The 140,890-nt window shown below is 49.7% G+C and overlaps 4 protein-coding genes across 4 annotated transcripts; 3 read left to right on the top strand and 1 right to left on the bottom strand.

Annotated features, from left to right (window-relative positions):
• Positions 1–31,252: 31,252 nt before the first annotated feature.
• KMT2B (lysine methyltransferase 2B) lies at positions 31,253–89,992 on the top strand. Its single transcript, XM_056846858.1, has 35 exons — positions 31,253–33,361; positions 35,563–35,676; positions 36,491–36,668; positions 37,923–38,163; positions 43,180–43,235; positions 48,820–49,065; positions 50,658–50,752; positions 51,887–51,985; positions 53,848–53,961; positions 54,644–54,790; positions 55,735–55,830; positions 55,950–56,067; positions 58,577–58,690; positions 60,327–60,511; positions 61,414–61,506; positions 61,599–61,688; positions 67,967–68,040; positions 69,575–69,699; positions 69,966–70,069; positions 70,490–70,627; positions 71,988–72,146; positions 72,364–72,484; positions 73,429–73,507; positions 74,790–74,950; positions 77,009–77,224; positions 79,293–80,787; positions 84,332–84,427; positions 84,511–84,617; positions 85,620–85,757; positions 85,974–86,048; positions 86,497–86,674; positions 87,688–87,795; positions 88,743–88,826; positions 89,432–89,561; positions 89,691–89,992. Exons 1-35 carry the CDS (start codon positions 31,253–31,255, stop codon positions 89,964–89,966), a joined length of 7,959 nt encoding a protein of 2,652 aa, XP_056702836.1. The 3' UTR covers positions 89,967–89,992.
• A 5,668-nt stretch (positions 89,993–95,660) lies between these two features.
• Positions 95,661–99,571, top strand: PSENEN (presenilin enhancer, gamma-secretase subunit). The gene is made up of 3 exons (XM_056847313.1): positions 95,661–95,724; positions 98,324–98,428; positions 99,403–99,571. The coding sequence occupies exons 1-3, from the start codon at positions 95,664–95,666 to the stop codon at positions 99,540–99,542; spliced, it is 306 nt and encodes a 101-aa protein (XP_056703291.1). The 5' UTR covers positions 95,661–95,663; the 3' UTR covers positions 99,543–99,571.
• A 17,673-nt stretch (positions 99,572–117,244) lies between these two features.
• On the top strand, positions 117,245–122,605 carry HSPB6 (heat shock protein family B (small) member 6). Its single transcript, XM_056846865.1, has 3 exons — positions 117,245–117,438; positions 120,631–120,753; positions 122,404–122,605. Exons 1-3 carry the CDS (start codon positions 117,247–117,249, stop codon positions 122,599–122,601), a joined length of 513 nt encoding a protein of 170 aa, XP_056702843.1. The 5' UTR covers positions 117,245–117,246; the 3' UTR covers positions 122,602–122,605.
• A 3,948-nt stretch (positions 122,606–126,553) lies between these two features.
• LIN37 (lin-37 DREAM MuvB core complex component) lies at positions 126,554–140,445 on the bottom strand. Its single transcript, XM_056847253.1, has 10 exons — positions 140,346–140,445; positions 138,992–139,046; positions 136,304–136,379; positions 135,793–135,843; positions 135,076–135,105; positions 133,464–133,549; positions 129,975–130,141; positions 127,949–128,098; positions 126,823–126,896; positions 126,554–126,657 (listed from the first exon to the last, which is right to left on the bottom strand). Exons 2-10 carry the CDS (start codon positions 139,023–139,025, stop codon positions 126,576–126,578), a joined length of 750 nt encoding a protein of 249 aa, XP_056703231.1. The 5' UTR covers positions 139,026–139,046; positions 140,346–140,445; the 3' UTR covers positions 126,554–126,575.
• Between the last annotated feature and the right edge of the window lie 445 nt (positions 140,446–140,890).

The raw sequence follows: 140,890 nt of genomic DNA, 5'->3' as shown, positions 1-140,890 counted from the left end.
ACTGACAGATAAGCAAGCAGTTGTCAGGAAATCTGAAACTGAGTAACCTGTTTGAAGAACAGGATATTTCCAAAACAACTTTTAGTCATGATTTGTGAAAACTCATCTCCTGGAGTATTTGGAAGGAGGGGGCCATTTGAGACCCTCTCTCATGGTTCAGGCTATAAAAGGCTGGTCCCATTGTCCAGTCCTTTGTCCTTCCCAGGGAGAGACCACTATGTCTCTCTTTTGGAATGACCCAGAGCAGCTCTGATTATCTGTCTGTCTGTGTATCAGTCCCTATGTGGGGTGTTGTTAAATCTGTCTAAGTATTATTCTTCTCTTTGCCTTACAACCTTTGTAAGTTCAATAAACCTATATGCTTTACTGCTATGTGTGTGTGGTCTGAGACTGTCCTAAGTACATGGTCTGTGTTTCCTATTACATTCTCTGGCTTTGCTTTGGTAAGAGGCAGGCCGAGAAAATCCAAACAAACACAACGAACAAAAAATTCTCGCGTCAAAGATCTACAGAAGGAAAGAATGGCAGCTGACTAGAGTTAAGATGGGTAATATTTACCAATCAGACGATCTAAGGTCTCAGAAGGAGCAGCACTTGTGATGGGAAAGGTCGGATCTCACCACGCAAGGTGAGGGGTGGTGCGAAACACACACGCTTCAGTCCAAGAGAGACCTTCCTTTATACCCAAAAACGGTCCCTAAGGTGTTGTAAAAGTGGTCTACAAGTGTAAAACTACTCTCGAGAACAAAGGGTTGATTGCTTACCCAAGGTTTTACTAAAGAGAGGAAAGGAGACAGCACATGTGAGATTGTTTTGAAGTGCAAACACCAACATTTAGGGTGCTTTCAGGGTACATGGCAGAACTTATATGGTCTTCTGATTGATTGTTTGATTACATCCTCTCACGGGTGTCAGGATGCAAAGGAAATGTGTGTGACTCCCAGGAGAGACACCAGATGCGTCCCAGGCATGTTTGCGATCTCTCTGCATATCTGATGAATGGTCCCAATGGGCAGTGGAGAACCCAGGAGAATATCTGTGTGATCCTCTCCAGTAACGAGAACCCAGGAGAATATCTGTGTGATCCTCTCCAGTAACTTTAATAACCAAGCAGGCTGCAATAAAGATGGGAAGATGGTTTGCTGGCAATTGCCAGTTCAGCCCCTTTTGGTTTATTTGAGGGACCGTCATCCTTCTCTGGCCATTTTGACACCTCGAGCCTGGAAAGTGTAAGCAACCAGCTCTCTTCCTGCTTGGGTTACACAAACACACCGAAAGGCCTTCGGGAGTCTTTTGCTCAAGAGTTTTGCTCATCTCTGTGGGGCAACGCTTTTGCTCGTTGCCAACCTTGGGGCAAAATGGTATCCCTATGGCTAGGGTTGCCAGGTCCCTCTTTGCAACCAGCAGGAGGTTTTTGGGGTGGAGCCTGAGGAGGGTGGGGTTATGGTATCCAGCTGGGAACCTTTGCAAACTTGATTGTATCCAGCTTGGAATCTTTGCCAGTTGACCTAGGAAGGGATTGGAATTTGTAACATGAGATACGAAATGAATATGAAGAGGGACTGATGAAGAACTAGAAACGGCCCGGCCGTCTTCCTCTTCCTCCCTGAACATATCCAATAGAAAAGTCTCTGACCTGCACTTGTAAAAAAAGAGGATTTGAGAGTTGCTTCACCCAGATGAGCTCTCATAAGCCTCATGTAACCTGATCTTATACGTGTTTACTAGGGTTGCCAGCTCCGGGTTGGGAAATACCTGGAGATTTTGGGGTGGAGCCTAAGGAGGGCGGGGTTTGGAGGGGGAGGGACTATTAAGTCTGCAGTCCTCTATGCATGTATCTATGCAGAAGAAAGGCAGGGCTCACACTTGCCCCAGCACGAGGTGGCAGAATGGACTTGCATGTGACTTCAGACACAAGGTAAAGGACCACATTTTCTCATTCTCTCCTATTAAAAAAAAAACCTTTCCGCAAGCAGAAAATGTGCTCCCCAGGAATTAGGGATTAAATAGTGCTTCTCCTCCCTCCCCCCAATGTACTAATTTCTTTGTGCAACCAAAATGATCAGAGGGCTAGAGCAACTGCCCCTATGAAGAGTGGTTAAAACGCTTAGGGCTGTTTAGCTTGGAAAGAAGTTGGTTAAGGGGAGACATGACAGAGGTCTATAAAATTATGCATGGTATGGAGAGAACGGACAGGGAGAAGCATTTCTTCCTCTTTCATAATACTAGAATGTGGGATCTGCTGAAGCTGTAGGGTGAGAAATTCAAAACAGTGCTTGGCACAGGCAGCAGCTATAGGGTTGCCAACCTCCAGGAGAGTATATATATCAAAATATACACTATAGGTGCTGGGAAAGATATTCAATATAAAAAACAGCACTCTTGCTCAATTATTCTTAAGCATAAATAAACAATTCTTCAACATTCCATAAAGCTTATTCACAGCTTAGAAAAATAATAATATGACAAAATAGTTATCAGTGGGCTGGTCTTAAACTGTTTTAATGTGTTATATTCACACAATAAAGACAAATCTCAAAAAATCAAATTGATCCCCTGGCAACCCTACTAAATAGGTTGACTCAAAAATCCAGTTTTAATCAACAGGGCTTACTCCTAGGAAGGAACACAGCTTTAGACTTGGGTCCAATTCATACATGCAGCTGAATGAGGCAGCTGAATGCAGAGGTGTCAGAATGGGCTGTACCAATTCAGGCTGCGGGGGAGGGTCCCTTTTTTTTGAACGGTCCCCTATATTAAAAAAAAAAGCCTCTCTGCAAAGTGAGCAGCATCCCAGCAAGCAAAGAGATGAGAACCATTCCCCCCTGCTAAACCTCTTGGAGGAAGTAGAAAAGAGCAAGAGTCCAGTAGCACCTTAAAGACTAACAAAAATTTCTGGAAGGGTATGCGCTTTCGTGACTCACTAACATGCCTACCCATCGTGATCTGTCTTCTTGGAGGAAGGGTGGGGTAACAAGAAAAAGTACTAGATAAAGAAAGAATTAAACAAAATTACAGGCAGGATGAGTTCTGGAATGAATGAAAACGCCAAGTCTGAACTTGAATCCTTATAATCGTGAAGTGGAATGGACAATGTGCTACACCCAAGCAGGGCCCAACCCAATACGTGTTTCTTCAAAAAACCCACCGATATATTTGTTCTTTTGTAAAGCATGCAGCATAAGTAACCTTAATTAGTGGTTGTTCTTTTACAATTCAATCCTCCAGGCCCAAACCCATGGAAATAAATGGGTTGAGACTGGGTTACCTCAACATAGGATCACACTCTTATTGTTATTAGCCTGGTTTGCAGTCTGTGTTTCTCACTGGCACTCAGGGACGATGACAAATATGATGAGAATTATTCAGTCGAATTATTCAGCAAATGAATGTCAAAGCATGATACAAATGTTTTCATCTAACAGTAATATTTCCTAGTGAAACAGGCAGTGAGGCTGAGTTGGATTACAGGTGTGAGAAAGGCTGTTCAGTCAATCAGAAGAGTGTGACAGATGATAAAACAATTCTGTCTAGCAATTAAAAATTTTTTGCGCTGGCTCCAAGTTGAATACTGGATCAAGACCAGGGTTTCGGTGCTGACCTTTACAGCCCTAAACAGTCTGGGGCCATACTACCTGCGGGACTGCCTCTCCCGATACACCCCCTAGAGAGTGTTGCTCTCAGCTGGGAACAACCTATTGCTGGTCCTTGGTCCAAAAAGCATCCGGCTGTCCTCAACCAGAGCCAGGGGCTTCTCGGCCCCGGCCTGGTGGAACACTCTGCCAAGTGAGACCTGGCCCCTGCGGGACCTGATACAATTCCGCAGAGCCTGTAAAACTGAGATGTTCCTCCAGCCATACGGTTGAGGACAGCAATCGTTTCCATCTTGCTGGCCTCCCTCCCTCTTATTATTTACCTATATTCTATCCGCTTTATCCCCCATCCCTTCCCTTCTTGAGGGTACCCTATTGTTTTTTGTTCCTTGAGTCTTCCCCTCTGAATTGGTTCCTGCTATTGTTATAGTGTTATATGGCTAAGGGTGCCCTTGGAATGTTTAAGAGTTATTGTGGATTTTCAATTGTAAATTGATATGGTTTTAATTGTGTTGGAATTGTTGTGAGCCGCCTTGACCCGGACTTGGTCGGGAAAGGGTGGCATAGAAATCAAACTAATAAACACATGAAGCCTTCTACTGAATCAGACCCTTGGTCCATCAAAGTCAATACTGTCTACTCTGACTGGCAGCGGCTCTCCAGGGTCTCAGGCTGAGGTCTTTCACATCACCTACTTGCTAACCCCTTTAACTGGAGATGCTGGGGATTGAACCTGGGGCCTTCTGCATGCCAAGCAGATGCTCTACCACTGAGCCACAACCCCTCCCCTAAATAAATAAATAAGGTCTTGCAATGAAAAGCTCCCTTGTGGCACCTTTAACAGAACTGATGGAGAACCTTCTGTCAACTATGTTCTATTTCAGCGGGCAGCTCTAGTCCAGGAAAGAGTCTGTCACAGTAACAATGCAAAAGTATGCAGTCACTCCAGGATAAATCCATTGATTTTGACAGGTTTATACTGGAATAATTATGCATTTGATTGCACTGTTAATCTGGAAGTCTTGAAGGTACTGCAAGATTCCAGTTTGTTTCCCCCTCAATTATGTCAAGTTAGATTCAATTAAACTCATAATGCCACCCTAAGTGAAGTTACACTCCTCCCAGATTATTGAAATCACTGGGTACATAAGGGTGTAAATCTCTTTAGGACAGGTATGGCAACCTCCAAGCAGCACCTGGAGATCTCCCAGAATTATAACATCTTCAGACTGCAAATTCCCCTGGAGAAAATGGCTGCTTTGAAGGGTGGATGCTATGGCATTATACCCCGCTGAGGTCCCTCCCTAGGCTCCACCCCCCCACAAATCATCAGCAATTTCCCAACCCAGAGTTGGCAACCTTACTAGGATGGCAATGACAATGTTACTTTTCTCTTTCTCCCCACTACCATGCCCTCTTGTTATTTAACCAGAACTATGTTGCATGGAAAAACTTGTTTGCTACTCTGTTACCTTCCCAAGTCACAGCTTCCGCTGGGGAATTTTGCCGCTGAGTAAATATCACTGTAATTTAAATACCCTCGATAACACAGGTGACTTGCAAGAAAAGACATTTGTTCGAAGGGAAAGTCCACGAAAAGAAATGCACTTGAGCTTAGATCTGAAGATAACAACACAAAAAAGAGGCTTGAGACGTTTCAAAAACAAAACAAGTTTATTACGGTAGAAGCCTTCGCCGTGCACATCCAAGAAAGGATTACTATTTATTGAAGACGTTTCCTTTCCAGGCCAAAGGCTTTTGAGGAGACGTTAAAAAAAGAAAAACGCGCACAAAAACACGTTTTTGGGAACAGTTCCGGATCCGCGTTCCCATATGGCGGTAATCTAGTTAAAAGCGTTTGTAAACACTTTAGCTGAACGTTAAAACTGGTCAAAATATCCTTTCCCCTCCGAGTACAGATATTGTACATTGAAACTCGCCCCCTCTTCATAGTTTACATGCATTTCTCCCCCCCCCCACCACTCCCATCGTGGCTAGCAACGTGCTGAGCGATCCTCCTCCACATTTCTCTGCTTCCCTTATAGTAGTAACTTGTTCTCTTTTTTTTTTTTTAATGGCACTCCCTGAAATTTAGCGAGGCAACCTTGATCTCTATATTTTGCAAGATGCACAGGCGCGTTAATCGAAGGGGGCACTGGGCGTGGGGTCGGTGACGTCGCCGTCACTTTCCTTTTGCCCGGGCTTCTGCGCGCGCGGTCTTCATTCATTCTTCCAAAAAGTTTGGTAACTTTTTCAGCGCGGAGCCAGATGGGACTTGTAGGCTTTCAGGCCGCTTCCTAGACCGATCCGTGGCCCCGTCAAGCGGTGGACGGAAGGAGGGGCGCGGTGGAGATTTCGTCCACCCCTGGAAGGAGAACTTGGAGGCAGACTTTCCTCCACGCCTTGCAGCAATGCATGCTCGTTTTTACAAAGCAGGCTTTTTAAACGTCGCTTGCCCGCGGGAATCTTCTTCTTCTTATTTTTTAAGCCCACATCCTGCAATGGCCCTGTCCCTGCCTACCCAGGACACGGGCCCCACCGTCCAAACGCTAGCACCGCCCTCGACTACAACCCCTAGAATGCACTTCGGCGGCCACACAAGTGCATGCCGGGAATTGTAGTCGTGAGGCCGCGCCTCCCTTCTCGCCTCGACTCTTTCCTCGCTAGGCCTCTGTTGCAACAACTCGCGGCCCCTTTCACCACAACCGTGTTCCCTCGGAAGGGGTCCTCCAGGCTGAGAACCTCCTCCGGCCAAACCGTGGAAGCCCTGCCACCCTCCCCGACTCCTACGGGGTGAACAACCATTACCGAGGCCTCAATCGACCGCCATGCCTGAGGGCCGCTTCACCGAAGCGCCTCTTGGGAAGCGTAGTCCTCCACTGAGACGACTTCGCCTTTGAGACCGTAGAGGCGCCAGGCGGAGGACTCTCCTTCCCAGGGAGCACCGCGCACGCTTCCGGGCCGCGACGCCCGACGGGCCCTGTGGTCCCCCGCCTCCTCTTTTCACCCTTCTCGCCAATGCCCATCGGCCCGCCGGGAGACTCGGGTTCCCAAGCTGCCCCGCGCGCCGGGGCTGGGGCTCTGTGGGGATTGTTATTGTGGCGGCCCGGCCCCCCCCCCATCACCACACACCCCACCCCCACCGCGGACTCCTCTCAGTGTTTAAAGATGGCGGCGGCGGCTGCGGCGGGAGGTAGCGGCGGCTCCTCCTGGGCCTCGGTGCCGCGGGGCCGCTTCCCGGGCCGGCCCGGCGGGTGCCGCGCGCGGGGCTCGGGCGCCGGGAGCCGCGCGCGGGTGTCCCTGCTGGCGCCGCAGCTCCTGCTGGTCGCCCCGCCGGACGGAGAGAGGGCCGCGGCGGCGGCGGACGCCACCCTGGGGAGCCTCCTGGGCCTCGGACGGAGCCTGCGCCGCCTGCAGGGCCTGCTGGGTGACAGCAGCAGCAGCAGCGGCGGCAGCGGCGGCGGGAGCAGCAGCGACGGCGAGGAGGAGCCGGTGAGGATCCCCTATAGCTGCGGCTGGCCTCGGGGAGAGGGGGAGGCGGGCGGGGTGGGGGTGGGGGTGGGGAGGGTCGGCGGCGGCGCCGCTTCTGCAAGAGGCAGGAAGCCTCTGCGGGGCTGATCGTGGGTGCTTTTTGCAAGTGGGGCAAGGGCGGTGTGGGCGTCGCTCTCTCTGGTTCTTGTAGGTTATCCGGGCCGTGTGACCGTGGTCTTGGTGTTTTCTTTCCTGACGTTTCCCCAGCAGCTGTGGCAGGCATCTTCAGAGGGGTAACACTGAAGGACAGTGTCTCTCGGTGTCAAAGTGTGTAGGAAGAGTAATATATATAGTCAGAAGGGGGGTTGGGTTTGAGCTGAGTCATTGTCCTGCAAAAAGTATCAAAGGTAATGCGCTAATCGGTTCTTGTAGGCTATCCGGGCTGTGTGACCGCGGTCTTCAGAGGGGTAACACTGAAGGACAGTGTCTCTCGGTGTCAAAGTGTGTAGGAAGAGTAATATATAGTCAGAAGGGGGTTGGGTTTGAGCTGAGTCATTGTCCTGCAAAAAGTATTAAAGGTAATGTGCTAATCGGTTCTTGTAGGTTATCCGGCTGTGTGACCGTGGTCTTGGTGTTTTCTTTCATGACGTTTCGCCTGCAGCTGTGGCAGGCATCTTCAGAGGGGTAACACTGAAGGACAGTGTCAAGTGTGTAGGAAGAGTAATACATAGTCAGAAGGGGGTTGGGTTTGAGCTGAGTCATTGTCCTGCAAAAAGTATCAAAGGTAATGTGCTAATCGGTTCTTGTAGGCTATCCAGGCTGTGTGACTGCGGTCTTCAGAGGGGTAACACTGAAGGACAGTGTCTCTCAGTGTCAAAGTGTGTAGGAAGAGTAATATATAGTCAGAAAGGGGTTGGGTTTGAGCTGAGTCATTGTCCTGCAAAAAGTATCAAAGGTAATGTGCTAATCATTGTCCTGTAAGTATCAAGATAAGTCATTCTCTCTCTCCTTGCTGCCCCACAGCCTTCCTCCCCTACTCACCCTATTCCCAGAGGCTGGGGAGGGACAGAGCATCTCCTTGGTATGCAGGAAGTCCCAGGTCCAATATCTGGCCTCTCCAGATTTTGTAAAATATTTTAAACGATCAAGTGGTGAAAAGAGTTCTGCCTGAAACCCTAGAGTAGGGGTGTCAAATGTACAGATCCGGCCCCTTGAGCCAACCAAGGCAGCCGCCCCAACCCAGTCCCGATCTGGGCTGGCGAGGCATGGCCCAGCCCGACCAACTGACATTTATGTCATATCCGGCCCTCGTAACAAATGAGTTCGACCCCCCTGCCCTATGTGTGTGTGTTAAGTGCCATCAAGTCGCTTCCGACTCATGGCGACCCTATGAATGAAAGTCCTCCAAAATGTCCTATCTTTGACAGCCCTGCTCAGATCCTGCAAATTGAAGGCCGTGGCTTCCTTTATTGAGTCAATCCATCTCTTGTTGGGTCTTCCTCTTTTCCTGCTGCCCTAGAGTGGCCCAATCATGAATTAAAAAGAGCAGGGAGTGAGCTGATGTGACACATCTCTGCCTGACACCACGGAGAGCTGCTGCCAGCCTGAGTAGGCAAGACTGCCCTATGTAGGGCAAATGATCTGACTCAGGGTAAAGCAGGTCCACGTATTCGTATTAATGGGGGGTGTCTGTGGCTCGTTGGGACAGTATCTGCTTTGTGTACAGAAAGGTCCCTGGTTCAATTTCCAGTTTAAAGGGTTCTGGTGTGGGTGAGGTGGAAGAGACCCTGCTGTCAGGGTAGACAGTACTGTTCTTGATAGAACAGGGGTCTGACGCCGTCGAAGGCAGCTTCCTGAGTTCTTGTCCTCAGAATCCTTCTTGTTCGACTTAGGGAGGGGCTGTGGCTCAGTGGTAGAATGTGTGCGTGGCACTCAGCGGGCCCCAGGTTCAATCCCCGGCATCTCCAGTTAGAGGATCAGGTAGTCAGCGACATGCAAAGCCTTTGCCTGAAATGCTGGAGAGCTGCTACTGGTGACTCGCCTTGGTAGGCAATGGGCCATTCACCTGCTCTGTGGCAAGCGCCCCAAGAAAATGCACGGTGCTGTAGTCTTGTGCCTGGGAGTCAGCCCTCATTGGCTGCAGTGGGGCGTATCTCTAAATAAGCAAGCAGAGGGCTGCTGAAGAATTGGACCGGCTTTTGCCCGTGGTTGTTGTCAAACCCACTTCACCTTTGTGTGACATGTGTTTGCCGCTGCCGTGATTGGGCATACCCCTCCTTCAGGTGATGTAGGATAGCCCTATTGAGCAGATGCTGTCTTCCTTGTGGACAGAAACAGAGGCGGCTTTGCTAGTGAGCTGTCAGGTTCCTTGTGGACACCTGTGGGTGTTTCTAAAGGGTTCTTCTGCTGGGTCTTGGGAGGGAGGACTGTGAGGGCGTGGATAGGTAGAGGGTGTGGTGCAATCAAACATATGGTCCTTTTGTTCCTACCTTGGCTCTTGAAAGCTGATCTTCTGACAGTTCTGTGTCACCTGCCTGTCTGTGTGTGTGTGTGTCTCTCTCTCTCTCTCTCTCTCTCTCTCTCTCTCTCTCTCTCTCTCCCTCTCTCTCTCTCTCTCTCTCTCTCTCTCTCCCTCTCTCTCCCTCTCTCTCCCTCTCTCTCCCTCTCTCTCCCTCTCTCTCCCTCTCTCTCCCTCTCTCTCCCCCTCTCTCCCCCTCTCTCCCCCTCTCTCCCCCTCTCTCCCCCTCTCTCCCCCTCTCTCCCCCTCTCTCCCCCTCTCTCCCCCTCTCTCCCCCTCTCTCCCCCTCTCTCCCCCTCTCTCCCCCTCTCTCCCCCTCTCTCCCCCTCTCTCCCCCTCTCTCCCCCTCTCTCCCCCTCTCTCTCTGTATAGCAAACATTTGAGAAAGCTAGTATCACTTCCTGTAAAGTCACTGGAGGTGGCTGTGGCTCAGTGGTGGAGCATCTGCTTGGCATGCAGAAGGTCCCAGGTTCAATCCCCAGCATCTCCAGTTAAAGGGACTAGGCCAGGGGTCGGCAAACCCATTAGTCAAAAGAGCCAAATATCAACAGTACAACTATTGAGATTTCTTTTGAGAGCCAAATTTCTTAAACTATATAGGTAGGTACACTGTTTATTAACTTAATAAACTTTAATTAAAGTTTTAAGTCTTAATTAAACTATAGGTACACTGAATAAAAATTGATATCATACTTAATAGTGATCTTATTTATTGATAAAAATTAAATTGTAAGTCCCTGCCATTTCCCCGTCCAGAGTCCTCGTCTGGAGGCCTGGTCTTACCGCCATAAAAGCCTATTGGTAGACCTGGCCGGCTGAGTCCCATTGGGAGGCCAGGTCTATCCATTGGCTTTCTTGGCAGTAGACCTGGCCTCTGGAGGCCCATAGAAGCCAATTGGTAGACCTGGCCTCTGAAGGGGGACTTTTCCCCCTCCTTGGAGTCCAGGTCTACCGCCAAGAAAGCCAGTGGGTAGACATGGCCTCTAAGGAGGGGAAAAAGTAAGTAAGGTATCCATAAAATTAAATCATGACAATGACTGACAAACACTTAATGTGAACAATGTGAGCAAACTTTTCTCTAGATTCACAGATGCAGTAAACACATGAGGAGATAAGAAAGGCCGTGCTGGATCAGACAAAGGCCCTTCAAGTACAGTAGTCTGTTCCCACAGTGGCCAACCAGGTGCCTCCAGGAAGCCCACCAGCAAGACCAGTGCAGCATCATTGTCCTGCTTGTGTTCCATAGCATAACTGATATAATATGACTAGTATCCATTTTGATTAGTAGCCATGGATAGCCCTCTCCTCCATGAACAGGTCCACTCCCCTCTTAAAGCCCTCCAAGTTGGCAGCCATCACCACCTCCTGGGGCAGGGAGTCCCACCATTTAACCACGCGTTGTGTGAAGAACTATATAGGTAGGTACACTGTTTATTAACTTAATAAACTTTAATTAAAGTTTTAAGTCTTAATGAAATTATAGGTACACTGAATAAAACTTGATATCATACTTAATAATGATCTTATTTATTGATAAAAATTAAATTGTAAGTAAGGTATCCATAAAATTAAATCATGACAATGACTGACAAACACTTAATGTGAACAATGGCCTTGCATCTCCCCAAACCCCACTGACCTCTTGGCGGCTGCCCTGGCGCATCCCGGCTGCCTCGGCCTCCCGCACTCGCCTCTCGGCTTCTTCCTCCTCCTCGCCGCCGCCTGGGCTCTTTCCTTCCTTCCCTCCCCGGCTGGCCTGCCGTCCGCCCCTCCCCAGCGCCTCGGCCTCTGAGGAGGAGGAGGAAGAAGAGGAGGAGGGGTGTCCTCCCCCCTCCCCTCTTTCTGGCGTTCTCCAGCGGCGGAAGGGAAGGACAGGCCACGAGGGGGACGCGCTGGAGCTTGCAGGTGAGGAAGGCGAGGGAGGGTGTGTGTGTGCTGGATCGGGACCTCCCTCCTTCTCCCTGGTGCTCGGGCCAGCACGTTGCAAAGATCCGCCCCCCAGGAGCAGCGGCGGCTCTGAGCTGGCGGAAAGGCGGAGAACTTTTGTGGGACTTCTGCATGCGTGCAGAGCCCGGCCGGGGCAGGGAAGGGATGCCAGGCTCTCCTCCGCTGCAGCGTTCAGCCCCTATCCTCCGCTGAAGGAAGCCACCCCCCCTCCGCGCCTGGGGAAGGTGGCTTCTCTCAGGTGGGCGGCCACGATCCTGCAGCCCAGAGCCGCACTCAAGGGGCCAAAGAGTCGCATGCAGCTCTCGAGCCGCAGTTTGCCTACCCCTGGACTAGGCAAGTAGGTGATGTGAATAGACCTCTACCTGAGACCCTGGAGAATCGCTGCCGGTCTGAGTAGACAATACTGAGAGCCAGTGTGGTATAGCGGTTAAGAGCGGTGGTCTGGAGCGGTGGACTCTGATCTGGAGAACCGGGTTTGAGTCCCCACTCCACATGAGCGGCGGAGGCTAGTCTGGTGAACCAGGTTGGTTCCCCCACTCCTATGCATGAAGCCAGCTGGGTAACCTTGGCCTAGCCACAGCTCTCTCAGCCCCACCTACCTCACAGGGTGTCTGTTATGGGGAGGGAAAGAGAAGGCAATTGTAAGCCGGTTTGATTCTTCCTTAAGTGGTAGAGAAAGTTGGCATATACAAATCAACTCTTTTTCTTTAATGGACCAAGGGTCTGATTCAGTATAAGGCAGCTTCATGTGTTTCCTTTCTGAATTTTGGGCAAATAGGCTCCTGGAGGGTCTGAAACATGCTTGAAGTAGGTGACTGCTATTCTTCAGGGGAAAGGGTGGGCACAGTAAACCCAGAAATCAAGATGGATGGGCTTGCATTGGAAGAAGTGATTGGCTTGGGGTTTTTAAAGGTTGAAAAGGCTTCTTTGCTCCCAGGAGCAACATACTTGAACGTGAACGGCTAGGTGTCAGGACTCTAAACATCAAGGAACAAACCAGTTACAGCAGAACTTTAGGGCTTGTCTCTCACCACAGCACCTGTATCTAATGCCACTTGCAAATAAGAGTTTAATGTATAGCTTCTGAAATTTTGCAGTAGGAGATGAACGTTGAGCACAGGCTGAGAATGAAACCGAGGTAGGAGACCAAGTTCTCTACTGAGTGACTTTCCAGTATCTGAGCTTTAGTATATTTTAATCAATGTGTTTGTAGTGGTATATTTTTGTCGGAAGCCGCCCTGAGCACGGCTTTGGCCATGGAGGGTGGGGTACAAACTCAAAATAATAACATTTTGCTTTGCTTGTTAAAAACGAGCTTCGCTTCATTTGAGATCTTGGTCTGTCATTGTTAAAAGATGTCTGTTTCTGTTCCAGGATGTGTGTATGTCTGACCGCCGTTGCTGTTAGCCGCAGAAGCGTGTCTTCAACATCCAGCATGCGCTCAAATCCTTCTCTCTCCTCCACTTTTCTTCGTATGCAGGGGGGGGGGGGCTCAAAGCAGCTTGCAGCATCATTCTCCCACCCTCCATTTTGTCCTCACAGCCCAGTAAGGTAGGTTAGGCTCAGACAGTGACTGACTCATGACCACCTAGCAAGCTTCCACGGCAAAGTGGGGGATTCAAACCTGGCTCTCCCAGTTCCTTGCCTGGGGCTTCTGGGAACGCACCCCACTGAGACATTCTCTTGCTCACTTTGGCATGGTGGCTGTCTGTTACTTTGCACTTGTAAAACCAAACGTCGGGATGTGACGTCACCCCATGGGTCAGTAACGACCCGGTGCTTGCACAGGGGACTACCTTTACCTTAAACACATTGCCTTGTTTGTGTGTAAGGGGTTGTTTCTTTGCAAAGTACTGGGATTCCAACAGGATGTTGTTTTTTTCCTTTGAGGCGCTGACTCCCACGTTACGCTGCATTGTGGGTAGGCAGGGCTGGTGGAGGGGTTACCCCATTTCAGGCACTGTGCAGACATACTGACGTTTGAGAGAGTTGGCAGTTTGTTTGGCAGAAACTATGCCGAGGAAATCTGGAAGAGTGACCTTCACGGTGTGTTAGCTCAAGGTGTTTGGCCCAGTTCTCACTAAAGTGGTAAACTTGAATCTGGACTGTGGAACGCAATTCGGATGTTTTTCCCATTCAAAAAACAAAGCAAAAAGAACCCCTTTGCTTAAAAAAAATTATCATATTGTGGAGGAAAGGGCTGACTTATTTTTTTCTTCCAGATAGGCTGGTTTTTATTTATGGAGGGGATTAATTTGTGTAGTCTGTATGGATGTGCGGATCTACCACCTCATTTGCCCAAATTCTAGTAGACCTCTGACCATTCTTGACCACTCTGACCATTCTTGACCACTCTGGTTTTAGGAGCTGGTCTGAAACTATTACTGTTGATTTTTTAAATTCTTTCTCCAGTTTTAGAAGCCTGCAAAAATGTGCCAGGTTACTTGGGTCTTCTGTTGGATGCTAAGGATCGGGTGCTGACTATAGACAAAAAGTGTCCTAAGAAAGAAATGTGAGAATGGTTTGGGGCAGGTCAGGGCTTCCCGGAGTGTTACGCACCTCCTGTCCAGGAATGTTTTTAGGATGCCTGTAGGGGGAGGCATGAGGACCGGGGCAAAGGGTCAGATGGGATCTGCTTGACTTGCAAGACAACCAAAGAAAAACCAGGGGCGGGGGAAGCAACTCAACCTAAAAGTGAGGGAAAACCAAAGGGGTTGAGCTAAATATTATCTAATGCAGGGGTGTCGAATTCAATTGTTACGAGGGCTGGATATGACATAAATGTCACTTGGTCCAGCTGGGCCATGCCTCGCCAGCCCAGATTGAGAGTGGGGGGGTGGGGTGGCTGCCTCGGCTGGCTTGTGGGCCAGATAAAAGCTCTCAAGGGGCCGAATCCGGCCCTCGGGCCTTATGTTTGACACCCCTTGATATAATGTAACAACAAATAAATATACTTTTATTGTATAGTGTGCACAACTGTATTTAAAAACACAGGGCCTAAAATGCAGGCTTCTGAAAAAGCACAAAGAATAAACCGTTACAAATATTACAAACACATACACAGTTGATGCTAATACATACAATGGCTAAAATCTGACCAGACGAGTTTCAGTGCTTTTTGGGAAGCCTGCATTTTAGGCCCTGTGTTTTTAAATACAATTGTGCATACTATACAATAATAGTATATTTGTTTGTTGTTACATTAGGTAGTGCTTAGCTCAACCCCTTTGGTTTCCCATCTGCTTGACTTGACCACAGCCCTAGAAATTGTCCCGTAAGGGGACAGACAGGAGGACACATGAAAGCAGAGAGACGCAAGTAGATCTAGGCTGAGCAAGCAGAGCTCATGGGAATGCACTGTGTCCATCAGCCCTTTGGATGAGAGGGAAAAGGAACCTCGTCTGTAAGCCGTGTTCAACATTGGATGGGTATGAAAGATTAGCCTCCTTGCGGTTAAAGTGAAGGCCCTGGCCCCATCTCTTCTTGAAGTCTGTCTCTGTGTGTCCCCAGTCGATGGTGATGAGTAAACAGCTCTCCAGGAGCTGGTGGACGCATATCCCGTTCCTAGTGCCTGGTGGGCTGTGCTGTTTTTAAACTGCCGTCTGGGGATCCTCCGTAGGTTCTGGCGTAGGAAGATTGGATAGTGGTGTGCAAGCTTTCCTGAAAGACAGATTTCCCCCTGCTAGTGGGGACCTGTAAAATCATCCTGTAAAACGTGCAGCTGCCATGAGTGTTAGATGCATTCTAGATAGGGTTGCCAGCGCCGGGTTGGGAAATACCTGGAGATTTTGGGGGTGGAGCCTGAGGAGGGTGGGGTTTGGAGAGGGGAGGGACTTCAATGCCATAGAGACCAATTGCCAAAGCGGCCATTTTCCCCAGGGGAACTGATCTCTGTCACCTGGAGATCAGTTGTAATAGCAGGAGATCTCCAGCCACGACCTGGAGGCTGGCAACTAATTCTAGAGCATATTCTTGATTCATGGCGCATTGTCTCCTAAGGCGTGCACTTGGTTCCTGTAGGGCGATGGTGAAGCTCCGTAGGCCTGATCATACTGGGCACCTTGTTTGGATTTTGTGTGCCGTAAAATGGTCATTCAAACCATTTGCAATGAATTGCACGTGTTCCTGGGCAGACAGCTTGATGTGGAAAGGAAGTTTAAGAACCACTGGGCTCCATCAGTACGCATCAGCCTTAGCGTTCGGAACCCAGGAGGGGTGTGCTTCCTGGTGACCAAGGAGAGGCAGGCTGGGAATTAACAGCTGAAGTTTGCTTTTAAAGCACCCTCTTAATTTGCAGGCGGTGCTGAGAAGAGCAGATCCTGTCTCCTTCTGCAAGTATAGGTCAGTCCTATAGTGGGAGAATTAAGGCCCCCTCTGCAAACAGCCAGACACTGATTGGAAACGAATAGCATTGGTGGGGTGGATGAACGCGCCTGTCTCTCCACCCATCCCCAGTTGGCCTTGAAAGCGCTTGGCAAGCAGCTATTTTTCTACTTTCATTGGCTGGTAATTATAACCAACTCTCAGCAGTTATAGGAGCGAACTCCCCCCCCCCCGGTGATGTAACCCTCATGGCAATTAAGCCCAGGTGCTTCTGTCTGCCGGGCCATTCCCTTATCACTGGTGATCTGTGAGCATCTCCGCTTCTCCAGTGCATTCAGGGGTGTTTCAGGTGTCTTTTACACCTCTGCAAGATGGCTGGACACGTGTGGCGCTTGGTATCCCGTGTAGGCTTGATTTCTTTTTTGTAACTTACATGATTGCGGGGTGGGTGGGGTGGAGTACCCCAGATGTATCAATTGTGCCCACTGTAAACTCAAACCAAATTCAACTTTTGGCGAAGGGTTTGTGTACCGGCTTGTTGCTGGTTTTGCCTGTCTTCTCCCTGTTCACTGGCTGGCTCTCCCTAACCTCTCTGTGCCTCCGCACCTTCCATGCTCATCCCTGGGCTCTGCACCCCCCCCCCAGAATCCTCACCAACCATTTTCAAACACTTGGGGTGTTTTATGAAATGTTTATGCTGCCTTTCTCCCCTCACGGATACCAAGGTGTATTTGTGGCGTTCCGGAGAGGTCTTCCATCTGGGCACTGGCCAGGTCTGATCAGTTTCCATGGGGCTATCGCAACATGTGCCTTCGGTTCTGACCCGTGCCCTAGTCCTTTTTGAATCTTGACCAACGAAACCCTTTTTCTCCCCACGCACAGAATGTATGCTTGGAAGACCCATTATGGAATTCACTTCCCTGCATTTAACTTCTCTTCCACTGCCTTTAATCATCTTCCCCTTCAGTAGGCTTCCCAGTTTGATTTCCCCAGGTCTGAAGAAACGAACTGTGACTCATGAAAACTCATATTGAAATAAATGTTAGTTTTTAAGGTGCCGTAGGATTTTTGCTTTATTGGGCTCCAATCGCCTGACATGGCTACCCCTTTGTAGTCATGCAACTGCATGGAACTGGGCCCAGTTCTTTCCATTTCCTACTGGATATTTACTAGCTCATCTTGTTCAGGAATATGCTACCATTTTTGGCTAATCAGGGTCCTCCAAGGGTGCAGGGCAGGGGGAAGCAACGTCTGTTGCAGTTTACAAGAACTTTCATGGCTGCTCATCTTGAGGAAAAGTTCATGCTCGCCATAGAGGACCAGCTAATTACAAGCCTTCGTTATTAGGGTATCCTTGGGGCAGGCTTTGTGCAGGATGTCTAACCTCAGCCGTGTGTGTTGGTAGTGTTGTGAGCTCTCCCACAAGTTAATGCGCCCGCTATAATGGCCGGTGTCAGAAATGTGTCTCTGGCAGCATTCACGGTGTTCTTCTCTTCAGTGCGGGCGCTGAAATAAGCTGCAGGCAGCCATCTGGCTCCGGTTACCTGCTTCTCTGGTAAGCATGGCATCGGACACCTGGGAACTGGCAGTCGAGCTCCACCGCCCTTCTGTTTCTTTCTCTCCCTGGGCTGGAATAAAAAGCTGGTTAGAAAAGCTTGAGATCCAATTCTCCAATCTGCGCTGACGGTGTCATTTAGACACACCCAGGCAGACCTCTTGTGACCTTCCCAATGCCAGCCCAGTTCACAAGTTACAGTGCATGCATGTACCATTTGTGTACAGTGTACATTTGATTTTTCTTTATATATGCATTGAATAGTTCTCATGTTACGTTGGTTGCATGTATAGCTGAACATACCGGTTCCTGGTTTCATTGGTAAAGAGAACTCATGTTGGCTGTCTCTTATGAACAGATGTCCTCATGTACATGCGAGATGTTCGCTGTAACATGAGAACAGGGCTACAGACAGCGTGGTGTAGTGGTTAAGAGTGGTGGTTAGGAGTGGTGGACTCTAATCTGGTGAACCTGGTTGGTTTCCCCACTCCTGCACATTAAGCCAGCTGGGTGACCTTGAGCTAATCACAGCTCTCTTAGCCTCACCCCTCAGCCCCACCTACCTCACAGGGTGTCTTTGTTGTGGGGAGGGGGAGGGAAGGCGATTGTAAGCCAGTTCGATTCTTCCTTAAGTGGTAGAGAAAGTCGGCATATAAAAACCAACTCTTCTTCTTCTCTTTCCCTCTGTTTTCTCTTTTCTTTTATAATGGATCATTGAGGTGGCGAAGGGCTTCCGTGCCATTAAGTTGTTGGCGCGACAAGCAATTCCTTTAAAAAGATTTGTCATTGTTGGCGAATTTGGGATCACCTCACAAAGTATAACGGGGGGGGGGGCATGGCTCAGTGGTAGAGCATCTGCTTGGCATGCAGAAGGTCCGATGTTCAATCCCTGGCATCTCCAGTTAAAGGAGCCGGGCAAGTAGGTGATGTGAAAGACCCCTGCCTGAGACCCTGGAGAGCCGCTGCCGGACTAAGTAGACAATACTGACCTTGATGGACCAAGGGTCTGGTTCAGTATCGGGCAGCTTCATGTGTATGTGTGTTCAACAGGAGGAGGGTTCATTTTCTTACGCTGTGTCGCAGTCAGTGTTGTCTGAACATAGCACGTTTCCCATGAACAGTGCGATAACTGCTGCCACAGCACATGCCATGTTGGTGATTTTAATTATGGGTAGACCCGCACATGAAATATCCAACTTCTTTTGAACTTTTGCAGTAGTTTGTCTCACGCAGGTTAACAGGGCATTTATTTGCTAGTTTTGTAGATAGTCTTCTACCTGGGAGCACGCAAAACCCTGCCCCAGTTTCTCCCCCTCGCTGATGGTTTAGTTCGCGTTGCGCATGCATTAGAGAGTACAAAATCTGCTGCACCCGAAATCATTGCTCGTTCACATTCCGTAGAATTCAACAGGAGCTGTCGAGAACCAAGTGAGCTGCAGCATGGCCACCTAGGAGGGGAGGTGCTGGCAGCGGTGGATTATTATTTGTTCCCCTCCATAAGGATAAATGGCAGCCGTGCACTTGTGTATGGGAGAAAACAAAGGGAAGGACGTGGGAGTCATCTTCTGGTATCTTGCTGCCTGCCCCTTTCACTCCGGCAGATAAGAATCCCTATAGTCTCATCCTAGTTTCTAGTTATTGATCTCACCAAGTGGGATGGGAAGTGGGGAACAAGGGTGTGTATGTGTGTGTGTGTGTGTGTGTACAGAACACTTAGCGTGTTATGCTGATAATGGCCAGAGGGTTTTACAGTGTTATTCTTAGTATCGCCCAGTGAAGGAGGTCGCTGTTATTTCCTATCTGCGAATTAGAATCTGACGTTGTGACCGAGCATGACTGGACTTGTGAGTCTCTACAGCGGACCACAAGTCTAATCTTTGCTTGAGGTCCAGCAGCTCCACCACGCTGATAGTTTTAGAGTGAAACCCAGCATTCTGCCTTGGGGCTTTGTCTCATTTTAAGAGGTATTTTCATTTCTTTACTGTTGATCTTTACCGCAGTGATCCTTTTTTGGGGGGACACCTCCTAGTTTTAAACTGGTGATCCACAGTGGGGGGTTTCCCCCTAGGTGGTCCTCAAGTTGGGGAGGGGCTGTGTCTCAGTGGTAGAGCATCTGCTCGGCATGCAGAAGGTCCCAGGTTCAATCCCCGGCATCTCCAGTTAAAGGGATTAGGCAAGTAGGTGACGTGAAAGACCTCTGCCTGAGACCCTGGAGAGCCAGGGTCAGTCTGAGTAGACAGTACTGACTTTGATGGGCCAAGGGTTTGATTCAAGTATAAGGCAGCTTCATGTATTCTTGTAAGTTACTACCATGTAGAGTGCTGAAAGCTTTTCCCACTCTAAGCAGAGACAGATTGCTGAATAGTTCCCCAGAGAAGCTTATGTTCATGTAATACCAACTTGCTGGTGATCCGTGGCCCAAGGAGTATCCAGCTGGCCTTGATCAGGGCCAGGGATTTTTCGGCCCTGGCCCCTGCCTGGTGGAATAGCCTCCCTAATAAGATCAGGGCCCTGCGGGACCTTCAGGAGTTCTGCAGGGCCTGCAAGACGGCGCTATTCCGCTGGGCTTATGGTTGAGGCCAGCGACGGTTCTCGTTATAATTACTGGCCTCCCTAGTCCTTCCCCCCTCCTTTCCCCACTGCTGAGCACCACCCCTTCTATACCACCTTAGGGTGTGGTTAGATTAATTTTATTACAAATTTCTGTCTCTGGAGTTTTGGCGCCATTGAGGGGCATTATTGGGCTATTTTAAATTGTATTTTAAACTATTTTAATGGGTTATTGTTTTATTGTGTTTTCAGACTGTGTAAGCCGCTCTGAGCCCGACCTTCGGGTTGGGGAGAGCGGGGTAGAAATGTAATAAATAATAGTTTTCAGTTCTGCATTCCAGTGCCGCTGGACTGGGTGCCCCGTTTGAAAGGCTGGCTTTGCTAGGAATTTGGGTAGGTGTTTGCGAAGCTCTCACTCATTCCGTGTGGCGATTCTAGTGTAACGACAAGTGGAGGTTCGCTGTTACCTGGCCAGCCCTGGAGGACCCTTCGGGCAAGCCCTGCCTCCCCTCGCTGACTGCCCGCCAATTCCTTGGCGCAGCGATCCATATTAGCTGTTGCGTCCAAACTTCAACTTGGGACTTGTGTTCATCCCAGGAGTCTAAATTCTGGGGCAGCCCCGGCTTGGAATCGGGGTTTGTAGGAAAGAGAGCAAACTCCAGTTTGGATGTAACAAGCTGGGAACCTGCAAGGAATCATGAGAGGGGAAGGCAATTTGGAAATCTCCCATTCCAGGGTTCACGAAGCTCTCACGGTCTGATTTCTCTCTTTTTGTCCCATCCTTTCTTTAGTGTTTTCAGCCCTCATCAGCCAGTTTTTTTAGTTTGTTTTTTTTTTGCTTCCCTGGGGGGAAGGGTTGTCCCTGAGAGCGTAAAGACCCTCTACTTTGTTTTGTCCATCAACCTGTTTGGAGGTTCTCATCATTCACATAGAGGCCAGTCACGGTGTAGTGGTTAAGAGCGGTGGTTTGGAGCGGTGGAGTCTCATCTGGAGAACTGGGTTTGATTCCCCACTCCTCCACATGAGCGGCGGAGGCTAATCTGGTGAACTGGGTTGGTTTCCCCACTCCTACACACGAAGCCACCTGGGTGATCTTGGGCAAGTCACATTCTCTCAGCCCCACTTACCTCACAGGGTGTCTGTTGTGGGGAGGGGAAGGGAAGGTGATTGTAAACCAGTTTGTGTCTCCCTTAAGTAGAGAAAGTCGGCGTATAAAAACCAACTCTTCTTCTTCTATCATGTGGAGATGACAAACTTTGCTGTGAATGTATGACTTATCGGGCTGTGTGGAAAGGCCAGGCAGGGAGAGAGCATAAGCCAAGAATCCCAGAGACCGTTTAAATCGTACATTAACTTGGCCCTGACTAGTAGCCTCTAGAATAACAAATACCACTGTAGCATTCAGCATGTGTGCAGGTTGCAAAGTCTGCCAGCCACCTAATCATGCTTCCCTGAGAGCCAGTGTGATGTAGTTGTTAGGAGCGATGGACTCTAATCTGGAGAATGGGGTTGATTTCCCCTCTCCTCATGAAGCCAGCTGGATGACTTTGGGCTAGTCACAATTCTCTTAGAGCTCTCTCATCCCCACATATCTCATGAGGTGTCTGTTGTGGGGAGAGGAAGGGAAGGAGATCGTAAGCCCACTTGATTCTCCTTAAACAGTAGAGAAAGTCAGCATATAAAAACCAACTCTTATTTTCCTGTCACTGTAAGCATTAACAGCTGCACTGGAATGTAGAAGGGGTTGAATTCAGGAATATGAGTAGCAACCTGCTTGGCCGCTGCAACGTAAGAAGACATGATGGTTTGCAAAGGACCAGAAACCAGAAAAGTGGTCCATAGTGCAGCAAAATATTAGAAAATGGTGCTCTGGCACTTCCTTGTTGTTCTCCAGAAGTCATTAAATACATACTGTGATGTGTAAATGGTTTGCGTTGTGCTATGGCTTGCCATCTGTTCACTATCCCAGAGGCGTGGCTGTGATGCCTTCATTATCTTTGAGACGTGGCTGTTTCTTTCTGACCTTTCAGGGACTGGCCACCAGAGAGTGTTTGTGGTTTTGAGCTATTTCCAGGGGCTCCACCGAGGCCTGGTCTAATTCCCTTCTTGCCTTCCCAAAGAAGGGGACAGTTCCACCTATGACTCTTCCCGTGGTAGCCAAAGACAAATCCCATATTCCTTCAGGTCTTTGATGGGCCCTTCTGGCACATTACCAAAATGGCATGCACAAGATGGGCATCGTTTATGATCCTTGGCCAACTTATGTCTTCGTGCGGCATGGGTCTGTCACTAATGGGATCAATACAAAAAGCTGGCATTCCTTGCAGGTGTGGATTGGGTCATGGCGAACTGTGGCATTTTATGATAAAGCGCTATTCACCAGCTTTGCTCTGTGGGGCATAACGTAACGAAACACATGCCCAGCGGAGTGAGGGAATCCCAGAGTTTTCCGGCTTCTTATGACGTTTCTTTGCTTTTCTGCCGTCCCATGGAGGCAGCATCCATACCGCTGCAGTTTTAATAACGTCTCCGAGGTGGCCAAGAGGCACTGCATTGTGAGTCTGCCTGCTGACACCTCCTGAGATAGGGAGGAGATAGAGGAAGCTGGCTTCCCCAGCCCTGGGATGCTGCAGGAAGACCTGCTGGACACAGAAGAGATTTCATCAGGTGCAGAGGGAGAGTCTTGGGTTGAAACCACTGAGCCACACCCTCAGTCCTGCAGCCCAGGGCCTGAGGCAGAAGGCCTGCAGCCACCAACCTCACCCCTGGGGTTGCCAGAGCCCTTAGAATGCCAGAGAAGGTGGGCTCGGAGGGAAGTGCTGGATTGGTGCCGTAGCGGCAGCTCAGCTCCGGAGGGGCTGTGCCTCAGTGGTAGAGCATCTGCTTGGCATGCAGAAGGTCCCAGGTTCAATCCCCGGCATCTCCAGTTAAAAGGACTAGGCAAGTAGGTGATGTGAAAGACCTCAGCCTGAGACCCTGGAGAGCCGCTGCCGGTCTGAGTAGACAAGACTGACCTTAATGGACCAAGGGTTAGGTTCAGTATAAGGCAACTTCATGTGTTCACTGCCTGTGAGCTGGAGTTGCCACAGGATCGGGGCTGCCTGCCCCGTAGGCTGCTCAGCAGGTTGATGAGTTGCGCCCATCCCTGACTGACTCAGCAGGGTTTTCCTGGCAAAAGCAGCCCAGGAAGGGCAAGCCAGCGGGGATGCAACTCGTCCACAACCCTCGTGTGCCTGCCATTGTTCTGTGCCTTCTTTGAGACCGCACTGTGCCTTTTGCAGCAGCAAGAACTATCAAAATGTACTGGTTTTGTTATTGAAAATAAAGTAAAATATTTGGGTATTTGGTTAACCTCAAATAATTTTAATTTATTTAAAAATAATTATATTAAAACTTGGCAGCAAATTAATATAGATTTGAAGAATTGGGGAAAAAATACCTTTATCACTATGGGGCAGAATTTCGGTAATTAAAGTGATGGTATTACCTTTTTATTTCAAAATTTACCAATTATTAAAGGATCTAAAATATTTAAAATTTTAAAAGTTTTGTGGGGCAAAGGAAAACATAGAATAGCATACAACAATTTGATTCAATTAAGAGAAACAGGAGGATTAGGGTTGCCAGATTTAAAAATGTATTATGAGGCATCCTGTTTTGTTTGGTTAAAGACTTGAATTATGCTAGAGAATTCTAAAATATTAGAATTAGAAGGTTATAATATTCGCTTTGGCTGGCATGCATATTTGTGGTAGGAGAAGGAAAAGGTAAATAGGGAATTTAATATTCATATTATTAGAGCCGGGTTATTTCAAATTTGGAAAAAATATAGAAGGATTTTAGAACAAAGGCCTCCGGGATGGGTTAACCCAACAGAAGCTCATATGAGAAGGGGATTACAGTTGAATTTAGATATAGATATGTATAGAAATATTATTGACTGGAAGGAAGGGAAATGGGTTTTAAAAAGTAGGGAAGAATTAGATATACCGTATATACTCGCGTATAAGCAGAGTTTTTCAGCCCAAAAAAAGGCTTATTCACGGGTCAATACGGGAGGGGAGGGAGGGGGGAACTTACCGCTGCCTCCTTTTCCTGGCCGGGAGCGGCCTCCAGAGGCCCCCTGCGGCCGCAGGGAGGCTGCTCAGTCGCCCCCACCGCCTTCTCCCGGCCGGGAGCGGCCTCCAGAGGCCCCCTGTGGCCGCAGGGAGGCCGCTCAGCCGCCCCTGCTGCCGTCTCCCGGCTGGGAGCGGCCTCCAGAGGCCCCCTGTGGTCGCAGGGAGGCCGCTCAGCCGCCCCCGCCGCCTTTTCCCGGCCGGGAGCGGCGTCCAGAGGCCCCCTGCGGCCGCAGGGAGGCTGCGCCGCCGGGCCCGCGCCACTTCCTGCCGCCAGGAGCGGCCTGGGGGCCTCCTGCAGCTGCAGGAAGGCCGCCCCCTCCGGATCCACCGCTTCCTGCCGCCAGGAGCCCAGTCAGGTAAGCCTGCGGGGGAAGGGGAGGGGTTATAAGCCGACCCTCGGCTTATACACGGGTGCCTAATTTTTCCCCATTTTTGGGGAGAAATTAGGCACCTCGGCTTATACACAGGTTGGCTTATACACGGGTATATACGGTAAAGGATTGGTTTGTGTATTATAGATTAAGATATATTTAACAAAGATAATCAGCTTGGATTTAATAAAAACAAATCTGAGCTAGAGAAAATATTAAATAAAGGAAATAAAGGATTGATAGGTAGAATGTATAAATTACTAACTATAACCAATTTAGAACAAGAAAGAATCAAACCAGTTATGATTAAATGGATGAAGGAGTTAGGATTTAATATTGATTTGGATACATGGGAAAATTTATGGAAGAGAGAATTTAAATTTACAATAACCAATGAAATTAGAGAAAACCTACCGTATATACCCGTGTATAAGCCGACCCGCGTATAAGCCGAGGTGCCTAATTTCTCCCCAAAAATGGGGAAAAATTAGGCACCCGCGTATGCCGAGGGTCGGCTTATAAACCCCCCCCCCCGCAGGTTTACCTGAGCTCCCGGCAGCAAGCGGTGCGGGCCTGGCGGCAGCGGCGACACATCCCAGCAAGGGCCGGGGCAGCCTCCCTGCAGCCGCAGGGGGCCGCCCCAGGCCGCTCTCGGCCGCGAGAAGCGGCGCGGGCCCAGCGGCGGTGATGGGGGTAAGTTCCCCCTCCCTCCTCCCTCCCCCCTCCCTCCTCCCCCCTACCCTACCGTATTGACCCGCGTATAAGCCGAGTTCGGCTTTTTCAGCCCTTTTGGGGGGCTGAAAAACTCGGCTTATACGCGAGTATATACGGTATATAAAATGTTTTATAGATGGCATATAACCCCAATTATGATATCCAAGATGAATAGTGGAGATAAGGGAATATGCTGGAAATGTGGAAAGGAAAGAGGAACATATATGCATGTATGGTGGTTGTGTAAAAAATTTGGAAAAAAATACTGAGGGAAACGAATAATTTGATTAACAGTAGAGTAAAAAGGAAACCATCATTTTGCTTATTGGGAATTCCACCAAAAAATATTTCTGACCAGGATAGGATTATTTGCCAATACAGTTTTGCTGCTGCAAGAATTGTGATAGCTAAGGTATGGAAACAAGTGAATAAACCTTCAATTATTGACTGGAGAGAGAAATTATGGATGTATATGAGGATGGCCAGTAACGGAATTTCTGCATGGAAAGGATATGGAAGAATTTAAAAAAAACATGGTCTAAGGCCACCTCATATTGGGATAAGTTGGCAAAAATGGACTTTACTATATAAATTAATGAGACATAGAAATTAACTTTTTAACAATTGTAATTTACAATGTTAATAGTAAAAAATAAAACTGTTTAGACACTTCTTCGGAAGTCGGGTGAAGGGTCACTTTTTAGGTGGGTGGAGGGGAAAGGGTATTTTTGTTTAACTCTATAAATTAGTAATTATGAATGTATTAATTATGATATATGAATACTCTTTTACATTTTTTTGTATTTTTATTCTTAATTTTTTTCTTATTTTTTTTCTTTCTTTTTCTTTTTTTATTGTATTTGTTTGTTTTTATGCTTTGTTCAAAAAAATTAATAAAAATTTATTTTTTTAAAAAAAGAGAGACCGCAGAGTGCAGCTTTCTGCACTGTGACCTGGCTTGTGCTCTTTGGATTTGCCCTTCTGGGTTGACGCTTGGACTTCTGAATACCTGTGCTTTTGACCCCGGACTGAGTTTGGACTACACTCATTGCCTCTGGCCTCAGGTGCCTGCCTGAACCCAGGCACACTGTGAGAACTAATCGAGAAGCAACCCTTGATTAACCTTCTTGCGCATAGGGCAAGGGGTTCAGGGCGAGGAGCCAGGGTGGTGCAGTGGTTAAGAGCGGTGGTTGGAGCGGTGGAGTCTGATCTGCAGAACCGGGTTTGAGTCCCCACTCCTCTACATGAGCGGCGGTCGCTAATCTGGTGAACTGGATTTCCCCACTCCTCCACACGAAGCCAGCTGGGTGACCTTGGGCAAGTTTCAGCTCTGTTAGAGCTCTCTCAGCCCCACCTACCTCACAGGGTGTCTGTTGTGGGGAGGGGAAGGTGATTGTGAGCCGTTTTGAGTCCCCCTTAAGTGGTAGAGACAGTCGGCATATAAAAAACAACTCTTCTTCTTCTTGCTCACCTTGTGTCCCTTGCCCTGTTTTCCTGCCAGAGTGTTAAAAGTACATTGGTCAATGAAGGGTCAAGAGTGAAGAAAAAAGAGGACAAGATTAAGATTCTGCATTTAGGAGTATGTGAATGTTATTGGCACCTCTTCTGGATTAAGGGGGGAAATTAGAGAAAGAATTCCATCCATAGAAAAGTTCTGGCATGCTCTTTTGCCCTTTCTTCCCTCTGGGCAGTTTTGAGAAATCTAGAAAAGAAGGAAGGGGGTGGCGTAGAAAAGCAGTATCTCCTGAGGTAGGTTTAGCTTGGACACTGTCAGTTGGCAATTCATTTTAGAGGTAGCCTGTTCATAAGCAGTGAGGGGGTACCCTCTTCAAAGAGAAACCCGTAACTATCTTTTGGTTCTCTCAAGCGGGGTGATTGTGTTAAGGGAGAAGAAGATGAGTTGGTTTTTTTCTCTGCCTTTTATTTAAAGGAGTCTCAAAGCGGCTTACAATCACCTCCCCCCCCCCCCAACAGGCACCTTGTGAAGTAGATGGGGCTGAGAGAGTTTGGAGAGAACTGCGACTGGCCCAAGGTCGCACAGCAGGCTTCATGCGGAGGAATAGGGAATCGAACCCGGTTCTCCAGATTAGAGTCCGCCGCTTGTGTGGAGGAGTGGGGAATCAAACCTGGCTCTCCAGATTAGAGTTCGCCGCTCTTAACCACTACACCATGCTGGCCCTCCTGTCTCACCTGTCTCAAAATGCTTGGCTTGTGTTGTCGGGAAGGTTCCCTAGGTGGGATGGCTTTCACTGTGCTGACTTGACCTGCAAGTGAGAAGAAACCCCACAGTCTGATACTTGATACACGGTTGCACAGTGGCCAGACCAGGGTCAAGGCCATGACATTAGATGGAGGTCTGTGCAAAATCCTCCAGGAGCTGCCGCGGCACAGTACTCGCAGAGAGCTTGAGAAGGTCACGGGCAAAAGTCCTGCAGGCGGATCGCACCAGAGTTGTCGCTAGAAAAACGATTCTGATCCTTCAAGGGATTCCTGTGACAGCGACCTTGGTTTCTGCCGCTGCAAGGAGGTCAGGGGAGATCTGGGGACAGGAAGGAGGGGTGTCCCTTGGCGCTTCCACTCAGGAACATAGTTTCGTAGGACTTGGTGTCTGTGCAAATGCTGTTCTACTGGTTGCTGACAATCGCGCCTTACCCTTTGCCAAGTAGGCTTGTGAGTCTCCAGGGCGTGCCACCAAGCTGACTAAAGAGTAGACCTGGTTCTCAAAAAAGGTCCTCCATCTTCTGCCTGTCGCAGCTTCTTCCTGGCTATTAAAACATCTGTCCTTGGGGCCATTATCTGCTGGCTCAGGTGCGGATGGGCTGTTGACTGAGGCCGCAAGGGGTTTGCCAGAGGCCGAGTGAATGGGCGGCAGAGGTGAGATTCGAACCTCTGGTGTTTGGGTGTGCAGAGGTATGCGCTGTCTCTCTCGCGTGCTCTGAGCACAGAGGGGTCCATTTGGCAGTCGTGGCGGATCACCGTTGACAGGGTAGGGCTGTGGATCAATGGAAGAGCATCTGGTTGGCGTGTGGAAGATGCCAGGTTCAGTCCCCGGCGAATAAAAGGATCAGGCGGAAGGTGGCATGAAAGAGCTCCATTGGTAACCTTGGAGAGCAGCTGCCTGTCAGAGTTGTCAATGCTGACCTTGATCAACCAAGGATCTGACTCGGGATAAGGCAGATTCATCGATTCTTGTTAAGGGGGGGGAGGCCTTGGCTCAGAGGAAGAGCATCTGGTTGACGTGCAGAAGGTCCCAGGCTCAGTCCTCCGCATCTCCAAGTAAAAGGCTCAGAAGCAGGTGATGTGGAAGACCTCCACCTGTAACCAGGTCACCGCCTGTAACCAACTGCCTGTCAGAGTAAGCAATACTTACCTTGAGCAAGGATCTGAGTCATGGTAAGCCAGCTTCATGTGTAGACCTATCCTCTGTGAGTACTTAAAAAAAAACCTTTTAAAAGCATCCTAAGCGAGGGGCCATCATTGCGTCATGTGATGGCAGGTCTACTCTGAGTAAAAGAGCACAGGTGCCATCTGGGTTTGTTTGTTTGTTTTGACTATGCTTCTCTCTCCCCTTCTCTCTTGCCAGGATGAGTTCCTGGGCTTCCGTTCAGAGGATGAGGCCTCCCAGAGTTCCCTGCGTGCCGCTCTGCGGTCCAAAAAAGGTAAGGGTGTTTGTCATGGATTCTGAGTATCATCCATCCCGCTTCTCCATGGTGAAAAAGGGAGGAGGTGGGGTCCCCTTTGACCGCCCAAAAAGTTAGGGCGGGAATCACGAGACCTTCACGGGCAAAAGCCACATGGAACGGGGCATATGTTGTAACAAGGAGAGGAACTGGGGAAGATTGAGCAAAGAAGCCGTCCGGATCCATCCCCTCTGCTTTGTTTGGGTTCTGTCTGCCGCTGTTTCTAATTTTTGTTTTTTACCTGCAGTAGTACTAACATCCGTTTATTGTACTTGAGTCTGAGCGTTTTACTGTCAAATTGTATGGTTGCCTAACAGTCTTGGGTGGTTTATCAGAAAGACAGGGTGGAAATCTTTTGCTAAATCCAGCAAGTCAAGTTGTGGCCTTGGGAAGCCAGATGTTGAGGCCAAATGTTGAAAAACAGCCCGTCCCAATGTTAACCAAATAAATAACTTTACTTTCATGATACAGCTCATACAGCCAATTTGGCTCTGAACAGTGTCACACTAAGACTAAAAAAAGTGTGTGTGTGTGTCAGGGGGAAGAGAGCCAGTGTAATGTAGTGGTTAAGAGTGATAATTTGGAGAGGTGGACTTTAATCTGGAGAGCTGGGTTTGATTCCCCACTCCTCCACATGAGGGGCAGATGCTAATCTGGTGAACCGGGTTGGTTTCCCCACTCCTGCACATGAATCTGGCTGGGTGACCTTGAGCTAGTCACTCTCTCTTAGCCTCACCTACCTCACAGGGTGTCTGTTGTGGGGAGGCGAAGGGAAGTAAGCCGGTTTGATTCTTCCTTAAGTGGTAGAGAAAGTTGGCATATAAAAACCAACTCTTCTTCATCCTCATCCTCTTCTTCCTCCTCTTGTAAGCCGGTTTGATTCTCCCTTAAGTGGTAGAGAAGGTCAGCATATAAAAACCAGCTCTTCTTCTTCTATATGTGTGTGTGTTTGTGTGTGTGTGTGCATAAGCAATAGAGAATTAGACATTTTTAATCTCAATCAACTGGGGGCGGGGAAATCCACCCCTGATAAAAGAAACCTCAAATTACCCAGTTCACACCTAGGGTCCCAGATAAAAGGTTTTATCCATTTACCTCTTGCCTCACTGAGCAGGTTCCAACTGAATAGAGACTGAATAGAGATTGTTGGTGTTATCTGACCCGAGCCACATTGACACGCACAGAATCCGGCACCTTATTTATACCGAAAAAATAAATTTTACCAGAGCAGGATACAGCTCAGGGCCTTACCCTGGAGCCTTAGTCTGAGTCCCAAAAGCCATCCAAAACAGTAGTTCTGCAACCAGGTGAGACTCATCTCTGCAGTCTTCAGACGGAAGATCTTTATAATCTAGGCGAAAATGTTCCAGTATTTTTCCCCCGTTCAAAATCAAAGCACTACTGGGAAGCCTCTATGAGGCCAAATGTTGAAAAATAGCCTGTCCCAATGTTAACCAAAAAATAACTTTTATGATACTGCTCATACAGCCAATTAGGCTCTGAACAGTGTCACACTAAGACTAGAAAAAGGGGGATGTCAGGGGGAAGAGAGCCAACATGTTATAGTGGTTAAGAGCGGTGGTTTGATCTGGAGAACCGGGTTTGATTCCCCACTCCTCCACATGAAGCCAGCTGGATGACCTCAGGCTAGTCACAGTTCTCTTAGCGCTCTCTCAGCCCCGCCTACATCACAGGGTGTCTGTTGTGGGGAGGGGAAGGGAAAGAGATTGTAAGCCAGTTCGATTCTTCCTTAAGTGGTAGAGAAAGTCGGCATATAAAAAAACCCAACAACTCTACTGTATTTATCCAAAAGGCAGAATAGAGGGTTCCCCCCCCCCCGTGTGCCATCGGAAATAAAGGGGGGGCATCTTACGTTCACATACAAGTTATAATTATGTACAGTGAGAAGACAAGAGTCACTGGAAAAGACTGTAGGACATTAGCCCTGGAAGGGGGGGGGGACAGCCGGGGTGGATGGGGGAAATGAAAACCCCTCTTCCTCTGAACTGTAGTCTGAACCAGGGCCGTGCATGGACACTATTTCATTTTTAAAGTTGCTGCTCTTTCTCTTTTAAAATAGTTGAGGAGATCCACTGTATTTCCTTGTCCAGCTGCTTTAGTCAGGGTGTCGTAAAGTGTCTTAAGTACTGCAGTGCTAACAGAAGGATCCATGTTGAGCAGCGTCTTGGGATCAGTCGTCAGTTGTTTGCGTTTTTCAGCCTTTTTTGAACTGCCCCTTTCAGCTCGAGCGTTTCCTAGCTAGGGTGAAAACCCTCTCGCAGCTAAGCCTTCCTCCTCCTTTCCACAGGTGCGGCTCTGTCTGCCCGCGGGCGGAAGAAGAGGGCTCTCTCCGAGGACGGCCGTTCCAAGCGGCTGGCCAAGCAGAAGGCCGCGGAGTCCCAGCGGGAGCGCATGGTGAGGGCCTTGGCCGAACTGCTTCAGAGGGCCAAGGGGCCTCCGGCCCAGTTGGGCAGGCCGCCGGGCTCAGGCCTCAAAATAGGCAAGATGCTTCCCGAGCAGACTAAACTCAGCCCAGAGGCGGGCGATCCCCTCAAAGCCACCCTCTCGCCTGCCCTCCCTCTGCAGACCGGGAGGAACCTCAACTCCGTGGCATCCTCCAGGCCACGCGGACGGCCACGGGGGTCCTTCACTAAGAGACGCAGGGCCACTCCGGGGCCTCCTTGCCAAAGTGTCGAAGCTCCGGATCCCCTCCCCGAACCTGAGCACAACAGGCCTCCACCCTCGCCACGCCCAACCGTCAGCCCGTCTCCACCATCTCCAGAACCTTCTAAGAAACCCCCGCTCATCCTGAAATTCTTTTCCAAGTCCAGGCGGCACAAGTCCGGCAAGTTGGTGGTGACCCACGTCCGGCTAAAAGGCCACCAAAAGGGTCGCAAGAGGAAATGGAGTGTCGTGCAGAAGAGGAGGAGCTCTCCCCTTCCTTCCCTGTCTGTCTCTGGGTCGGAGGCTCCTTTATCAGAGACGGAGGCTTCTGCCCCTGAATCGGAACGAAAAGAGGCGGCTTCCCCCCCAGAGTCACAGCCAGAGGTTCTTGCTGTGGGTCAGGAGCCATGGCCAGAACTTCCTGACTCAAAGCCAGAAGCGCAACCTGAAGTGGTCGCTCAGGAGCCTGAGCATCAACTGGAGGTTCCTCCCATGGGGGCAGAAGTCTCTCGACCAGAACTGGAAGCTCCAGCGCCCGGGGATGGCGTTTCTGCTCTGCCGAGTGGGCTTTCTGGGAAACAGGGGCAGCAGCCGCCCAGCTCGCAGAGCGAGGGGATGGGAGCCCTTCCTGAGGAGGGGTCTTCCAGCATTGCCCTCTCCACGCGGGCGCAGTGTTCGAAGCGGGGCCGCGGCCGGCCGCCCCTGACAGCCTCCCAGCGGGCTCAGCGGATGGCGACACAGCAGCTACCGGCCAAGGCCCGGGAGGAGGTGTTGGTGGCTGCTCAGCAGGCCGGTGGCCCCGGCTCCGAGGACGCTCCAGGTCACAAGGCCACGTTCCTGAAGAACATCCGCCAGTTCATCATGCCCGTGGTGAGTGCTCGCTCGTCACGCCTCATCCGCACCCCCCGCCGCTTTATGGACGAGGTCCCGCAGAAGGCGGCCAAGCCTGCGGAAAACCCAGCCGCCCCAGAAGGGCCTTGTCCTGACAAGCAAGAGGCCTCCTCGTCTTTGTTGCCGGTGACCTCCCTGCAGCTGATGCCCCTGACCCCTAGCTCGCCAAGTAAAGACACCTCCAGAGCCCTCTCACCACCACCTTCCCCCAGCGTCCCCCATATAGCTTCCCCTGCCCCCGGCCTGCTCGAGAAGCGCCGCTCCATCCTCCGGGAGCCCACTTTCCGCTGGACTTCACTGAGCCCCACTTCGTCCCCGAAGGACCTGGGCAAGTCTCTCTTCCACCTTCCCAGCGAAGATTCCCCTTCTTTGCCCAGCACTCCGGCACCGACCCCTTCGCCCCCGGCCAAACGGACTCCTCTGCTGCGGGCCCCTCAGTTCACACCGAGTGAGGCGCACCTTAAAATCTACGAGTCACTGACGGTGTCTTCCGAGGAGGCCGAGCCGGTGCCTGCCTCCCCCGAGGTCAGGAGAGACCCCCCGCCCTCGCAGCAGGAAGCCCCCCTGCTCCCCAGTGAGCCGGTGGTCACCCGCAGCAGCAAGAGGCTGATGGGAAGGACGAACCACCTCACCTTGCCTCTCTTCACGGAGGTCCCGAGGCCGCTGGGGGCTCAGGGCAAAGAGCTGATCACAATGGAAGATGTGAATTCCCCCGGCGTGGTGCACAAGGTGGCCATCCGAAGGGTCGTGCCTCCGGCAGCCCGCGCAAAGGAGGAGGCGGCCAATAGCTCGGAGAGTGAGGCGGAGCCCGCCAGCCCCTGTTCGGAGGAGCCGCCGCCCCCTCCGGACTTGCCGAAGCCCCTTATTACCCAGCTGTCGAGCATGGATAAAGTGTACAGCCTGCTCACGCGTGCCAAGGTGCAGCTTATCAAGATTGACCAGCAGAAGAATTTCAAGCTGGGTCCGGTAAGAGCTGTTCACGTGAGGGGTGGCGGGGCTTTGGGATGATGATCAAACGCAGAGGAAGATGGAGGTGGTCTTGGGGAATCTCAGCTGATCGCTCTGCATCAGTGTTTTGTTTTTAATAGTGGAGACACCCCCCCATGGGGCCCTGCTTATCAGCAGGAGTTATAATGAGCACAACAGTTGTCAATCTCTGTGCAGACCGCACACCCCGTTAAAAGGCAAAGGGAATTTCAGTATTTTGGAGTTTTGCTGAAGTTGGAGCAGCTTCAGTACTTGGAGTTTTACTGAGTAACCGCTCAGTTCCTTTCGCCACAGATCCCGCTAGTCTGTGGCAGCGTTTACCATTGCAGGTGCTTCTAAAGAGCGAATATTCATTAGAGTAATTTCCCTCACAGGGTTGTTAAGAGAAGAAAATGAGGAAAGAAGAACCATGTAGGCCTTTTATGCAGGAACATTTCCTCGCAGCCACCCCCTGCAGACTGCTTCGGAGCTTCCTTTTGATTATGCATGCCCTTTTCCGCCCATCAGAGGTCGCCTCGCTCTCCCCATTCTGGCTAAAACGGCATCCGGAAAACATGAGCAAAACGGGCAGAAAGAGCGAGGCGACCTCTGACGGGTGGAAAAGGACATGCATAATCAAAAGGAAGCCCTGAAGCATTCGGCGGGGGTGACCACAGGGAAACGTCCCTGCATAAAAGGCCATAGACTGCCCTGACATCCTTGGAGGGAGGTTGAATAAAAAGGGATTGAAGAGATATATAAGAGATATGATACAGAGACTGCTTTCTGGCTGCAGTAAGGAAAATTAGGCTCGCTGATGGATTCCCCTTCTACCTTATTTATTTAGAATCTGCTTTTGGGTGTTTTTTTAAAAGTATACAGTTCCAGACATTCTAGAAAACTCTTAAATGAAGGAGCTCAAAACAAGAGAAAATCACAGCATGTACGGTCTGGCAGTTCATAACTGAGCGCTCTTTAGCTTGAAGAGCCAGTTTCTAGCCTAGGGATCCCCAGCACAGTGGCCGTGGGCTACATCATACAGGCTGCCCGAGCGTGCGTTAGGGTTTGTTCTCCTAGTGTTTATTTCTGTATGTGTTGCTGTAGATTGGACAAGGGTAGCTGAGGTTCCTGGAACTCATGAGCAATAGAGAGGGGCTGTGGCTCCGTGGCAGAGCATCTGCTTGGCATGCAGAAGGTCCCAAGTTCAATCCCTGGCCTCTCCAGTTAAAAGGACCAGGCAAGTAGGTGATGTGAAAGACCCCTGCCTGAGACCCTGGAGAGCCGCTGCCGGTCTGAGTAGATGATACTGACTTGGGTGGGCCAAGGGTCTGGTTCAGTAGAAGGCAACTTCATGTGTGTTCAATAAGTGCATAGAAGGAGGAAGGCAAAGAGAGACACCATTTTGAGAGTTCAGGAGTTATATCCACACTGTAAGCTTTTTGAGGTGGCATCTGGCTCTCTCATAATCCCAGAACGCGGGGGTCATCTGTTGAAGCAGGAGGGTGAGAGATTCAGAACCGATAAAAGGAAGCATTTCTTCACATAATGCATAGTTCAGTTGTGGAACTCCCTGCCCCAGGATGTGGTGATGGCTGCCGACTTGGTAGGCTTTAAGAGGGGAGTGGACATGTTCATGGAGGAGAGGAGTATTCATGGCTACTAGTAAAAATGGATGCTAGTCATGATGCACACCCATTCTCTCTAGTATTAGAGGAGCATGCCTATTATATTAGGTGCTGTGGAACACAGGGAGGACTGTGCTGCTGCACTCGTCTTGTTTGTGGGCTTCCTAGAGGCACCTGGTTGGCCACTGTGTGAACAGACTGCTAGAGTTGATGGGCCTTGGTGTGATCCAGCATGGCTTTTCTTACCTTCTTATGCTCTTGGAGTCACAAAAGCTTGCGCCCTGGAAAATTGTGTTGGTTTGTAAGGTGCTACTGGCCCAAAATTTATTCTAGACCTACTAGTGTGACTGCAGCCTTGCAGGTGTGTTATTTGTCCTGTGTACTCCCACACAGGGCCTGTAGCAACTGTGATAACAGTTTCACAGACAAGCGTCTCAGATAAGGGCTGCCTAATGTGTGGGAGACGGCACGTTCCCCCCGAATCCCCATGTCACCTACTGACCGGAGGATTTGGTTTTGACAAGGAGGGCTCTCGAAATCCCCCCTCCCAAAAAAGCTCTTGTCTCTTCCCTGTAGGGGTGTCAAACCATCAAGATGGATGCCCTCGAGCCCCCAAAGGTCCCGAGCAAGCAGGAGCCAAGTTCAGAACTTAAAGCGGCTGGAGAAGACGGGAAGGATGCAAGAAAGCAGGTAACGGATGCTGTCCGTCTGTGTAGAATCATAGAGTGGAAAAGGACCACCAGGGTCATCTAGTCCAACCCTCTGCACAAGGCAGGAAATTCACAACTACCTCCCCCTCACACTCACTCACTCACACACACATACACACACACACACAGTGACCCCTACTCCACGCTCAGGATCCCTGACCAATCTGGCCAGAGGAAAATTGCTTCCTGCCCCTAAAGTGGAGGGAGGTAGCCAAACTCAAAGGTGCTTGGGCCATCTTTATGGGAAAGGACATACGTTATTTGACTTGCTCAGTCAAATCACCGCACTGTGAGACCCTTCCAGATGTGCAGCCCTTCTCTGTTCAGGCAAGTGTTACATGGCTACCAGCACGTGATTTGTATAGCCGGCCTGGCCTGGACTAGGGGTTGTCAAAACTGCCGTGCTTTCGCCTGGCGCCCAACTTGTTACGCTACAGGAACCAGGTGAAAACTTCTCTTTGCGTCTGCATTTTGGTGATGGTTTTGGGAGAGGGGGTGTCAGTTGGCCAAGAACGTGTTGTAGTGCTTTTACTGCTCCACCATTCAATATTATGTTTTCATTCTGCTGTCTATGTGGGAGCTGATGGTTCTATCTGCTGTGTTTATGGGTTGGCTGGCGACCGCTCGTGAATGTTTCCGTGTTGATTTCTGCGGTGATTAGTAGGTTCTTAGGACTGGCACGAGCCGTCTCAGCCACATTTTATCGGGGATTGGAGGTGTGCAATAAATTATTTCAGATATCCATTATGCGTCGCTCACGCTAACAGTGGATCTTGTTGCTTCTTCCCTTACAGGGCCAGGAATCTCCGGTGCAGGGCCCTCGAATCAAGCACGTGTGCCGACACGCCTCGGTGGCCCTGGGGCAGTCCCGCGCCATGGTGCCGGAGGACGTGCCACGCCTCAGTGCCCTGCCGCTGCGAGAGAGGGAGGAGATTGCCGCCTCGCCCACTGTTGAGGGTCAGTGCCCTGGGGGTAGGCCAAATAGATTTGCTTCTGCAATGCCCTCTGCTTTCTATTTAATGCTGCAGTTTGGGTCACATGGTAGGCTGATGGTTTTGAGCTCCCACCCCCACCCCCCAGTTCACAGGTGAAGATGGGCACGCTGACACCAGGCATATCCTCCTGAAGTAAAGAGGCTAAGCTGTGATCGTTGCAGGGGAGAAATGGGAGTTACAAAGAGGGCTGGAGAAATAACACGTATAAGGAACAGAGAGAGTGCCAGCTCTTAAGTTTGTGCTCCCCACGAGCCCTGCGTCCCAAGAAGAGAAGGGGCAGGATCTCTGTTCAGCCCCACACGACTGCGGCAATGAGCCCTAGGGATTGGGACTTTTCTGTGTTGCTCAAGCATTGTGCTTTCTGTATGAAGGAGAGGGACAACCGTCTTAAGTTTAAGTTTGGGCGGGGGACTCAGTTTGCTTCCTCAGGCTCTTCTTGAAGCTGTGCTCTGATAAACCGGTGCCAACCTAATTTTAAGAATGGGATATTGGTTTTAGGTTGGAATTATGGAACGATTGTATTTGTATCTGTTACATTGTGTTTTTAACCTGGTGTGAGTCGCTCTGAGCCGGGCTTTGGCTGGGAAGAGAACTGGTTATAAATCAAAATAGAAATAAATGTAAAACCCTTTGAGGTAGGTCAGGCTGAGAGAGAGAGTGACTGATCCACGCCAGCTTCCCCGCAGAGCAGGGATTCAGCTCTGGGTCTCCCAGATTGTGGTCAGAACACTCTAACCACCACACCAGAGTAGAGATGGGGCCGTAGAGAGATTTGTCTGAATCTACCTTTTGAGCACCTAGCAGAGGCAAGATTTGAACCAGACTTGTGGGCCTCCTACTGCAGGGGGCCACTTCTCCCCTGGAGGGTGTTCACGTGGTCCAGTTTACTCACTCTTCCAGCCTTGGAGCCAGCGTGGTGTAGTGGTTAAGAGCAGCGGCTTGGAGCGGTGGACTCTAATCTGGAGAACCGGGTTTGAGTCCCCCACTCCCTCCACATGAGCGGTGGACGCTAATCTGGTGAACTGGATTTGTTTTCCCCATTCCTCCACATGAAGCCAGCTGAAAGTCCTTGGGCTAGTCACACTCTCTCAGCCCCACCTACCTCACAGGGTGTCCGCTGTGGGGAGGGGAAGGGAAGGCGATTGATTGTAAGCCGGTTTGATTCTCCCTTAAGTGGGAGAGAAAATCCGCATATAAAAACCAGCTCTTCTTCTTCTTGCCATTCCCCCAGAGACCTCCTCGGCCTCCGAGAGTGAGTGCGGACACTCAAAGCAGGCGAAGGCGGACGCGGCCGTCAAGGCCGCGCCACACCCCGTGCGCCGCCACGTCTCTCACCACCACGGCAAGAAGAACCGGATGACCCGCTGTGGGAAGTGCAAAGGCTGCCTGAAGCTGCAGGACTGCGGGGAGTGCATCAACTGCCTGGACAAGCCAAAGTTTGGGGGGCCGAACACCAAGAAGCAGTGCTGCGTGTGAGTGTGCCCGCAGGGGGTCCCCGCCTCTGACCCAGATGGCTTTGCCCATCAGCTTAACTCTCTCGTGTTCTTGGGAAGTTGAAAGATTGGACTTCAGAGTGCTCTTCTCTCTGCCTGCTGGCTTTGGCCATGACTGTGAGGAGCCTGGGACTTCGTGGATGCAAGCTCATGCGCTGGGTTTTGGGTGCAGAATCTGGCGCCCTCAACATCTCAGCGTTCACTTTTCAAAAAAGGCAAGCCTCCAGCCCTTAAGACTGGGAAGGTACACTTGCAAATGTTGTAGACATTCTGGCTGCATCTCACATTTTTTAATCTCTCCAGCAAGCTTAGAGTGAATCTACTCTTCCTGTGAACGGGGTTTGATTTCCCCGCTCCTCTGCATGAAGCCTGCTGGGTGATATTGGGCTAGTCACAGCTCTCTCAGAACTCCCTCATCCCCACCTACCTCACAGGGTGTCTGTTGTGGGGAAGGGAAGGCGATTGTAAGCCGCTTTGAGACTCCTTTAAGGTTGAGAAAAGCGGGGTATAAAAACCAACTCTTCTCACAACAGCTTTGCGAGGTAGGCTCGATTGAGAGAGAATAACAGGTCTGAGGGGGCCTGGGGAACTTCGCGGCCAAGTGGGGCTTTGAGTCCCAGTTCCCCAGGTCCTAGTCTGACGCTAACTGCTCCACTGTATTGGCATTCAAGTGTCAGTGTTGGGACGAAGCTGACTGCCATCCTACCACTCCACTGGGCATAGCGTATTTATTTGTGTTTATTAAAATAATTGGCACCCCACCTTTCCTTTTTGGCCCAAGTTTTGTACCCTTTCTCCCAGTTATGTCTGAGGAAGAGCCACTGAAGTCGGAGCAAGGCTTTTGGGAGGATGATTTGATCCATGCCAGTGTCATAGAATCATAGAATTGGAAGGATCATCTAGTTCAACCCCCTGCCCAGTGCAGGAATTTCACAAGTACCTCCCCCACACACACCCAGTGACCCCTACTCCATGCCCAGAAGATGGCCAGGATGCCCTCCCTCTCATAAACTGCCTCACATGAACTGCCTAAGGTCATAGAATCAGCATTGCTGACAGATGGCCATCTAGTCTCTGCTTAAATCCTCCAGGGAAGGAGCACTTACCACCTCCCGAGGAAGCCTGTTCCACTGAGGAACCACTCTGTTAAAAATTTCTTCCTAATGTCTAGATGGAAACTCTTTTGCTTTAATTTCAATCCATTGGTTCTGGTCCGACCTTCTGGGGCAACAGAAAACAACTCGGCACCCTCCTCTATATGACAGCCCTTCAAGTAGTTTAAGATGGTTATCATATCCCCTCTCAGTCTTCTCTTCAGGCTAAACATACCCAGCTCCTTCAACCTTTCCTCATAGGACTTGGTCTCCAGACCCCTCACCATCTTTGTTGCCCTCCTCTGGACACGTTCCAGCTTTCTTAAATTGCGGTGCCCAAAACTGAACACAGTACTCTAGGTGAGGTCTAACCAGAGCAGAGTAAAGAGATACCATCACTTCGCGTGATCTGGACGCTATACTTCTGTTGATGCAGCCCAAGATCGCATTTGCCTTTTTAGCTACCGCATCACAGTGCTGTTGACTCTGCTTTGCTTTCTGGCGGGAAGTGCATTTGAAGTCCCGTCCACCGTCTGGCACAATTAATCATGGGTTTGAAAGTGGGTTTTAAGTCTGGTTCAGGGCCGTCGTGCTTCAGAGGTGGAGCAGCAGCATGAATCCCACAGAGGAAGAAATATAGATCAAGGGGGCCAAAATCCTTCGTTGGTTCAACTAGTATCTAAAATACCAGACTCAAACGAGTCAGGCTGCTCGTAACCATGATGAGTGCTTAACTGTCTGAGCAGCTCTGTCGTGCCAACCTGTTGGCCCGTCTGCCCTTTTTTATTTAGATATTTATACCCCGCATTTCTCCCAGCATGGTGTAGTGGTTAAGAGAAGTGGGAGTCTGATCTGGAGAACTGGGTTTGATTCCCCACTCCTCCACGTGAGCGGCCGAAGCTAATCTGGTGAGCCGCATTGGTTTCCCTACTCCTCCACATGAAGCCAGCTGGGTGACCTTTGGCTAGTCACAGTTCTCTCTGAACTCTCTCAGCCCCACCTACCTCACAAGGTGCCTGTTGTGTATGTGTGTGTGTGGGGGGTGATTGTATGTTGGTTTGATTCTCCTTAACAGATAGAGAAAGTCGGCATATAAAAACCAACTCTTCTTCTTTATATTGGTGACATTGGGAGACCTTGTGTGTGCCACTTCCCAATAAAGGACTGGCAACAAACAGTGTCTGGGCTGTGGAAAATTTATGGTATATTAATCATCATGCCAGAGAGCCAGTGTGGTGTAGTGGTTAAGAATGGCGGTGGACTCTGATCTGGAGAACCGGGTTTGATTCCCCACTCTTCCACATGAGCGGCGGAGACCAATCTGGTGAACCGGGTTGGTTTCCCCACTCCTCCATGTGAAGCCAGCTGGGTGACCTTGGGCTAGTCACTGTTCCCTCTGAACTATCTCAGCCCCACCTACCACACAGGGTGTCTGTTATGGGGAGGGGAAAGCAAGGGGATTGTAAGCCGGTCTGATTCTTCTTCTTCCCTGATGTGGGCCCAAAATTGTTTATCCTCATTTATGCTCACAACAACCCTGTGAGGAATGTTAGGCTGAGAGTGTGTAACTGGCCCCAAGACCCCTAGCCGGCTTTCGGGGGCGGGGGTTCGAACTTGGGTCTCCTAGATCCCAGTCTTAACTACTGCACCGTATTGCTGGATATAATTTTAAAAAAATAATTTTATTTCAAAAAGAGTAATCTACAGTACGATGCTAGATCATCTTTTTTCATTTTGAAACAACTTACCCGAACAAAGAATTATTACAATATAACAGATACAAAATTTAAAACTTCTTGATATAACAATGAATGCTCTATCTTGCCAATTTACTCATTTCCATATAGCTGGATGTCTAACTTTTCACTATTTGGCCCCAGGCTGCAAAGTGGCACATGGGCCAAATTTGGCTCACCATCAGCCACCCTTTGGATTGCTTGTTGGCACTCCTTAGCAGAACCATGTGGCTCTAGCCAACCGCTTCCCCAGAATCTGCTGTGAAAGGCAGAAGAAGAAGAGTTGGTTTATATATGCCAATTTTCTCTACCTTTTAAGGAGAAGCAAACCGGCTTACAATCTCCTTCCCTTCCCCTCCCCACAACAGACACTTTGTGAGGTAGGTGGGGCCAAGAGACCTTGAAGAGAACTGTGACTAGCCAAGGTCACCAAGCGGGCTTCATGTGGAGGAGTGGGGAATCAAACCCAGTTCTCCAGATCAGAGTCCGCTGCTCATGTGGAGGAGTGGGGAATCAAACCCAGTTCTCCAGATCAGAGTCTGCTACTCATGTGGAGGAGTGGGGAATCAGACCCGGTTCTCCAGATCGGAGTCCACCGCTCTCAACCACTACACTACACTGGCTCTCATGTTTAGGCTTGGTGCACCTAAAAAGATGCCACCCATGTGTTTCTCGAAGCATCCTTTTATCTTTCTGGACAGGCACTAGTAGTTAAGAGAGGCAGACTCTAATCTGGAGAACCGGGTTGTCTCTCAGCCCTCGTGGAGGCAGGCAATGGCAAACCACCTCCGAATGTCTCTTGCCTTGAAAACCCTACAGGGTTGCTATAAGTCAGCTGTGACTTGACGGCAGTTTCCACCTCCAATGCCATCTAGAGCCAGCAGGGCATAGTGGTTAAGAGCAGCGGACTCTTAATCTGGAGAACCAGGTTCGGTTCCCCCACTCCTCCACATGAAGCCTGCCGGGTGACCTTAGGCCAGTCTCGGTTCTCTCCGAACTCTCTCAGCCCATGTGGAGGCAGGCAATGGCAAACCACCTCCGAATGTCTCTTGCCTTGAAAACCCTATGGGGTTGCCATAAGTCAGCTGAGACTTGACAGCACTTTCCTCTACCACCACTAACCTGGTGTGGCTCTTTCAGGCTGGACTTAGCGGTGTGTGTGCTGGGAAGGCTTCTCCTCTCTGCGCCATTCTAGCTGCCAGCCACGGCTCTCCTTTGCACAGCAGGGACAGCACTCCGCTGCCCGGCCTGCATGTCCGCAGCTGATCCTGGCAGGAGCCCATGCTGGCTGCTAAATGCATGGGCAGCCCTGAACAAAGGAGCCAAGTAAATTGAGATGTCTAGAGAGTAGGGATAGAAAGGGCAGTGAACAGTACCCACTACAGAGATAAAGCTTGGATCTGTGTCTTAGCTGGAGGTTTGAACGGATTGAAAAGATGAGGAGCGAGACTCTCATACTTTCGGGAGCTGTGCAGGTGAAGGACTTTAGGCAGGGGGTGAAATAAGCAGGTCCTCATTGAAGAAGACAAAGAGTTGGTTTTGATGTGCTGACTTTCTCTACCGTTTAAGGAGTCTCAAAGGGGCTTACAATCGCCTTCCCTTCCCCTCCCCACAACAGACGCCTTGTGAGGTAGGTGGGGCTGAGAGAGTTCAGCGAGAACTGTGACTGGCCCAAGGTCACCCAGCAGGCTTCAAGTGCAGGTGTGGGGAATCAATCCTGGTTCTCCAGATTAGAGTCTGCCACTCATGTGGAGGAGTGGGGAATCAAACCCAGTTCTCAAGATTGGAGTCCACCGCTCTTAACCACTACACCATGCTGGGTGTAATTCATGATACCTGCCATGGATAGAAACCTGAAACAAAGTGAACGCTGAGATTTTTAGGCATCCCAAGATCTGCACTTGTGGGTCTCTGTATATGCATCCCATGTTTCTTTTTGGTTTTCTTGGAAACATTGTTTTCCTTTGTTGCTGTGGGGAAGGAGAGCTTGGCCGCCGGATTCCCTTGCTCTAGGCCAGGCCCTTCTTCCTCTCTGAAATGCTCGACTGCCTCGGCTGCTGCCTGTGAATCAGGGCTCCCCTCCTTTCCTTACTCGCCGGGGTGAAGATTCTCCTTTTGCAACTGCTTCCATGGGTCTGACGATTGTATATCTGGCTAACCGGCAGGTATCGGAAGTGCGACAAGATTGAAGCACGGCGGGTGGAGCGGCTGTCAAAGAAAGGTAACGACCGGCTGGCTGTGGACAGATGGGTGGTGGCTGTCCCATGGTGTGGTCTTGTTTTGTTTCCTCCGATGTATGGCTTTTTTGGTCAAGGGCACTGTGAGCCTCTTTATACCTGTGGGTAACTCTGTTGTGTCCAGCCCCATGCGTGCCAGAGGGCTGGAATTCTACCTTCTATCCAAACTTCAATCACAAATCATGATCGCCGCATCTTTTTAGAATGGATTATACATTATATTTAGGGTTGCCAGGTCCCTCCTCTTCACAACCGGCAGGAGGTTTTTGGGGCGGAGCCTGAGGAGGGCGGGGTTTGAGGAGGGGAGGGACTTTGATGCCATAGAGTCCAGTTGCCAAAGGCGGCCATTTCCTCCAGGGGAACTGATCTCTATCGGCTGGTGATTAGTTGTAATAGCAGGAGATCTCCTGCTACTACCTGGAGATTCTAAACAAACAAACAACCTGTGTTGACAATGACAGATTTAGACAAGAGCTCACATACAAGTCAATTTACTGAAGTAGAATTCATAGTGTGATCATGTCTCAAAACCAAAAATTGAACATCAAGGAAAACAGTCCAAGATAATCCTAAAAATTGAAAAGGACCCTCAGGGTTCTCCTACCCTCGAAGGAAGTTGAGAAATGACAAAGCTACACGTGTATTATTATGCATAAAGAAACTGGCTGAGAACAGCTGAAATGCGTTAAGGAGGGAGGTAGTCCTTATTGCAAGAAAAAAGTTTAAAGGAAACATCCCAAATCAAATCCATTCATTCTGATTCAGTATATGGCAGCTTCGTATGTTCATGTGTCTACATCAGGGGTGTCGAATTCAATTGTTACAAGGGCCGGATATGATATAAATGTCACTTGGTCGGGCTAAGCCATGCCTCGCCAGCCCAGATTGAGAGTGGGTGGTGGTGGCTGCTGCCTCAGTTGGTTCACGGTGCGGATAAGAGTTCTCAAGGGGCCAGATCCAGCTCGTGGGCCTCAGGTTTGGCGCTCCTGGTCTGCGTAGTAAGTCAGTTACCTGCAAATACAATTTTCTTTTATGGTTTCTGAAAGCAAAGCATGTGTTCTTAAGTGACCTTTGAAATTCCCAGGGTTCTGTGCACAGATTTTGTGTTAGTAGCTTCCTTGTGTATTGTGAGGCTTGGTAGCAATTGTGTTGGAATTCCCGATGCCCCAAGCAGGCGTCTGGCTTCAGACTCCTGGTGGCCCTGGCAGAGAGAGATCAAAATGGCTGCCACCATACAGAGGTAGCCTGGGCCACCTCTGTGTGGCAGCAGCCATTTTGATCTCTCTCTGCTTGGATCGGAGCCATTGTCCTCGTTCCAGCCCGCAGTGAGGAGCTGGTGCCAAAGGAATGTGAAGCGTCCTTCAGCCGAGCTCTCTAAAGGCAGTTTGCTTCACAAGTATCTGAGCAGCCTGCGCTGGGCGTCTTTGGCTTGTTCTGTGGGTTGAAGTGGCCTGTCGGGGTGCCTTTCTTTCCCAAGGTGAGGCTGTGCAGATCGGTGGTAACCGGGCTGTCATTGACTTGCTCCTTTAGGGAGCGATCCTAAAAGGGTCTACTCGGAAGTAAGTTGTGTTTTGTTCAGTGGGGCTTTTCCCCAGGAGAGCGTTCTTAGGCTGGCCCTGTTAATCCCTGTTCTTATTACCCTGCTGGATTACAGATATGGTTGCCAGCTCTGGATTTGGAAATACCTGGAGATTTTGGGGGTGGAGCCTGAGGAGGGCAGGGTTTGGAGTGAGGAGGGACTTCAATGCTATAGAGACCAATTGCCAAAGTGGCCATTTTCTCCAGGGGAACTGATCTCTATCACCTGGAGATCAGTTGTGACCATCTGGGAGATCTCCAGTGATCATCTGGAGGTTGGCAACCCTACTTACAGATCCGGTTGTTCATTTGGTTTGTTTAGATTTGGGGCCTGTCCCAACGACTCAGCTGTGGATAGTAAGAACGCTTGAAGAAGTCCCATTTGGGGGGGAAGAAAGAAAAAGGTTCTAGATTGACCTGCTTTCATCTTCTGCCATGGAACTGCAATGTTCCAAACTTTTGCCGTATCTTGAGTTCCTGGTTCTTGAACACCAGTTGGCATATCGAACAGGCTTGTGGTACCACTTATTATGGTATCCCAAATTACTAGGTATTTGTGATATCTCAGCAGGTGTTTGTCCATTGAGACTGAATTGAAGCCTGTTCTCTCGGTAGGCCAGTCCCTTCATTTTGTGCTGAGGAAATTGTGCTTATCCCTTTTCTTCAGCGAGTAAGGAACCAGGGTGCCTGCTGTGTTTAAAACACCGCTCCCACCTGATTATTAGTTTCCCTTGGGAAGGGGAGCAGCTGCTCCAAATCCTGGATCCAGAAATCATTGTATCCAGTAGGAAACTGACCATCCCCTTTGCGGTTGTCAGAAGCCGCAAAACCAGGCCACCCCCAGGTGTTTGGCGGTCTCTGCGTACTCATTCTCTCCAGATTTACACAAGAATACAGCTTTGTAAAGTTGACCCAAAAGGAAAAATAGCCTCCGTCTCCCCCACGAGACCTAATAAGGACTAAAAATGGCCCAGATAGGATGGACTGAGCATTAGGAAGAACTTTCTGACAGTTGGAGCGGCTCCTCAGTGGAACAGGCTTCCTCGGGAGGTGGCGGCCTCTCCTCCCCAGGAGGTTTTTAAGCAGAGGACAGATGGCCATCTGTCAGTAATACTGGTTCTGTGACCCTAGGCAGATCATGAGAGGGAGGGCAGGAAGGTTTGCATCAGCGTTTGGCTCTCGTGGCCCTTACTTGCATGGTCAGGGTAGTGCCGATTGCCACTTTGGGGTCAGGAAGCAATTTTCCTCCAGGCCAGATTGGCCGGGGATCCTGGAGGGCTGCTGTTGTTGGGTTTTGTTGTTGTTTTTTTGCCATCTTCTGGGCGTGGAATAGGGGTCACTGGGGGTATGGGGGGGGAGGTATTTGTGAGCTTCCTGCATTGTGCAGGGGGTTGGACTAGATGACCCTGGTGGTCCCTTCCAACTCTATGATTCTGTGACAGGTCTGGTGGTGAGATCATCAGAGAGTTGGTTAAAGGGAGGAAGAAGAAATCCGTCTAGAGAGTCCTAGAGTGTTAGATTTCGGTGGGGCAGTATTTCCAAGTCTCTCCCCCCCCCCCCATTGATTCTTCGCAGGCATTTTATCCTGCCCTTCTTCAGGATAGCGTAGATGAGCTTCCCTTTTCTTTGCGCCCTGTTCTTTCAGGATTCTCAGAACCAGTGGTAACCAAGGAGAATAATTTAGACAGGCGACCACTTCTGAGGCAGGGGGCGCCGCCGGGCTTAGGGACCCTCGGAGAGGCAGTTTGTGTATTGGGTTTTGGCGCTCCCCGCCCTTCCACGGCTTCGATCTTTTAAACACTACTTCTCAACCGCCAGGGTTCGGCGCCGCTTTTTATATCCGTTCCTGAGTACAAATAAAAAGATGATTCCTGACTCTGGTTTTCTTTTGCTTCATCGGACGAGGGAATAATGACAAGTGATACTTAAAAAAAAGAAAAGAAAACAGCCCCGCAGGCAAGTCACCGTTTCTGAATGTCAGTCCTCCAAAGGGGGCCCTCAAAAATAAGCAATTGGGATCGATAAAGCTTTTGTGTAAAAAGTCTGCTGCATTTTTTTTTGCATATTTGGAGGAAAGCCCCCCCCCCAAGCTCTGGTATTGATGCTTCCAGTTAATGCCAGCTCCCTCCTTCCCGATACGCTGCTTAAAAATGTGCCAGGAGCAGTCCAGTCTCCAGTACTGACAGATCTATGTCCTGCCCTGTCTTCCTCTCGAGTATTGGGCAGTATTGGGCATGAGGACTGGGAAGGTGCCCAGGGAGCAGAGGCTGACCTCAGCCTTGTAGAACTCTCTAGAGTTGCCAACTCCAGGTTGGGAAATTCCTGGATGTTTTGGGGTGGAGCCTGGGGAGAGCAGGGCTTAGGGCAGGGAAATGGACTTCAGTGGGGAGGGGGAGGGGCTCAGTGGTAGAGCATCTGCTTGGCAGGCAGAAGGTCCCCGGTTCAATCCCTAGCATCTCCAGTTAAAGGGACTAGGCAGGTAGGTGATGTGAAAGACCTCAGCCTGAGACCCTGGAGAGCCGCTGCCCGTCTGAGTAGACAAGTCTGACTTTGATGGACCAAGGGTTTGAGTCAGTATAAGGCAGCTTCATGTGTAGTGTACAATGACATGGGGTCCACCCACCAAATCATCAATTTCCTCCTGGGGAACTGATCTCTGTAGTCTGGAGATTGGTTTTAATTCGGGGGGGGGGGGATATCTCCAGGCCCCACCTGTAGCTTGGCAACCCTGTTGGCAGAGGAGTGGGGCAGGCGGGGCTAACTAATCTCACAGGTATCCTCTGTAACAATGCATTGGCAGGGGGAGGGGATCTGTTTGCCTGGGATGGGATGGGGGGGTGGGAGAGGAAAAGGCACGAGTCAGGAAGGGGTGGGGCCGGCTTCTTCAGGGGGAAGCCATTATGACCTGAGGGGGGTTGCACAGAGCAGAGCCCCGGTGCTTGTGAAAGGGGGGAAAATGGCCTGTCTTGGCTGCAGATTGAAGAATTACTGATGATGTGAGCAGATATATGGAGGGGGGGATTGTGGGGTGGGGGGCTGTGAAGCAAAGGGGAAAGGGGGTGGGCTGGTGGCCGCTTGGATCTGCTTTGGAGGAGAACATAGCTGCCCTGGAACAAGGCATTGGGGGTGGGGGTGGGTGGGAAGAGGTCTGGGGGAGAGAGGGGATGAGGTAGGAGTCAGCCTGGTGTGCCCGGCGCTGGATCTCCTTACTGGGAGCCCCCTTCAGCCTCTGAGTCTTTTCCTCCCCTTTCTTTTTGTTGCATTTTTAGTTATCTTTTGAGACAAGGACTCTTTCCCCACCCCCACCCCGCAAACACACAAAGCAGAGGTTTGGTCTTCAGTTTGTGTGTGTTAATACAGGTAGTTGATCCATCTTAAGGGAAGGGAGGAACGATCGAAAGGAAAGCTTTGGGGAGCTCACTGGCACGGCAGAGTTCTGCCCTTTGCATACAGTCCAGAAGCATGTTTGCTTTTGAAGGGGCAAAGCTTGGTGTGACAGGGATGAGAGTCAGTAATGGCAACCCACCTGGCAGAGTCTAACACTCCCTCCCCTCCCTCCCCTCCCAACATTGTCGCTTAATCTCCTTTGTATTGGAAATGAGCTCCCCTGGAGGTCAGGTGGGCCCCAGCCAGAGCCATTAGGTGGGAAGAGGGAGCTATGTTTTGCATCAGGTTCCTGAAGCCAGGGCAATGAGCAGTCATCTTTGCAAGGGCCAGAGGGCAGAGAAAGAGGGGCTGACCTTACATTTCACTGCAGGTGAAGTTCTGGACAGATCAGCCCATTCTGCTTTTCAGCTCCAGGTAGCTAAGCAAAGTTAAAAAAAAAAACCGGTCGCAGCAGAATGTATCGGATCCGTCTCCTTCCGCCTTTCAAAATAAAAATTTAGCTGCTGTGTGTGTGCGGGGGGGGGGGGAGGTGTGTTTGTTGTGTATTGGTAGATGCAGACTGATAGCTTGTTCATGCGTGCCCCCACCCCCACCCCCGCCCAGGTCGTGCTGTAGTGAAGCCCATCGTCCCTTGGGATTCCGAGGATTCTCAGGAAGAGTTCCCGGCCCCTTGGGAGGTGATGCTGGGGGCCACCGAGACGGCCGAGCAAGACTCCCTGCTGCAGCGCAAGTCGGCTCGCCGCTGTGTAAAGCAGAGGCCCTCCTACGACATATTTGAATCCTCCGACTCGGACGGGGAGCCGGTGTCTGGCTCGGCCACGCATCGCAGGAAATCGTCTCGGGACTCAGGTGAGAGGCGAGCTTGGGGGCTTGCTTTGCACGCGCCTTTTTCTGCGGTGGCCTGTTTCTGTGAGTCCCGCATGCAGGTGAGCCCCATATGCAACTTGGGGGAAGGGCCATGGCTCAGTGGTAGAGCGTCTGCTTGGCAGGCAGAAGGTCCCAGGTTCAGTCCCCAGCATCTCCAGTTAAAGGGACTAGGCAAGTAGGTGATCTGAAAGACCTCTGCAGTTCTGACTTTGAAGGACCAAGGGTCTGATTCGGCATAAGGCAGCTTCATGTGTTCAACTGTCCTGCATCTTTGTTGGGGCCAGTTACGGCTTCCTAATAAGCGCGCTTGCAGCAAATCACACACGTTACGTGGTCGCTGGACTATGCTGCCTCTGTGCCCTTTGGGATTATTTTGTTTTGGACTCCTTTGGAATTATTTTGTGTGTTTTTTTGCCATTGAGTCATAGGTGACTTATGGCGACCCTGTAGGGTTTTCCAGGCAGGAGGCGTTGGGAAGTGGTTTGCCATTGCCTGCCTCTATGTCACGCCCCCAGTATTCCTTGGAGGTCTCCCATCCAAATACTTGCTAGGGTCGAGGATAAGTGTGTGTTACTGGCCTAAGGGGCCATGGCTCAGTGGCAGAGCATCTGCTTGGCATGCAGAAGGTCCAGGTTCAATCCCCAGCGTCTCTAGTTAAAGGGGCCGGGCAAGTAGATGATGTGAAAGACCTCAGCCTGAGACCCTGGAGAGCCGCTGCCAGTCTGAGTAGACAAGACTGACTTTGATGGACCAAGGGTCTGATTCAGTAGAAGGCAGCTTCATGTTTGGGGAGGGGCTGTGGCTCAGTGGTGGAGCATCTGCTTGGCATGCAGATTTAAGGAGGGAAATGGAGTTTGGGGTGCTTACTGTGATGGAAATCTTGCTTCTCTAAAGTTTTTAATGTTGCTTCTGTTGTGAGAATAAGATGTCCGTAATTGGGGAGGGGCCGTGGCTCAGTGGTGGAGCATCTGCTTGGCATGCAGAAGGTCCCAGGTTCAATCCCCGGCATTTCCAGTTAAAGGGACTAGGCAGGTAGGTGATGTGAAAGACCTCTGCCTGAGATCCTGGAGAGCCACTGCCGTCCTGAATAGACAATACTGATTTTGATGGACCGAGGGTTTGATTCAGAGTAAGGCAGCTTCATGTTTGGGGAGGGGCCATGGCTCAGTGGTGGAGCATCTGCTTGGCATGCAGAAGGTCCCAGGTTCAATCACCGGCATCTCCAGTTAAAGGGACCAGGCAAGTAGGTGATGTGAAAGACCTCTGCCTGAGACCTTGGAGAGCTGCTACCAGTCAGAGTAGACAATACTGACATTAATGGACCAAGGGTTTGGTTCGGTATCAGGCAGCTTCCTGAGTCCTGTGTTCCATGGCAGAGTAGGGATTCGAACCTGGGTCTCCCAGATCCTACTCTGAGGCCTTAACAACCCCAGCTGGCTCTCATCCTTTGGGATACAGAGCAACTGACCTGTGGCATGAGACCAAGATCCCCTTCACAGGCCCTCTGGGACTGGCATCAGCTGACTGGAGAAGAACTGCTTGTTGACCTGTCAATTCCCTCCTTCGTTTTCCAGATCTGCTTCCCATGGACTCTGAGGAGCAGAGTAGACCCCGCAGGACACCCCTTCAGCCGGTGGTGCAGCTGAAGGCCCGGAAGAGGCCGGAGAAGGTGAGGCTACAGCGAGGGGGTGGGGCAGGATCTCATCCTACAACAGCATTAAGCGGCTTCTGTATTGCAATTTTATGGTGGTTTATGGGACCTCTTGTAACAGGGCAGACGCCACCTGGGATAGACAAGGGTCCAGCCCAGGGTCCTGGTGTTAAAAGGGTTCAGGTCCTTCAGCTAGCGCTTTTGTCTTTGGACAGACGTCATGACGTGAGCCCCGTGGCGCAGAGTGGTAAGCTGCAGCACTGCAGTCCAAGCTCTGCTCACGGCCTGAGTTTGATCCCGATGGAAGTCGGTTTCAGGTAGCCTGCTCAAGGTTTACTCAGCCTTCCATCCTTCCAAGGTCGGTAAAATGAGTACCCAGTTTGCTGGGGGTAAAGTGTAGACGACTGGGGCAGGCAGTGGCAAACCACCCGGTAAACACAGTCTGCCTAGTAAACATTGTGATGTGACGTCATCCCACGGGTCAGTAATGACCAGGTGCCTGCACAGGGGACTACCTTTACCTTTTATGACTTATTTTACACCAAAGTCTGGCAGAACTCCAAAGGGAGGTTTTCCTTCAAGGCTTCTGGATGCCTTGATGTGGTTTCTAGGTTGTTCAGACTTCTATTTGGCTATTGAATTCTATCCTAAAAAAATGTATCCTGTCCTTCCTCCCAGGAGCTCAGGATTCTGCCTCGTCTGTGTTGTCCTCACAACAGTCCTGTGAGGTAGGCAGGGCTTGAGTGACTGGCCCAGTTCCAAGCATTGAACTTCATAGCATGGGGCTCTTCACAGTTTGTCTTCTGATGATTATACCATTTCTAATTAGCTTTTTTAGTTACTCTGCTCGGAGTATTGTGTCATTGTACATAAGATGACGAGCACAGGAAAAGTGGCATACAAGTGCTGACTACGAGCACAGGAAAAGTGGCATACAAGTACTGACTACGAGCGCAGGAAAATAGCATACAAGTCTTGTAGATGCAGAAATTAGGCAGAAATACCATTTCTTCACCCAACAGACTGTGAGGTCGTGTCCCTTCTGGGGGAAAAGCCACATGTTGTACCTCCTGCTTTTACTCTCTTTACAAAGAATGTTTTGCAACTATCTGTTTTTACCCAACCACCCCATCTTTCTTTCCTCTCCATCAGGATGTCTCCTCTTCTGGCACGCTCCCGTCATTCTCCAATGGCTGGAACGGGAAGCAGAAGTCCACGGATGGCGTCCACCGGCTCAGGGTGGACTTCAAGGTAAGGGGAGAGGGTTTGACTGCGAGGGAGCTGCTTCAAGCTCAATGACGTTTCCCCCCAAATAAGCTCTTTGGAAACTGGCAGGCAACTGAAGTGTTCCCCACCACTCCATACCCTTTTGGAAACTAATCAACAAGCCGCAAATGCATTTCATCTTAAATCTTGCTTAGTGCCCCCTCCCCGCTTCTAATTCATTATTAACAGCGTGTTTCAGCCTTGTCTCCCCCACCTTTGTTTTTCAAATCAGCCAAAAATTTGTTGTTGAAGTTTATAGGTTTTCTTTGGAATTTATACCATGCAATTTGTCCAACTTTGGCGTGTCGCTAAAAATATGTTGGTCCAAAGGTGGTGGTTGGGAATTGGGGTTGGAGGCGGCAGACAGGCAGCAGAAGCATATGCTGTCCTAGCTCCTGTATATTCTTTGCAAAGAATCTGCTTTCAAAAACTGGGGAGGATCCCAGAGGAGGCTTCAGAACGGGCACGCTGCAGCCAGCCAAAGAGAGGCAGTGGCCTTAGCATTGGCAGTGGACGCATCCTGTCATCCATCCTGGGGTCCTCGCCTGGTTGCAGGGACCCCGCAAAAAACCAAGCACTGTCTACTCCCCTCCTCTCCCTCAACCAGTGTCTTGCTCATAACTGTCTCTTCTCTAATGGGAAGGCAGCAGTTCAGGATTTTTCCCCCTTGAGATAATATTGGCGGATCGCCCTGCGGTCATTTGCTTGTTCCTGGAGCATGCAGCTTGGTTTTCTTGCATGAGTGACCTCAAGCTGTTTGTTCTGTGAAGTCCTTTGCCTCCTGCCTCTGTCTGTAACATGGGTTATGGCGGGGGGGGGAGGGTAGGCATGGCAAATGGGAGTGTCATCCTCCCTTTGGAATAGAGAGTTGGGCTGGGCTAGATCATCTTTGGCAGGGGTCCCCAAATAGCAATCTGGTCTTTAAATCTGCGGAGGGCACAGTGTCTGGGAGGGTTTGTGACCTACCAAGCCTCGACAGGGCATGGCTCTCCGCTCACACTGGGTGCTGCCTTTTGGAAACACTAGGAAATGAAACTGCGGAGGAGTGCTGGAATTAACCCCCTGCAGTCAGGCTGGGCTATGAGCTCAATGTAACATCGGTCAAGGCCCCACCACTCCCTCTTAATTATTTTTATTGACTTCGTTTTACCTTCCTCAATAGAGCCCCGTGGGGCAGAGTGGTAAGCTGCAGTACTGCAGTCAAAGCTCTGCTCACTACGTGAGTTCGATCTCGACGGAAGTTGGTTTCAAGTAGCTGGCTCAAGGTTGACTCAGCCTTCCATCCTTCTGAGGTCGGTAAAATGAGTACCCAGCATGCCTCTGTGCCCGGAGGCACAGAGGTTATTGCTGGGGGTATCCTGGAGACGACTGAGGCAGGCAATGGCAAACCACCCCATAAAACATAGTCTGCCTAGTAAACGTTGTGATGTGAGGTCACCCCATTGGTCAGTAACGACCCGGCGCTCGCACAGGGGGACTACCTTTACCTTTTTTCCCCTCAACGGGGACCCAAAGCAGCTTACGTGGCTCTTCATTTTATCCTCACAACATCCCTGCGAGGTAGATGAGGCCAAGTGTGTGTGTGTGTGTTTGACTGGCCCAAGGTCACCCAGGGAGCTTCCACGAGCATAGTGGGGATTTCAACCTGGGTCCTCTGCCTCGTAGTCCGGCGCTCCAGCCTCTGCATCACGCCCACTCTTCGGGGGCAGGGTCACAAGAAGCGCCGACGTTGGCTACCAAGGCCAGACGAAAGATGTGGACCCCTTCCAGCTCAGTGAATGACTGGATGCTGTTGGTGCCGAGTCCCCCTTGACAGAGCAGCCCTTCCTCTCTGGGGTGTCTTGCAGGAGGACTGTGACCTGGAGAACGTCTGGCTGATGGGCGGCCTCAGCATCCTCACCTCGGTGCCGGTCACCGCGCAGTTGGTGTGTCTCCTGTGTGCCAGCAAGGGTTTCCATCAGGTGCGTCTGAGGGGTTTGTGGGGGCGGTGCCTGAAATCGGGCACCTGGGTTCGGGCTGGGAGGGAGCAGAGTGGGATTACCCCCCCCTTCTAGGGGGCTGAAGACCGGGGATAGCTTTGTCCCTCGAATGGGGCTACGGATGTAGAAGTCAGAGGCTTCCAATTGTCAAGGCCGAAGTCGGTGGCTTTTGACAGTTCAAAGAGCCAAACGGCTTCCAAATGCAGTGCAAAGGGATCGGCAAAAGAAAGCCCATTTGCATAACGGGAAATGTAGAGCTAAACATTGCAGATGATCTGTGTATTGATTAATGATCCATAGAGTTTCTGCACTGGCATAAAATGTTTATTTGGATTCCTGGCAGCCATTGCCCTCTTTCAGTTCCCTTTCTGGAAAGCATCACTTAAGAAGCCCTTTACTCCTGTTAAAAAAAATCCTTTGCCAGCCATTCCCTTCACATGCCGGTGATTGTCTCGTTCCCACTGACCCCTCCAGCATATCGCAACGATTGCGTTTCCTTTAATAAAGAGCCACATTTGGCTTGCGGACCCCCGTCAGTGCAACCATTTCAGAGCACCTTGCTTTTGAGGGGGCTTATCCTGATGTTGACTGGGCTTTGTATTTGAGTAGGTGTTTGTTTACCGAGCAGGTCGTAATACCGCTGTCTGCTTCCTGTGCTCCGCAGCTCGTGTTCTGCCAGGTGTGTTGCGACCCTTTCCACACCTTCTGCCTGGAGGAGGACGAGCAGCCACTGCCCGAGCAAGAAGAAAGCTGGTGTTGCCGCCGCTGCAAATTCTGTCACGTCTGCGGCCGCAAGAACAAGGCGTCCAAGGCAAGGGGGCCTGTGACTCAGTGTGGGTCCTTTACAAGGCTGGTGGGGGGGTGGTTGGGGCTAGCACCACCGAGGCCATGCACTCCTAGTGATTCCGGGAGGGCACTACGCAGATGCAGAAATGTTGATACAGTTCAGTTTTTATTGCACATGGCCAATGGCCGTTGAGAGATGGATTGACTCTATAAAGGAAGCCACAGCCCTCAGTTTGCAAGATCTGAGCAAGGCTGTTAAGGACAGGACATTTTGGAAGACATTGATTCATAGGATCGTCATGAGTCGGAAGCGACTTGACGGCACTTAACACACACACACAATGGCCTTTACAGGATACAGTACAATAGCATTGGTAGTGTATAGCCAAAGGCCATTACAGTGAATCACAAACAAGATAAAACAAATTGTAACTAATAAAATCTAAAAGACTTGCACTGCACCCTTCAGATACAGCTTTCACTTGAGAGCCAGCGTGGTGTAGGGTTAAGAGCAGTGGTTTGGAGTTGTGGACTCTGATCTGGGGAACCGGGTTTGATTCTCCACTCCTCCACATGAGCTGTGGAGGCTAATCTGGTGAACTGGGTTGGTTTCCCCACTCCTCCACAGGAAGCCAACTGGGTGACCTTGGGCAAGTTACAACTCTGTTAGAGCTCTCTTGACCCCACCTACCTCACAGGGTGCCTGTTGTCGGGAGGAAAAGGGAAGGTGGTTGTAAGCCGGTTTGAGTCTCCCTTAAGTGGTAGAGAAAGTCGGCATATAAAAACCAAGTCTTCTTCTTCATCTTCTTCTCTTGGCTGTCAAGGCAAACAATAACACTCTATATGAAACAAGCGAGTCAGTATCCGGGACATGGAAAATCATCACCTCTTCTTCAGAGGAAGAGTTTAAGCCAGGGGTGTCGAACTGAACTGTTGTTGGTTTTTTTGGTCCCTCTCCTCCTCTTGCAGCAATTGCTGGAGTGTGAGCGCTGCCGGAACTGCTATCACCTGGCTTGCCTGGGGCCCAACTACCCCACGAAACCTTTCCGTAAGAGGAAGGGCTGGGTAAGTGTCAGCAAAGAGCGGGAACCGGCGGGGGGGAGGGGGGGTTGACCTTCGAGCTCCCTGGACTCGGCCGTCCCCTCCGTCCGGCCGATAACCGGTCTCCCTCTTGGGTGTTTCAGATCTGTTCGGCATGCATCCGCTGCAAGAGCTGCGGGACCGCCCCCGGGAAGAACTGGGACACCGAGTGGTCGAGCGACTACAGCTTGTGCTCCGCCTGCTCAGTGCTGTACAATAAAGGTGAGAGTGGCAGGAGTCCAAACTTGAAAATGCTTTTTGGTTGCAGGGGGGTGAGACTGTGCACAGGGGAGGGAGGTGCGTCGCTTGGACACCTGTCCACAGCCTTTTGTTAAAAAAAAGTTTTATTTCTATACACAAGTCTACGTACAAGTATTTAAACATAAACATATTACAGGTTGGCCCTGACCTGGATGGCCCAGGCTAGCCCGATCTCGTCAGATCTCAGAAGCGAAGCAGGGTCAGCCCTGGTTAGTACTTGGATGGGAGACCACCAAGGAATACCAGGGTTGCTGTGCAGAGGAAGGCACTGGCAAACCACTTCTGTTAGTCTCTTGCCATGAAAACCCCCAAAAAGGGGTCGCCATAAGTCAGCTGTGACTATACGGCACTTTACACACATGCACCTATTACAGGTTGAGTATACCTTATCCGGACATCTGATATCTGGACTGATCCAAAAAACGGGCCTTTTGAGGCACTACTCACAGGCCCTCAGTGGTGCCATTGATGGTCCCATGTACACAAAACTATTTAAAATACTGTTTTAACTTACATTCAGTCTATGTGTATAAAGTATATATAAAACATAAATGAATGTCGTGTTCAGGCTTGGGTGCCATCCCCAAGATATCTCATTATGTATATGCAAAAATTCCAAAATACTGAATGATCTGAAATACGGACCACCTCTGGTCCCAGGCAGTCCAGCTAAGGGATACTCAACTTGTATTACAGTTTATATGGAGCTTACTTTCTAAAAAATTACATTTTAGTAATTCATTTCTTTGAGTTAACGTTATTCTATCTTCTCTCTATATCAGTGGTTCCCAATCTTTTTTTGACCAGGGACCACTAGGACTTTTTTGTTCGGTGCAGGGACCCCGAGGTTCAAAATAAAAATTCTAAGAATTTGAAAATAAACTTTAATCATAACTGTTAGTTAAACATTAAACTTAGAATAATATTTGAATATATATATTTTATAATAGAGAACTTTTAATTAAAAATATTAATTTATTATGGGTTTATAACTTTGTTTCGGGGACCTTAATTTAGTTCTCGTGGACCCCTGGGGGTCCATGGATCCCCGGTAGGGAATCAGTGCTCTATATCTTCATATCGAATAACAAATTGACTATTAAACGTTTATCACCTATACCTTTGTTTTTCTGTTTTAGTTTTATTCTTATTTTTTAGCTTTCTAATTAAAAAAACCACACTATTTTTCCTTTAATTCTGAAACTGGTCTATTATGTACACAGGATGTTAATTTTGCCATGGTCGCATATTCAGATAACTTACTCATTCATTCAAATCTGGCTGTTCCTCTGCCTTCCATTTTGCTGCATATACTGCTCTTGTTGCCGTTACCATATACTTGAATAATTTGCTATTTTTTGGGAATATTACTTGGTAAAAAATTTAATAGCATACTTTTCAGATCTGTCGCAAACTTAAGTTTGGATAATGTATCATTATCCAACATTTTCTTGCTTTCTTACTTGTCCACCATGTATGATAACATGTTGCACCTTTATTCTGGCATTTGCAACACTTCCCATTGTAAACTTTGTTAGCTTTTGCTATATCTCTATGTGCGATATGTGTGTATGTAAAGTGCCATTAAGTCGCAGCCGACTTATGGCGACCTCTTTTTGGGGTTTTCATGGCAAGAGACTAACAGAGGTGGTTTGCCAGTGCCTTCCTCTGCACAGCAACCGTGGTCTTCCTTGGTGGTCTCCCATCCAAATACTAACCAGGGCCAACCCTGCTTAGCTTCTGAGATCTGACGAGATCGGGCTAGCCTGGGCCACCCAGGTCAGGGCTATGTGCGATATACGACCTGAAAAACATTTTGCACCAATTCTCTCTTAATATTTGACATTCTGTAAACTTTCCTTTACTCCAAATATCTTCCCACCGAGTCATAAGTTTGTTCCCTCCAAAGTTTTGCCTGTCAGGCCCGGCCTCTCGGCCTTAGCCTGACATCGCTCCTCACAGGCTCTTGCTCCGAGCAGGCCAGGGTTTAGCTCGGAGTCAAGGCCCTGGTCACGTGCTCCTGGTTCTCATGCCTTTGTACAGTATCTGTATCCTGCGTTCTATGCTCAGTATGGCATGCCTATCCTGTTTACCACAATCACCCCAGCTGCATAACCATGTTATGTCTGCCTACCCTGAGAAAGCTTATCATGGATTGTAGCTGCCTGTGTACCTTTGCCTCTCCATCTTTGAAGTCTGCCTTGCATTTTAACCATGTACCCTTGCCTTGATTCCTCATTAGTAGCCTTGTATGCCCAGGAGGCAGCCAGCTTCTTACTTTGTCTAATTTTGCTCCTAATGAAGCCTAAACTGCTTCAGAGCCTTTGCCTGATGGGTTTGCTTGAAGGTTGCTAAGGACAAACACCTGAGTCTGACATTGCCTCCGTTTCATCGTGCAATCTTGACTCGCTGCGCTGAACAGTAATCCAGCCCCCCTGGTGACACTGGCTCTGTTTCTCTCCCTGCCCAGGCAACTACTGCCCTATCTGCTTGCACTGCTATGAGGACAACGACTACGAGAGCAAGATGATGCAGTGCGCCAAGTGTGACCACTGGGTGCATGCCAAGTGCGAGGGCCTTTCAGGTTTGTTCCATGGCCGGGCGAGATCGTCTTGTTGCGCTGTTAACAGTTATCTATCTATGTGTATTCTGGGGGAGGGGGATTGATGCTTGGAGAGGAGAGGGGGTGGGCCGTGGCTCAGTGGCAGGTGATGCGAAAGACCTCTGCCTGAGAACCCTGGAGAGCCGCTGCCGGTCTGAGTAGACAATACTGAGAGCCAGTAGACAATACTGACTTTGATGGACCAAGGGTCTGGTTCAGTGTAAGGCAGCTTAATGTTTGGGGAGGGACAGTGGCTCAGTGGTAGAGCGTCTGCTTGGCATGCAGAAGGACCCAGGTTCAATCCCCGGCATCTCCAGCTAAAGGGACTAGGCAAGTAGTTGATGTGAAAGACCCCCTGCCTGAGACCCTGGAGAGCCGTGGCTGGTCTGAGTAGACAATACTGACTTTGAGGGACCAAGGGTCTGATTCAGTAGAAGGCAGCTTCATGCGTTCACGTTTTCATGTGAGATTCTGGCACGGTTAAGAGAGGAGGGTGTGAACGGTTGGGTGTTCAGCAGCAGTTGCATCCTGAACTCGCGTGACCTCAGAGACGCTGTTCTCCTTGCGCTAAGCCCAGGGGGTCTGCATCCTCAGCCAAATAAATGTGTCTCCGTGTGGGACCAAATATGACTCTTTTCACAAACCGAAAGAAATAGTCTATATGGGGAGGGTGGGTGGGATGCTAGAAGAACCAGGATGCGAATGCTATGGAGGGCAAAGATCTTTATGGGATTTCAGGGGCTTCTCAGAGATGCTTTCCAGAAAGGAACAGGATGGAGGAAAACAGTTGCCAGGAATCCAAGTTTGAGCCATGCTCACCTAAGTAACAGTGTGCTGGAATCATCATGCAGGTTGCTGCTGTGCATAGTTGATTTCTTGTGTTCCGCTCTCTAATAAAGGACTCACATCAACCAGTGTTTGGGCTGCAGAAAGTTGAAGGATTTATTAATATATTAATGTATATTTTTGACAAAGGGCTGTTGTCGTACTTGCTCTGTATTGAACACGTGCTCTGAACTTGGGCATCGTTTGGCTTTTGCACGGCCAAAGGTGACAGACCCAATACTTCCGTGTAGCACAGTGAGCTTGAGAAGGATGGTGCGGAGTTGTCTTCTGTTGCCCCAGAAGGTTGGACCAGAACCACCAGGTTAAAATGTTTTTGGCTAAACGTTAGGAAGAACTTCCTGACAGAGTGGTTCCTCAGTGGAACAGGAGGTGGTGGGCTGTTCTTTGGAGGTTTTCACTAGATGGCCATCTGTCAGCAGTGCTGAATCAATGAACTTGAGAAGGACGACAGGAATGGTTGCATCAGTGCTGGGCTCTCGTGGCCCTTTCTTACATGCCCAGGGAAATGCCAATCGCCACTTTGGGATAATAAAGCAATTTTCCTCCAGGCCAATTTGGCCAGGGATTCTGGAGGGTTTTTTTTTTTGGCCGTCTTCTGGGCATGGAGTAGGGGTCACTGGGGATGTGGGGAGAGGAGGTGGTTGTGAATTTCCTGCCTTGTGCAGGGGTTGGACTAGATGACCCTGGAGGTCCCTTCCAACTCTGTGATTCTGTGTGCGCTCTCGTGTGTCGGTCTTGGGCTCAGCCCGGGTGCCTCCGTTCTTCTCCCCAGACGAGGGTTACGAGATCTTGTCCAACTTGCCCGAGAGCGTCGTCTACTCCTGCCGCCCTTGCTGTGGCAGCGACAAGACCAAGTGGCGGGAGGTCCTCAACTCTGAGTTGCGCAAGGGCCTCCGGCAGGTGCTGCAAGGCCTGCTGGGCTCCAAGTTCGCTGCTCCTCTGCTGCAGTGTGCCCAGGTAGGCAACAGCCCAGGCGCCAAGATCACCTGGCATTCTATTCTCTCTCTGTCTCTCTGCTGTCAAGATTTTTGCAGTCAGATCTAATAGCGAAGCTGACTCTGAAGGGAGGTGGGTTTTGCCCCAGGGGCAGCTGCCGTGAAGCAAGTTCCCGACACAAAGTGGGGCACGCTGGGCCAAGGAATAAGGCTGCATGCAGTCATGCAAGACGTTTGTCAAGCATCGGGTTCTCTGTTTCACGCGGACACTCTTCTGACCTTCATTTTATGGGGAAGCCCAGCTTGTGGTGGTAAGCCAGGCTCAAGCACAGAAATCCACTATGGGGTTTTCAAGGCAAGAGACTAACAGAAGTGGTTTGCCAGTGCCTTCTTCTGCACAGCAACCCAGGTCTTCCTTGGTGGCCTCCCATCCAAATACTATCCAGGGCCAACCCTGCTTGGCTTCTGAGATCTGATGAGATCGGGCTATATCATTCTGCCTTTCCTCCCCAGGATCCTTTTCCCACCTCTTAATTTCGCAAGTCTTCATGTAGGGAACTCATTATTATTTGTTGTTGTTGTTGTTATTTAGGTGATGTATTACCCACTGACAGCAGCCTGTTCATCTTCGCGGCCTCCTTGCACTCCCACATGGGAACTGTGCATGCGCAGGCCAGCTGCCTGCACATGCGCAGTTCCCTTGTGTGCCTGCAAGGAGGACTATTCGATAAAAAACAGATACAGGTAAACACTGTTTTCACCTTTGTGTCTTCCTTGCAGTCCCACATGGGAACTATGCATGCGCAGGCCAGCCACCGGCGCTCGCGCAGTTCCCATGTGGGACTGCAAGGAGGACCACTCGATGAACAGCAGTTACAGGTAAGCAAGACTGTTTTCCTTACCCTTTTCTTCTGTTTGTCCCAGTGTTGCCCAGATGATGGCGTGAAGGTTCACCTCCGGCCCTGCGATCTGCGCACGGTCGGCAAGTTCTTTGACCAGGGTCACTACTCGTCTGTGGTGAGTGTCGGGGCGAAGTTCGGGGCCTGGAGCCACAGGTAGGGGAGGCAGGCCCATGGCCGCCTTGGCTGAGCTGCTTTCTCTCTTTGCAGCACAGCTTCAATGAGGACATGGTGGGCATCCTGTTGGGGCACATGGAGGAGGGCCAAGCTGGCCTTAATGCGAAGGCGTTCTACATTGAGGTACTCCGTACGGTCTCGGGTAGGGGGTTTGGGGGAATGCTGGCCTGTGTGGGGAAATACAGGCGATGTGGGGTTTGTTTGTGCATTTATCGTGCTTCGGTTTAGACCAGGATTGTTGAACATATTTGTTATGAGGGCTGGATATGACATAAATGTCACTTGGCCGGGCCATGTTTACCATAAAATTTAATGCCAGGTACCAGAGCCCCGTGGCAGAGTGATAAGCTGCAGTACTGCAGTCAAAAGCTCTGCTCACAACCTGAGTTCAATCTCGCCGGAAGTTGGTTTCAGGTAGCCAGCTCGAGGTTGACTCCACCTTCCATCCTTCCGAGGTTGGTAAAATGAGTACCCAGCTTGCTGGGGGTAAGGTGTAGATGACTGGGGAAGGCAATGGCAAGCCACCATGTAAACTCAGTCTGCCTACTAAATGTCAGGATGTGACGTCGCCCCATTATAGACGACACAGGCAAAGCCAATTAATGATGTTTTTTAACTTTATTTTTTTATTTAAAATATAAACATGCTTAACACAACAACACTCTTACAGTATCTTCTTCTCGCTCAGAGGGAGAAGGGCATCTTCATTATGGGTGTTTCCTTTTCCTCTTATCTCGGGAGGCAGGAACCAAATATTTAAATTTTTCTGACCTCTGAGGGTAAACGCCCCCTTGTGATCAGTTCTATTTCCTGCCTTGAACGGGAGAGCAGCCTTCTAGCAGCTCTCTGCTACAGAAATAATAGAGAAACCTTAACCTTACTTATTAGACCTAAAAATATTCTTATTTTAACAAACCTAAACTTAACCTAACTAATCTACTACTCAATTCTATTTACTGTCTTAATTTTCTGCCTATTCTCCTCAGAAGGGTCTTTTCCCGCCAAAAAATAAAAATAAAAAATGGCGGATCGGCATCAGGACAGCTATATAGCGCCTGCCAATTTAGACCCTAGCCTGCTAGTGGCCTTACCACTACAATTAGATGAACCCTTGGACAGTCACTCTGGTGACCTGAGGACCAAAACTCAAAAGGGAAAGGCAAAAGCGGCAAGAACGGCGCAGGCAAGTACAAACGGCTTGGCTCGACCGCTAACAAGCGCGCCAAATGCCTGCTGCAAAACGCACGCTGCTCTGCCGCGCCTGAAAGACGCGACTGCCAGATCGCAACAGAAAGCGGCCGGGAGAAAACAGCGGCGGTAGCCGCTCCTCCCACACAGCATGAACGGGGGAAATGAAGGAGGCTGGCGGCTCGCCTTTTTGCCTCGCCCGCCGTGCTCCGTCCTTAGGCGGCTCGCCTATTGTTATTCAAGGACGGGAAGCAGCGGGAAGCAGCCAGGAGAACACAGCGGCTATAGCCACTTCTCCCACACTGCACAAACGGGGAAAATGAAGGAGGCTGGCGGCTCGCCTTTTTGCCTCGCAATGCTCCGTCCTCAGGCGGCTCGCCTATTATTATTCAAGGACGGGAAGCATCAACGGAGACATCGACTGCCGGTAAGGTGACTTCGCCCCCCCCCCTCATAGATGCAGCCTGTTTTACTCCTGTAAGAGCAGAGCTCTCCGCCCTGATTAAAAACGCCTTCTCAGATGGCTTAAGGGCAGTACAACCTCCTTATCCTGCCCCATCCATACAGGGATCGTAGGGATCACACCCTCCAGCACCACAAACAGTAATCTGATTGCTAAAAGGGCAGAATATCAGCCAAAGCAGGGGAACGACTGTGGCTCAGTGGCAGAGCGTCGGATTGGCATGCAGAGGGCCAATTCTGGTAGTAGGTGATGTGGAAGACCTCTGCCTGAGATCCTGGTGAGCCAATCACCAGTCCAAGTAGTACCAAGAGAGTACGTGCTGGCCAGCCTAAGCAGCGCTGAAAGCTAATTCACGGTTACAAAATTGCCAATTGGTACCCAGACTGTCTATAGTATTTAACGCAGAAGATTTCCTTCTGCATTGGCATAAAAACCTAGCTACTCTTGATCTCTCAGAGGACTCAGAGTGGGAGAAAAGACTCCAGATAGGTTTGTGCCAGCGCTTGATTATTTCTAACTCTGTTGAAAGCAGAGCGGGAGAAACCAATGGCACCCATACAATGCTCCACAGCCTCTAGGAAGCCTTTATAGTTGGTTTATCGGTGCTTCTAAAATTCTAAAAGTGCCTTCAGTAGAATCACCTGTCACTGCCTTCACTCCTTCAACCTTGTTACATGGCCTTGCCATGATTAGGGACCCTACAGATAGGAAGGCAGAGTTAGCAGGCATAAATGCTCAGAGGCCTTGGCACTCACTATCAAGCGCTTCTATCACATCTGCCCTAGTATACAGAGCGGCAATAATTTGGACTAGGAAGTTATATCAACTTTTTCCACAGGAAGAAAGAAACGCCTTTACAGGAGTACCCATGTTTTTTGAGAGTGGTATTCTTTCTAACTGATTCGAACTTCGATACCATGCCATATGCAGCTAGGACACTAGCCGCAGCATCAGATGCCAGAAGGGCATCCATGTTTTTTTGAGAGTGGTATCCTTCCAGCTGATTCTACCTTAGATACCATGTCATCCATGTTTTCGAGAGTGGTATTCTTTCTAGCTGATTCCTCCTTAGATAACATGTCATATGCAGCTAGAACACTAGCCACAGCCTCAGCTGCCAGAAAGGCTCTCTGGGTACGCCCCTGGCAAGCGGAGTATATAGATCAAAATTGGTTATTATGGGCTTCCTGTATCAGGGAAAGACCTTGCTTGGAGACAATTTGGTCCCCATATCAGTGGAGACCAAAGACAAGTTTCTACGCAAGGAATCCAAGGGATCACTCCCTCTATGTCCTTTCGTGCATACCACATATTTCAAAGATACAGACCTGATCAACCTAGAAACCACCGGAACCAGAATCGCAGCTCCTTTAGTAAAGGAGGACGATTCAATAAATCTCCAAAATCCTCCACCTTCCAGGGCAATAAAGGGGATAAACCCGACCGCCCAACCAAACAGTGACGCCAGCCACCAGTCAGTGGAAGGCAGGCTCAGCCTATTACACCGTCAGTGGTCACCTCCCAACCAGGCCTCTGGGTCACAAACATTATCTCACAAGGCTATCAGATAGAGTTTTTCTTACACTCCTTCACATCGACTAGTAATATCTCCAACATTCCCCCCCCCCCAAAAAAAAAAAATCCATAGAACTTCAGAGGCCTCTTGGACATCAAGGCGATGGAGCCAGTCTCACCATTAGAGCATACATTGGGAGTCTATTCAGTATTCTTTACTGTTCCCAACAAAGGCGGCGGATGGAAAGCCATCCTAGACCTCAAGTTTCTGAACAGATTATCCCATTAAAGCGCTTCAGGATGGAGACACTAAAGTCAGTCACACAGGTCCTCAGGGAAAAGCATTTTCTTACATTCTAATACACCCGGCACATTGTTGTTTCCTTCGGTTCCCATACAAGGGACACCTCTTCCAATTCAGGGCCTTACGATTCGGGTTATCATCGCCCCTCCTCGAGTATTCACCAAAGTTCTGGACACACCAGTCACATCTCTGCGCGAGGAGGGCGTGAGAATGCACCCTTCTCAGACGACATTCTGATTTGCGCAAGCTCAAACTAGCAGAGCATAGATCATTCAGAGAGAGTTCTAAAGAGGTTAACAGAACACTGGTCATAATCAACTTCAGAAAGACCCACTTAGTTCCATCCCAACGATTGAGAGAGATGGGGGATGGACATAGACACACTGACAAACTCCTTATACCTTCCAGTGGACAAAAATCCACAACATTTCATCTCTAGCAAAGAAAGCGATTAATTCCCGGTCGCCTTCTCTAATGTCCCTGACCAAACTGAAGGGTCACATGTCTGCATGCATTCCCGCAGTTCAAGGGGCACGCTTACGAGCAAGACCTCTTCAATGGTTCTTAAGGCCGTACCAAAGAGACATACCAAGGAAGAAGTGACAGAAATCTCATCCTGACCGATGAAGTCAGATCAAGACTAGTATGATGGTTTCAGTCTCAGAATTTGACGAAAGGAAGTTGGTATCTCCGTCCAACACCAATTCAAATCTTCACGGACGCGTGTCTATCAGGTTGGGAAGCCACACTCAAGGGACAATGGCTCAAGCAACATGGACTATCAAGAACAGAATCTTCACATCAGTGCCCTAGAAATCAGGACGATCCTCAGAAGCGACTACATTTTTCCTTGGGCCGAGTCCAACCTCTCATCAAAATCAGCAGAACATATTCAGGGCACAGTCAACATACAAGCAGACTGGCTCAGCAGACAGGACATCAGCGAGGCAGAATGGTCTCTACATCCAGAGGTCTTTCAACTTATTACTCAGAGATTCGGCACGCCACAGATTCATCTGTTTGCATCCAGCATCATCCACCAGCTGCCAAGGTACTATTCCATGTACCGTCAACAGGGGGCGGAACAAATGGACCTCTTAATGTCACCAGGGCCACACGACCTACTGTACGGGTCCCCCCCTCCCTCCAAGGGTATTGAGAAAGGTACGACTTCAAAAAGCATCAGTCAGATTCATAGCTCCATATTGGCTGCGATGACCGTGGTTCCCATCTATAATTCAGATGTCCATACAGAACCATTGGAGACTTCCAGACAGACAAGATCTCCCTCTACAAGACCCAATATGCCATCCCAATCCAGGGTGGTACAAACTGACCGCACGGGCACTGAAAGGAGATGACTTATAGCCCTAGGTTATAGCCCGGTGGCCGTCACTACCATATTGACAACAAGGAAGCCATCAGGAGGGACAGAGCTTAGGGCTAGCTACCTGCACTCTACAAAGGCAACTGGCATCTATAGCTACCATAGTACCCAAGGTATCTGGATACCGCTTAACCAAACACCATCACATAAAAGCCTTTTTAAGGGGCGTCAGTTATTTAGCTCCTCCTGTTAGACACAGGTTCACAACTAGAGCCTGCACACAGCTTTGACAGCACTCACACAACTACCATTCGAACCAATCACTGAGATAGGACAAAATGTAGCTGCAAGTTTCACAGGGAGCAGGACATAGTGCTTACATCTTCTGCACTAACCCCAAGAATCCTAAGGAGAAGGCCTGGCACTAGCTAGACCTAAGAAGGGCACTACCTGTTTACATTTATCTTACTAAAATTATTAGGAACTCTGACTCCTTATTCGTTCATATCTCACCACCTGACAAGGGCAAGCATATGTCCAAGGCATCCATTAGTAGGACCATCACCTTATACATAACACAGGCTTATAGAATAAGTAACCTACCTGCTCCTGCGGGCGTTACTGCCCACTTGGGAAGAAGTGCGGCTACTTCAGCAGCCTTCGACTGCCGTGCTTTATGGAAGAGATATGTAAGGCTGCAACTTGGTCCTCGGTGTCCACATTTGTGAGACACTACAAATTAGATCTATACTTGTCAGCAGATGCCGCCTTAGGCAGACGCGTACTGCAAAGTATACTTCAGGACGTCTAACCCTCCCAAGGGCGGGGGACAGCTCTTGTATGTCCCATAATGAAGATGCCCTTCTCCCTCTGAGCGAGAAAGAGCCTTGGCTACTTACCGTGAAGGCTTCTTCTGCTCAGAGGGACGAAGGGCATCTTGCCCGCCCAGACGTCAGTAAAATATAAATAAAACAAATAAAATAAAATTACAGGTAATCATGGTTACATCTAACTTCCAGTTGACATTCAATTCAAGTTAAACGCTGTTTGTTGGTTCATGACTTATAGTTATCCTAAAGGTTCATCGTTAATGTTTATTAGGAACTTATTTCTTGTATAGAATTATAACTAACATGTTTCTTCAGTCTATCTTAAATATATAAGGCTCGGAAAGTCTTTAACTGATCACAAGGGGGCGTTTACCCTCAGAGGTCAGAAAAATTTAAATATTTGGTTCCTGCCTCCCGAGATAAGAGGAAAAGGAAACACCCATAATGAAGATGCCCTTCGTCCCTCTGAGCAGAAGAAGCCTTCACGGTAAGTAGCCAAGGCTCTTTTTATTTAACAGTCTTTGATAATTGATACCTCAGGGGGGGTTGGCTGCATCGGCTGGCGATCCTACAGCAGGGCTCGCCATCCCAGATCAAGAGGGTGGGGTGGCTGCCTCAGCTGGCTCGCGGGCTGGATAAGAACTCTCAAGGGGCCAGATCCGGCCCCCGGGCCTTATGTTTGACACCCCTGGCTTTTAGGCTATCTCAAAGTTAGGCGTAGTGTCTCTGAGTTAACACCCTGGATGCTTCCCACCCTCCTCCTTGTCTCTTCAGCTGATGGGAAAGTTCTTCAGCTGGTTTGATGCTCAGGATCCGAAGCATTGGACGCGCAACAGCACCCTCCCCAAGTGAGTGTCCCATAATCACGAGCAGAGGGGTCCTACACGGACTGGCACCCTGACAACTGCAGAGTGGGGGTGTCCGGGTGTTTTGAGGGTTCGCTTGCCCCACAATGCCTGCCTGTAACTCAGCATGTGTTAGTTGTGTTTGCAAAGTTCCGAATCTCTCTGCTGGGGGAGAGAAACTGCGGAGGAAAGGTAAAAAAAAGAACCACAAAGGCAGTTTTCGTAAGTTTCAGCTGCTAGAAGGAATTTGGGTGGATGGGTGGGTGAAAGAAGCAGCAGGGTGCCCCCCCACCCCCACACGTCTCTTGTCATTCACTTTTGCACTTCTTACATTTACAAAGCAATTTTAATCTCTGATGATAACAAGAAAAAAGGGGTGGGGGAAATCTCATTTTAGAATGCTGACCGCAGGGAGCACACATAAAGGAAATTATTTACTTTCAGATGCCAAATCAGGGTCGTCTTTAGTGCTCTAGAGCAAACCTCTGATAATTGAAGAGCCAAACTGTCAAAATTCTGGGCAAAGGATCAACCTAGAGCCAGTTTTAGAATGCCCTTTCCTTTCCTTTTTTTTTTTTAATAGTTTATTAATTTTTCCAGGGTACAGAAAGGAAAAATATGAGAAAGGGGAAAGAGAATATAAAATAAAAAAGAAAAGAATGTACATCACTTCTTGCCTTCCTCTAGCGCAGCCACAACCCTCATCGCTTCCTTAATTGAAGCCCTGGTTCTTTTCTTAAGTAAGACATTCATCCATTGTTCCACTAATACTACTGCCCTTTCCATAACTTGAAATATATAATTGAACATTACTGATAATTTGCAGGGCAATTGTGGCTGTGGAAGTTATCAGTGTTGGAGTTATCAAACACTGGCTGTTACATGTGTTTTCCCTAGATTTAACAGCCATTAGCTATTCATTTGCCATTTCACACTTAAAAAGGGGGGGGGAATAAAGATTAATGTCTTCTTGACACTATAAAGAGAATAAAGTTGCCACATCTCTCACGCAGTTTACTGATCTACTTGATAGCAGGTAACATAGTATCCGCTTCTCAGAAAGTGTCATTAGCTTATTTATTTCATGAAATATATTTTTTTGTAAGCACGTTGAAACAGTGTGGACTTAGGGAGCCTACTTGATCCAAACAAAAATGGGCATTAGTGCTTTATTAGAACTTGGCCCATACGAGGTTTCGCAGTCTGGCACAAATGCACCCAGGAGGACCCTGTGCAATTTTTGTAGCACACTGGCAAAGATCTGAGCGTGGTTTGCCCTTGAGAATACAGGCAGTCATTCACCTTTGTCGTTCATTTCCTCTAAGAGGCAACTGAGTCCCATCAAAAACATTGTCTGCCATTCCCTTTGCATACTGGTTATTGTAGCATCCCACCTCCCCTTCCGAACAGACTTTAAAGTTTCATTTTATTTTTCTAAAGAGCCACATTTGGTTCCACACTGAGCCACATTCGGCTTGGGAGCCACAGGTTCCAGCCCCCTCTTCGCCCCCTGACATCCCTCCGTTTCCTCCGACAGCGGCATGCTTCCCAATGCGGTCCTGCCTCCCTCCTCCGACCACATCTATGCTCAGTGGAGGCAGCCTGAGGAGCTCTGCCTGGGTGCCAACAGTCACCTGACTCCCACCGGCCCAGAGAAGACAGGTGAGACTCTCGAGGGGAAGGATCTGTCCTCTCCTCCCTATGTCGGTTTCGCATCTAGAAGCAGCAGTTTGTCCAGGAAAGCTTCAGCGGCTGGAGTTCCTACTCGCAGTGGTCAGGACACGTTGCTCTGGGCCTCCTCTCTGGCTTTTCTGGTCCTCTCCCCCACTGAGGCGTTGTCCTCCTTTCTGGAAGATGCGCTTCCCTTAAGGGACATCATGGTGGTTTCTCTTCAACGCCGGACCCTTTCCCCCCTTCTCTCACTGTAGCTGGGAAGGACGCAGAGCATGCCTTACCACAGCAGGAGCTGGACGATCCGGAAGACAAGCGGCAGTGCGCCCTGTGCCTCCAGTTCGGCGATGCCCCTTCCAAGGTAGGGCTGTGTGTGTATGGCTTTGGGATTTTCCTGTTTGACCTGTCTATCCTGGAGGCTGGGAGGGAACGGCAGGGAAGAATCGGTGGGGGTGGGGGTGGAAGTAGGGGTTAGGAACCATCAGCTTCACATTCTTGGGGGTTGGGGGCCCAGGTGCCTCATGTCCTCGGGGGTTGGGGGCCCAGGCGCCCCATGGCCTCGGGGGTTGGGGGCCCAGGCACCCCATGGCCTCGGGGGTTGGGGGCCCAGGCGCCCCATGCCCTCGGGGGTTGGGGGCCCAGGTGAGAAAGGTAATCAGTTAGGTTGATGAGTAGGGTCAGGAAGCCAAGCCTTTGCCCACCTCCAGGGGCGGTCTCCTTTCCTTCCTTATGCCGGTCCCCTTCCCCTCCGTCTAATGCAAGCCGCCTCCCAACCCTCCAGGATGCAGGCAGGCTGCTCTACATCGGCCAGAACGAGTGGACCCATGTCAACTGCGCCATCTGGTCGGCTGAAGTCTTTGAGGAGAACGATGGTTCATTGAAGAACGTGCACGCTGCTGTGGCTCGGGGCCGACAAATGGTGAGTCAGACCAGAGCGAAGTTAGGCGCTCCTCGCACGGCCAAACGAAACATCCCCAAGTCCCCTCAGCCTTCCCTTGCAGATCTCAGGCTTTGGCCCTGGTGCATTTCCATTGAAGGCTCTTTGGGAAAGGACCCTTCTGTTCTTGAGGTCCTAGACCAGTGGTGGTGAACCTATGGCACGCCTGAGTTCGTTACTAGAAAGCCAGAGGGACATGGGGCCGGGTTGCTCCCCTCCCCCTCTCCACACGTGCCTGAGGGCATTTCTCACATCACCCGCCCCTCTGCCCAGCAGCCCAATGGGAGCGCTTCCTCCCTCCCCTGTCACATACAGCAGGGTGGCTCACATGCAGATTGAGGGTGCGGCGAAGGTGATTCCCGTGGTGGAGGGAGCATAGCTCACAATGTGGCATAGCTGGAGGGGAGAAGAGCGCTCAGGCCACAGCGCAGGCTTTGCGGCGCCTCCCACCTTTCAGTGAAATCCCCTACTAAAAGAGGAACACCCACTTACCCAGCATGTAATTTAAAAAGTTTGTCTGTAAAAGTTGTTTGTATCATTGAAAGCTCTGTTATTGTGTTTTTCTTTTAAGACAAAAGATGTTAATGTATGAGTTGTTTTTTCTAAACTAAAACCTCGGTATTCAGGTTAAATTGCCAAGTTGGCACTTTGTGATAAATAAGTGGGTTTTGGGTTGCAGTTTGGGCACTCGGTCTCTAAAAGGTTCGCCATCACTGTCCTAGACATTTGTTGCCAGTCAGGGCTAGATGTAGCAACGGTCTGACTCTGCCTAAGGCATTTACACACGGGAGCACAAAAGCCACACAAGTGGTGTTTCCATTGGACATTGCCCCCGCCCCCCAAAAGCCATACAGGCCAAGGGTCGTCCGTTTTTTCCCCCGCTTTGAGGCCCAGTGCAGCCTAGGAACTTGTTAACTGAAACACGAAGTTAGCCTGTTATACGAGGGAAGCAATTTGCTACTTGTGATATATGAAGAAGCGTTACATAAGAAGGAAACAAAGCAATAGAGTTTCCATTTATTTTGTATCAGAAGGTGTTTATTGGTAAGAATTGTATTACAAATGTAAAATATACCGTTAATTTGCAACCAGTATTAAATGTGTGCTTATGCGTATACTAATGCATTTTTGAATACACTACTGTGAGTGTTGGAAACAATTTCATATCAGAGGTTGGGTACCAGCTGATACGCTGTTAGTTCCCCCTTTGAGACCAGGCGGTGCCTCCGCCAGCATTTGAGTTCATTGCCACACTCCATCTTCATGCTCTAGGGGCATTGGCCCTTCGTGCTTTTTGACGACGCATGTCTTTCTCCCTCCCTCCCGCCCACCCCCCCTTCAGCGCTGTGAGCACTGCCAGCGCACAGGGGCCACTGTCGGCTGCTGCCTCTCCGCCTGCCTCAGCAATTACCATTTCATGTGCGCCCGCCTGCGCCACTGCACCTTTCAGGACGACAAGAAGGTCTTTTGTCAGAAGCACATTGATCTCCTGGATGGGACGGTAAGGGGTGTGGGTGTTGTATGGAGGAGATGGATGGATCTTGGGTAGGGGTGGGGTGGGTCTTTTTATCTTTAGCCTGATTATCTCGAGACCTGTGCTGTGAACGCCCCCCTCCCCATGCAATGTAGATGCGAAAACCTAATGGGTGCCTTTTTTAGAGGGGGCGGGGGCCGATCCCTTTCGATGGGCGCCCCGAGCTGATTTTTCCGTCCCGCAGGAGATCGTGGCGGAAGATGGCTTCGATGTCTTACGCCGCGTCTACGTCGATTTCGAGGGGATCAGTTTCAAGAGGAAATTCATGGTGGGCTTGGAGCCGGACACCATCAAGATGATGATAGGTAAATGAAGGGCTGGGAGGGTGGGGTTGGTCAGAGCGCTGGAATGTGGGATAGGCTGTGGCTCTCCACTGCAGGCATCCTTGGAATTCTGGCTCAGTGTGGTGGGCGCGGCCACAAAATGGCTGCCACCGGAAGCAGAGCCAGCCATAAAATGGCTGCTTCAGCTTACCTCATTCAAAAAAAACCCCAGCATGCTGGCTCTATGAATACTGATATTAGAAATGTAATGTAACAGGTATAATAGCAAACCACAGTTACAATACACCAATGTAAATACTATACACACAAAGAAACAATGGTATGACAATTTAAAATGCATTTACACTTAAAGAAATAACTGTGTAACAACTTTTGAAGCAAGTCCAGCGGTTACTAAGTCCACTGGTAACTCAGGATAAGAACTGCTTAACAGTGATACAGATATAATAGACTGGCTTCAAGGGGAAAATCACATAAGACTTCTCTTAGGTGAATGAGCTTCTGAGTAGCCAAAAAGCAGATAACCTTGTATAAGCCGGTTTGATTCTTCCTTAAGTGGTAGAGAAAGTCGTCATATAGAAACCAATTCTTCTTCATCCTCATCCTCCTCTTCTTCATCCTCTTCCTACTCTTCTTCCTCCTCCTCCTCCAGTTAGCAATAGCGACAGGGCACAGCTGCAAGATACTTGGGTGCCCATGATCTAAATGGCCCCCTCCCTGCTTGCATGCTCATTAACCCAGGGCTCAGGTTGCTGGAGTGTTTTTCCTGTGCCTGTCCAAGGGCAACTTCTGGATGGACCGTGTGCCCGTAAGGGATGTCTGTTCCTCTTCCCCTCTCTGCCTCCCTTATCGGATCCAAAACCTCCCCCCCCCCTCATTGAAACAACTGCTGCTCATCTTTGCTATGCAGTGTGGCCACCTCTGGCTAGCGTCTGCCTCTTTGCTCACTCTGTTCCCTCCTCTAGGCTCCATGAAGATCGATAGTCTGGGATTGCTGACGGACTTGTCGGAGTGCGAGGGGCGTCTCTTTCCCGTCGGCTACCAGTGAGTATCTTCTTCCTGGATGGCCAGCATGGCATAGTGGTTTGGAGCGGTGGTTTGGAGTGGTGTACTCTAATCTGGAGAACCGGGTTTGATTCCCCACTACTCTATATGAGCAGTGGAATCTAATCTGGAGAACTGGGTTTGATTCCACGCCTCCACATGAACAGCGGGTGCTAATCTGGAGAACCGAGTTTCATTCCCCACTCCTCCACATGAAGCCCGCTGGGTGGCCTTGGGCCAGTCACAGCTCTCTTAGAACTCTCTCAGCCCCACCTACCTCACAGGGTGTCTGTTGTGGCGAGAGGACCGGAAGGTGATTGTAAACCACTTTGAGACTCCTTAAAAGGCAGAGAAAAGCGGGGCATAAAAACCAACTCTTCTTCTTGTGGCCTTCCTTGTGGTGTCTGTTGCCAAACACATGAGGAGCCACCGTCTCCTCTCGGAAAAGGACAACTACCCCTGCCGCTGACCTCAAGGCCCGTGTGTTCGACAGATGCTGCCTGCCTTCATTTGCGAGAGCAGGGTGTCTCTCTGCCACGCCTTTGGCCAAAGATGTTCACAGCTCTGTTGGCGCTACAAGACAATGCACCAGTGGATAAAGATGCTCCCTCTTCACCTGACTCTTAAAACCTCCTGGAGGTGTCCATTTCTCCCTCATCCTGCTGTTAATATTGGCTCGCCGGGAGAGGCCCGTGCAGTCGCCACGTGGCAGAAAGAGACACCCCTCGCCTCGAGGCTTACCTAGGACCACCTGCGGGCTGCCTGTGCCCCGCTGCTCAGAGGCGGAAATTAGAAAAGTGGTCTTTTCTCCCTGAACTTTCTGACAGTCAGAGCGGTTCCTCGGTGGAACAGGCTTCCTCGGGAGGTGGTGGGCTTTCCTCTGGAGGTTTTTAAGCAGAGGCTGGATGGCCATCTAATAGCAAGGCTGGCTCTGTGAACTTAGGCAGATCATGAGAGGGAGGGCAGGAAGGGTTGTGTTAGGGTTTGGCTCTCGTGGCACTTTCTTTCATGCCCAGGGTAGTGCCGATCGCCACTTTGCGGTCAGGAAGCAAGTTTCCTCCAGATTGGCCGGGGATTCTGGAGGGGTTTTTGCCATCTTCTGGGCATGGAGTAGGGATTAATGGGGATGTGGGGGGAGGCAGTTGTCGATTTAATGCATTGTGCAGGGGGTTGTACTAGATGACCCTGGTGGTCCCTTCCAACTCTGATTCTGTGAATCTGCGGGATCTTCTCTCCCCACCCAAACTGGTCACATTGCATTGCCCTTCCTCCCTCATTCCAGGTGTTCCCGGATTTACTGGAGCACGGTGGACGCCCGCAAGCGGTGCTGGTACAAGTGCCGGGTCCTGGAGTACCGACCAAAGCTGAGCCAGGAGGAGCCAGATGCACTCGGGGTGCAGGAGGAGAACCACACCATCGTGCACAGCCCAGCCGTCCCCGCAGGTGAGAGTGGCTCAGGCATATTCCAGCGGGGCCTGTTCTCGGATGGGCTTGCCCGGCTTGGGTACCCATGCAGGCGGTGGGTTTTGGCTGCTTCCACCTGCCTTGTGTATCACTTTGGAGCCAGCTAGCCTGGTGATGAGCGGAGATTGGCGAGCCTTTGTGAGCCGGACTGTCAGTTTGCCACTGTTCCCTGGGCCAAGTAGACATCCCTTTCAAGGCAGGTAGCTTCCTATACACACCCAAATTCAAGGCACAGTGGGTCGCGTAAAGAACGGAGCACTCTGAGTGCAGAGTTCGACCTCTGTTAAGAATCCCAGCTGCTGTTTGTGCGCAAATGTCTTGCAGAGGTGATCAGTGCTGAGTGATCAGCTGTCCTCAACCAGGTCCAGGGCCTTTTCGGCTCTGGCCCCAGGAGCCCTCTGTCTAATGACCCTGAGCCTTAAATCAGTTCCGCAGGGCCCGTAAGACCGGAGGTGTTCCGCCAGGCCTATGATTGAGGGGAGCGGAGCTGTCCTCCCATCCTTATCGGTATTAGAGGAGCATGGCTATTATATTAGGTGATGTGGACACAGGCAGGAAGGATGCTGCTGTAGTCATCTTGTTTGTGGGCTTCCTAGAGGCACCTGTTCGGCCACTGTGTGAACAGTCTGCTGGACTTGATGGACATTGGTCTGATCCAGCATGGCTTTTCTTATGTTCTTATCATTATCCCTCCTTATTTCTCCTGAAATCCACGTTGAACACAACATTTGGGGGCTGCCATATAGTTATAAAGAAGAAAGAATCTAACACTGGAATTGAATGTGATTTTATTAATTTGGCTAGAGTGATTTTATTATCGGATATAGTGTTGTATTCCTTACAGGTTTGTCTGTACTGCAGGTTGAGAATCTCCTATCCGGCCATCCAAAATCTGGATTGACCCAAAATCCGGACCTTTGGAGCTGACATACAGGCACAATTCTGCCGCTGGGCCTCTCCAAAGTCCGGAGAAGCCGAGCGGTGGGGAATCTCATTTTAGCTTCCCCGCCGCAGCCGAACTCCATGTGGAGTTCGGCTGCAGCGGGGAGGGATGCCTAAACCGAAGGCTGGCCGTGCTGCGAGCGAGCCTAGGCTTCAGTTCAGCTTCCCTCCCCACCGCAGCCGAACTTCAAACCCAAAGTACGGACTTCTGGTCCCGAGCTGTCTGGATTAGGGATGTTCAATCTGTACGTTGGAAGCCGCCCTGAGGTTTTCCGGGGAAAGAGCAAGGTATAAATTCCATAAAATCACAATGATAAAATAAAATAAAACCCTGAATCTGGGGAGGAAAGCTGGGCGGCCTTTCTGTTGGTCAGGGGGTGGGGCTTTAGGGTCCCACCTTGCCCCTTCTCATAACTAGTGGAAGCAGAATAAAGTACGCAAGACTTTATTTGATGGGCCGTGGCTCAGTGGTAGAGCATCTGCTTGGCATGCAGAAGGTGCCTGGTTCAATCCCCAGCATCTCCAGTTAAAGGGACTAGGCAGGTAGGCGATGTGAAAGACCTCAGCCTGAGACCCTGGAGAGCCATGAAGAGGGGCCATGGCTTAGTGGTAGAGCATCTGCTTGGCATGCAGAAGGTCCCAGGTTCAATCCCCGGCATCTCCAGTTAAAGAAACTAGGCAAGTAGGTGATGGGAAAGACCCCTGCCCGAGACCCTGGAGAGCCGCTGGCGGTCTGAGCAAACAATACTGACTTTGATGGACCAAGGGTCTGATTCAGTATAAGGCAGCTTCATGTGTTCAAGGCTGAATTTGCGCAATCTCTGTAAGTCACAGAATTCTGCTTTATTTTAGCCTTGGGGTCAATTGCAAAGTTGCCCACCTGTCTTTCCAGCTGCCCTTTGGCCTGGAGGCCCTTGCGGTCAAGAAGGGCTCATAAAAGTTCTGCTTTCGCTGATCGCCGCTGCTCCATGCCAGGGAAATGACCCTGGGCTTTCTTTGCTTGATACAAAATACCTGTCTGGGGTGAGCACCACGAGGTTCCGTGCCCAGTTGCTGCTGCCTTCCATCTCTGACGGTCCGGGTACTCTGTTTCAGATGCTAACCTTGGGGGAAAACACCTTCAGGATGCGGCCCCACCCTTGCCGCCCCCGGAACGTCACTCTCCCGCACAGAACCCAGGGCCTCTGCCGCCCCCTGAGCCCGCCGCGTCCAAGCCCAAATCTCTCTCCGGAGCTCGCATCAAAGTGCCCAACTACTCCCCCACTCGGCGGCCCATCAGTGGGGTGTCCTCTCGCCCGCTGCCCTCTCCCGGTGAGTACCTGCTCTGGACAGTAGGCAGGGGGCCTAAAATGGAAATTGGCGACTGGAGGTCTTGGAGTATGCTGCCTGTTCTTCACACAGCACCTAGTTAACCTTGTTCACCCAATGCATAGTTACGTTGTGGAACCCCCTGCCCCAGGATGTGGTGATGGCTGCCAATTTGGAAGGCTTTAATAGGGGAGTGAACACGTTCATGGAGGAGAGGGCTATCCATGGCTACTAGTCAAAATGAATACTAGTCATGATGCATACCTGTTCTCTCCTGGATCGGAGGTGCATGCCTATTATATTAGGTGCTGTGGAACACAGGCAGGATATTGCTGCTGCAGTTGTCTTGTTTGTGGGCTTCCTAGAGGCACCTGGTTGGCCACTGTGTGAACAGACCGCTAGACTTGATGGGCCTTGGTCTGTAATCCAGCAGGGCCTTTCTTACTTTCTCACAGATGGCCCGGTTCTAGAAGCAAAATGGGATCAAAATGGAGAGAGTCGAAACTGTAGCAATGGGACTGTTAACAGGGCGCGTCGGTGGCTTTAGCCTGTGCACTCTGCATTCCCTTCTCCAAGCAGGGAATGTTGTTGACAGGGCCCTAAAGGATCTTAAGAAGGTCTTTTAAGGCACCAAACCTTACAGAAACGCATCTTGTTGTTGACAGGGCCCTAAAGGATCTTAAGAAGGTCTTTTAAGGCACCAAACCTTACAGAAACGCAACAAGTTAGGGTCGGATCAGTTCCTAGAATGGGAATTCTCTTGGGAACACTCTGTATTTATTTACTTGCTTCCTTTTTAACCTCTCTTGCTCCCCAGTGGGGGCCCAAAGCAGCTTACATAGTTCTTCCCATCACCATTTTATCCTCACCTTGGCCCTGGGAAGCAGGTTAGGCTGAGATGAGGCCATGTGACTGGCCCAAGGGGTCACCCGGTGAGATTCCATAGCAGAGTGGGGATTCAAACCTGTGTCGTCTCCCTGATCCTAGTCCCATACTCTGAATGCTAGGCATTTCAGTCTCTTAGTTGCATAATGGAAGAAATCTGGGATATAAGCGTTCTAGTCTGAAGGGTTTTGGTGGTGTGTTTTTTTTAATGGAATGTGAGGCTAAACCCAAACTGAAAAGGTTGAGCTAAAAGACACTAACATTACAAACATACAGATTTTAATATGGTGCACAGTAAAATTAAAAACATAAGGCCTGTATTATAGGCGAGTCATTCACAGTCAATAAAAACATGAAACTCATACACAGCTGATGTGAAGTCATACAATGACCAAAGTAGGACCAAATATGGACCAAACACATTTTGGCCTCAAAAAGGCCTTCCTCAGTGGTCAGACATAGAATTGTAGTCTAGTACACATCCTAACAATATAGCATTGTATGACTTCACATCAACTGTGTATGAATTTCATGTACTTATTGATTGTGAATGACTTGCCTATGATATAAAAGGTAAAGGTCCCCTGTGCAAGCACCGAGTCATTCCTGACCCATGGGGTGACGTCACATCCTGACGTTTACTAGGCAGACTTTGTTTGCGGGTGGTTTGCCAGTGCCTTCCCCAGTCATCTTCCCTTTACCCCCAGCAAGCTGGGTCCTCATTTTACAGGACCTCGGAAGGATGGAAGGCTGAGTCAACCTTGAGCTGGGTACCTGAAACCGACTTCCGTCGGGATCGAACTCAGGTCATGAGCAGAGCTTGGACTGCAGTACTGCAGCTTACCACTCTGCGCCACGGGGCTCCTGCCTATGATATAGGCTTTATGTTTTTAACTTTGCTGTTCAACATATTAAAATTAATATATTTTTTAATTTTAGTGTCTTTTAGCTCAACCTTTGTGGTTTGGATTCAACATTTTGGTTGAGTTTAATTTGTTTGTCTCCCCTTTTTGTTGTTGTGTGAGGCTAAACGCCTGCAGCAGGTTTTGTGTGAAAGTTGTAAAGTTCAATAGTGGAATTTGGAGGCGGCGTATCCATTTAAAAAGATCCCTAGGAAGGAAGGGGCGGCTTGGAAGCGAGGGTAGGTCTGCCCATGACAGACCCTTCCTTGTTTTTCCTTCCCTAGGGAGCGCGTCGTCCATGTCCCATCACATCTTGACGGTGGGCGACCCGGACTTCCCCACTCCGCGCCGCACTCAACGCCTCAGCCCCTTGTCGCCTGGTGGTGCCCCCCGCACCCGTCGGTCTTCCCTGCCCCCGCAAGCCACTGCAAACAGGACTAGTCCCCCCAGCACCACTCTCAGGGCAATGCTGCCTCTCCCGGATGAACCCCCGGCTGAGAGCGGCTTGAAGCACACGTCTACCTCTGACGGGCAGCGGCCCGCACCTACCTCACCCCCTCCCTCACCCCCAGCCGTGCCCCCAGAGCTGGCTTTCGAGCTCAATGTCTCCGACTTGGAATTCGACGACAGCCTCTTGGACGAGCCCTTTCAGGAAGAGGAGCTGGGTGTGCCGCGGACGTGCCCCTCACCCAGCCTGGGGCTGCCTCAGCTGGATGGGCTGGGGGATGCCGAGAGCGAGGAGGAAAGCGAGGCCGGGCGCTACTTCCGCTTCCCACGGACGGTGCTGACGCGAGAGCCGCCTCTGCCCGCGTACCCCCTGGACCTGCCCTTGCCCCACATCCACCAGCTGGACGGGATAGACGACGGCACAGACAGTGAGGCGGATGCCGCCGGGGGTCACCCATCTGCCAAGGGCAAGCAGGGGGAGCCGCGGGTCGAGAGGGAGCTGGCTGGCCCCGCTCCCGCCCCGGAGGACCTGCCTTCCGACATCGTGGACTTTGTACTGAAGAACATGGACGCCCCCGAAAGCAAGGCCCTGCTGCCCACCTGCCCCAACCGGACCTCCTCACCCCCACCGCCCCCTGCCTCCGCCAGCCTTAATGGCACCGAGTCGGCCCATCCGAGCCCCGCTCCAGACCCTGCCCCAACCCTGATGCTTAGTTGCGCCCAAGTGCCCAGCGGCCCCGAGGTGAAGGTGCTGGACCCCGAGGGCCAAAAGCCCGGCTCCCGGATCATCTTGGTGAACAAGCTGGGCCAGGTCTGCGTGAAAGTGCAGGGGGAAGAAGGCAGCGCGTTCAACGCCCAAGATGGGGATCAGGCCTCCGGCTGCCAGGCCAAACCAAACCCTGCCCCGGTGCAGCCCACGCCTGGGCCTGGCCTTAATGCAGTCATTTTGGGGGGACCCCTGAGCCTTGCCCCGAACCAAGTTCCCACCTGGACCATCCGAGGCCCGGTACTCAGCATGGTGCCCATGATGAACATGGTGGGCACCGCCTCTCAGGCAGCTGCGGGGCAGCTGGCACTGGGGCTCCCCCAGACCTGCCTCTTGCAGCCTGTGGCCATGAATCCGGGGGTGCTCAGCCTTCCAGGCTTGGTGTCCTTACCCGGCCCCCGCCCGACCATCCGGGTCAAGAGAGTCTCCACCTTTGTGGGAAATGTACCCCTCAAGAAGGCGAAGGTGGACAGCGTCAGCGAAGAAGAACCGTTGCCGGTGTCACCTGTGGGGACTCCCGGTTCCTTGGTGAACAACTGCCTTTCTGGCAACACCGCTGGCTCTAGGTATGTATGCTTGGCTTTCCGGGCCATTGTTTCTCTCTGTTTGGTTCCTTCCATATTGATAGTGTGGGGGGTTTATTGTTTATTTTATGATCAACACGCTCCACAACAAACATGCTTTGTCCTATAATGGGTTTTGCCCTGAACTGGACGGCCCAGACTAGAATCATAGAATCATTGAGTTGGAAGGACCATACAGGCCATCCAGTCCAACCCCCTGCTTAATGGAAGATCAGCCTAGAGCAGAGGTTCCCAAACTTTTTTGGGTCATGGAGCCCTTTTCAGGAGAGAAATTCATCACGGAGGACTAATTTTTACCTAGCACCTATATACTAAACCGAATGACAGTAGTATTTTTCTTCCCAGTCTCTTCACAGAGCACTAGGAGATGTTTCGCGGAGCACCAAGTGCTCCGTAAAGCACAGTTTGGGAACCTCTGGCCTAGCCTGATCTCATCAGTTCGCAGAAGCTAAGCTGGGTTGGCCCTAGTTAGTTCTCGGATGGGAGACCACCAAGGAAGTCCAGGGTCTGTACGCAGAGGCAGGCAATGGCAGACCACCTCCGTTCATCTCTTGCCATGAAAGCCCTATGTCAGGGGTGTCCGACTCAATTGTTACGAGGGTTGGATATGACATAAATGTCACTTATTCGCTCTGGGCCATGCCGCGCCAGCCCATATTGAGAGTGATGGAGGAGATGCCTAAGCTGGCTCACAGGCCAGATAGGAGCTCTCAAGAGGCCGGATCCATCCCACGGGCCTTATGTTTGACACACACACACGTCCTATGGGGTCACCATAAGTTGGCTGCAACTTGATGTCAGTTTTTACCACACCATCACTCAATGGTTTTATTGTAGTAGTTCATTTTCAGCAAATTGAAATTAGGACCGGCCATGAAAGCTTTGTCACACTGCCATGGTTCAAAAAGCTCAGGTATGGGTGGGCAGATGGGGCTCTCAGCTGCCTTGGCTGTGCATGTTTATAAAACAGGTAAGGGCAGCCTGCAGAAAGAGGAAGGGGGAAGAAATGAGACAAAGTAAAATGTGCCCTGACCTGGGGTGACTCAGGCTAGCTCGATCTTATCAGATCTCCGAAGCTTAAGCAGGCTCGGCTCTGGTTAGTACTTGGATGGGAGACCATCAAGGAAATGGGGAGGGGCTGTGGCTCAGTGGCTTGGCATGCAGAAGGTCCCAGGTTCAATCCCCGGCATCTCCAGTTAAAGGGACTAGGCAAGTAGGTGATGTGAAAGACCTCAGTCTGAGACCCTGGAGAGCCGTGGCTGGTCTGAGTAGACAATACTGACTTTGAGGGACCAAGGGTCTGATTCAGTATGAGGCAGCTTCATGTGTTCATGTGGGTTGTGGCTACGCAGAGCCGGCAACAGCAAACCACCTCTGTTTGTCTCTTGCCTCGAAAACCGTAAGGGGTCGCCATAAGTCAGCTTCAACTAGACGGTACTTAGAATCGCCAAAATGTTTGTATCAAGCCAGCCTGTCCATGTGCGTCTTTCAAGGGACCAGATAATTTCCTGATGGAACCAGAACCAGCAGGTTGAAATTAAATCAAACAAGTTTCCGGCTAAACTTTAGGAAGAACTTTCTGACAGAGCTGTTCCTCAGTGGAACAGGCATCCTCAGGCGGCGGGCTCTCCTTCTTCGGAGGTTTTTAAAGCTAGATCTGTCAGCAATGATGATTTTGTGAAAAGCAGATCATGAGGGGGGGAGGGCAGGAAGGGCTGTTTCAGCGTTTGGCTCTCATGGCCCTTTCTTACATGCCCAGGGAAATGCTGATCGCCACTTCAGGGTCAGGAAGCAACTTTCCTGCAGGCCAGATTGGCCAGGGATCCTGGAAGTCCCCCCCCCATCTTCTGTGCATGGAGTAGGGGGCTTACAATCTCCTTCCCTTCCTCTCCCCACAACAGAAACCTTGTGAGGTAGGTGGGGCTGAGGGCCAAGGTCACCCAGCTGGCTTCATGTGGAGGAGCGGGGAATCAAACCCGGTTCTCCAGATTAGAGACCACCTCTCTTAACCACTACGCCATGCTGGCTGTCTGTGTAGTGATTAAGAGGGGTGGACTCCAATCTGGAGACCCAGGTTTGATTCCCCGCTCCTCCACATGAAGCCTGCTGGGTGACATTAGGCCAGTCACCATTCTCTCAGAACTCTCTCAACCCACGTGGAGGCAGGCAATGGCCAGCCACCTCCAAACGTCTCTGGCCTTGAAAACCCTACAGGGCCACCATAAGTCATCAGAGCTGACTTATGGCGGCCCTGTAGGGTAGGGTTGCCAACCTCCTGGTAGTAGCTGGAGATCTCCTGCTATTGCAACTAATCTCCAGCCGACAGAAATCAGTTCACCTGGAGAAAATGGCCGCCTTGGCAACTGGACTCTATGGCATTGAAGTCCCTCCCCTCCTAAACCCTGCCCTCCTCAGGCTCCGCCCCAAAAACCTCCCGCTGGTGGCAAAGGGGGACCTGGCAACCCTACTGTAGGGTTTTCAAGGCCAGAGACGTCCGGAGGTGGTTGGCCATTGCCTGCCTCTGCGTGGGTTGAGAGAGTTGGCAGCAAAATCCACCCCCACACAAAGTCAGGTTGTAGCCATGGTCAGGGCCCTTATATGAAGGGAAGGGAGAGGGATCTGGCCTTGGGAGTCCAAAACCACCGCACAAGGCTTCTCGCCGGTCCAGCCAACAGACTTCACAGATTTGTCTGTATCATTCTTCAGGAGGAGGCCTGGGCTTTTAATCCCTTCGGCCTCAGTTCTTTATTTGGGAGTGGCGGTGGGGGCTGGAAAGGGGAAAAGTCCGCTTCGCTGATGAGCTCCTCAGGTGAGCAGCCCCTCCCGCCTCACCGGCTCCCACTGAGCCGTTCCCATGGCGCCCTGTGTTCTGTTTTTCTTCAGCTGGCGGTTTGTGAGGGAGGGTTCCCGTGCATCCAGGTGTTTCTTTTCCTGTCCGTTGGCCTCTGTTGGGCCTTTGAAGTGGTGCAAAAACCCAGTCAAGCTTTTCGAGGGGGGAAAGTGAGAGGAGGGTGACAAAGCTCCTCTTTTGAGCCTCTTCTCAACTCTTTGAACTAGCTATTAAATATCTCCAGCTTTTGCTGCGGCCAACCATGTAGGAAGCCTGGGATCGCTACGCCAGGCTCTGTTCAGTTGGGGAGGGGCTGCGGCTCAGTTTGTAGAGCATCTGCTTGGCACGTAGAAGAGCATCTGCTTGGCACGTAGAAGGTCCCAGGTTCAATCCCCAGCATCTCCAGTTAAAGGGACTAGGCAAGGAGGTGATGTGAAAGACCTCTGCCTGAGACCCTGGAGAGCTGCTGCCGGTCTGAGTAGACAATACTGACTTTGATGGACCAAGGGTCTGATTCAGTATAAGGCAGCTTCGTGTGTTCCTGTATGCTCAATTTGCTTCCCTGCCAGCGTCCTCTTCTCGCTGACAGCTTTCTTCTTGCTCCCTCGAGCTCCTCCCAGTGATGGGGCCTCAGGAGGGAAGCGCACCCGGAGGCAGTTGCATTGTGTTTTGATACACGGCCCTTTTGCCCCGCAGCATCGGGAAGGTTCGGATGAAGACCCCCACAGCAAGGGGCGTCCTAGACCTGGACGTGCTGAAAGAGGAGGCAGGCGCCGCTGGCAAGGACGAGCCGTGAGTGTGACGTCGAGGCTGTGGGGGCCCCGCCTTTCCCGTCCAGAACGCCTGACCGCCTCCATCTCTCCCTCTTCCCGCAGGTCCCTGATGGAGCACTCCCCTTCCTCCACAGCGTTGCGCTCCCGTCCCGAAACACCAGATCAGGGCCAGGAGCCCCTACTGGAACCCCTCTGGCACAGATATGCGGGTACGAGAATCTCTGTCTCTCTCCCTCCTGCGTTGGGAGGCTGGCACATCTCTCTGCCCCCACCTTTTTGGCAAAAACAAAGGGGGGTTGTGGTGAATCCAGTTTCCTTGAGACACACACCAGCTTAATTCTCCACGCAAGCTCCCTTTCAGTTTGGCAGGCAGGGTGTGTCCTGTGCCTATCAGAGAACAAAATAGTTAAGCGAGAGCCAGCGCCCAAAATGGTGACCTTGGTTAAGAACTCTGTTCTGACATCAAATTGAGCAACAACTGAAGAAAAAGGGGAACAAAGAAACTCAGCCTAAAAGTCAGGGGAACCAACAACCAATAAATCTATTTTTATTATATATGCTTCCTAAGAAGCACAAACATAGTTACAAATATTACCAACATGTAACAGTTGATGTTAGTGCATAAAATGTCCAAAATCTGACCAGTCGCGTTTTGGCCTTTTACAGGCCTTCCTCAGTGGTCGGTCATACACAATTTTACAGTACACATCCTGACATATACACAAACGTTGTACAAGGTTATATATATTCTGTGTGGCTTTGTGTTCAAATAGTTGTTAGACTGTGTACCTTAAAAGATGGCTTATGCTCACACTTTGTATATGGTGTCCAGCGTTTCAGGATGGGTATAAATAACATCAACAAATGTGAAGAAAAGAATGCACAATATATAATAAAAATAGATTTATTGGTTGTTATGTTAGATAAGTGTTTAGCTCAACCCCTTTGGTTTCCCCATCAAATTGAGCAGGCCAAATTTCCCTGTTTTAGGTGTGCATGTGTGTGTGTGGAGGGGTGAGGGTCGGGTTTACCTCTTTCGATTTCTCCTTCCTTCCTCAACTTGGCAGCTCAATTCTGCCTGGGTGGGGAGGGGGAGTGGGAACCCGCTTCCCCCCTCCCCCTCCCCCCCCCCACTGGGCCCATCCCTGCAGGCGGTACTATTCCTATGACCCTGCGGCCTGACTGAAAGTCTTGCTCCTTTGTGCCCCCAGTGGGCCTTTCCAGCTCGGACGAGGACAACCTGAACCAGGAGGACAAGGAGAACGAGGTGCCCCGCAAGACGCAGCCCCACTTGCGCTTCGAGATCAGCAGTGAGGACGGCTTGAATGTGCAGGCTGACAGCATTGAGGGTGAGGTTGCGGCCGGTGTCGTCCTTCGGCTATGGTGGAGTGACAGAGGCTCCACTGGCACGGACATCGGCTCGGTTTTTTCTCCTTCTTGAGTACCAGCTGCAACTATGGTGTTCTTATGTTGGAGAGCAGCATCCTTTGCCAGATCCGCATTTCTCCCAATCTGAAGTTTCATTCTTCCATAGACAAATCACCCACTGCCCTTTCTCCGTTCAGGTGCCTGGAAAGCAGTGATCGAGAAGGTGCAGGAAGCTCGTACCAATGCCAGGCTGAAGCACCTGTCCTTTGCAGGTAAGGGGGCCCTTGCGAATTGCCAAACCAGCCCTCAGCCCGCGTGGTGTAGTGGTTAAGAACAGTGGTTTGGAGCAGTGGACTCTAATCTGGAGAACCGGGTTTGATTCCCCGCTCCTACACATGCAGCCAGCTGGGTGACCTTGAGCTAGTCACAGCTCTCTCAGCCCCACCCACCTCACAGGGTGTCTGTTGTGGGGAGGGGAGGGGAAGGTGACTCTAAGCTGGTTTGATCCTTCCTTAAGTGGTAGAGAAAGTCGGCATATAAAAACCAACTCTTCTTCTTCTTCCCCTGGAGGCTGGAACTGTGAGACAGGAAGGTGAGGCAGAAGCTCGCAGGGGGGATCTCTGCATTCTGTACCCAGGCTTTAGGGTAGGCCTGGATTTCCTTGCGACTGGGGTGATGCAGCAGGATGGCCAAGTCTCAGGCTATCTGCTTTCATGGCAGGCATGAACGGCGTGCGGATGCTGGGGATGCACCATGATGCCATCATCTTCCTGGTGGAGCAGCTGTACGGCGCCAAGTCGTGCCATAAGTACAAGTTCCGGTACCACCAGCATGAAGGCGAGGAAGAGGAGCTGCCTCTTAACCCTCACGGCTGTGCCCGGGTCGAAGTCTACGTGAGGTGGGCTTTGTTTTCCGTCTTGGGGCTGGCGCTGGCCCCCATCACTGCCAGCATCCAGTGAGGGCCAGGTGCCTCTGGGTAAAAGTTACAAAGAGTGTCCTGGAACCCAGGTAGCATTGAGCGATGCAAGGGTTTCTTGACTCACTTATTTATTTCTGTAGTCCGCCTTTCTCACTGAGACTCAAAACGGATTACAGAATTTAAAACAACGCAGTAGGAACAGTGTAAGATACGGAATAAATGGTTGGATCATAAAGTTAGAAAACAGAACACTAAAGGCAGCATAATATAAAAAATGCTGAAACTGGATTTCAGAAATTAGAAAACGTTGCAATAAAAACAAGATGATGCATACAATAAACTGTGCTCTACAGCCCTTGTCCCTCTGTAAAAGCAACCTCCTGAACAATTCCATCTTAGAATCATAGAGTTGGAAGGGACCACCAGGGTCATCTAGTCCAACTCCCTGCACGATGCAGGAAATTCACAACTACCTCCCACATACACACACACGCCCAGTGACCCCTACTCCATGTTCAGAAGATGGCCAAGATGCCCTCCCTCTCATCATCTGCCTAAGGTCATAGAATCAGCATTGCTGAGACGGCTATCTAAGCCTCTGCTTAAAAACTTCCAGGGAAGGAGGGCTCACCACCTCCCGAGGAAGCCTGTTCCACTGAGGGACCGCTCTGTTAGAAAATTCTTCCTAATTTCTAGACGGGAACTTTTTTGATTTAATTTCAATCTGTTGGTTCTGGTCCAACCTTCTGGGGCAACAGAAAACAACTCGGCACTATCCTCTATATGACCGCCCTTCAAGTACTTGAAGATGGTTATCATATCACCTCCCATTCTTCTCATCAGGCTAAACATCCCCAGCTCCTTCAACCTTTCCTTTCATTGATTATGGTGGGTGAATGCTGGACAAAAGGTGCAAAGGGGGGAATAGGAAGGAGAAGCACCCCGTGTGCTAAAATGGAACAATCCTTCTCTCCCCCCCCTTGCTTCTCCAGGAAATGCACCTTTGACATGTTCAACTTCCTGGCATCCCAGCATCGTGTGCTTCCTGAGGGTGGCCCCTATGACGAAGAGGAGGACGAAGTGCAGCTGAAGTCCACCAGGTAAGAGGCCATGCCTGACTTCTGCCATTCCGAAGTTCGAGGGAGTCTGTACACCAGGGGGGGTCAAACTCCTTTGTTACGAGGGCCAGTTGTGTTATAAATGTCACATGGTTGAGCAAGGCCATACCTCACCGGCCCAGATCGAGGGGGGGGGCTACCTTGGCTGGTTCGTGGGCCAGATAAGAGCTCTCAAGGGGGCCAGATCAGGCCTCCGGGTTGTATGTTTGACACCCCTGCTCTACACCATCTGTGCACGACAGATTAGGATAGCCTGCAAAAACAAAAGAAACCAGCTCTTGAAGATCTTTGCGATTGGGCAGTAGACAGCTGATGAGAAGTGAAGGCTGTGTTGTATGCTGTAAGGAAATGCTTTGTAATCACAGTCCTCTGATCTTCAGCCAGTGGGCTCTGGGATTAATTTTTCCAAAATGTGGAGGAGTGGGGAATTGAACCTGGTTCTCCAGATTATAGTCCGCCATGGTGTAGTGGTTATGGGCGGCGGACTCTAATTTGGAGAACCGGGCTTGATTTCCCACTCCTCCCCATGAGCAGCAGACTCAGTGAACCGGGTTGGTTTCCCCACTCCTCCACATGAAGCCAGCTGGGTGACCTTGGGCCAGTCACAGTTCTCTCCGAACTCAGCCTCACCTAGCTCACAAGGTGCCTGTTGAGGGGAGGGGAAGGGAAGGCGATTGTGAGCTGTTCTGAGACTCCTTAAAGGTAGAAAAAAGTGGGGTATAAAAACCAACTCTTCTTTTTCACCGCTATACCATGCTGGCTCATCTCCCTGAATTACAGCCCTTAAATATGTCCTAAAAGCCACCAGGTATCCACCTTGGTGCCTCTTGCCTGGCTTCGTTTTGAAATGTCTCACAACCAAACCCACTAGTTGTGAAGCTGCCCTTGGTGCTAGTTTCTTTGTCTAGTCTGGCTTCTTCTTCTTTTAGGCGAGCGACCAGCTTAGAGTTACCCATGGCCATGCGCTTTCGGCACTTGAAGAAAACCTCCAAGGAAGCTGTGGGTGTGTACAGGTAATGTCCTGGATCGTCGGCTGCTTGCTTGAGTCCGCAGCCCTGGTCTTCTTTGCCAGAGGGCGATTTCTTGCCTAGTCTTGTTGCAGTGAACGCTTGCCAAGCTCATTTTTTACCTGCCTCATAAGTGTCACAGGCCTTTATAGAATCATAGTTGGAAGGGGTCACACAGGCCATCTAGTCCAACCCCCCTGCTTAATGCAGGATCAGCCTAGAGCATCCTTGACACTTGTTTGTCCAGACTCTGCTTAAAGACTGCCAGGGAGGAGGAGCTCACCACTTCCCTAGGTAGCTGATTCCACTATCGAACAACTCTTAACTGTAAAAAATTCCTAATATCCAGCCAGTACCTTTCTGCCCACAATTTAAACCCATTATTGCAAGTCCTGTCCTCTGCTGACAACAGGAACAGCTCCCTGCCCTCCTCTAAGTGACAGCCCTTCAAATACTTAAAGAGAGCTACCATGTGTCCCCCCCAACCTCCTCTTCTCCAGACTAAACATTCCCAACTCCCTCAGCCTTTCCTCATAGGGCTTGGTCTCTTGGTTTCCTTCCATTTCCACTGTTTAATACGCAGCCACCTTCCTTTCCTCCACCTCTTCCAGGTCAGCTATCCACGGCCGGGGTCTATTCTGCAAGCGAAACATCGACGCTGGTGAGATGGTGATAGAGTACTCGGGCATAGTCATCCGTTCCGTGCTGACTGACAAGCGGGAGAAATACTATGACAGCAAGGTAAAGGCAGGCCAGGCAGAAAAGAGCCAACCCCGGAGTTGGGAGGGGGCGGAACGTGGATGAATGGAGGAAGTGTGCGGGGCCAGCGGGCAAGGGTCCCTAGACCTGAAACCCTTCTCCTCTCACCAGGGCATTGGATGCTACATGTTCCGCATCGATGACTTCGATGTGGTGGACGCTACAATGCACGGCAACGCCGCCCGCTTCATCAACCACTCCTGCGAGCCCAACTGCTACTCCCGCGTCATCCACGTGGAGGGCCAGAAGCACATCGTCATCTTCGCCCTGCGGCGCATCTTCCGCGGGGAGGAGCTCACCTATGACTACAAGTTCCCCATCGAGGACGCCGGCAGCAAACTGCCTTGCAACTGCGGGGCCAAACGCTGCCGCCGCTTCCTCAACTGAGGACCTGTTTCCCCGGCAACGGGCCTTCCCTGGTAGCTGCCGAGGAGGGCGGGGCACGCCCAAGGGAGAGGGGAAGGGGGGACCCGAGTCTGCTGTACTGTTCGTTCCAAGTGGGCCGCCGCTGCTGCAGCAGCACTGGCTCGTCCCTTTCGTCCCTCAAGGCATGGAGACAATACATCTCCAGGAGCATCAGTTATGCCCGTTTCGGGTCGGAAAATGGAGGCCGTCGGCAACGGCCCCCGTCGCTTAAGTCTGTGGCTTGAAATCATGGCAGGCAGAGATATGGGGCAACTCTTGAAGGGTGTCCCCTGACCCCTTATTTGTCCCCATCTGCTTCGTAAATCCTGATTATTATTATTATTGTTATTTTTCCCTTGTGGGGTAAGAACAGCATTTTCTTTAATTTTGTACTTTAAAATTTTGTGAATTCCCCCTCCCCCTTGCTTAGATTCTCTGTCTAAAAGGAAAACAAACCGTCAAACCCAGGAGGATGTAAATATTTGTACAAATTTCTAAACCTGTTTATTTTCTATGCACTTTTTTATTTAAGATGCTCAGTCAACTCAAGACGGGAAAGGGTTGGATTCTTGTCGGTATAATTTTAAATAAAACGCAATTTTGACACGAGTCTGAAATCCGTCGGCAGTCATTTCAGGCTAAGAAGGACCGTGTATGTGTCTTCACACACGACAGGAGAGAAAGAGAAGAAACTCTTTAAAACTCTTTAACCAGAAAAATCTCTGTGTGTTTTTTCCCCTAGGAGTTTAAGGTCATGTGAGTTGATTTCAAAATAGATCAGGATCAGCTGGCTTGCGTGTCTTTGAACTTGCGTGTGTGTGTGTGTGTGTGTGTGTGTGTGAAGTGCCGTCAAGTCGCTTCCGACTCATGGCGACCTTATGAATGAAAGTCCTCCAAAATGTCTTACCTTTGACAGCCTTGCTGAGATCTTGCAAATTGAGGGCTGTGGCTTCCTTTATTGAGGCTTCCTTGCATACAAACACCCAAGAGATAGTACAGTGGCTGAAGAGATCTGCCACATTCAGAGGCAGTCAAACTCTGCATACCAGTGCCAGGAAAGGCTTCGGTTTCTGTTGTTGGCCAGAGTAACTGGTTGACCACTGTGCTGGACTAGATGGACCACTGGTCTGATCCAGCAGGGCTCTTCTTATGCTCTTAATATAAGGAAGCTTCATGGGTGTTCATGAATTTTAGGTTACCTGTTTACTTAAGCTAATTTTGACCACGGTCCTCATGGTGGCTGGCAACTTTAGTAAACCAGATCCTCATTAAAAACAAAACCATACTTCAACACATGAAACACATGAAGCTGCCTTATACTGAATCAGACCCTTGGTCCATCAAAGTCAGTACTGTGTACTCTGACTGGCAGCGGCTCTCACATCACCTACTTGCCTAGTCGCTTTAAGTGGAGATGCCAGGGATTGCACCTGTGACCTTCTGTATGCCAAGCAGATGCTCTACTGTTGAACCACGGCCCTTCCCCACAGCTAATTACGCTGTCCAACCCTGTTTATTTACTTCATTTATATCCTGCTGTTCTCCCAGTGGGGACCCAAAGTGGCTGACGGTGTTTTCCTCTCCTCTGTCCCTATCCTTACAACAACCTTGTGCAGCAAGTTAGGCTGAGTAGCCCAAGGTCACCCAGCAAGCTTCCTAGCAGAATGGGGATTTGAACAGGTACCTCCCGGATGGACACTCTAGCCCAGGGGGATCCAACCCCTTGAGAGCTCTTATCCAGCCCATGAGGCAGCCACCCCCTCCACTCTCAATCTGAGCTGGTGAGCCATAGCCCGGCCTGACATGTCATATCCAGCACTCGTAACAATTGAGTCCGACAACCCTGCTCTAACCACTACACCATGGTGGCTCTTCTGTTCTTCTCAAAGCATGAGTTTTTCCTTGAAGGCAACTTTGTCCTTCAAGCACCCATGTCCTTAGCCTGATTTCTTCAATTAGTTATGGCTAGAAAAAGACCCTCACAATAAAAGAACACTGTGGTAAGCAGGAAAAACACACTGTGACAGATTTGCTACTTATGGAACATTTCAGCAAAGTATTGTCGAAGGCTTTCTCGGTCAGAGTTCATTGGTTCTTGTAGGTTATCCGGGCTGTGTAACCGTGGTCTTGGTATTTTCTTTCCTGACGTTTCGCCAGCAGCTGTGGCAGGCATCTTCAGTTAACCTACAAGAACCAATTTCAGCAAAGCTTTAGCAAAATCATGGCTGAAAAATATTGTTTTATCACAAGCAGTGTTTCCAAGTGCATTTGAAACTCTTCAGTAAAATATGAGGGGGGGGAGAGGTAAAGGTACCCTGTGCAAGCACCGGGTCATTCCTGACCCATGGGGTGACCGTCACATCCCGACGTTTCCTAGGCAGACTTTGTTTACGGGGTGGTTTGCCAGTGCCTTCCCCAGTCGTCTTCCCTTTACCCCCAGCAAGCTGGGTACTCATTTTATCCACCTCGAAGGATGGAAGGCTGAGTCAACCTTGAGCCGGCTACCTGAAACCGACTTCGGTTGGGATCGAACTCAGGTCGTGAGGAGAGTCTGGACTGCAGTACTGTAGCTTACCACTCTGCGCCACGGGGCTCTATGAGGGGAAAGGACAACCTAATAAAATGGAGGTGAGGGGTTCTTAGGAATAGGATATTTCTGCGTAGGGTAGGGCTTGAAGACACATGTAGCTGCCTTATACTGAATCAGACCCTCAAGGTCAGTATTGTCGACTCTGACCAGCAGTGGCTCTCCAGGGTCTCAGGCTGAGATCTTTCCCATCACCTTCCGCCTAGTCCTTTCAACTGGAGATGCCGGGGATTGAACCTGGGACCTTCTGCATGCCAAGCAGATGCTCTACCTCTGAGCCACAGCCTCTGAGACAACTGAGGGTAGTCAGTGATGACCTTTTCAGTTTGCTGCTGATTCTCCCCCATTCACCATTTTCTGGCCCTGCTAGATGCAGGTTTGGGGGTAGGCATGTGATGAAATAACCGGAATGAGGTCAGGAAACAGGAGAAGCTGTGCTAGCAGCTGAAGCATTCCACCGAAGAAGGTCTTAGCATTATAATTTCTATATTGAAAGTGGCTCATTTTTAGAAACAAAAAAATTCCAATTAAACCAAATTCATTAACCGCTGGCGTCCTGTATAATTCCAACCTGTCTCGCCCAGCCAAGATTCCCCCAGCACGGGAATTTTTCAAGATCATTAACATTTGGGAACGCTCAGCCTTAATTTACCTAGTTTTCCTAGTTTTCCTAAACCAATTACTGCTATGGTGAATGGTTTCCCTGCTTGGATTTTTATATAAGTACATCTGATAATGCTAGCGTAAAAACTTGCTACTCTTTTAAGGTGCCACCAAGACCCCTTCTTCCTTGTTTGAACTATTCTCTGGGGGAACAATTTTCCTTCATCTGCTGTGCCTTTGTGTGTGGCAAGCAGCCAAATCTAATAGGTAACCATTTTTTTAAGGTGTTTGTTACAGTGTGGCAAAAGTTGCTGGACTTTGTCATTCAACATGGTTGCCTCTGGCAATTCATACAAACCCTACAGTACACATACATTTGTACGGACTCTTCATTCGTTTATTTGATGCCTCACCTAGCAAGGAAAGCTAGCTGCAACTCTGGTTGGATGCGTGGGCTGGCCGCTCTAATTAGGGTTGCCAGTTCCGGGTTGGGAAATACCTGGAGATTTTGGGGGTGGAGCCTGAGGAAGGTGGGGTTTGGAGAGGGGAAGGATTTCAATGCTAAAGAGTCCAATAGCCAAAGTAGCCATTTTCTCCAGGGGAACTGATCTCTATCAACTGGACATTAGTTGTAATGGCAGGAGATCTCCAGCCACCACCTAGAGGTTGGCAACCCTAGCTCTAATCCAAGTATTTTTTTTGTATTTTATGCAGAGCAACGGTTATCTAAGGATGAGGAAAATGCACTCTATTCTATATGCCTCACACTGGAAAACCCCTAAAATTCCTGGAATTATTTGAATGGATTCACAAGTTATTAGACTTTGCTTCGCTGTCAAAACTAACACACCTGATGAAAAAGAATTTGCTGGATGGTTTTAGGATGAAATGGCAACCAATAAATATCTATCTGTGCCAAATATTATTGCTAGATGTAGGATATAGATACAGGTTATTAGCTGGTATTTAGTATCAGGAAATGATAACTTCAGCCAAAAGTTAGATTCAAGGCTACAAATTCATATTGTGGCATCAGAGTGTGGTTGATTTATTATTATCTACTAAGTAGTTTTAAATATCATGTTATGTTTAGTACTCCATAAGGGAATGGCAATATATTATAGGGCACTATTAAGACATAGTTCTAGAATTTTAAGGGTGAGATTGAAGCGGATGTATGAACTTATTACTTTGTAAACACTTGGACACAGACATGTGTTTGTCTTCTTCCTTTTTAACCTTTTGGTTTTGTTTTTGTATCCCATTATATGAAATAAAAATTATAGTAATAATTATAGTAATAAAAAAGAAAATGGCACTCTGCACACGTTCGGAGGCACTCCCTCTGCCCCTGGCATCGCAAATAACCTGCAAGGAAACCTAGCCCACTAGGCGCTTCAGCATCTCCTCCAAGCATCCTGCAGGATTGGGTTGTGCAATGGGAGGAATCCCAAAGGTTTCGCTGCGTTTTCACCTCCCTTGAAGCGGCAGGGTTAGGTTTCCTGCTTTTTACGCCGCACAGCAAAAAGTTTGATCCAGCCCAGCCACGCCCTATAAAACAAAACAAAAAAATCCCTCTCTAATTAACGTTCAAGGTAAAGATATGGAAGAATTAAAAAAAACATGGTCAAAGGCCGCCGCATTCCGGGACAAACTGGCGAAAATGAATTTTACAAATGTAATTAATGAATTATAGATATTTTTTAAAAAAACAAAAGCAATAACAGCAATGTTAAATACTGTCAAAACACTTCTCCGGAAGTCCAGTGGTGATGGGATACACTGTTAAGGTGGGTGGTGGATATTAGAGCACTATATACTTTAAAATTTTTATTATACACTGTAATTACAATGGTTGTATAGGTGCTCTTTTTGTATCTTTGTTTTTTTATTATTTATGTTTTACATAATGTTTTCTTTTTTTTTTACTTTAGCAAAAAATAATAAAAAATTATAATTAAACAAAACAAAAAAAAGGCGGACCACGACTCCCGCCATCCCACGCGGTCGGGGCTCTTCGGCGCGCAGCTCCAAGAACTACGGCGGCCGGCACGCCTCTTTCCGTGAGGCGTTCCCGGCATGCTTTGCGGGAGGGCCCTGCCCCGCCGCACGACGCTTCCCGGCAGCCCTTGGGAAAGCGGTCGACTACAACTCCCAGAATCCCTTGCTGCCTCGGTCTCTGTTTGCGGAAGTAGTACTAGTCGCCTGGAGGGGGTGAGTTTTGGTGGGTTCAGTCACGCCTAGAGCGTCTTCTCTCTTTTTTTTTTTGGTGTGGGTTTTTTTTGGTGTGGGGTGGGGGAAAGAAAAACGGGGATTTGGAAAGGGCCGAGAATGGCCACGTGCTAAGTTGGGGGGTGGGGTGCTGGGGAGGGTCTCCTCCATGGGCCTTTCCCCTCTCCCCAGTATTCACGTTTCCTTCCTCTTCTCCAGCCTCAGCTTCTTTCTTTCGGCTGCCCCAGTTCCAGGGGGCTAAGGCAGCAGCAGCCACCATGAACCTGGAGCGAGTTTCCAACGAGGAGAAGCTCAATCTCTGCAGGAAATACTACTTAGGTGAGTGGTCATTAAAGCCCCAGAAGCGGCATGCCTCAGGAATTAAAGCCGCACACACCACTTTTAAAAACTGCATGTTTACTCTGAGTTAAATCCAACTAAATCAGAAGGAGATTGAGACTGGGAAGGGCAGCCATGAAGGAGCTAGAAAATATTTTGAAGTGTAAGGATGTGTCCCTGGCCACCAAGACTAGATTAATTCATGCCATCGTATTCCCTATTACTAGGTATGGGTGTGAAAGCTGGACAGTGAAGAAAGCTGATAGGAAGAAAATCGATTCCTTTGAAATGTGGTGTTGGAGGAGAGTGTTACGGATTCCGTGGACTGCCAAAAAAAACATATCAGTGGGTTATAGATCAAATCAAGCCTGAACTGACCCTAGAAGCTAAAATGACTAAATTGAGGCTATCGTATTTTGGTCACGCCATGAGACGACAAGAGTCACTGGAAAAGACAGTCATGCTAGGAAAAGTTGAGGGCAGCAGGAAAAGAGGAAGACCCAACAAGAGATGGATTGACTCAATAAAGGAAGCCACAGCCTTCAATTTGCAAGATCTGAGCAAGGCTGTCAAAGATAGGACATTTTGGAGGACTTTCATTCATAGGGTTGCCATGAGTCGGAGGCGACTTGACGGCACTTAACACACAGCAAATCCAACGAAGCTCAATGAGGCTTACTCCCAGGCACATGTGCATAGGCAGTGGCAGGACGTCCATTTTTGGGACCCTGAAGCCTGAACTGTTATGGGGCCCCCTTCGCAACCAGCAACGATAGGGCCATGTGCAACAAGGTCCAAAGGGCCTTGCTGCCCTTGCAAGGGCCTCGAGGCCCAAATGGCAGAGAACAGGGTGGTGGGGCGGATTCCTTGAACATGGGCCCTACAGTGAGCCCCTTCCCACCAGCAACGAGGTCTGGGTAACCACTGTTATCTTTTTCAATGGGGTTGTTTTACGGCAGATGTATCGGTTCCTTCTCTAATAGAGAGGTAGAAGGTCATCAGAGGGGGCTTGATAGGATAAAGAGGTGAAAATCTGATTTTTGGTGTTAAAATGCACAAGCAAGACAAGTGCAGCCTGAATTTAGAATTCAGATGTCTTTTTATGGTTTGGATTGGCTCTAGCCCAAGGGCTGAGCTATAAAACTATTAAGGCATTCACCAATGAAATGTAGGCTATGAATACATTCCGGGAAGTTCAGCGAGTCCATACAGCCGGGGGTTCAAGCGCTGCAAGCCCCCGAGAAAATTTTGAAATTTGACCAATTGCAGGGACATTTTGAGGCCATATGAAATGGGTATTTGAGCATATTCTAAGGTCAATATTAAGTACCTCAACTCATTGGCTTATGATTCTATCACTAAAGTAGCCCTATTTTAATAACAAACACTTTAAAAACCTCCATCAATTTTGTTGAAAAATCCACTCATTAAACAAAAAGTTGCTTTCTGTGCAACTGTGTGGTGTAGTGGTTAAGAACGGTGGTTTGAGTGGTGGACTCTGATCTGGAGAACCCGGTTGGTTTCCCCACTCCTCCACATGAAGCCAGCTGGGTGACCTTGGGCTAGTCACACTCTCTCAGCCCCACCTATCTCACAGGGTGTCTGTTGTGGGGAGGGGAAGGGAAGGCGATTGTAAGCTGGTTTGATTCTTCCTTAAGTGGTAGAGAAAGTCGGCCAACTCTTATAAAAACCAACTCTTCTTGCTGAGAGGAGATCCCCCTCACCAAGCCAAAAACAGTGCCTCACACTTCAGAACTAGCAACCAGTATGTCAAGGAAGCTAGGGAGAGGCTAGATGCTGCTCATGGATTGCAGCCATCCCTGGCTCGTATCATCTGCATGCCCAATGCACCATGAATTCACCCGTGTGCCTCTTGTGAAATGTTGACATACTCATAAGCTGGGAACAGATTTCGCTGTGTCTCAAGCCATTATTCAGCAGTCTTTCCATATAGTTTGACAGAGTCAGATGGAGTTCAGTGGGAGAAAGAGGTCAGAACTAGGGATGGGATCTATAGTAGCAACTGTGGGAGTCCCAAGGTGGGGTGCCCCTGTAGAGTGTACATCTAAGGGAGGCACAGGCGACTTGGAAGAGCGGAAAGGAGCAATGACCGCAGGCATCTGCAAAGAAAGGGTGGGGTTGGAAGACAAGCATCACTTCTTGTTCTTGGGCATCTGAATACTTTGATATTATGTACGCCTAAGGATTACCTCATGGTTTTGTCCCCGTGCTTACGGCACAATGTAACCTCTGTAAAACCCTAGTAACACAGTAGCAGAAATTCCATTTCTTTATTTTTTCATAGAGGTAGTATTATTTTTGGGCACAGCGGGACCAATTTTTGTTGGAGGGCAGGTTGGAAATTTAATTTATCCTCGTGGCAAGGTGGAACAGGGGAGTGCACATTTGGGAAGCGGAATGTGTTTGGGATGGGGGGGTTGGGAATTCATCCATTCTACTCCTTAAACGCTGCAACTCAGGCCAGCCTGCAGAGGGCTTCTGAATGTTGGTTGCCGTGAAAACTCACGAGGGTATGTGAATGTTTGCGACGCAGCACTTCTCCTTATTTCCTGGTGATTCCTTTCTCCTGTCTCCCCAGGCGGCTTTGCTCTGCTCCCTTTCCTGTGGCTGGTGAACGTCTTCTGGTTTTTCCGAGAGGCCTTTCTGGCGCCAGCGTACACTGAGCAGCTGCAGATCAAACGCTGTGAGTCATGTGTGCACGTGGTGGTGGTCGTGGGGAAATGATGCGACTGGCATTTGGCAGGGTTTTAAAGACTCTGCACTGTCAAACCAGAGGCCCCTATCCTCCATCTTCTGGGAAGCCCACAAGTGGCACATGAAGGCACCAGTTGGGGGGGGGGGCACAGCATCTATTGTCAATCCATCCCCATTGTTCTCCACTCTCCCACCTGTTATTCAGTAAGCATACAGCCTCCGAGTGTGGAGGTTAAGAACATAAGAAAGGCATGCTGGATCAGACCAAGGCCCATCAAGTCCAGCACTCTGTTCACACAGTGGCCAACCAGGTGCCTCTAGGAAGCCCACAAAACAAGACCACTGCAGTAGCATTGTCCTGCCTGTGTTTCACAGCACCTAGTACAATAGGCATGCTCCTCTGATCCTGGAGAAAATAGGTATGCATCATGACTATTATTAATTTTGACTAGTAGCCATGGATAGCCCTCTCCTCCATGAACATGTAAACTCCCCTCTTAAAGCCTTCCAGGCTGGCAGCTATCACCACATCCTGGGGGCAGGGAGTTCCACAATTTAACTATGCCTTGTGTGAAGAAATGCTTCCTTTCATCTGTTTCGAATCTCTCACCCTCCATCTTCAGCAGGTGACCCCACGTTTTAGTATTATGACAAAGGGAGAAAAGCTTCTTCCTATCCACTCTCTCAATACAAGGTTCTGTTTCACTGTCATACCTGATAGGTGTCGATACAGACCTCTCTCCCTCCCCCCCATGAATTTATCAAACACCCCTTTGAAGCCCTCCAGGCCTGCTGCTGCACTGAATGCTTTGCAGGAGACAACGAGGATCGCTGGTTCGGATGGCGCGCGATAGGGGCGTCCTGGTACCTATATTAGCTGGCCGCCGTACCCTGGCATGCCTAGGAGGGGCAGGGGGGGCTCGACACCCGCTTGGCATTGCCTCAACCTGTTCCTCTTCCCAGATGTCCAGCGTTCGGCCGTGGGTCTCCTTTTCTGGGTGATCGTGCTCACCGTGTGGATCAGCATCTACCAGACGCACCGGGCCCAGTGGGGCGAGATGGGCGACTACCTCTCCTTCACCATCCCCCTGGGTACCCCCTGAGGAACCTCTTCCCTCGCTGGTCGCCAGCGGGAAGCCTTCTAACTCTTTTTTCCAATGGACTTCCTGGGCAGCCGGTTGGGGGTCGTTCCGACCTCCCCTCCCACAGAACTGGTGCAGCATCGTGCCGTGGTGAACCGGGGAGGGGGCTTCCTCTCGGCGTTCCCCAGGATCCTTGTTCTGGCACACCCCACTACAAGCTACTTGCAGAAGTGGTCAATAAATATGGGATTCTCCACCTCGGTTTGCTCATGGTGTGGTACTTTTGGGCGAAAGGGGGGGTAGGAGAGGGGGGGCAGAGTCCGCCTCATTTATTTTCATCGGTTCTTGTAGGTTTTCTGGGCTGTGTGACCGTGGTCTTGGTTTTTTCTTTCCTGACGTTTCGCCAGCAGCTGTGGCAGGCATCTTTAGAGGAGAAACACTGAAGGACAGTGTCTCTAAAATATTCCATTTATTTTATTTATTTATATCTATTTTATCACGTTTATAATCCTCCCTTCCCAGCCCAGACTGGGCTCTGGACGACTTACGTAAACTAGATTATAAGATAAAAACGTATTAAAACAAATTAAATCCAGAGTTAAAAACCAGCCCATACAAACACTAACCTAACATCCAAGGTGCCACTAATGTGAAATACAGCCATAGCAAAAACCTGCTGCATTTCACATCCTCCACAAATAAGATGTTCCGGGGGGGGGGGGGGGAGGTGAGCAGCGTAGGGAGGCCAGCATTGGTGGGAACCTACCACAGCTGGCCTCAACCATAGGCCTGGTGGAATAGCTCTGTCTTGAAGGCCCTGTGGAAGTCCCTGAGGTCCCGCAGGGCCCTGGTCTCCCTTGAGAGGTTATTCCATGAGGCAGGGGCCAGGGTGGAGAAAGCCCTGGTTGAGGCCAGCTGGACACTCTGGGCCGGGGACCACCAGCAAATTTGTATTCGAAGTTCTTAATGGTCTGTATAGGCACACTCCAGGAGCTTTGCACATGTGCGTAGCAAATTCCAGAAGGTTCTAGAACTAAAAAAGCTGGCCCTGTCCAACTCAAGGAAAGGGGGCGTTACCATGCCTGCCCAGAGCAGAGGGATGACATCTTCCCACCTGGTCCTCTTTTGCCGGGAAAACTGCAGCAGCATTGCAGGGAATGACCTTTGTTTTACTGCTCGGCTTTTGTTCTCGGTCTGCCACTTCACTCGCGAGGCAGGCCGCGCGCCTGTGACGCACAGCAGTCTAGCTTCGGAAAAAGTGCCTCGGGTGCGAATTGCGTGAGGCGGATTCCTCGGGTGCATTGCCAGCAGTTTTCCAAGTGGGCAGGCTGGAACTGTTCCCCCACCTCAGAACACCACTCCGGGAAAGAGCTGTGTCTGTGCCAATTTTGAGGGCCAAGGTATCAACCCCCACTCCTACCTTTGGATCGCACAGAGCTAGTTAAAGCAGCGGCTGCTCCGACTGGCCGACTGAGTATTGCATAGGATGAGAGGAATGGCAAACTAGTATTTATCTGGCACAAATCAAAAGGGTGTGAATAAATGGGTGCTCTCAGGCGGGAGCCCGACTTCCTAGTAGAAGAAGAAAATTCACCGGGGTGGGGTGTTAGGGAAATGGAGGCCTGCCACTTGGAGGTTTCCCAGTGCCCCCACCTCAGGCTGGGCATTGCATTTCGTTGGTCCCGAAACAGGTTGTTCCCTTCTGAATTGGTACCGTCAGAGTGGAAGGTTCCAGTACTGGGTAGCGTTGCCACGTCAACCGCTTAAGGGGCTTGAGGCAAGACACCGTCCTGGAGCCACGCCCTGGCGCCCTCTTCTCCTTGAACAAAAGACGCGCGCAGGTTTGTGCTCGTTTTCCTTTGATCGTGAAGTTTATAGTCCCAGCAAGCTACGTCAGTCTATGAGGTCAGAGCGATTGGCCTATGGCCACCCAGGGAGCACCCATTGCAGAATTTCAGATTTGCAACTGGGTCTCCTGCATGACTAGAAGCTAAAATGACTAAACCGAGGCTGTCGTACTTTGGTCACATTATAAGAAGACAAGAGTCACTGGAAAAGACAATCATGCTAGGAAAAGTTGAAGGCAGCAGGAAAAGAGGAAGACCCAACAAGAGATGGATTGACTCTATAAAGGAAGCCATGGCCCTCACTTTGCAGCACCTGAGCAAGGCTGTTAAAGATGGGACATTTTGGAGGACACTGGTTCATAGGGTCGCTATGAGTCAGAAGCATCTTGGCGGCACTTAACCCACGCACTCCTGCATGCAAGAATTCCCCAACCTCTATGAAAAGGCCCATTTAAAATACCACTGCGTTATCAAGTGGTACCTTGGTTATGTACAGCAAGGGTTACCAAAATGGCGCCCATCAACATCTTTCCTGGGGACAGCCAAGTATTTTTAGAGACTGGGTGGGGCCAGGTGGGGATTTTGCCAAGCAAACCTTCTCCTAGGGTACTGGAGATTTGATTGGCTGTGCCGATTTTTTTAAACGTAGCTTTTTCAGAAGCTGCCACCACAACACTATGTTACCGAAGGCAAACCATAACAGCCATTTTGGGGGGCTGGCTCTGCCTCCTGTGGCAGCCATTTTGTGGCTGTGCCCACTATACTGTGTCAGAACTCCAAAGGTGCCCACAGGCTGAAAAAGGTTGGGGACCCCGGTGTACACTCTCCCCCCCCCCTTGTTTTTCCTCTAACGTCGCCTATTTTTACGGGGCTGCAGCATTCTTGATTGGTGCTTCCAGCCAGTTCTAGTCCATATGTACAAGAGAAAATGGGGTGTGTTTTAAATGGCATTTGTGAGAATGTGGGCTTAAAAGTCCATAAGTCTGCGAAATCCTGTCGCCCTGCAGCAGCTTTGAACGTCAGAACGGCCATGCTGGATCAGACCAAGGCCCATCAAGTCCAGCAGTCTGTTCACACAGTGGCCAACCAGGTGCCTCTGGGAAGCCCCCAAACAAGACCACTGCAGCAGCATTGTCCTGCCTGTGTTCCACAGCACCTCATATAATAGGCATGCTCTTCTGATCCTGGAGGGAATAGGTATGCATCATGACTAGTATCCATTTTGACTAGTAGCCATGGCTAGCCCTCTCCTCCATGAACACGTCCATTCCCCTCTTAAAGCCTTCCAAGTTGGAAAAAGTTAAAAAAAGGCATTGCTACTGGCTTTTGAGACATTTGGCCTTGCAGACTATGCAGCTCTTGGTGTATTCTATGCTAGCATTACCTCCCTGCCTTCTCCTCTGAACATTTTAGCTGTCTGTGGAACTGCACATTTGGTACCTGCCTTTCGACCTGTGACCTTCGATACCAGTTTGCAATGCACCTGGGCTCTCTTTGTTGGAAGCAGCGTTGTTTCATGTGCTGGCGAGTCTGATTCTGCTTGGCTTTTCTGCACTTGTCTTCCCGTGGCCCCTTTAACAGGAGCCCCCAGCGTGTCGAGCCATACTGCGCCAATCAAATAGGGTCTAAAACAGCCCCCCCCCAACGTGTTGCCCATTGAAAGTGGGTGGAGCCAGATGCCGCTTTTGCCCAGCAGAACCTCTGATTGGTCATTGAACATTTGATTGGCCATCCAGATATTTAAAAACGTTGTTTCAGCAGCAGCTGCCACTACAACACAAGGATGTCCACGGTGTGGCTGGCTCCGCCTCCTGCAGCCGCCATTTTCTGGCTGCGCCCACCACGCCGTGTCAAAACTCCAAACGTGTCTCCCATGTCCAAAAAAGGTTGAGGACCCCAATTTTCCTTGTGGTGTTAAAGGCACAGGAGCAGGGCCAGAAGCAAACAAAGAAGGTGGCAACCTTACTGGAAGAGGGTGCTTTTTGTTTTAATACGTGAGGCAGCTAATCGGGCTGTCAGATGATGGAATAAACAGCGAAGGAAACAATGAAGCTAATGTTCTCGCCTGGAGCCCAATTGTCTTGCACTGAATCACTGTAATCCAGCACGCCAGCTACAGTCGGTTCTCTGCTTGCCCTTTTGAGGTGTCTCAGAAGACGGGGTGATATGTCTGTCTTATTGTATCAATACCCAATAACAATAAAACAGTAGGAGGTTGAAGATTCAAAGCAGTTTGTTTTATTGGCCGATACACAAAATGCCTGGTGAAAATTGCCCAAAGCGCAGGACAATTCACACACACATCAAAGGATTGCAAGCACGAATATAGACTTCGATAATGGGTGGTTACAGAGGCGTAATACACACGTAGGACCCAAATGCCCAATACTCAGGACCCCCACATTAGCATGCCCTATTACAGAATTGAAGGCGGTTACAGAGAAAGTGAAGATCTCATGTTCACTAATGAGCAAGAAGACCCTACAGTGTCAGGTGCTGCTCTGTTTGATCCTAAGTTACTGCCTTCTTATCTTGGACCTTGATTTCTGCCAAGGCTCTAACTATGGAGGTTCCTAGCTGGTTCTTATCTGTGGAAAACCAGCTTATGAGAGCATATTAAGATCGTCTATAGCTTCTCTAACTTCTAACTAGAGGGTTAAATCGTAGCCTCTTTAGGTTTGAGGCCTGCTAACATCTACAGGTGCTTGGTGTGACTTTATAATTGATGCCAACTCTTATATGCTGAGTCTGGCATGTTTATAAGTGAAGATATACTTTATTGAATACAAAGAATATATTTCAAATCAAAGAATACATTTCCCATAGCATATAATGATTTCAGGCATTTTAGGGGTGTGTGGCTGTGAGGAATCTTTGGGGTAGCTAGGTGATAGCATTACCAGCCTCCAGGCGGGGCCTGGCGTTCTCAAAATTACAGCTGGTCTCCAGGCCACTGAGATCATTTCCCCTGGAAAAAATGGCAGCTTTGGAGGGCAGATTCTAGGGCATGGCGTTCTTGTTCAGTACCCTCTGTGGGCACCGTTCCAGGAACCTCCCAAGCTGGAGTTGGCAACCTGGCCCGATATTTACTCCCTTCTGTGCAGTCCAAATCAGGAATAGAGGGGCAACAAAGCTGGTGAGGGGTCTGGAGACCAAGTCCTATGAGGAAAGGTTGAAGGAGCTGGGTACGTTTAGCCTGAAGAGGAGAAGACTGAGAGGGGATATGATAACCATCTTCAAGTACTTGTAGGGCTGTCATATAGAGAATGGTGCCGAGTTGTTTTCTGTTGCCCCAGAAGGTCAGACCAGAACCAACAAGTTGAAATTAAATCAAGAGTTTCCACCTAGACATTAGGGAGAATTTTCTAACAGAGCAGTTCCTTGGCGGGACAGGCTTCCTCGGGAGCTGGTGAGCTCTCCTTCCCTGGAGGTTTTGAAGCAGAGGCTAGATGGCCATCTGTCAGAAATGCTGATTCTATGACCTTAGGCAGATGATGAGAGGCAGGGCATCTTGGCCTTCTTCTGGGCATGGGGTAGGGGTCACTGGGTGTGTGTGGGGGGGAGGTAGTTGTGAATTTCCTGTATTGTGCAGGGGGTTGGACCAGATGACCCTGGTGGTCCCTTCCAGCTGTACGATTCTATTATTCGTTCTTGTAGGTTATCCGGGCTGTGTAACCGTGGTCTTGGAATTTTCTTTCCTGACGTTTCGCCAGCAACTGTGGCAGGCATCTTCAGAGTAGTAACACTGAAGGACAGTGTCTCTCAGTGTCAAGGCTGTAGGAAGAGTAATATATAGTCAGAAAGGGGTTGGGTTTGAGCTGAGTATTGTCCTGCAAAAGTATTGTCCTGTAAGTATCAAGATAATGTGCTAATGAGGGTATGGTATGTTAATATGGAACCATTGTATCCTGAAGTGATCTGTTAATGTGTGTAATCCAAAGCTAATCTGTATGGCTATTGTTGAATGTTGTCTTTGTCTGGAGGTTTTTCAGGGCAGGAAGCCAAGCCTTATTCATTCTTAAACTCTCCTCTTTTCTGTTAAAGTTGTGCTGATGTTTATGAATTTCAATGGCTTCTCTGTGCAATCTGACAAAATAGTTGGTAGAATTGTCCAGTCTTTCAGTGTCTTGGAATAAGACCCTGTGTCCTGTTTGTGTCAGTCCATGTTCAGCCACTGCTGATTTCTCAGGTTGGCCAAGTCTGCAGTATCTTTCATGTTCTTTTATCCTTGTTTGTATGCTGCGTTTTGTGGTCCCGATGTAAACTTCTCCACAGCTGCAAGGTATACGATATACTCCTGCAGAGGTGAGGGGGTCTCTTTTGTCTTTTGCTGATCGTAGCATTTGTTGTATTTTCTTGGTGGGTTTAAACACTGTTTGTAGGTTAACCTACAAACAGTGTTTAAACCCACCAAGAAAATACAACAAATGCTACGATCAGCAAAAGACAAAAGAGACCCCCTCACCTCTGCAGGAGTATATCGTATACCTTGCAGCTGTGGAGAAGTTTACATCGGGACCACAAAACGCAGCATACTAACAAGGATAAAAGAACATGAAAGATACTGCAGACTTGGCCAACCTGAGAAATCAGCAGTGGCTGAACATGGACTGACACAAACAGGACACAGGGTCTTATTCCAAGACACTGAAAGACTGGACAATTCTACCAACTATTTTGTCAGATTGCACAGAGAAGCCATTGAAATTCATAAACATCAGCACAACTTTAACAGAAAAGAGGAGAGTTTAAGAATGAATAAGGCTTGGCTTCCTGCCCTGAAAAACCTCCAGACAAAGACAACATTCAACAATAGCCATACAGATTAGTTTTGGATTACACACATTAACAGATCACTTCAGGATACAATGGTTCCATATTAACATACCATACCCTCATTAGCACATTATCTTGATACTTACAGGACAATACTTTTGCAGGACAATACTCAGCTCAAACCCAACCCCTTTCTGACTATATATTACTCTTCCTACACCCTTGACACTGAGAGACACTGTCCTTCAGTGTTACTACTCTGAAGATGCCTGCCACAGTTGCTGGCGAAACGTCAGGAAAGAAAATTCCAAGACCACGGTTACACAGCCCGGATAACCTACAAGAACCAATGAACTCTGACCGTGAAAGCCTTCGACGATTCTATTATTCAATTCTATGATTCTTCTAGGGGAAGACACGATTCATGCCTTCAGGGCAGTTGGGGGATAAGCTGATTAACTTTGACTCTACATAGCCTACAGAAAAGGGTCCCTGCAACGGTGTCATAAGGATTAGCTGGACTTTCCCATCTTTAAATAGCCTGCTTGTCTTTGCTTCTAGCCTTGAACTTTAAAAAAAGAAATACAGTTGCTGCTTACTAGAGAATTGCCACTCCTGTAGCAAAAGATGGTTTTTAGGACAAATTTTTAAAAAAACCTCAAAAGCAAATTATTATGCGCTGAGACATACAGAAGTTCTGGAGGTCAGCTGTGGCTAGGAGTGAGGGTGAGCATTCATTGGTTACTGTTTGTTCGAGCTGCTAGGCCTGAACATGGGGCAAAGCGATTTAGGTTAGGAAGCAGGGCATGTTTTAGCTCAGAGGTCACCGAAGGAGAAGGGGAGGCCATACCGAAACGAAGGTGAAGAAACAATTGTTGCACGGGAAATGATACTTGAATCAGTTTTGCAAACCCAATGCATTTTGCGTAAACTTCTTCAAGGGGGAATCTTTCAGATTCTACTTCAGCTTCCCATGCAAGCAATAAAGTAATTTTGCTTTATTGCTTGCACGGGATCTTGAAGTGGAATCTGAAAGGTTCCCCCTGAAGAAGCTTTACGTGAAACGCTGTGGGCTTACAAAACTTATTCAAGAATCATTTCCCTTGCACTAATTGTTTCTTTGCCTTCGTTTAGTTCAGAGATCCCCAACATGGCACCCATGGGCACCATGGCGCCTGCCTGCATTTTTACTGGCTCCCACTTTCTTCTTCCCCCAAGCAAAGAGCTGGTCTCGGCTTTCCCCTTATTTGGGCGGGAGGTGCTTCAGAAGAGCCCAAGAGGAGAACGGATGACTTGAACCCTCCTGGAAGTCCCCAACGTTTTGTGATTGGACAGCCCCTACGGCAGCTGTTTTGGGATTGGTCTCTCCTCTGAGAGTCAGCGTGGTGTAGTGGTTGGGAGCGGTGGACTCTGATCTGGAGAACCCGGTTTTATTCTCCACTCCTCCACATGAGTGGTGGACGCTAATCTGGTGAACTGGATTGGATTCCCCCACTCCTATACCCACGAAGCCAGCTGGGTGACCTTGGGCTAGTCACAGCTCTCTCAGCCCCACCCACCCACCTCACAGGGTGTCTGTTGTGGGGAGGGGAAGGGAAGGCGATTGTAAGCCGGTTCAATTCTTCCTTAAGTGGTAGAGAATGTCGTCATATAAAAACCCAATTCTTCTTCGTCTTCCTCTTCTCCTCCTCCTCTTCTCTGTGGCAGCCATTTTGTTGCGGTACCCACTGTGTTCTCCAAACTGCCCACAGGTGTTCAACAAGGTCGGGGATACTTGGCCCAGCCTCTGACTTGGCCCTGTTGTGCAGATCCAGCTGTGTGTGCGCATGTTAAGTGCCGTCAAGTGGCTTCTGACTTATGGGACCCTATGAATGAATGACCTCCAAAACGTTCTATCCTTGACAGCCTTGCTCATCTCTTGCAAACTGAGGGCCGTGGCTTCCTTTATAGAGTCAAATCCAGCTAGTGGGGGCAAATCCCCAGTGGTAGGGAAAGGAACAGACGGTAACATAGTGGCACCCTACGCTGTTACAAACCAAAGTGCCATATTTTGGTCCTTGACAGGAGCGCTGTGCTTTTAACAGCTCCGTGGCAGGCCAAAATCGATCGGTGATGCTGTTCTGGTGGTAGGGAAAGCTGCACCTGTTGAGTTCAGCATGGAACCCATTGGCTGTGAACACGGCAGACATCTGCTTTTCCCTCTTCCAGTAAGCTGATTCCAGGACTGCCACCCTTCTTTAAATTTTCTTTCTCCCATTCTGCCATGGGAGAACCCCACCCTCCTCAGGCTCTGCCCCCATAACCTCCTGCTGGTGTTGAAGAGGGACCTGGCAACCCTAGTGGGATCTAATGCCAAGACTCCACCTTCCAAAGCAGCCCTTTTGTCCAGGTGAACTCATCTCTGTCGCCTGGAGATGAGCTGTAATAGCGGGAGATTTCCAGCTACCGCCTGGAGGTTGGCAACCCCCTATTTGGACTCCGTTTGAAATAATTGTAGAGAGGCAAGCCACCCAAGTTGAGGGAGGACATCTTGTTTGGCCTGATGAGAAACTGCAACCTCTCCAGTTCTTTTCCCTTCCCCTTTAGGGCTGCCTGTCATTCCTGCCACTTAGATTTTCCACCTCTTCCCTCCAGCTAGTTCGGTGTGGCTTTGGTATTCAAAGCTGGCATGCACAAGAATACACCCTTTTAGCTTGAACTACAAAATCCCCTGCGTGTTTTAAGAGCAATCGCTAATGTGGATTGACACCACGTCTGAGTAGGTATTTGAAGAATGCTAAGAGACCACCGCCCTTTTAATAATCCTTTGCTGGCTGGACTGTGTCGCAAGGGTGCTCGAAATAGATACAGCAAAAGAGTTAGGAAAAGACAAATAATGTGGCTGGTTTAGTAGTTGGTGTGTTGGACCAGGATCTGGGAGACCCAGATTCAAATCCCCACTGCCACGGACAGTTTGCTGGAAGACCTTGGGTCAGTTGCTGTTTCTCTCGGCCTAACCTACCTCACAGGGTTGTTGTGAGGATAGACCAGGCAAGAGAAGAACAGTGTAAGCTGCTCTGAGTCCCCATTGTTGAGAAAGGGGTATAAACAAAGTAAATAATAATAATATTTCCTTTTGTCCATCTGGAACCTATTGCCCACCAACTTCGTTGGGTGCCCTCGAGATCTAGTATTTCAGGAGAGGAAGAAAAGATTCCCTCTGTACCCCCCTCTGCTTAGGGTTGCCAACCTCCAGGTACTAGCTGGAGATCTCCTGCTATTACAACTGATCTCCAGTCGATAGAGATCAGTTCACCTGAAAAAAATAGCCGCTTTGGCAATTGGACTCTATGGCATTGAAGTCCCTCCCCAAACCCCACCCTCCTCAGGCTCCGCCCCAGAAACCTCCCACTGGTGGCAAAGAGGGACCTGGCAACCATGCATAATTTTATGCTTCCCCCCAGTTGTCTTTTTTCTAAACTGAAAAGTCCCTTTAAGAACCTTTGCTTATTTAGGTTACATCGCATTCAGTTCAGGGTATTATCAGATAGCAACTTATTGGGCTCAGATATTCCCAGCTTCCCAAGAGACTGCTTTCTGGCCTAGCATGGGCTGTTTTCCCATTCCTCGGTCACTTGATCCTACTACATGAGGCCAGAGCATTTTTTTTTAGCAGCCCAAACTCTGGGGGGTTAAAACCTCTGAGTCATCCTGTCTCAGCTTAGCCTACTGATGCCCTGTCCAGAAATGCGCCCACCTCTTAACCCTGCGCTTGCGCTGACAGCGAAGCATGGCTCCCCTCCCTGCTGAGTGTATCGTTTACACAGCGCCCTTGCGCCTGAATGTCACTGGACTGCTGCCTCCGTTCCAGATCCAGGTCCCCTTCTGAAAGGCATTTGTGTGTATGTGAAGTGCCGTCAAGTCGCAGCCGACTTATGGCGACCCCTTTTGTGGTTTTCATGGCAAGAGACTCACAGCGGTGGTTTTGCCACTGCCTTCCTCTGCACAGCAACCCTGGACTTCCTTGGCAATCTCCCATCCAAATACTAACCAGGGCTGACCCTGCTTAGCTTCTGAGATCTGATGAGATCAGGCTAGCCTGGGCCATTGAAAGGCATTTAGATATGCCTAATTGTTATACCAAAATAAAAAGGGAGGAAAAACTTTGCCCTAAAAAGCAAAAGAATTAAGTAGCCAAAGGTCAAGAAAAAATAAACATCCAAGGTCAAAAGTTATACAATCTGAAAGTTATGTCCGCACAAAATAAGTATATATTTATTACAGGCTAAAATCTAATAACACATATAACATAAGCCCTACAAAAGCCGACCAAATACACGTGCTCAAGTAACACAATTAGACATCAGATCATACAACTAGACTGTGACCATACGTGTTTCGGCTGTACAGGCTCCCTCAGGGGTCCAAACAATCACCGTTCCAGACTACAAATTATATGCATAACATTCTCTATGATTATATGTTTCATTGTGTTTGCAGGAGAACAAATAATATATAACTGCAAAACGTCTTCCCCTGTTTTAGGCTTTCATACTTGATAACTACTCCAGACTTTAAGACTATTTTATGACTATGAGATGCCTAACTGGGCCAGTGGTGAAGAGTGTCAGACTATGACCTGCAGGGTCAAGGTGAAAACCCCCTCTGCCATGAAAGCTCACTGGGTGATTCTGGGTCACTCATTTGCTCTCAGGCCAGCGTGGTGTAGTGGTTAAGAGCAGTGGTTTGGAGTGGTGGACTCTAATCTGGACAACCAAGTTTGATGCCCCACTCCTCCGCAGGAACTGTGGGCGCTAATCTGGTGAACTGGATTTGTTCCCCCCATTCCTACACATGAAGCCAGCTGGGTGACCTTGGGCTAATCACAGTGCTCTTAGAGCCCTCTCAGCCCCACCTACCTCCCAGGGTGTCTGTTGTGGGGAGGGGAAGGGAAGGTGATTGTAGGCCTGTTTGATTCTCCCTTAAGTGGTAGAGAAAGTCGGCATATAAAACCAACTCTTCTTTTTCTTCTTACCCGCCTGACAGGGTTGTTGTGAGAATCCTGAACTCTCATCCAGAGTCAGTTCAGGTAAGCCCATAGGAAACTCAGAGGGGCATAAATGCCCGTCCCACCAATTCCATCCATCACAGCGTGACCTGCCTCAAATAAGTGACCGATGGCCAATATTTATTTCATTGATAACCCGCTATTCTCCGCAGTGGGGACCCAGAGCTGCATACATCATTCCCCTCTCCTGTTTTATTCTCACAACCACCCTGCGAGGTAGGTTAAGCTTGGAATGTGACTGGCCCAAGGTCACCCAGCAAACCTCTATGGCCGAGGGTGGACTTGAACCTGGGTCTCACAGATTCTAGTCCAGCACTCTAACCACACCACCACCCTGGCTCTCAATCCCATGGGGAAGAGTGAACCACTGCAGTCAGGGACAGAAAGGGGACACGGTCTTCCTTCCACTGTTGATATTGGAGGTCCTGTTTTCACTGGAAGGCATTCCACCGAGGAGGTCAATGTGTCTGTGCATGCGGCCCACGGAGGTGCCTCTCCGTCTGTCTCTGACGCACACAGACGCTGCTTCCAGCAATGACAACCTTTTTCCCATGCATGCACACCCACCCATCTTGATGATGGACGTTTGGCTCGTCAGATATAAATAAAAGGTGCTGTTATTTTTTCCAGTTTGCATCACTTTGCGTGTGTCAGCCAGGGCCTGGCTTTTCATCTGCCGCCTCCCTGCCTGCTCTCCCTGGTCTTTCTGAAACAGCTCTCATTTTTCTTTTAGGCTTCACTCACCTTGGAAATAATTTGTGTCATCTGCAAAGTTTTGCCACATTGTACCCTGTGCGGCTCACAGAGCAGGACTGCATTTCCACTGGAGGAATGCATTTGCAGCATTGTCGACCCTAGAACTGAGCTGGGATGTAAAGGTCAGCCTTAGTGGTTACTGATCTTGGGTGAATCACCAGAGTCTGAACTATAGTGTTTAGTGAAAGCATAATACAGAATTCTAAAATTGTACTGTTTCAAATTGCAAAGTGAAAATTATGTTTATAATACTTCTCCTTTATTGTTTAAAAAGCAACCACCTCCAAATATGTAAATAAATTGCACATCTGGAAGAAGGGTAGGTTGGAACCACTCTCCTTATTACAATTATGTGTGTTATCAGAGTAGGGTTGCCAGGTCCCTCTTCGCCACCGGTGGCAGGGTTTGGGGAGGGGAGGGACTCCAATGCCATAAAGTCCAATTGCCAAAGCAGCCATTTTCTCCACGTGAATTGATCTCTATCTGCTGGAGATCAGCTGTAATAGCAGGAGATCACCAGCTAGTACCTGGAGGTTGGCAACCCTGTATCAGAGGTAGGTAAGTACTGTCAAGTCACAACCAACTTATGGCATCCGCAGCAAGGGTCTTTCAAGGCAAGTGATTAAGCAGAGGCTGTTTGCCATCGCCTTCCTCTGCAGAGCCTTCCTCGGTGGTCTCCCATCCAAGTACCAATTCTGCTTAGCTTCCAAACCTGACAAGATCGGGCTATACCATCCCGCCTTCCCTCTCCTCTGTCGGGTTATTAGAACCAGAATGTCATTGCAGTATCTGCTCAGTCGGTTTCCACCTTTGATGCTATTACTCTCTGCCCCACTTTGAGACGTTGCAAGGGGCAGTAATTCCGAGGGGGGCTCTTTTCCAAGGAGAGTACTGGAGACATCTGGCCTTTTCGTAATGCTTTCTTTCTTTCCAACCCTACAAGCAGAGCAAAATCTCTTTGCCCACACATGTGCAGAGTTAAATGAGGGTTATAACGTGAGTTAAACTCCCATTTCTGCATTGAAACACATTTCCCAGCAGCCTCTTCCAGTAGGAGCCTGTAACCGAGAACGTCTCTTCCAAAACGCCGAGCACAGGGTAACAAATGGATTTCCCCTCCGGGGAAAGGAGAATATTTGTCCAGCCGGTAACTGGAACAGCCATCTACCTGTGAATCAACAGCAATGAGAACATAATGCCGGCCTTTTGATGTTGTTGCGAAGACGCTTTGCCATGGCCCCACGCCCTTCCCCTAATTGGCAGACTGACCGCAAGTGGCACAATTCTCCGGCACACCTAGATCCGACTTGAACATCGCACTGGAGATGTCTCCTGCTGTTTGGCCTGATCTGGCTGGTAACTTCCCTGCCCCGCCCAGTCCAGAGGCAGCCACGTTCTGGGCAAGCTGAGCATGCAGTCTGAGCACAGTATTGTTTGTACCTAATTAAACATATACTGAGAATAGGTCCCAATTAAGGTTGCCAACCTCCAGGTGGTGTAAGTTATGTGCGTGTGTGTGTAAAGTGCCGTTATGGCAACCCCTTTTTGGGGTTTTTATGGCAAGAGACTCACAGCGGTGGTTTTGCCAGTGCCTTTCTCTGCACAGCAACCCTGGTCTTCCTTGGTGGTCTCCCATCCAAATCCTAACCAGGGCTGATCCAGCTTAGCTTCTGAGATCTGACGAGATCAGGCTAGCCTGGGCCATCCAAGTCAGGGTTAGACTATCCAAAATACACAGCAAATATGGCCAAACTACCATTTATACAAGAATAAAGATTACAAATTTAATGTGCAATGCTATAACGTGATGTGATGCTATCAAAAATACAATATCGACCTACTTATCTATAGACACAAATACATTACAATCAATACAAAATTCTCCAGCGACATTCTATGATCTATTTAAAGCAACAGTTCGTGTTTTCATCCTTGGGAGGATGATAATTCACAAATCAATTCCAGTCCTGTGTGTAGAGAAATACAGAGTACATACAATATTCTGCAGCCACATCCTATAGTCTTTTTAAAGCAACAGTTCCCATTTCATCCTCAGGACGATAAGAAGTTTGTATTGATTTTTCTTATTTGCTTCATTTATACAACACTTTCCTCCCCAATGGGGACCCAAGGTGACTTAACATAATTCTCCTCTCCTCCTTTTTATTCTCATAACAACCCTGTGAGGCAGGTTAGACAAGAGAGTGTGTGAAGGGTTTACAGCACTGGTTCCCAACCAGGGGTCCGTGGACCCCCAGGGGTCCGCGAGAACTAAATGAAGGTCCGCGAAACAAAGTTATAAACCCATAATAAATTAATATTTTCAATTAAAAGTTCTCTGTTATAAAAATATATATTCAAATGTTATTCTAAGTTTAATATTTAACTAACAGTTATGATTAAAGTTTATTTTCAAATTCTCAGAATTTTTATTTTGAACCTTGGGGTCCCTGCACCGAACAAAAACGTCCTAGTGGTCCCTGGTCAAAAAAAGGTTGGGAATCACTGGTTTACAGTCACCCAGCAAGCTTCCATGGTGGAGGGGGGATTCGAACCTGGTTCTCCCAGATCCTCATCCAGCATGCTAACCACTACACTGCACTGGTGGTCGATTTACAAGTGTTTGCAGGATGGAAGCACACCAGAATACAATTTAATGGGTTTCTGTACTGGTTCATACATGCACAAATCATCTCAGGTCAGTCTTTCCAGATACAGCGTTCATATCGCAGTTTAAGTCAATGATCCCCGGTTTGGTGCCAACTGATGCGTTTCCTGGCAAAGAGCCGATGGTGGCTTCCCTCCACTTCACTGGGAGCAGGACGGTGGTGCTTCAGGAAAGCCCAGGAGGGCTTTTGTTGGTGTCTGCAGGGAGTACCGGCAACAAAGGGGGGGGGAACTTAACCCTAAAAAACAACAGAATTAAGTACCCAAAAGTCAAGAAAAAATGAACATCCAAGGACAAAAGTTACACAATCTAAAAGTTATGTCTGCACAAAATATGTATGTATTTATTACAGGTGGAAATCTAATAACGCATTCAACACATAAGGCCCTGTGAAAGCCTACCAAATAAACATGCTATTGTAACACAATTAGACATAAAATGACACAATAGCCGAAAAGCGTATGGTATAATCGTGTGATTTCATGTCTAATTGTGTTATGTGAACATGTTTACTTGGTAGACTTTTGCAGGGCCTTATATGTGTTGCACCGGTTGCCAACCTCTAGGTTGGGTCTGGAGACCACCCAGAATCACAACTGCTTTCCAGTTCCCCTGGAGAAAATGGGGGCTTGGGGGGGGGGGAGTTGCTACGACCCACTGAGGTTCCTCCACCCCTGCCATCCCCAGGCTCCCTCCCCCCAAATCCCCAGACTTTCTCAACGCGGAGTTGGCAACTCCACATTAGCCTGTTGTGATCACAGCCATTTATGCACGGGGTCGGGGTTCCCTTGGATTTGCCGCTCTCTAGATGCACATTTTCCCCTTCCAAATTCTCAAAACTCTTTGGGGGGGGGGGCTTAATGTTGAGTTTGGAGAATCTGGATGGGGAAAATGTGCATCTGAAGAGTGGCAAATCCAAGGCAAAACCTCCCATGCATAAATGGCCAGAATTTGGATGGGGGAAATGGGCATAAGAAGAGTGGCAAATCCAAGGTGAAACCTCCCATGCATAAATGGCCAGAATTTGGATGGGGAAAATGTGCATCTAAAGAGTGGCAAATCCAAGGCGAAACCTCCCAGGCATAAATGGCCAGAATTTCGATGGGGAAAATGTGCATCTGAAGAGTGGCAAATCCAAGGCGAAACCTCCCAGGCATAAATGGCCAGAATTTGGATGGGGAAAATGTACATGGCCAGAACTTGGATGGGGAAAATGTGCATCTGAAGAGCGGCAAATCCAGGGCGAAACCTCCCAGGCATAAATGGCCAGAACTTGGATGGGGAAAATGTACATCTAAAGAGTGGCAAATCCAAGGCGAAACCTCCCATGCATAAATGGCCAGAATTTTGATGGGGAAAATGTGCATCTGAAGAGTGGCAAATCCAGGGCGAAACCTCCCAGGCATAAATGGCCAGAATTTGGATGGGGAAAATGTGCATCTAAAGAGTGGCAAATCCAAGGCGAAACCTCCCAGGCATAAATGGCCAGAATTTGGATGGGGAAAATGTGCATCTGAAGAGTGGCAAATCCAAGGCGAAACCTCCCAGGCATAAATGGCCAGACTTGGATGGGGAAAATGTGCATCTGAAGAGTGGCAAATCCAAGGCGAAACCTCCCAGGCATAAATGGCCAGAATTTGGATGGGGAAAATGTACATGGCCAGAACTTGGATGGGGAAAATGTGCATCTGAAGAGCGGCAAATCCAGTGCGAAACCTCCCAGGCATAAATGGCCAGAACTTGGATGGGGAAAATGTACATCTAAAGAGTGGCAAATCCAAGGCGAAACCTCCCATGCATAAATGGCCAGAATTTCGATGGGGAAAATGTGCATCTGAAGAGTGGCAAATCCAAGGCAAAACCTCCCAGGCATAAATGGCCAGAATTTGGATGGGGAAAATGTGCATCTAGAAAGTGGCAAATCCAAGGCGAAACCTCCCATGCATAAATGGCCAGAATTTGGACGGGGAAAATGTGCATCTGACGAGTGGCAAATCCAAGGCAAAACCTCCCAGGCATAAATGGCCAGAATTTGGACGGGGAAAATGTGCATCTAGAAAGTGGCAAACCCAAGGCGAAACCTCCCAGGCATAAATGGCCAGAATTTGGATGGGGGAAATGTGCATCTGAAGAGTGGCAAACCCAAGGCGAAAAGCCTCCCAGGCACAAATGGCCCACGTCTGCACGGGGCGAGCTGGAGCCTAGAAAACGACGAGGAGGCAAACGGGGCTGCTGAGCAGGCCCCAGAAACGACGAGATCTTTCTCGCTGCCTTTCTTTCTTGGCCCCCCCCCCGCCCCCCGCCGACCCCCTTCTTCCAGCGCGTTCTAGAAGGAGACCCGAGCCCGGGGCTGCCCCCTCCTCTCGATTGACGCGCCGCGGGTCCGCCCCACGCGCCGCCTCCCGCTCGCGCCCACGTGTGTTTATTGATGTCCAAGGCCCGGGGGGGGGGAGGCGGGCGGAGACACCCAAAGGCCCCGCCCCGCCCCCGGCCCCGGACCCTCCCGAAGCCTCGGAGCCCTTCCAGCGCCTTCGAGGGGGGCGGCGCGGCGCCGCGATAAAAGGCGCGCGGCGGGGCGTGCGCGGCGTCGCTGCGGAGCTGCAAGGGGAGAAGCGCCTCTCTGCCCGCGCCATGGACATCGCCATCCACCACCCTTGGATGCGGCGGCCCTTCGGCTTCCCGCCGCTCTTCCCCTCCCGCCTCTTCGACCAGCGCTTCGGCGAGGGGCTGCTGGAGGCCGACTTGTTCTCCGGCATGGGCACGCTCAGCCCTTACTACATGCGGGGGCCCCTGCCCCACTTCCCCGAGACCGGCCTCTCCGAGGTGAGGAGGCGCGAGCGGGGCGGGGGGGCCGGGGAAGCCGCCTGCGCTGCCCTCGAGCATGTGCAGAGCGCTTCTGGCAGTCGGGCGCGTCCTTTCCCACTCGCCGTCTGGGTTTCTTGCCAGGAGGGGGGGTGCCCAGCCTAATCCGGCAAGGAAGGGGGTGCGGGGCGAAACTCTGGTGGGTGGTGGCCGGAAAAGCTTCCCGCGCTGCCTGTGAGCATGTGCAGAGTGCTTCTGGCGGGGTGGCCGGGAAAGCAACCTGCGCTGCCTTAGAGCATGTGCAGAGCGCTTCTGGCAGTCGGGCGCGTCCTTTCCCACTAGCCGTCTGGGTTTCTTGCCAGGAGGGTGGGTGCCCAGCCTAATCCGGCAAGGAAGGGGGTGCGGGGCAAAACTCTGGTGGGTAGTGCCCAGGGTGGCCGGAAAAGCTTCCCGCGCTGCCTTAGAGCATGTGCAGAGTGCTTCTGGCGGTAGTGTGTTCCTTCCCCCCCTCCCTCCCTAGCCATCTGGGTTTATTGCCAGGAGGGTGGGTGCCCAGCCTAGACGTGGCTAATCCGGCAAGGAAGGGGGTGTGGGGCAAAACTCTGGTGGGTAGTGCCCAGGGAAAAGCTTCCCGCGCTGCCTATGAGCATGTGCAGAGTGCTTCTGGCGGGAGTGTGTTTCCCTCCCCCCTCCCTAGCCATCTGGGTTTATTGCCAGGAGGGTGGGTGCCCAGCCTAGACGTGGCTAATCTAGCAAGGAAGGGTGTGTGTGGCAAAACCCTGGTGGGTAGTGTCCAGGGTGCCTAGAAAAGCTTCCCGTGCTGCCTTAGAACATGTGCAGAGTGCTTCTGGCGGTAGTTGGTCCCCCCCCTTTCCCACTAGCTGTCTGGGTTTATTGCCAGGAGGGCAGGTGCCCAGCCTCGAGGTGGTTACTCTGCCAAGGAAGGGTGTGTGTGGCAAAACCCTGGTGGGTAGTGCCCAGGGAGAAAAAGCTGGAAGGTGGCAGAGCCGGTTGGTACAGGACTGAGGCAGGAAAGGGTGCCCGTGGGTGGGCTTCACTGGCAATTGGAGGCTGTGCTGCTGCCTATTATGGTCACGTTCTTTCTCCTGCCCCTGCTGGCCTTCCGGGAGACAATGCCAAGGGGCTTGGCTAGGCTTGCACAGGAGGGAATGGCCTGGCATCGCCCAAAACCCACTCTTGGCTGCAGAGGATGCAGGCAGCTTGTGTGGCTTTCTGCCTGCAGCTCACTGCAGGAATGGGATCCAAATTGCTTTTTTTGGGGGGGGGGGTCTGACAAGAACCCAAAAGAGGGCACCGCTGACTTAGCTGAATGGTGGCCGCAGTAACCAAAACCAACCTGAGGAAGAGCTTGGTGGGACCTCGCGCTTCTGAGGCTTGGGGGATTAGTTTGTACGTGACAGATTCTCTTTTGTAACGGCTCTCCTCCGATTTCTGCCTCACGCCCCCTTGGCAGGGATATTGCCTGTCTGTTTTGGCTCTAAATATAGACCGGCGCTAGAAATATCACGTCGGTAGGAAAGCCGTATACTTTGGAACTGGCGAGGTAATGAAAGACCACCGGCCCGATGAAGCGTTCTGGAGAGCTCGGAAGCTTGCACGCTGGTCTTTGTTTTGGTTGATCCTAATAAAAGGAACTGTGTGGTTTCTTGTTCTGAAATTCTTGCTGTCGTCTCAGGTGGCAACAGCTGCCTCCAATTCTCTTGTGAGTGGTTTTCCATGTCCTTTAGGCTCCTGAAAAGGGGATTGATTGTAACTTCTGGTCATGTGGGTAGCCAGGTACTGGGACACCAACTTGCTTCTTGGTTTAGACATCTGGACTTTGCATTTGTAGGGCTGTGAACCAGTGTGGTGTGGTGGTTGAGCGGCGGACTCTAATCTGGAGAACCGGGTTTGATTCCTCACTCCTCCGCATGAGCGGTGGACTCTGAGCTGGTGAACCGGGTTGGTTTCCCCACTCCTAAACATGAAGCCAGCTGGGTGACCATGGATTAGTCACAGTTCTCTCCGAACTCTCTCAGCTCCACCTACCTCAAAAAGTGTCTGTTGTGGGGAAGGGAAGGAGATTATAAACTGGTTTGAGACTCCTTAAAAGGTAGAGAAAGTTGGCATATAAAAACCAGCTCTTCATCTCTCCTAATGTGCAAAACCGGAGGAATAAATCCACATCTGAAGCTGGATTCTGTCACCTGCCAGTCTAAGAGCTATGACAAATTTGCACGTACCTGGCTGTTCTACTTGCAGTGCAATCCTGTGCAGAGTTACTGCAGTCCAAGCCCATTGAAATGAACAGGCTTAGACTGGGGTAACTCCGCGTAGGATTGCACTGTTAACTTTCTCCAGTTGATGCAAAAGCACAAGTCCCTTTAAATCCTTCTTGGTAGGGATCCTAAGAGCCTGCATGGCATTGCACAGCTAAAGAAGGGGTGGGGGGAACTATGGTGTAGTGGTTAAGAGCGGTGGACTCTAATCTGGCAAAGTGGGTTGGTTTCCCCACTCCTCCACATACAGCCTGCTGGGTAACCTTGGGCCAGTCACAGTTCTCTCAGAGCTCTCTGAGCCCCACCTACCTCATCAGGTGTCTGTTGTGGGGAGGGGAAGGGGAGGTGGTTGTAAGCCGTTTTGAGGCTCCTTAACGGTTTAGAAAATCGGGGTATAAAAACCAGCTCTTATTATTATTATTTTGGGAGTCCAAAGAAGGCTGAAAATCCTGTGAATACTAAAACTATTCTTGTATAGTCTGGTCTTGGAATACGCAGCACGCTCGCTACAGTTGAAACACATTTACATCCTGCTTTTCTCCCCAGGGGGACGTAAAGCAGCTTACAGATTCTTTTCCTTCTTGTACCTTGTCTCCACAACAACCCTGTGAGGTAGGTTAGGATGAGAACAAGTGCGACTGGCCCAAAGTCGCCCAGTGAGCTTGCATGGTAAGATTTGAACCGGAGCTTAGTCCAACATTTGAACCACAACACCACAGCTGCTCTGCCGTGTTGTGACAGTAGCCCCTGCTGGCTAGCAAGCGGGTAGGTATTTGAATATATCCTGCGCCTGGCAGAAGTAGAGGAAAGCCAATAAAGTATCATCTGCTTGCTCTCACTATGGGCCAGGCTGAGCCAGGCATGCAGGATGGACTTGGGGGAGAAATGTGGGCTGAAATGTAAATGAAAACATGCAAGTTTCATTTCCTTCCAGGTGCAGATGGATAAAGACAAGTTCTCCGTCCACTTGGACGTGAAGCACTTTTCCCCAGAAGAGTTGAGCGTGAAAGTTGTGGGAGACCACATCGAGGTGCATGCCAAACATGAGGAGCGCCCGGTATGTACCAGTTCTCCTACACAGGAGTTGCTCCGTGGCTTGTCCTAAAAATTTGGTGACCACTAGCAAATTGATTATAGACATGTAGCGAAAAACGGGGGTCTTGGGGGGGGGGCGAGAGAGACCCAGAGACCATTGTCAAGAAAAACAGTTTTATTTAAGCTGGTTGCCCAGTTGCTCTAGTAAGCGAAAATGACTGAGCCCCGATTGTACTGGGGAAAACACTTTTATCCCAAATCCATGCTTTGTCAGGAAAAGTCAACATTCCATGCCTATCTAGTTGTTTTACATAGTCTGGAGCCTAAGAGCTTCAGCGGCTTCATCCAGTTCCGTTATCGTTCACTCTGACTTCTCCATGACATTTACCCTACTAACTTAGCACACACACACACAGAGTTATCCTGCCCAGCAACAAGTTATTCCCTTGCTGTCTTAATACATTTACAGAAAGGAAAAGGTTATCACAAACTATTAAATCAGAATATTAAAGTGGATCCTCCACATTAAGAGGAAGTCTATCTTGCTGTCTCAGACAAAAAATGGGCAAGGGATGAGTGTAGCCCCAACTGTAATTTGGAAGCAAGTCCTACTGGATTTTGCAATTGTCTCTTTTCAGATATTTAGAGGCAATACCAATCTTGCTTTATCAATCCATCTCCAGTGGGGGGGGGGACACACCCACACTCCTTTCCTCCAGGTAGGAGAGCTGTTGCATTACAAGCTTCTCTAAGATAACACCTGTGCTTCTCCCCCCAAAAAAGAAGTTTATGCAGCAGTCAGTTTGTTAGCATTGAAGATGCCCCAGGACTTTGGCTTGGATCCAGCAATGTGTAAACAGAAAGGAAAACGTACTTTGCACAGTTCAGCTTGCGCAAGCTGTAGCGCAGCAGCAACACATAGGGCGTTTGTATAATTTTTATTGAGGTATCGACATGTACCTGGAGAAATCAACAGAGGGTTCATACGATTTTTGTTTAATCTGGTCTTGAAATGGCATCGGAAGGCCTTGTGCCAGGTCTTGTGCCTACAGAAGATAGTGGGGATACAGTCGGTGACAGGAGGAATTGTTAGCACTTTGCTTTCAAGAAGACGGTTCCACACGTTGGAATCTTCCTTAAAATCTACCCCTTTGTACTGAATTCAGTAGAATTTTTTTCCCAGGCAGTCTTTAGAAGTGGGCTGTAAATAGCAGTTAGATTGCGATTCCTGTCCTCGCTGAACCCTCCTCGTCAAGATCCCCCTGAAGAGGCTAAATTCCCATTGGAACAATTCACTGGTAACTGCTTCTCCCAAGGCCTGATTGTGGGATGCCCTTTTTTACCCAAATCTTTATACAACAAAGGGAAGGTAGTCCTTAGCTCATCAGAACCAAACTCCTGGGTCAGTTTCTTAGTTGTTGAGGTAGGAGTCCTGCTTCTGTAATGTGTTCCAGAGAACCCACCCTTAGCGAGAAGCAAAGAATACAAAATCTAATTCTGCATAGTGGTCTAGAACACAGTGGGGTATACCTTGCGGCTGCATCCCTCTCCCCCAAGTAAAACTTCAGCATCCTCTTTGTTTTGACGGAGGGTGTATCTCGGCGTTGCCTTCTCGAGTAGCTTGTCCTCCTTTAGAATCCCGTGAAGTCACTCGCCTGCCCTTTCCTTCCAGGACGAGCACGGTTACATCTCTCGGGAGTTCCACCGCCGCTACATGATCCCCAAGGGGGTTGACCCCGCTTCGGTCGTCTCGGCACTGTCTCCAGACGGGATCCTCTCCATCACGGCCCCCGTTGCCCAGGCTGCTCTTCCACAGGAGCGCAACATCCCTATCAGCCGCCAGGAGAAGCCCGCGGTCGCTGGAAAGTAGTTGGGGCACCGGCCCGTGCCTGGAAGCTTGCTATCCTTCCCCTTTGGAGCCAGCACCATGGGCCGGCTCTCGGCTTGACAGTAGCCAGTCAGCATAAGCCTCTAAGGAATCCACGTTTTTCTCTCTTGTCCTACTGGAGGATCTGACGGCAGAGGCTCAGCTGCCCCAGCGTGATCTTTGAGGGCGATTTTCCCTTCTACTCAAGAAGCTGTCCTCCAGGAGTTGGGATCTGGTCTCTTCTCTTCTCGGGTGGGCATGGGCCTCTGCTGCAGGCTTAACTTGTTCGTGCTGAACTCTTGCTGACCATAAATAAGGATACCAAGTTGAATTTACTTAAGCCATTGCAAAACTAATGTGGATTCTTGGTTAATAAAACTTTTTGAGGCTAAAGCCCTTGGTTGTAAGATTGTATTTTGTGGGGTTGGGGTGGAGGGTGGGAAGGATGACTTCAACCATCAGCTGGTGGTTGGAATCCAGGGTGGAGAGCCAGCGTGGTGTAGTGGTTAAACGCGGTGGTTTGGAGCGGTGGACTCTGATCTGGAGAACCGGGTTTGATTCCCCACTCCTCCACGTGAGAGGTGGAGGCAGGGCCGGTGCCAGGCTGTTTTGCTCCCTAGGCGAGGCTAACTACTTGTGCCCCCCCCCCCATTGCAAACCAATTTTCAAAATCAAACATCCTGTTATAAAAACACAAAACTTGAAACTGCCAATTTTTTTTAAAAAAAATGTCCCTCGGGTCAGTTCTGCGCCCCCTTTGAGGTCTGTGCCCTAGGCAACTGCCTTGTTCGCCTAATGGTAGCACTGGCCTTGGGCAGATCTGGTGAATTAACTGCACATCTATTCAAAATCAAAGTAAAACTTTTTAGTTGAAATGTATTCAACAAAACTGATGAACTTGATCCAGTGGTACCAGCTTCTTCAAAGTCTGGAATCGTTTCCACCAAATTTGCCAGCATAGCTTGATCTATTGTAAATTAGTGAACAATGCAGTTGAAGGGGCCCACCTCTAGCGCCTCCCCTGCTGCCCTCTTGCCTCTTAGTACCCCCTAGGTAATCCCACCTCCCAGGGGGTGGTAGTGCCCACTTGGGAACCACTGCTCTAGTCCAATCCTCCGACTACTACACCACACTGCCTTCTAAAGGTCTACCAATTTTGATGCAAACTTTTTTGAAACTGGCCTGTCGCTCTCATGACCAGAGCACTGGAGATGGGACACAAGTGCTCCTGTGGTCAAATTGTTTTCTTGCTGAAGGCATAAACTGCATAGGTTAGCTAAGAAGGATGCAACAGCTTGTATTTATAGAACCTGTACTCTACATGAGTATTGCTGGCTGAGGCCCTCATACTGGAGCGTTCTGGGGCTTGACCAGTGAAGTCCTTGCCTGGGACCAAGTTAAGCACAAGGCTGGGGAAGTTCAGTTTAAAAGGGAATGCAGCGAACTGCCTTATAGCAAATCCTGACCAGGTATGCCTTCCACTGACGATCCGTTCTGAACAATACCAACTACAGCAGCTAGCACAAAGAACGCCATTTGAAACTGGCCAAAGCAGAATGTTCCAGCAATCCGGACAAAAATAATATCCTCGATTGGCACGCAACTCCTAAGAAGGGATTAAGAGACACATCCTTCCAATTGTCAGTGCTTGCCTGTGCAAAACCGTAATGAGCTTTGGTGCAGAAGGAAAGTCCAGCCACCTGGCTTCTGCCCAAGGAGAAACTGGAGGCTGCCTTGAGTCTCCTCCCCCCACCCCCTGCTGTGTCTTAAAGAAAAAATTGCAAGGTACAAATCCAGAGGCTTCTATTAAAATACCATCACCTGATTTGGGGAAGGGAAAAAAAAGCTACATCTAATCAAAACCAGGCATAAAAATCTGATTGGCAAAGGTAAACAGACAAAAGATTTTATAGTCCTTGTGGCAGGCAGGAACATCTTACCTTCAGAGGTTACCAACAGCCTGGATGCAGATGATGAGAGAGAACGCATCTTGGTCATCTTCTGGGCATGTAGTGGGGGTCACGGGGTGTGGGGGGAGGGTAGTTGTAAATTTCCTGCATTGTGCAGGGGGTTGGACTAGATGACCCTGGTGGTACCTCCCTTTAAGAAAGAGGCTTTATGGGCAGAAATGGGCAGGTGAAGCTTTTCAAGGCATGAACAACATCACCTAGTAAATAGTACCCCATTGAGCAAACCTTTTTCCCCCACTAGGTTATTGGCAGCTCTACTCAGAGGTAAAGCAGAAAGAGACAAGGGAGATGTAGATATTTGTAGCCTGCTTTTCTCCCCAGTCTAGACCCAAAGCAGCTTACAAGAAGAAGAGTTGGTTTTTATATGCTGACTCTCTTTACTTTTTAAGAAGAATCAAACCAGCTTAGAATCTCCTTCCCTTCCTCTCCCCACAACAGACACCTTGTGAGCTAGGTGGGGCTGAGAGAATTCAGAGAGAACTGTGACTAGCCCAAGGTCACCCAGCAGGCTGGATGTGTAGGAGTGGGGAAACCAGCCCGGTTCACCAGATTAGAGTCCACCATTCTTAACCACTATACCACGCTGGCTCTTACAATATGGTTTGTCCTCACAACAACCCCCCTGTGAGGTAGGTTAGACTGAGAGTGGGCCGAGATCACCCTGTGAGCTTAGGTGGCAGAGTGGGGGTTTGAACCTGGGTCACCCGATCCTACTAGGATAGTAACTGCCCCACCACACTTTTGTGTCAGAAGCATGCATAGGAGAATCTTGGCTCCTACCCCGGCCCTTGCTACGGCAAGATTTTTATAGGGGTTGTTTGCATCGACACGTATGCCCAGGAGTAACCGCAGTACAGACTGTCACGCATATGAACTGGATGATTTCCAGCGGCCGTGGCTTCCCAAATCTGAGCGGAGACAATGCTGCTAGAGGCCTGGAAGACATGCTCTCGGCTCAGGTCCAAGGCTAACCCAACGGGGTGGGTGTAGCGTTTGGTTTGATACACGCAGAAACCTAAGTTGCAAGACCAGTTTAGGCATGGAAGTCACTGGGTGGGCTCGGGCAGGCGCCGTCTCCCAGCCGAGCTTGTTTTGCAGGGGAAAATGAGAGCGGCCTCACGGGACACACCTATTAAGAGCCAGTTGCCGGCCTTTGTTTTGCCAGGTTTGAAGATCCGAAACGATGGGGAAGGTTCAGATCCAACTTGCGTAAGGATCCTGAGAGCCTGTGTGAAACGGTTACAGGAATGCCCTCAGGAAACCCAGGTTCAACACACCCCTTTCCCAGAATGCTCCTCACTTGATGACTAGGGTTGCCAGGTCCCTCTTCGCCACCAACAGGAGGTTTTTTGGGAGGAGCCTGAGGAGGGCGGGGTTTGTGATGGGGAGAGGCTTCAAGGCCATAGAGTCCAATGGCCAAAGTGGCCATTTTCTCCAGGGGAACTGATCTCTATGGGCTGGAGAGCAGTTGTAATAGAGGGAGATCTCCAACTAGCACCTGGAGGTTGGCAACCCTACTTGATGAACTCTTGCTCAGTCCTCTACCTCACAGGGTCGTTGTGAGGACAACAGAAAGGAGGTCAAAAACCAGAACTCCCTGAAAAAAGGGCAGGATTTTTTTTTTTTTAAGTGACAGGTGGATGCACGGTATCCCTCCGTGAGTAGTATCTAAAAACACTTGGCGGGCACCAGGAAAGGTGTCAGCGGGTGCCATGGTGCCCATGGGCACGGCGCTGGGGATCCCAGATCTGCGTGCTCACAGCTTGAAATCACGTCGTGTCTTCGTAGTGCGCGTCAGGAAGGTCTCCCCGTGCCTGAGAAATCTTTGCAGACTGGATGGCGGTCAGGACAGGAGGACTCCACAGTCCCTTATTCCAAATACTGTGTTTATTGATACACAACACACAAAGACCCATAAGGTGAGGGACTTCCAGTAGACTACGGGGCTCAGAGGACGAGGGGGGTGACGGTGGGAAATCCCGGTGGTATGATGAAACGCGCCCTCCTTCACTGCCGTTCGTACATCTCCTTCAAGATCTTCATGCTCTCCGCGTAGCGCAGCTGGTTTTTGTGCGAGGCCTCTTTCCACCTGCGAATGGGAGAAGCCACAAAGCTACATTACCTCCCCCAACGTTTGCACCCAGTCTTCTCCTCCTGATCGGTGCATCCCCCCTTTCGCTCTGCCTCGCCCACTGTATGAACACCGTCCAACTACTTCTCATTCCACCGCTTCCTGTTACACGGCAACGCCTACCTCTGTCGGATCTTCTTCCACCGTTCCATGTTCTTGTAGATGAGGGAGGACATGGACGGCACGGGATCGGGAGCCTGGGGTGGAGAGAAAACACCCAGTTTACTCCAAAGCCCAGGACGGCACAACAAGAGAAACTAGAGAGCCAGAGTGGTGTGGTGGTTAGTGTGTTGGACTGGATCTGGGAGAACCAGGTTCAAATCCCTACTTTGACATGGAAGCTCACTGGGCGAGCTTGGGCCAGTCACATACTTTCAGCTTAGCCTACCTCGAGGGGTTGTGCAGAGAAAGGGGGAATGTTGAACACATGAAGCTGCCTTATACCGAATCAGACCCTTGGTCCATCAAAGTCAGTCTTGTCTACTCAGACTGGCAGCTGCTCTCCAGGGTCTCAGGCTGAGGTCTTTCACATCACCTACTTGCCTAGTCCCTTTAACTGGAGATGTCAGGCATTGAACCTGGGACCTTCTGCATGCCAAGCAGATGCTCTACCACTGAGCCACAGCCCCTTTGGGTCCCACTGGAGAAACATGGTGCATCAATATAGAAAATAAAACTACCCACATTTACTTAGTGCACTAAGAGCTCAGAGCAGCATAATTCTTCTTCTCTCTTATTCCCACAACCACCACCTTGGAAGGTAAGTTAGGCTGAATGTGTGTGACTTGTCCAAGGTCACCCAGAGAGCTTCCATGGCAGAGTGGGGATTCGAACTCGCGTCTTCCAGATCCTAGTCCAATACCCTAGCTGCTGCACTGGCTTGGTAAATGCCTAAACCACCGTGCAAATTCCAGGTTTGAGGAGAATGGGGGTACAAAGCAGCCAGATGAGCTGCTTGGAAATTTCCATCCAAGAAATGCCCCCGTCCTTCTCCAAACAAGCCAAGACACTGTTGCCTTCTTCACTTTACAAATGTGTCAAGGTTGGGTTCTTGACACTTTTGTGTACCACGACTCCACCCCACACTTCTCTCCTTCACACCGGACAACTCGGCAGAGGCGTCCCTCTGCTGGGGTTTTGTGTCTTTGTGTTTATACTGCCGGGGACGGAACTGGAGACTTTCCACATGCAAAGCAGATGTTCTTCTACTGAGGCAGGGCCTCTCCCCCAGGTCAAAGATCCTTCCCACCGTGTCAATGGCTCCTTTTGATTCTTCGTCGGGCTCCAGCGGGGAAGGGATACGCAGGTTCACAGGATCCCCCGCGGCGTTTGTCTGGCAGGGAGTCGGAGGCGGCAGCTTGTATACGTCCTGACCCTTCCCGTTCAGCCCCTCAACCCCCTAGGATGGAAGAAACATAGATTCAGACTCTGTTCTGCCAGGAACTCAAATAAGCCGCTAAATAAATCGGCCATTTGGCCAGTTGTATAGCGTAGCGGTCCTTAACCTTTCCAGACCAGACACCCACCTTTAATAGGGTTGCCAACCTCCAGGTACTAGCTGGAGATCTCCTGCTATTACAACGGATCTCCAGCTTGGAGAAAATGGCTGCTTTGGCAACTGGACTCTATGGCATTGAAGTTCCTCCCCAAATCCCACCCTCCTCAGGCTCCGCCCCTAAAGCCTCCTGCCGGTGGCAAAGAGGGACTTGGCAACCCTAACCTTTAACTCCCAGGGGCAGCCTAGAACTCACTGAGCTGCATGTGACAGGAAATCACAAAAATTAGAGTCACATGACAGGAAGACGGGGAACCAGAGTTATGATTTTACCAGTATCAAGGCCAGGATGGGATTCGAAGCCCCAGGTCTCCCCAGTCTACTGGCATGCTATAACCAAGAGGTCCCCAACCATTTTGAGCCTGCAGGGACCTTTGGAATTCTGAAACAAGGTGGTAGGCATAACTGCAAAATTGCTGCCGCAGCATGTGAACCCAACTGCAAAATGGCCGACACAAGAGGTAGAGCGAGGCGTGCCAGGCCCCGCAGCTCCACCGGCAGGAGCTTCGCGGGGCCATGGTGTTAGTGCGCAATGTGCGTGCGCACCTGGCATGGTGCGCCCGCACGCGATGCGCTTACGTCACTTCCAGTTTAACTTGGAAGTAACGGACGTTCTAGCGATCCCGGCCAAAACTCTATAGTTTCCATAGAGTTTTAGCCGAGGGTGCTAGAGCATCCGCGTCACTTTCGGGTTTACCCAAAAGTGACGCGTGAGCTGCATCTGCGTGCACCCGCAGTGCCCGCCAGCCCTCAGCTGGCCGGTGGGCAGCCCGGTGGATGGGCGGTAGTTTACCTGCCACCACCGGGCAATTGGCAACCCTAGGTAGAGCCAACCACAAAATGTCAGAGAGTAAGATCATGCATAACTCTAAAAGTAACTCTTCAACATTCCAGGCAGCAGCTTTGTTTAACAGCATGCCATTCAGAACAAATGTATTATTTTAAAATATTTACTTGCATTCACACGCAGCTGTGCCATGAGGATCCTTGTGCTATGGTGACAACTGATGCTGAAACAACTTTTTAAAAATCTGCATATATCTCTCATGGCAATCAGCTCTACTGGGCAAAGGCCCTACCTACTTTCTAAAAACATTTGGTGGGCACCATGGCGCCCAGGAGGGTTGCCCACCTCCAGGTGGTGGCTGGAGATCTCCTGTTATTGCAATTGATCTCCAGCCGATAGAGATCAGTTCCCCTGGAGAAAATGGCCACTTTGGAAGATGGACTCTAGGGCATTATACCCCACCAAAGTCCCTCCCCAAACTCCGCTCCCGTTAGGCCACATCCCCCCGATCTCCAGGTATTTTCCCATCCAGAGCTGGCAACCCCAGCATCCAGGATCTCCATGTTGGGGACCTCTGCTATAACCATCACACCACACTGCCTCTTCAAAAGTGGCATCATCTTTGGAATGATATTTAGACAAACATCACTATGTGAACAGTACAGAATCATGAGAGCTTAGTTCCCATTATAAATAGGGTTGCCAACTTCCAGGTACTAGCAGGAGATCTCCTGCTATTACAACTGATCTCCAGCCGACAGAGAAAATGGCCATATTGGCAATTGGACTCTATGGCATTGAAGTCCCTCCCCTCTCCAAGCCCTGCCGAACCAGGCTTTGCCCCAAAAACCTCCCGCCGGTTGTGAAGAGGGACCTGGCAACCCTAATCTTAAAAGGGCCCCTTTCTGGGCGGGGGTCCTTCTGTTTGGGTACCTCCTCATCCTCCGGCAGGGTGGGCAGAGTCGGGCTGGGAGACCGCTCCTGTTCCCGCACCATGGGACTGTTGCGCATCCAGGCCCGGCAGATGGGGTACAGAGGAGTGCTCTCGGAGAACTGCGCAAGGTCCACGCTCCGGTCAAACAGCTTGATGACGTAAGTATCTGGAGAGGGTTGCACAAAGGGTTGCGGGGTGGGGAGCAAGCCCCTTCTGTGCCAATCCCACAGAAACCACCTTCTGGGCAGGACTACACCCTGTCGCAGTAGCAATGATCTCATCCCCAGTACAAAGAGACACCTGTTAGTTATGTCATCCTTTGCTTCCAGTTTCTAGGCCTGAGAAAGTATTTTAGCTGGGAAAGTTATTTTGATGAGACAGCTAATGGCCTTCTACCTAGCTATTTCAGAAATGTGCCCATCGTTTGTGAAAGTGAAGTGATGCGTTTGTGCTGATTTTGCTTATCGCAATAGCCAATCAGGTACTTAGAAGTAGTCACATGATTGTGATAAGTGTCTTCAGAGATTGATCCGATAGATACGGTTTCTCTGTAACTATGCATGCTTGTGAAGACCAAATCGGATTTCCTTGGACTGAAGCTCAGAAGTCAGAGATCGAAGGACCCCTGCTTGGTAAGACCCTTTTGGCTAATTTGATATTCCTTAAGAGCAATGAACAAGAGACTGAAATCTGATTTGTTCTAATAGACAACTAGTTTTTGATATGAATTAGAATAATTCTAGGATTTTTTATTATACTTGCCTGTATATTTACACTCTGTGTAAGCTCAATAATTTTAATTCTCTAGTGTATACTGTCTTGTTTAATAAAAAGAACCCTTCTCTTTTTCAATAAAGGATAGATTCATACAGGTGTCAATTCATTTTCTGGTTGCCTGATTAGAGAAACAGAGGACTTGCGGTCTTACAAAATAACATTGTATTATCAAAAGTTCGAAGGGGTGAAAGCCCTTTCTGGCATGATAAAGCAAGGAGAGTTATGATACTGGGAATCACAGCCAAAAGCAAAGCTTTGGAGAATTTTCAGTTCATAATCTCTCTAAATGTTGCGAGTCGGAAAAGCCGAACGCTACAACCCCACATGCCAAGCATCTATCTACCTAGTGTTTTTTTATCCCACCTTCCTCCAAGGAGCTCAAGATAGCCCTCCCCTTCTCCATTCGGCTTTTGCAACAACCCTGTGAGGTAGGCTAGGCTGAGACAGAAGGATTGGACCAAGGTTACCCAGTGAGCTTCACAGCCAAGAGGGGAACTGAACGGGTCTCTCAGCCGTTTGACTGTCCAGGCCTGTCCTAACCCAGCCTTTAGACTCCACGGAAGAGGAACCCCCACCCATGTCCGAGGCCTCATGAACTCTGGAGGCTCCAGCAGAAGACTGCGTGGTGTAGTGGTTAAGAGCGGTGGTTTGGAGTGGTGGACTCTGATCTGGAGAGCCGGGTTTGATTCTCCACTCCTCCATGTGAGTGGCGGAGGCTAGTCTGGTGAACTGGATTTGTTTCCCCACTCCTACACACGAAGCCAGCTGGGTGACCTTGGGCTAATCACAGCTCTCTTAGAGCTCTCGCAGCCCCACCTACCTCACAGGGCGTCTGTTGTGGGGAGGGGAAGGGAAGAAGATTGGAAGCCGGTTTGATTCTTCCTTAAGTAGTAGACGCCGACGGAAGTCGGTTTCAGGTCGCCGGCTCAAGGTTGACTCCGCCTTCCATCCTTCCGAGGTGGGTAAAATAAGTACCCAGCTTGCTGGGGGTAAAGTGTAGATGACTGAGGAAGGCACTGGCAAACCACCCCGTAAACACAGTCTGCCTAGTAAATGTCGGGATGTGACATCACCCCATGGGTCAGGAATGACCCGGCGCTTGCACGGGGGACTACCTTTACCTTTTTTTTAAGTGGTAGAGAAAGTTGGCATACAAAACCCAACTCTTCTTCTTCTCCTACAGCAGGCTGCCGTACAGCTGGCAGACCAGGAACCTCCTGAACCTCCAGAGTCTCCCCTGGGGACCCCAAGAGCAACAAAGGCGCAGGGCTGGAGCCAAAGCCTGGACCTGGCCTGGGAGTGCACGCTTGGCAGCTCCAGGCCTCCCACACGCCAACCTTGCCAAGGAGGAAGACGCCCCTCTCTGGATCTCGGCAGGGTAGAGCACCTAACTCTAGATCTTTGCAGGATCGGAGACCCAGCCCTGGCCACAGGAAAGGGTGGGGCTCTCAGTGCCTTCTAGAATCCTTCAACCCAGCCCTAGCCTTTATTAGATGTCTCCTAGCAGCTGGCTTCTGCTTTTACTTCTAGGCTCTGGCTCCTGCCTTGACTAACAGTTCTTGCCCTGCTTGCCTGTGATCATTAGGCCTTGCTGCCCAGCTCGCCAGGTACGGAATGGGACTCTGGCTTGGAAGCTGCTATGGCGCATTGCCTTTGCTGCACATTCTGTTGCAGAGTCAGTAGCGCTGACGTTATCGGAGCACCAGCCAACATACTCCCATTTGAAGGACTGCTTACTTCCATATGAACCTTCCTGACTGCTAAGGTTATTTAATGTGTGACACATGCAAGGTTTAGAGCAAAATAGGGAAGTTAGAGCATCTGAACCAAACTGGGGAGATTCACATTCGGATCCTTGCTCAGCCATGAAGCTCACTGGGTGACCCTCGGTCTGCCATTCTTTCTCCCTGTCAACCCCACCCCTCACAAGGTTGTTGTGAGGATAAAATTGGAGAAGGGTAGGATAAAAACTAGACGACTTGAGTCATGATAGAAATGGAGACAGCTGCTCTCCCTTGGAAAGAGAAGCCTTCGAGGTTCTGCTACTCTGGAGAAAGGAATAGGGCAATGAAAATAAGTGGTGTTTTTTTTAAAGAAATCTTTAAAAGGTTGAAAAATTTTTACTTCAGCAAGATTGCGATTAGGGCAAAGTAGCAGAAGAACGTCAAAAGGCAGAGAGAGCCAACTGAAGGTATTTTTCCCACCAACAAAACAGAACATCTTTTAATTATGGGTTTATCTTTTAATTACGGGTTTATCTTATCAACTTTTTAATGGTCTGCTTTTGTTTTACGGATAATTTTTCTACTACTTGTGTTTTAATACTGTAGTTCTCAATTGGAAGGCAGGGCTCTGAAGAGGTGGCACAGAAATATTCTAAACCAACATATAACAATATGGAACACTTGTAGAGCCAGGTAAAACAAATGGGAGTGTTTCTTCAGGGAAGGCATGGATTATTTCCAAACGGCCACCCCAAAGGTGCAGCAAGAGCACAAGCCTAGGTGACTTCTGAAGACTAAGCAAATTCAGAAAGAACATTAATAGCTGTTAGCTATATGGCTAAGCCGAGCCTCCATATTCAGAAGCAGTGTACCTCTGACTACTGGAGGCACAAAACAAGGGACGGCTGCTAGCATCATGCTGTTACACACAGTGCTGGACCAGATGGATTTGGGGGTCTGCTTCAACCCTTCATGTTCTTTACTCACTCTGCTTCTGCTGTCCGCCTTCGGCAAGACCGTCGTCAGTCTCCTTCCTCTTCTTTCGGCGGTGATGAGAGAATCGGGCCGAGGGCCTGGGAGAACAAGGGCACCTGATATATTACAGTGGTCCAATTCATAGGCTCTGAAAAAAATACCTCCCAGCATTGAAGGGCACAGGGCCAGGACCAAAAGACGCTCCCAGCAATCACGAACGGAAGCTGTTTATATGGTGGGCAGGACTGTGAAGTAGCAGACTGCTGTCTTGACCGAGGGAAGCCGTACGAGAACTTTGGGCTGAAGAAGGCCCATCCTGTAGGATGGGGCTGAAGAGCCAAGCCACTGTTCAGCTTGCTTCTTCAGCACATGTACACATGAAGCTGCCTTATACTGAATCAGACTCTTGGTCCATCAAAGTCAGTACTGTCTAGTCCAGGGGTCGGCAAACTCATTAGTCAAAAGAGCCAAATATCAACAGTACAACGATTGAGATTTCTTTTGAGAGCCAAATTTCTTAAACTTAAACTATATAGGTAGGCACACTGTTTATTAACTTAATAAACTTTAATTAAAGTTTTAAGTCTTAATTAAACTATAGGTACACTGAATAAAACTTGATATCATACTTAATAGTTATCTTATTTATTGATAAAAATTAAATTGTAAGTCCCTGCCATTCCCCCGTCCAGAGTCCTCGTCTGGAGGCCTGGTCTATCGCCATAAAAGCCTATTAGTAGACCTGGCCTCCGGCTGAGTCCCATTGGGAAACCAGGTCTACCCATTGGCTTTCTTGGCAGTAGACCTGGCCTCCAGAGGCCCATAGAAGCCAATTGGTAGACCTGGCCTCTGAAGGGGGACTTTTTCCCCTCCTCGGAGTCCAGGTCTACCGCCAAGAAAGCCAGTGGGTAAACATGGCCTCCCAATGGGACTCAGCCGGAGGCCAGGTCTACCAAAGGAAGCCCGCCCCGCCCAACAGGTGATAGGCGGGCGGGGGGGCAGGAACCGCCGAGCCGCCCACCCAGCAATCACGCGGCTAGAGGGGAGGGGAGGCTTTAGCCTCCCAACCATTGAGGGCAAGGGCAAGGGGGACCCGGCCATTCTCCACGGTGTGTGTGTGTGGGAAAGACAGTGCGTCCGCTTGCCCGCGCTCTCTCTCTCTCAGGCGCGCCGGCTCCGCAGCCCGGCTGCCGGCGCGAGCGGGCGCAAGAGCCACACTCAACGGCCCAAAGAGCCGCATGCGGCTCTGGAGCCGCAGTTTTGAGACCCCTGGTCTAGTCAGACCAGCAGCGGCTCTCCAGGGTCTCAGGCGGAGGTCTTTCACATCACCTACTTGCCTAGTCCCTTTAACTGGAGATGCTGGGGATGGAACCTGGGACCTTCTGCATGCCGAGCAGATGCTCTACCACTGAGCCCCTCCCCCTCCCCAATGGGTACTGTTGGAGGGGAAAAGGAATCAGCAAGCAAAACTCCAGCTGCACACGCAGAGTTCTCTCACACGTCGACAAGTCATTTGACTGCATCCTTCCTCGACTCGGGGAGAGCGCAATGGAAGAGTTTTTTAATCTCCTGTGCAACTGTCGATTGCCAGTCCAAGTAAATGAAACACTTTAGAGAACTGTACCTTTTCCCCGGGGCTGTAGGTGACGAGTCCCTGCAACCACAAAACAGAGAAGTTAGCCGCTGCCTTGAATGTGACAGCAGGGAAAAGCCTACTTGCAGGAGAATCGGTCCAAGAGGCGGAATAGCTGTTCTTGAGATTTAGGGACCAAAGAATACATTTCTCCCAGAGCCCATAGCAGAAATTCACTGCATTAAAAAACCCTAGTACAAAAACTACTTTGCTAATATATATATTTTACCAGCCTTATGAAAAACACTCAAATAGTGGAAATTTCTCAAATTTTATCCCCAAATGTTAGGCCAGCTCCCCGATATTCCTGAGTATTGGTAAGGAGGGGCTTTTCTTGAACCCTCCCTTTACAAAGATTTCCCGCTACTCTTCTCAGCATCCGAGAAGCAAAATGGGCAGTGTTCCCCCCGCAATCTGTGCTCTTCGAAAATTCAGTTGTTGCAAAAATGGAGAGCTCTGTGGGGTATGAACTCCACTTCAACGCATTTGTGCGTGCTCACACACTTTATCGCTTAGAGTCACGACGTCAGTCACGTGCCACTGAACAGCAAATAAAATCTAAAGAAAAGCTAGGGGAGTATTTCCTTGTAGGGGGGAGGAGGATTTTTGGGTGGGGTAGTCCCCCCCCCCAGTATTCTCTGTGTTTTGGATTTGTAGCTATAAGGAAATATAGGGGTGTACATATTTTAGTAAATAAATAAAAATTACTTGCTGAGTGCATCTGACGTTGTCTTTCCAGAGTCCTCTTCCATCTGCTCCCTGCAGAAATGTGTACAAAAGGAAGAAGAGTTGGTTTTTATATCCTGCTTTTCTCTACTGAAAGGAGTCTCGAAACAGCTTACAATCACCTCCCCCTGGCCACACACAACAGGCACCTTGTGAGGCAGGTGGGGCTGAGAGAGTTCTGAGAGAGCTGTGACTATCCCAAAGTCACCCAGCAGGCTTCATGTGGAGGAGTGGGGAATTGAACCCAGTTCTCCAGATCAGAGTCAGCCGCTCTTAACCACTACGCCACACTGGCAAAACAGGACATCACCAGTCTGGTCTAAGAACCTAGCTCCTGATCTGAATTGCAACAGGATCTGCTGCTCCTTCCAGCAGACGGATCTGTGAGGCATTCAGGCCTTTCTCCCATTGAGGGAGGCCATTTTAGAATCCCACCACTGTTTAAAACTGCACCTTCAACGCGTACACGTCTGCGACGCCCGGAGACACTTACCGATCAACATCGTTCTTCTCCAGCAGACACTGCAGCACAGCATCGAGACGGTTTCGCGCATTGGCCATCTCTAGATCTGTGACAGGGCCACGGGAGAGAGAAAGAATCGTCATTCCGGACCATGACAGGCCGTTGGAAATATTGGAACACAACAGTAGCTGAATGCCTTTTTATTGGTAGAAAAAGAGTTGGTTTTTATACACCTACTTTCTCTACCTTTTAAGGACAATCAAGCCGGCTTACAATCTCCTTCCTCTCCCCACAACAGACACCTTGTGAAGTAAGTGGGGCTGAGAGAGTTTGGAGAGAACTGTCACTTGCCCAAGGTCACTCCGCTGGCTTCATGTGGAGGAGTGGGGAGACCAACCTGGCTCACCAGATTAGAGTCCGCCGCTCTTAACCACTACACCACGCTGGCTCCCAATTAAAAGGTCACAAATTAGCAAGCAGGTTTTCAAGGACCTCAGAACTCTTCATCCGTCTGATGTCAACCAACACCTGAACACATGAAGCTGCCTTGTACTGAATCAGAGTCTTGGTCCATCAAAGTCAGTCTTGTCTACTCAGACCGGCAGCGGCTCTCCAGGGTCTCAGGCAGGGGTCTTTCATGTCACCTACCTGCCTAGTCCCTTTAACTGGAGATGCCGGGGATTGAACCTGGGACCTTCTGCATGCCAAGCAGATGCTCTACAAACTGAGCCACAAAAGAGGAGGGCACAAAAACGACCTTGGGGATGCCAGGAAAACTCTTCCATCTGCAGAGTACAACCGGGCCAGTTCACGACATCGTGTGGCCCCAAAGCTGCCCATTGCCTCCTTCCATGGGGTAAGCTGAACCCTCAACAGCTGCACAAGTTGGTCTGCAGGGCTCAGCTAGGGCCCACAAAGTTGGTCCAGAGGGGATGATGAGTGTAAGGGATGCCCATTACTTCCTCCTATATGGCCAACAGCCAGGAGTGAGCCAAGTTCCACCCACATGTTGGCATGGTCCTGACAGTGCTGCCCGGTGTGGGCTGCTTGGATGGAGAGCTGGCCTGGGATTGCAGTACTCTTCAGACTCGTGATCCAGACATTCATTCTTTCAATCAAGCCAAGATGACACAATTCCTGTTGACACAATCCCGCCATTTTAGACGGAAGCTTCCCTCCCTGACAAATCATGAAAAGCCTTGCTGCATAAAGGCAAAAGAACCCGACCGCTGCACATTGGTACTGGAGCCCCTCAAATTATCACTGTAGGCCTGGCAATACAGGTCAGAGCGGGCAAATTCTCAGACTGGGACGTCGGAGATCTGGATTCAAATAGCCACTCTGTGTCGAAAGCTTGCCGGTTGACCATGGGCCAATAACGCAGTCTCCTCAGCCCAACCTACCTCACAGGAGTGATGGTGCAAGAATAAAGTGGAGGAGGGCAGAGTAATGTTATCTACCGCATCAGGGAGAAAACTGGGGTAGAGATAAATAAATTGCAAACAAACAAACAAAACTCATCCCTACAAATAGCTAAATTATGCGGAAAGCAGAGAGGAATGCATTTATATAGGGGTTGGAAGTTTAGCTGATGCCATGAACCAAAGCAGACATTACATTTTGCTTTCTAGTGTGCCTAATTATGCATGGTATGGAGACAGAGGACAGGGAGAAACTTTTCTCCCTCTCTCATAAAACTAGAATGCAGGGTCACCTGCTGACGCTGAAGGGTGAGAGATTCAAAACAGATAAAAGGACGCATTTCTTCACACAACGCAAAGTTAAATTGTGGAACTCCCTGCCCCAGGATGTGGTGATGGCTGCCAAGTTGTACGGCTTTAAGAGGGGAGTGGATGTGTTCATGGAGAATAGGGCTACCCATGGCTACTAGTCAAAATGGATACTAGTCATGATGCATATCTATTATCTCCAGGATCAGAGAAGCATGCCTATTAGGTGCTGTAGAACACAGGCAGAATAATGCTGCTGCTGTTGTCCTGTTTGTGGGCTTCCTAGAGGCACCTGGTTGGCCACTGTGGGAACAGACTGCTGGATTTGATGGGCCTTGGTCTGATCCAGCAGGGCTTTTCTTACGTTCTTATTCACAGTGGGTAGCCGTGTTAGTCTGTCTGCAGTAGTAGAAAAGAGCAAGAGTCCAGTAGCACCTTAAAGACTAACAAAAATATTTTCTGGCAGGGTATGAGCTTTCGTGAGCCACAGCTCACTTCTTCAGATACAGCTAGAATGTATCTAGAATGACATTCTAGATGTATCTGAAGAAGTGAGCTGTGGCTCATGAAAGCTCATACCCTGCCAGAAAATATTTTTGTTAGTCTTTAAGGTGCTACTGGACTCTTGCTCTTTTCTACTTATGTTCTTATGTAATGCTACCTGGCCTCTAGTTCAGTATTTATTTATTTGGGGGATTTATATGCTGCGTCTCAAGGTCTCAGGCAGAGTAGGGTTTTTCCCCTCTCACACTTTCTACCCAAACACTTCAAACTGGAAATGCCAGATGTTAACCTGTACATGCGACATCTGTGCCCCAAACCACTGAGATACAGGGTGGCTGCTGAAGATGTGAACTAGCTATGCATCGAATTACATCAGTGTTTTTTCTCCCCACTGAATTCTTTCAGAACTGAGCAAGTCTGAGAAGCAACTATTATAACAATCTGCCTTCAATATTTACAGTCTGAAGTTTTCAAGGCCTCCTACCTGGCTTCTCTATTTTCACTTTCGCGTGCAACATGTTTCCCTCAGACTGGGTTCCCTGCATGGGGAAAAATGAAACAAGACAAACACACATCATTCGATACACACTGTTCAAACCATATAGTTTCAAAACCACTCAACCGACATTTGGTAAAGATTCCTGATCCTGTCAAAGGATGCCAGCTTTTGATTTAGACCGGACGCTTTGCAGAAGAGTAACTGTGTTATAGGAGCCCCGTGGCGCAGAGTGTTAAGCTGCAGTACTGCAGTCAAAAGCTCTGCTCACGACCTGAGTTCGATCCCAACGGAAGTTGGTTTCAGGTAGCTGGCTCAAGGTTGACTCAGCCTTCCATCCTTCCGAGGTTGGTAAAATGAGTACCCAGCTTGCTGGGGGTAAAGGGAAGATGACTGGGGAAGGCACTGGCAAACCACCCCGCAAACAAAGTCTGCCTAGAAAACGTTGGGATGTGACGTCACCCCATGGGTCAGGAATGACCCGGTGCTTGCACAGGGGACCTTTACTTACTTTACTAACTGTGTTATGCTACTGTAGGGAAAACCAATTTGTTGGAAGGGGAGACTATAAAAGTGGATCAGATTTTCCTAAACTGGGCTATAAAGCCAGATAACAAGTACTGATGGTTATTGTTGTTGATATAAAGTTAGTTGAAACCTGTACATTGGTAAAGACTTTAAGAGTCTTTGACACAGGAAGGATAAAAAGGAAAGTGCACATGCTGTGATTCCCAATTTCTCTACCAGACCTCACCAATTTCCTCAGGAGTTCTGTGCAACCCAAAAAGATTGCCCGCTCTCCATCAGCACAAGACTGGTCTATGCAGCCAAATGGAAAATGTCCGAGATACCGGACAAAGTTGACTGGATAAATGAAATGTTTGAATTCGCAGAAATGGCAAAATTAACAGCGTCGGTAAATCAAAATGAAAATGAAGATTTTGTGAAGGAGTGGGAGGCATGGATGATATATTGTGATAGGGAACTTAATATGAATGACGTTAAAGGTTGTGCATTATTCTAATTCAACAGTTAAGAATAATACTATCATATTGTTAAAGGGGAAAAAGAAAATAAGAAATAAGAACGAACATAAAGGCGTTATAAATGAATTCGATAAATATTGCAAAGAGGATAACAGAGATTTGTAGTAACAGAGGAGGGGAGAGGGGAAGTTAGAAGAAAATCGAGGTAGAATTTTATGGCTTTTTAGTTTGGCAGAAAAATCTGCATGCAAGGTTAATGAAATGTATGAAATTATAATAGAAAAATTTAAAAAAAATATTTAAAAAAAGAAAGAAGAAGAAGCACAAGTTAAGTCTTCAGAAGCTGCTGACGGTACCTGGCTCGTTTCTCTTAGGGCACAAAGTCAGCTTGAGACTGAGATGCTCCCAAAGGACAGGAATCTGACTTCCTTGCTCCCATGGACCAAACCAACCCAGGTCCCAGTGGGGGGGGGGTGCTCGGGGACGCTTTGTGGATCAGCCGCCTGCCCTTCCTCTCTCTCTCCCCCCCCCCCACTCGCCCCTGTGCAATCCCGGATACCTCCAGCCAACCCCCGGCGGCCGGTCCCCTCGCCCCTCTGCACCCCTTCCCCAATCCCCGTTCTCCCGAATGCATAAAAACCGCCTCTGCTTGCATTGCATGCTGGGATTTGTAGGCCGTTGGCCCGGGACGGGAAGCGGCGGCACGAAGACCAACGAGCGATTTCTGGCCGCGAAGGGAAACCGTGCAGCCATTTGGAAGAGCGGAGGTTCATGGGAGTTGTAGTTTTTTTTGGGGGGAGGGCGCTGTGCCCCTGGAAGGTGCAAAGATCTGCATTGGTATCTGAAGAAGTGAGCTGTGGCTCGCGAAAGCTCATGCCCTGCCAGAAAATATTCTTGTTCG

Source organism: Euleptes europaea, chromosome 3 (assembly GCF_029931775.1).
Source record: "Euleptes europaea isolate rEulEur1 chromosome 3, rEulEur1.hap1, whole genome shotgun sequence".
Lineage (NCBI taxonomy): Eukaryota > Metazoa > Chordata > Lepidosauria > Squamata > Sphaerodactylidae > Euleptes > Euleptes europaea.
The sequence above is the reverse complement of the archived record's forward strand: the minus strand, read 5'-3'. Positions and strand labels throughout refer to the sequence as shown.

Coding starts and splice junctions, on each gene's coding strand:
- KMT2B (XM_056846858.1), top strand. CDS start 31,253: ATGGTGAGGGCCTTGGCCGAACTGCTTCAGAGGGCCAAGGGGCCTCCG. Junction 43,236..48,819: donor GGAGCGGCTGTCAAAGAAAG/GTAACGACCGGC, acceptor ACCCCCGCCCAG/GTCGTGCTGTAGTGAAGCCC. Junction 61,689..67,966: donor CGAAGGCGTTCTACATTGAG/GTACTCCGTACG, acceptor TTGTCTCTTCAG/CTGATGGGAAAGTTCTTCAG.
- PSENEN (XM_056847313.1), top strand. CDS start 95,664: ATGAACCTGGAGCGAGTTTCCAACGAGGAGAAGCTCAATCTCTGCAGG. Junction 95,725..98,323: donor CTGCAGGAAATACTACTTAG/GTGAGTGGTCAT, acceptor CTGTCTCCCCAG/GCGGCTTTGCTCTGCTCCCT. Junction 98,429..99,402: donor GCAGCTGCAGATCAAACGCT/GTGAGTCATGTG, acceptor TCCTCTTCCCAG/ATGTCCAGCGTTCGGCCGTG.
- HSPB6 (XM_056846865.1), top strand. CDS start 117,247: ATGGACATCGCCATCCACCACCCTTGGATGCGGCGGCCCTTCGGCTTC. Junction 117,439..120,630: donor CCGAGACCGGCCTCTCCGAG/GTGAGGAGGCGC, acceptor ATTTCCTTCCAG/GTGCAGATGGATAAAGACAA. Junction 120,754..122,403: donor CCAAACATGAGGAGCGCCCG/GTATGTACCAGT, acceptor CTTTCCTTCCAG/GACGAGCACGGTTACATCTC.
- LIN37 (XM_056847253.1), bottom strand. CDS start 139,025: ATGTTGCACGCGAAAGTGAAAATAGAGAAGCCAG. Junction 135,844..136,303: donor GAGAAGAACGATGTTGATCG/GTAAGTGTCTCC, acceptor ACATTTCTGCAG/GGAGCAGATGGAAGAGGACT. Junction 126,658..126,822: donor TGGAAGAAGATCCGACAGAG/GTAGGCGTTGCC, acceptor TCCCATTCGCAG/GTGGAAAGAGGCCTCGCACA.